The 144,179-nt window shown below is 47.4% G+C and overlaps 1 protein-coding gene across 1 annotated transcript; it reads right to left on the reverse strand.

Annotated features, from left to right (window-relative positions):
• Nucleotides 1-11,860: 11,860 nt before the first annotated feature.
• VWA5B1 (von Willebrand factor A domain containing 5B1) lies at nt 11,861-106,589 on the reverse strand. Its single transcript, XM_066572618.1, has 21 exons — nt 106,451-106,589; nt 101,040-101,201; nt 93,546-93,765; nt 92,188-92,318; nt 89,522-89,653; nt 87,052-87,176; nt 85,444-85,620; nt 64,866-64,976; nt 51,965-52,167; nt 50,991-51,105; nt 50,596-50,781; nt 35,155-35,335; nt 34,820-35,001; nt 24,238-24,472; nt 21,331-21,642; nt 17,931-18,068; nt 17,529-17,657; nt 15,932-16,006; nt 15,625-15,694; nt 15,438-15,555; nt 11,861-12,835 (listed from the first exon to the last, which is right to left on the reverse strand). Exons 1-21 carry the CDS (start codon nt 106,587-106,589, stop codon nt 12,110-12,112), a joined length of 3,867 nt encoding a protein of 1,288 aa, XP_066428715.1. The 3' UTR covers nt 11,861-12,109.
• Nucleotides 106,590-144,179: the final 37,590 nt, after the last annotated feature.

The raw sequence follows: 144,179 nt of genomic DNA on the forward strand, positions 1-144,179 counted from the left end.
CATATTTGGTCATTTTTTCAATAAGTATGGTATGAAATACTTTGTCAAATGCTTTATTAAGGTCAAGATATAGTATATCCACCGCATTTTCCTGATCAACCCAGTCGGTGATTCTGTCATAGAAGGAAATTAGATTAGTCTGGCATGACTTGTTTGGTACAAACCCATGCTGGCTCTGCTTAATTACTCCATTCTCATCCAAGTACTTGCATACATGCTGCTTAATAATTTGTTCAAAGATCTTTCCTGGTATAGAAGTCAGGCTCACAGGCCTGTAGTTTCCTGGATCCAGCTTCTTCTCTTTTTTGAGATAGGGACAATATTTGCCCTTTTCCGATCTTCTGGGACTTCTCCTGTTCTCCAAGAATTTTCAAAGATGATGGCAAGTGGTTCAGCAATTACCTGCTGCTTCCTTTAACATCCTAGGATGTAATTCATTGGGACCTTGAGACTTGAATTCATTTAAGTTAGCTAAGTGTTCCCTCACCATCTCTCTGCTTATAGATAGCCTGCATTCTTTTATTACCCCAGTAGCACAGGGAAGATCAGTTGATGTTCCATCTACTTTCTGAGAGAAAACAGATACAAAATAGGAATTTAAAAGTTTGGCCTTCTCAACATCATTCTTAACCAATTCACCGTTTTCATCTTGCAAGCATCCAATAGCATCTTTGACTTTTCTTTTGCTTTTGACATGCCCCCCAAATCCTTTTTTATTCCTTTTGGCCTCTGTTGCAAGCCTCAATTCATTATTAGCTTTAGCTCCTCTGACACTTGCCCTACAGTTTCTGCAGACCTCAATATATTCTTCTTTAGATATTCCCCCCCTTTCCATTTGATAAACATATTTTCTATCTTTTTAGTATGTGTGCAAGTTCTGTGTTCATCCATCCTGGTCTCTTTAAATGCTTCCCATTCTTCCTTCTTTTAGGGATTGTTAACGATTGTGCTTTGAGAATCTCATTTCACAATATTTCCCAACCTTCTTGGACATTTCTGTCCTTAAGAACATCCAGCCATTGGATTCTCCCTTCCCTCTTTCTGAGTCCATTAAAATCTGCCTTTCTGAAATCCAACCTTGAGGTCTAATTCTTGGAACTTAGCCCTGCCCCATCCTGCCTCCTCTCATTGCAAATAGTGCAGAGGGGCGGAGAGGAGGCAGAGAGGGGGCGGGAGCTCAGTTCCTGCTTCTGGCTCTTCCATCCTCCCCCCCTGCAGAGAGAGACAACGTATATCGGCTCGGCGTGAAAACCGAGCCGATATACGTTCGTGTGAATGCACCCTCACGCTTAGTGGTGCAGTAGCTAGTAATAGCACATAATGCTTAGTGGTTTTAGTCACTTATAATGACACATCGTGATAAGAGTTACAATTACTTATAGCGGCATATAACAGTTATTGGTTCAAAAATTGCTTATAACGGCACATCATGCTTAGTGGTTGCAGTTGCTAATAACAGCACATCAAGCTTGAGGCAACATTATAGATGACTGTAACCGTTAAGCTTAATGTGCCATTATAAGTGACTGCAACCACTAAGCATGATTTGCCTTTATTAGGAACTGTAATAACTAAGCATAATATTCCATTATTAGCAACGGCAACCATTAAGCTTGTTATGCTATTATAAGTGATTGTAACCGCCATGCATATTGTGCCATTACTTGCGTCCACAACCACTAAGCATGATGCCCCATTATAAGTAACTGCCTGCAACTGCTAAGCATGATGTGCCCTTATAAGTAACTGTAACCATTAAGCTTAATGTATCAATAAAAGTGACAGCAGCTGTTAAGCTTGTTATGACATTAAAAGTGACTGCAATCGCTAAGTTTGATGTGCAATTATTAGCAACTGCAACCATTAAGCATGTTATGGGATTATTAGCAACTGCAACCATAATTGTGATATGCTATCATAAATAACTGTAACCGCTAACCACAATGAGTGACGGAAACCACTAAGCATGATGTGCCATTATTAGCAACTGCAACCATTAAGCATGATGTGCCATTATTAGCAACTGCATCTACTAAGTATGATATACCACTATATGTGACTGTAACCGCTATTATAAGCGACTGTAACCAATAAGTGGGATGTGCTATTATTAGTAACAGCAACCATTAATAATGATGTCATTTTTAGCAACTGCAACCACTAAGGCCTCATTCACATGAGCATAGGAATTTTTATGGCCGCCTGCACATGCCTTAAAATCCCATTATTGAAGTATAGCCGCGATCGAGTCTCGAGCTTAATTAGCATTCACACGGGTATATCGCGGGAAAAATACGCTGCAGCGCGGAATTTCTTTGGTCGGAATGACTTCTAATAGCTTAAAAAGCAGCAGGCGTCTTCTCTTCCGAGTGCCGGACCCACGTAAATTCCCTCCCCCTCCGTTTTTTTGCAGCTCCCATAGGAGCCTCCCTCGGTGCAGGTTTCATTACAGTTTGGTGATAATTTAGTTATTTGCAACTTTGTTCTTTGCTACTAAATAAAACGGAGATGAACATTTTGTTCCCCGCCGCCCCCTCGCCTGTTCGATGACTGACGGCTCCGGTGGCGGTAGACGCTGGGGTTTGCCTTGTGTCTGGTACCTGACTGATTACATTAGAGCAGCTGATCGGCACCATCTTGTGTGTTCATAACAATAGTACAGTGCGACGGCGGCAAAAACACAACAGAAGGGATGACTCAAACCCATGCCTCGGAAAAAGTGCGAGATTAAAAATAGTCGCCACACGGCAGACAACGCTTTGATCAGCAGATATTGAGATCTGTAGAATTCACGAATTCTGAGATTCCAGCAGAGATGAGAGAAGAGGCGACCAAGGAACGCTACTGAGACATTGTATATCAGACGCTAAATTAAGGTGCCCGTCTTGCCAACCTGTGAAAAGACAGAACAATATCCCAGCTGTTAAGGTTGGAGTTTGACGCATAAAGCGGCATGGCGCCGCCTCTCTGTAACTCTCCATTTGCCATAACAACAGGAATGGAGGAGGGCGCAATTCCTTAATACAAGGCGCCTTAACAACTGCAGAATAGCGTGTTACCTGTAGCAACCAATCACAGCACAGCTTTCATGTCTCCAGCTGCACTCTGGTTGGTTGTTTTGGGTCATTTCTTCTGTTCTTGAGAATCAGAAGTAACCCTATGATAACACTGTAGTCAGTAGAAGAGCAGCATCTTTGGACGCAGTCAAGTCTTCGTAAGTCTTCTTTAGGAGGGACAAGATCACATGATCAGATTTGTGCAGCGGCCCCGGCAGGGCAGGACAGGTCGGGGGCCACGCTGACTTGTTGGGTATTATTACTACACACTGGGATTTGTGCAAATTCTTCCAGGTAAAAACTGTTCCAACTCCTCCAGTTAGATGGTTGTGTTGGTGTCCAGCAGTTTCCCGGTCCTGCCACAGATTCTCCATGGTGGTATAATGGATGTAATGGCGCTCTGTGGGACGTCCCTGATCTCTACTTCTCCATTACTTTATCTCTGACCTGTTTGGAGAGCTGCTCGGTTTTCATGCTGCAGAACTGATATATTTATACTGACATCATCTCGGTGCGGGCCGAGCTAATGCTGCCTCAGCTTGTATGTTGGCTCTACTGACGAGTCTCACGCTACCAGCGCCGTACGTTTTTCCTTCAGGCTCCAACTCCTGACAGCAAGCGTATTTGGACCAGCCAGTGTTCTGCTGAGCACAATACTCCAGGCTCCTCTCAGTTCCGCTTGTTCCTGAGGACCCGAGCCACCAGCCCTCCACCAGTGTTGAGAGACTGTCACTAAGAGAGTCTATGAGAGTCCAGGAGGAAGGAGATTCTGGCTGCTAGTGAAAACTTAAGATTTGGACCAGTGCCTGGCCCTATCACTGTGCTACTGACAACTATATCGGACCAGGGCTATTTAGTGGGCTGCTGCGCTCCTAGGCGGACTAGTGGTTAATCAGTCCAGCAGCCTACTAATCAGCCCACTAATAGACTCCAGTTAGCTGACTAGTGGGCTACTGGCCACCAATCAGTGCTGGTGGGCTAAATTGTGGACTGCTGGGATCATTAGTGGACTGCTGGGCTAATTCGTACCCAGCAGCTGACTAATCATCAGAGCAGTCCGCTAATCAGCCCAACAGTCCATTAATCGATATAAGTGGGCTACTGACCACTAATTGGCCTAGCTGAAAACTAAACAGTACAGGTGGGCTAATGAGTGGACTGCTGGACTGATTTGTGGCCAGCAACACAATAATCATCACACCAACGCACTAATCAATACTAGTGGTCTGATTAGTGGACTGCTGGGTCCTTGGGCTGATTAGGGGCTTATTAGTCATTCAGCCCACTAATAAGCCCAGCAGCTCACTGATTGGCACTAGTGGGCTGATTATTGGGCTTCTGGTTAACAACTGGCGCAGCAGGTCACTAATCATGCCAGCAAAACATTGAGGCCTTATTCCCACAAGCGTTTTATCGTGGCTATTTGACCGAAAATCGCACCCATCTGAAGCATTGGATTCAAATGCATTCTTTCAAATGGGCGATGGTTAGCCACGTAAAATCGTCCGTCCGGATAAGAGGGCATATACGCTGCTGAATCCGGCAGCCGAATTGTGCCGCGACTGGGAAAGATATGTCTTGCCCTATCTTTTGTCCGGAATACGCTGGCAGCTCTCACAGACTCCTATAGTAGCCTATAAGAGCCGTCAGAAAAGGGAGGGAAAGGGAGTTTAGCAGCGACTAGCGCTGCTAAACCATGTAAGCTGGCTCTACTTACATAATAGAAGCCATGCTGAGTATTTCTTCTGGACAGAAGGAATTCCAGGCTGCGGCGTATATACGCCGCACCCGGCCATATGAATTAGCAGGACAACGCGAGATTTAGCAGTGACTCGGTTGCGGCCTCTTCTCGTTCACGTGATTTTCGGCCACGATGTGGCCGGCCAGAAATCGCAACACTTGTGTGAAAGAGGCCTAATGCTGGTGAGCTGATTAGTGGACTGCTAGACTAATTAGTATTTGGCCCAGCATCCCACTAATCAGCCCTGCGGTCAATTAATCAGCATTAGTGGGCTACTGCCCCTAATTGGCCCAGCTGACCACTAATCAGTACTGGTTGGCTAATTAGTGGGTGGCAGCTGACTAATCTGCCCAGCAGCCAACTATTTGGCTCAGCAGTGCATTAATCAGCATTAGGCTTCTTTCACACTAGCGCATAAACGGCACGTTTTTACGCCTGGGCGTATATACGCACCCATGAGAGGCATTGATTTTCAATGCACTCATTCACACGGGCGAATATATGGCGCGTAAATATGCCGGCAGCGTGAAAAATAGAACATATACGCGGTCGGTGCATATACGCTCAGCCAAAAGATAGTTCTGGAACTATGTTTTGGCCAATATACGCTGGCGGGTCCCATAGACTCCTATGGGAGCAGGGAAAGAGAAGGGAGGGGGAGGCATTTTTGCAGCGTCCAACGCTGCGAAAAGCTTACAGGTGCTTCTATATAGACACTGGAAGGCATTCCGAGGAGTTTGGCAGAGTGAGGGTTTTCCGGGGTGCAGCGTATTTTTTCACTAAAATGACGCTCACGGTCGTGTGAATGGACGAGAAAAGGCTGGCTGTGATCGCGGAAAAACTCCCTTTCGGGTGCTTCTATGAAGCAGGCATGAAAACGTAAAAACGCAGTCGCCCTTTATGCGCTCATGTGAAAGAAGCCTTAGTGGGCAACTGAGCACTAATTGGCCCAGCAGCCCACCAATCAGTACTGGAAGGCTAATTAGTGGACTGCTGGGCTATAATTAGTGGATTGCCAGCAACCCAGTAATAATTTACACCAACCCACTAATCAGTGCTGGTGGTCTGATTAGTGGCCTGTGGCTAACTACTCAGATCAGCAGCCCAGTATTCCCCTAATCAGCCAGCTAGCGCCGACTTTTGGGCTAATTAGATCCACTTTTATCTTCCTTCTTGTGTTGATGTGGGGCACATGTTTAAGGGAGTGCCAGGCAGGGGCGTAACTAAAGGCTCAGGGGCCCTGATGCAAAACGTGAGCTGCCCCCCCCCCCTCTATCTGTATCTGTACCCGTACCCATACCTAAACCATGCTGCACAGAGACATAACTTGAAGCTCCTGGGCCCCAATGCAAAACCTGTAACAGGGCCCCCAACTATAATGCTTTATTCATAATACTGGGCTCCCTATATGGAGAAGAGAGGCCTTATGCTGGGCCGGGTGCAACCGCATCCCCTGCACCCTCTATAGTTACGCCCCTGGTGCCAGGCATTGTGCCCAACTAAAGCCAATCACAGTGCCTATGTGTCTGCTCTGTGGGGTTAGGAGATGAATGGAGGCGTCACACACGGGTTGTTCACAAAATATCACTTTACTGAACACAAATCTCATGATACAAGATCAAGAATCGTTTTTTTTTGATGCAGACAAAAATATAATAATACCTGATGCCGAATCCTCTCACAGCCAAAGTAAGAACCAAGCTGAATGAACAGAAGGCACGAAGGTGCAGCCGGACGGCAGCGCAGCAAGAGATGTGTCAACTTATACAAGTCCTGGTAGACGGCACGGATGGGCACGACGGGATCAGGCAACAGCAGGTACAGCGGATACAGCACCGCGTCTGACCATCCATCAGTAAACCTTAAAGGGGTCTTCCCATGAAAAGAACTTGTCCTCTATCCACAGGATAGGTGATCAGTGTCTGATTGGTGGGGTCCGGCCGCTGGCACCTCCACCGACCCCAACTACAGGGTTATATAGACTCTCCATGCGAATGTAGCAGTGGTCACGTGCGCCCTGCCATTGATCGCACTGATGAGAGCCGAGCTCTTTAGTAGAAGGAATGCAGGTGCAGTGGCAAGTGTGACCACCAGTCCGCTCATTTGGGGACACTCAGGATCCCTGTTCTCATAGTCAGCAGGAGTCCCGGCAGTCAGACCCCCCTGATCAGACCCTTAGCACCTAACCTGTGGATACAGGACAAGTTGTTTTTGTGGGGCGACACCGTTAATCCTTCTATAATTAAAACTTTTGCAACTTTCTAACAGCTTTTGGGCAGATTTAGCAGATTTCTGCTTTACAAAGTCACAATTATGGTAAACGCCATATTTGTGCCATGATTTGTGACTTTTGATTATTTTTACACTGGCTTCACCCCTTTTCTAAAAGTGGGTGGGGTAAACAGAAGGGGCGTGGCCTTGTGGGTCTGTCAGATTCACTATAAATTTACCCCAGCTGGCATAAATTTCAGACTGGCACATGTGACTGACCAGACAGGTGCCAGGTTTATTAAGGGTGTGCCCCTTTTAGTAACCTCGGCACACTCCACTTCAGGACAGGCCTGAATAAATATACTTCTTTATGTTTCTGTTTTCAAGATCTCTGCTTACTGTCCACGAATAGCAAGCAACAGCCTCGTTCATATCCAAAGTCTGAACGCCTCTTCTGACCTGATTTTTCTCACAGCTGCCAGTTTGTTACAATGTATCCAGTGTAGACAATCCTCTATGAGTTAGGGCCCTTTTACACGGCACGATCTGTTGGGCGCAGATGTGCGACAGGTCGATCTATTGATGAGGGTTACACAGGAACGAGCATCGCTGACTGAACGGAGGCGCAACGGAGCGGGGATCGTTCCAGCCCGTTCCCATCCATTCACATTAAACAGGCAGCTGTTCATAAGTGAGCGACTGCCTGTTCACACGGGCCGATTCATTATTCAGTTTTCTGCATGCAGAAACTCAATGAGAAGCGAATGAATTCTCGTTTGTTGCTCAATCAGGGCATTTCCACTGGAATGTGAACGATTTGTAGGCCATTAAACACATCAGCAGCACAGATCTCTCCTGTCTTCATAGTTTGTTACAATGTATCATTGCAGGTAACATGAATCAGTCTGGAGTCTTGGCTGTTTAGCTCACTGATGATTCTCTGGGCTGGATAGAGCTGTAACAAACCCTCAGCAGTGAGAATTATTAGGACACGACAGGTTGACTGGTTTTCAGATGTAGTTTTAAAAAATCTTGCAAGTTCTGTGTTTGCGCAATTTACAGAACGGGCGTGTTGTATTAATCCATTGTGTTCAGTGGGTTCATTTAGACGGGCGATATTCCCCTCGCACCAACAGTGTGAGATGGGAAAACTGAAGCCGATCCTGTTTTTGCATGAGAATAGGACTTGTAACGTACGGTGAAGCGCACATTGCGCAGAAGAGCACCCGTATTTTGGGTGATGTGAGTTGAACCTGTGAATCTCGGATGGAACTTGCTATCAGCCGTGTAAATACAACCTTAGGGCTCTTTCCCACGATCTGATGCATTGGTTTCCAATGCATCAGATCACATGGCCGTATTCCTGAGACGTAAAAACGCCCGGCCGGCCAATATTGCGCCGGTCGTTTTTACGTCAGATCCAAAAGATAATCCTGGAACTATCTTTTGGGCCGGAATATGTCAACGAGATGCATGGGCTCCTATGGGAGCCCATGACAGTGGACGGAGGGAGTTTAGCAGCGTGACTGCTAAACTCCCTCCCACTGCTCCCCTCTGCTCTCCTCCCTGCTCGTTCTTTGCAATGGAAGGAGGTGGGACAGGGGCGGAGCTAAGCACCGCCCCATCCCGCCTCCCATTGCTGGCTGCGGGCAAGGGGCAGGATGTGGGTGGAGCTAAGCTCCCACTCTCTCCCCGTCCCTTGTCCATAGCCATCAATAGAAGGAGGCGGGTCAGGCCGGCGCTTAGCTCCATCCCCGTCCAGCCCTCTCCCATTGCAAAGAACGAGCAGGGAGAAGAGCAGAGGTGAGCCTATGATGGGGAGGGAGGGGAAAGTGGCATATGCGCCGAGGCTAACGCTGCGGGAATGGGCGCACAAACATTAGATTTGTGCGCCCATTCACGAGCTTCTACGCCCCAGATGATAGCGTATATCGGCCAGCCGTGGAGTCTTTTACCTCCATATTTGCGGACCACAATATCTTCACACACTGGCAGCAAGCAGAGATCTTACGAATGTATATTAGAAAGCTGTAGAACTCTTCATTACACAAGTATTAAGCTAGATTTACATTAAAAAGAATATACCGCCTTGAATAGTCGCACAAACCGTCCCTTTAAATTATTATACAAGATGTACACAAGCTGATCCTCCTAGATGCAAATAGCACCATATCCCACATGCTGCGTCTCGATGGGTCAGAATGTGCCTCATGGAAATCCTAAACCCCTGCTATAAAGTATGTTGGAGTTTTACAGGTATTGTTTCTCCTTAGGGAGAGACCGAGAAGGTGTTAGGAGACTCATAAAAACAAGCATGCTCCTCTGGGAAATATGCAAATTGGAAGATAGAACAATGCCTCTACAGCGCCACCTATTGGAAGGCAGCATTACTGCATGTCAGACCTTTTATCGAGCCTTGTAGCAATGACTGGGAATATGAGCCAAAGCCAGAAGCTTCTGGTACGGATAGCCTTATAAGTCTCCTCACACCTTCTAGGTATCCATGTTTATAGGCATCTCCCTAGCCAAGTCAGATACCTACTGCACTCTGATGAGGGGCCATCCCCCCGGAAATGTCTGTCTGCACATGGGTGGCTTTTCCTTCTGGAGAAGACTCTGGCTTTGGCATTGTTACAAGGCTTGTTAAAAAAGATCTGACATGGACTTGCATGAATGCCTAGTAATAGGGGGCGCTGTGGAGGCATTCTTCCAACTTTCCATTTGGAATTTTACAGAGTACAGTGGGAATGATGGGAGTGGTAGTTCACAAATTCTCTCAATGGCATCTCACAGGCATCAGCAGGTAAGTTAAAGTGACCGTCACGATCTATTACTTGCCTATGTTGGGTTGAGCCCTAGGATTCAGGCGACCTCAGTCACTTATAGACAGGGCTTTCCATCACTGTACTGTACAGACCCCCTCAACTCTGGTTTGGGGGAAAGGCGGTATAGCTGGCACTTTCAGTCAGAATCCCCTTTAACTCTCAATCCAAGTGGACACAGAAACTAACCTGCAACCAACACCATATGGGAGGCCATTGGAATAATTGGTGGTGGGACTATAAAGACCCTTGTAGCTGATCCGTGAATCAAAGACCTCAACTCCCCGGAGCAGTTAGAGAAATATAAACCAGTAACGCTAAAGGCATATGGATATATTTTTGGGCTATGTGGTGTCCCTGTAATTCTACAGACAGCACCAGACCCATTATAACCTGTCCAATGCGAGTTGCTGCCAAGTTTCTCAGCCACAACTCACATTATGCCCGCATGCCTCTAGTATTAAAGGGGATGTCTGGTAGTCAACTATTGATGACCTATACTCAGGATAGATCAATAGTACCCCCACTGAACTGCTATTTGCTGGTCGGTGCTATCGTGCACTGAGACGATTTCTGCAGGAAGCAGACAGCTCTGTTCCCACAGCAGTGGCCAAACTTGGTACTGCAAGCCAAGTTATCATTCACACAATGGGAACTTTGCATGCAATACCAAGCCTGGCCCAAGCAATGGCCACCCACGAATCTATTGATGATTTATCCTCAGTATAGGCCATCATTAGTTTACAACTGGACAGCCCCTTTAAACTCATTCCTTGAAGGGAACCTATCACCCTATAGCCAGATACCCCAATAACACTGATAGTAAGACTTCTCCCATAGTCTCTAGTATACTCTAGTATACTCTCATCCTCTAGTATGTGCGCAACAGAGCAGTGTCCGAAAGTGGGGAAAATGGGACCCCCGTTCTCGGCATCAGTGGTGGTCCCGTTGGTTGGCCTCCCACTGATCTATCAGTTTTCACCTATCCAGTGGATTAGTGAAAACAGCCAAAAAGCAACCCCTCCCCAGAATACCCCTTTAAGAGGGTGGAAAATATATTGGGATACAAGTCAGTACCTGAGCCCTGTCCATCATTTAGCGGTTCATGGGATCACATGACCCTCCTAGCCCTGACTCCTTATAAGCAGGAAGTGTCCTCCTTCTGAGTAAGGGGGCGGGGCTAACAGCTTGTTGTATTATGAATGTTCTCATTGACTCTTATGGAAACAGGACGATCTGCCAACGTCCGGCGCGGTGCTCGTGTACGCTTGTATATAGGGTAAAGGCATGAGACTCTATCTATTGGTCAGACAGACTTACAGAAATGTGACAGTGAGTACTCAGTGTACGATTCAGGAAGACAGTTTGTATATAATCCCCCATCATAGTCAAAAAGAAAAAAGTCATGAAACGCGTTGGTGTCAATGTGCACATTAAAGCTCGAAAAGAGAAGGTAGATCTGATGAGCAGCTTATAGAAGCGGGTGAGGCCTAACACTAAATTCACCCCCCTCCCCACTCACAGAACTTGCCCCTTCGAAAAACCATCACCCGAAACGCACAGACAACATAAAAAATATTCAGTTGAGTAAATGAACCTCAAACACAAGAAGAGCCCAGGACCCCATGCATAGAGCTGATCCCAAATTCCTGCAAATTCTATCCCCCTCCCCAATAAGGACACCACAGTATATAGAATATCACTTGGCTGTGTAACTTCAGAACATTCTCACGGAGAAGACGGAAGCGGGCACGACTGGGTATCATGTGCCCTCTCCATACATAGACTGGACAGACCTTCGAATACCTCACACTCTGCCATACACACCTACAAAGCTGGAAGACCCCCAAATAACTAGGGATTATAGTACGTCACCAGAAACGAAGGGACAGACCACCTTGAGCACAAATGGACAAAGGACCATGCAAGGGTGGCAGGCCAGCAGACCACACACAGAAGTACACAGACGAAAGGTATCAGTCTTGAGAGCCACTAGCGCCCTGCGTGCCCACCATGGGACTTACATGCAGACTACTAGCAGATCTTGGTGGTTTCCATGGCCCACCTTTGCCCTTCCCTCCTTAAGGAGGATCCCTACACTGTCAATGGAGGAGACAGGAGGTCACCTTCATCTTCACTAATGCATTTCGTGCCCCCTGTAGAGACCTCTCCTCATGCCTGCCCTACTGATAGAACTAATACAAGTCTTCACAACACAGCCATACTACAACACACAGACGTTGGGGTTGAGGACGTTCCCTCCGTCATCCCGGCTGCTGCTACACGCTATTTGGGTTGTAACACAAGACGTTGAACTGCAAGTTTTCATCCCAATGTCGAAGCAACACAAAGAGCTGCTGAGCGGCAGACTTGACCGTAGCCAAAGTGCGTCCCTCAGGGATGATCTGCTTACACAACCACCGGTCAGCCTTGGCTGCCAGTAACTCCCACTCAATGAAGTAAGCGGCAGAGTTGTTCTCGAGCCAGGCCAGGGCGACAGCGGTGGCCCAGATCATGCTTTCAGGATGGGACTTCCGTTGATCCTCAATGCTCTCCATCCAAGACTGAACCTCGGTGCCATCTGACTCTGACCCCAGTCCACTGTCTGTGTGAATGGAAGCAGAGTCCTGAGCGCTGTCAGGAGATGAGAAGCGTCGCACAGGAAGGACCGGTAGGGTCAGTTCGTTCTCAGACTTTGTGGATCTGGAAGGACTGTCCAAGGCGCTACTGGAGAGGTGGCGTGTTCGGGGCTGCTGGCAGACATCTTCACCAAACCCATTCAGAGTGGTGTGATAGTCATCATCTGGGGGGAGCAACTGCGCTGTGCTCGCTGTGGAAAGTCCAGGGTCCTTACGTGAAGGAGAAGAGCTGTGAGACATTGGGCTCAGAGTTGCACGGTGACTTGTGAATGGAGATGTCCACTTGAGTTTGTCCATCGGGATGTTGGCTGCATCTGCAAAGACTTGATTCAGTAGGAAAGCTCCACAAGCCAACTGCAGTGTGACCTACGAGGGGAGACACCAAAATGAGGAATCAGATTTTGAAGGGGCTTTCCAGTTCTATTTAGATAAAGTATAATCCTTGCAAAGGTTTCTAAAATACTTCAAGCGCCCCTTTGGTCCCAGATAAGCCACGATGGCCACACCAATTCTCTGACTACCTGATGTTGCTCTGCATTGTCAATGATACCACATGCTGCTTTGATTGCCTAAAAATGCTAATGTGAGCAGAACTGGCCAATCAAAGCGGCATGTAATGTTTTTGGCTACCAATGTACAGTACTTCAATGCAGACTGTGCATCAGCTGGTCAGAGAATCGGTGTGGCCATCTTGATTCGTATGGGACCAGAGGATAGCTGTAATTTCTGTTCTTCGATTTCATGGTTTCTGCTTGATGTCAAACAATTGGAACACCCAAATGTAGGCCTCATTCACACGAGCGTTTTAGCACAGGTAACTTAAAACTAAAAAAAATTGCGACTATTAGAACCAATGGATTCCTATGGAAGATTCAGACAAAAGAATCTTAAGCTGCCTTGAGTCCCTGCGGGGATGAGGGCTCCCCAAGGGTTCTCTTCATTGCCTGGGGCTTCCCCTTTTTCCAGCAGGGACTAGCAGGAGTTTACAGCGGGACATTTTAAACTTGCCGTGCAGCTGCCCCGAACACTGGAGTATTCTTCTGCTGCGAAGAACTAGGAATTCCCCATAGCAGGGAGAAAAAGAAAATCCTTGTAGCGGGGAACCACTGTCTAGCCCTGCCCTATCTCTCCTTGCTATGGGGGAATTCCTGGGATTCCCCTTTAGCCCCGCCCTCTCTCTGTGGCCATTCTCCCTGCTACAGGGCAATTCCCCCATATCAGGTATAGAAGGAATTCCTCTGCAGAGGAGAAGAAGAAAATCCACAGCAGTGTGATGCTGGGGTTCCCCTGCAGGGGAGAATAAGGAAACCCCCCCTGCAGGGGAACTCCAGCATCACGCTGCTGGAGGATTCCTTCTTCTCCCCTGCAGGGGAACCTCCCTCTCCTCGCAGTGGGGATATCCCTCCAGAGCTGCTGAGATAAAGGGAGTCCCCAGCGATGAAGGAGGGCCATGTGTTGCTTTCCTTCATCTCTCTCTCTCATCCCCCTCTCGGAGCAGCAGCGCTTGTTTTCAGGCCCCAATCGTGTGAATGGGCAATTACACTGCTAATTATGCTCAGGACTTGATAGCGGGAAATCATGTGATTTTTAGCGCAGTTACCCGCTATTTTTTTGTGCGGTCACTTCGATGTGATTTTCAAGCTTGTGTGAATGAGCCTTTACATCCAGCGGGTGAAAACTCCTCTGGACCGAACAGCTGACAAATCCAGCAGCTCCAGCAGACATCTCTCTCCTGTCTTGAAAGCTTGTTACAATGTTTTAGTGTAAAATGTACCTGTTTGGCTCACAAGGAATGTTTCAATCCACTGACAGCAACCAGAGATCTTGAAAAAATGCTGTCAAATTGAAATACGATGGATGCTGAATAGTTACAGAACTTTTCAATATATTAAAATTAAAGTTCACTTCTTATTATCCACCTGTAGATAAAGTGAGCGCTAATTCTAATATAATAAAAAGTGTCAAACTCAAGGACCGCGGGCGAATCCGGCCCACCACCTCAATTTATGTGGCCCGCGAAGAAGAAGGACCAGCTCTCCATTTTTCTTGTAGGATGCAGCCAGCCCTATGAAGGCAACCATAATGCTGATGTGGTCGTCCGTAACAAGAAGTTTGACAGCCCTGCTCTACAGTATCGATCTATAAACTGAACGGCCCCTTTATTAGAGACCCCCATCTAGTAGCGCATCGGACTCCTCTGGTCTTCAGAACCGCAGCAGTTCGTTGTGGCGTAGGTTCCACTCAGTGATGAGATTGTTCTGCAGGAATATCGGCCCCTGCGGACAGGAAGCTGCTTGTAGTTGCGGCAGATTACATGGCGGTGCTGACATGTTCGGACCATCTGACAGGAAGGGGTCAGCGATTCATGCTGCTTGCGCCAAATTCTGACCTCCCATCGGCACGTTTTCCGGCCCCTCTTGCCCACTAGAGTCTAACTGTAAAAAACGGCCCGTGTGACAGCGGCCCTACCTGGATTGAACATGTATTTACATGAAGCCATATTTACACGTGCGAGCGCGATATCAGCCCCAGACACTCGGATCAATATCATCTGCGAGTGCGATGTGCTTTGTGATATATGCGCAGTGTAATATTGTACATGCGTCTTTCATGCCTACGAGAAAAATGACACATTGCTCCAGTACTTTAAGCAGTATAAATTGCATCGCGCTCACACGGACATCACATGACACGCTTGTGCGATGTAATTTTCCTGCCTCCCACAGGAAATAATTGGGCAATATCACCAAAAAATAGGACATGCTGTAATCTTCCCATCTCGCAGCAAGGCTGCATGTAAAAAAATCGCACATGCAAAGACACCCAATGCAAATAATGGGTTCTATTTCCGTGCGAGTTTTGCGCGTTAAATCCCGCCTAAATCTGCAGTCGATGCAATCCTCGATTGGGGGATCCCAGTGTGGGACCCCCAGGGCGGAGCTGCGGACATGAGGATTCCAGTACTCACCAGGGGCAAGTAGTCGATGTTCTTCTCGCTGTCGCTTTCGTCGCTGCCTTTTCCGGGTGACTTAATCATAAATCCTTTGGCCGCTCGCGTGAGAAGTCGCGTCTTATTGAGGCTCAACCTACGACAAGACGGCAAATTAAGATTCTGCAGCAGCGAAGTAAAATATCAGCATCTGAGCTCTAATTACCTGGCGGCAAAGAGGCTTTCTATAGACCTCTGAGAATGGGAAGAAGAAACCGACGGACTGCGTGGAGCGGCTGAAAGGCATAAACAATATGGCAGCAATTATTTAAAGGGCCGGCGTAGCCTGCTTGTTACTAATGTTGATCATATATGTCCTCCCGCAATGCCATGTATAGCAGCACTCGCTAACCCCATCCTGAGCCTCCTGATACATGAATAGAAGGCCAGAGCTGCAGTAAAGACTGACTAGAGAGCAGTATGATACCATCATTCATGCGACACAATTGGTCAGCAGTCATCATAGTTCTCACCTTGTGGAAAGTTGCAGCGCTCCCATCCCGATGACACTGGTGTCGTGCAGGGCGATATGGCGCTCTCATCAACGTCTGTCATGAAGGAGAATGACCACATTACCACCCAGTACACATATGTACCCAGCGCTGTCATCTGCTCCTCCCGGATGTATTTTATGCCCTGTTTTGACCCATATTGACCATCCTGGCATCTTTTCTGATTTGCCATGTTTGTGCCAGTCTGCGGACAGCAGCGGGTACAAGGAATTTGCTGTATAAACCCGTCTCCTCTAAGGGAGTAGTAATCCTGCAGTGTGTAATACAGTAGAATATGACTGCTATGGGGCCCCCAGTGAGTGAGGGCCCAACACTGGGCTGCTTTCCCTGCAGCTGTTGCTAGGAGGAGCTCACTCAGGTTTATACATTGAGTTCAATACCAGCTGTATAAATCGATGTGCAGTGAGCTCCCCCTAGTGGTGGCTGTATATATCTGTATACAATAAGCTCCCCCTAGTGGTGGCTGTATATATCTGTATACAATAGGCTCCCCCTAGTGGTGGCTGTATATATCTGTATACAATAAGCTCCTCCTAGTGGTAGCTGTATATATCTGTATACAATAAGCTCCCCCTAGTGGTGGCTGTATATATCTGTATACACTGAGCTCCCTCTAGTGGTGGCTGTATATATCTGTATACAGTGAGCTCCCCATAGTGGTGGCTGTATATATCTGTATACAGAGAGCTCCCCCTAGTGGTGGCTGTATATATCTGTATACAGTGAGCTCCCCATAGTGGTGGCTGTATATATCTGTATATACAGAGCTTCCCTAGTAGTGGCTGTATATATCTGTATAGAGTGAGCTCCCTCTAGTGGTGGTTGTTTATAGCTGTGTACACTAAGCTCCCCCTAGTAGTGGCTGTAGATATCTGTATACAGTAACTTCTTCCTACTGGTCGCTGTATATATCTGTATACAGTGATCTCCCTCTATTGGTGGCTGTATATATCTGTATACAGTAAGCTCCCTCTAGTGGTGGCTGTACATATCTGTATACAGGGAGCTCCCCCTAGTAGTGGCTGTATATATCTGTATAGAGTGAGCTCCCTCTAGTGGTGGCTGTACATATCTGTATACAGGGAGCTCCCCCTAGTGGTGGCTGTATATATTTGTATATAGGGATCTCCCCCTACTAGTGGTTGTGTATAGCTGTGTACAGTGAGCTCCCTCTAGTGGTGACTGTATAAAGCCATGTGCAGTGAGCTCTTGCTAGTATGTTCTAATGAATGTCGGTCATAGGCCTGGTTGTGTATGGGCCCAGTTAAGAAAAGCCACGTCCATCAGCTGGTGCTATATGCTATGTAGCCACTCCCCTGTGCATCATGTGATCTTCAATCATTCAACATTAGAGGGCAGAGCCAAAGTCTCTTCTGACACCTATTCTTTGGGGCTGAAATCTGTCTTGCTAAGAAGTAACATAAAAAACAAATATTACAACATTTCGGGCTCGTAAGCCCAACCCCCACCCGGATCGCAATACGAGTCTCAGCCCAAAGACACCAGAAGATTCCCGCATCTGTCTGGACATTTCCTTTAAGACAAAATGAGTTCTTACTGTAAAATCGCTCGTCTGAGGAGTCTGACACGCATGTTGATTGTGATCGGCCCAGACCGATGGAGAATCCGCGCAGGCGGCGACTTCCGGAGCTTAGGCTGCGCTGAGAGCCCTGTTTGAGAGCAGCACCTAGCAGGGAATGAGGGCATCCTCCTCAATCAGTGGGAGAGGCCTCCGGACAAAGACAGAGAGAACGGGAGAGAGAAAGGACCAGACCAGAGACTCACAGTTAACACGACGGAAGGACGGGTCGCGGGAGACGTGGGGGACGGGATCTGGGACACAAACGGAAAGCAATATCAACAGGTAAAGACAAAAACACTAAGAAAACCTAGAGAAGCGGATAGTTGGGTGAAAGCAGGAGGCGGAGCGGCGTGTTCCTGCGCAGCGCCGCGCTGTTACCTGTGTTGGCGTATTCCACCACGCTGGGCAGATAGGAGTTACTGCTGAGGTCTACGGGGACGAACGCCGTGTACTTGCTGATAACATTACACGCCTTGCTTGCGTGAATGGCGTTCAGCTGGAACCGGCGCCCAACACCTACAGGGAAAGCAGAAGGAGAACTGTGAGAGGGACCTGCGGCTACGTCTCCTGGTGGGACGGTGGCTATAGAGGGGCTTTCTGATCACACACAGCGCCCATGAGGGATGTCACTCAGCTTTCCCAGACTCGCCTTCATATGTGATGCGTCACTGGAAAACTAGGAAGAGGGCTCTGGGAGGTGGGTGACAGTCCCTGCTGGGACCCAAATTTCCAAGAGGCAGATAAGAGAAGTAGCAGAATAGCAGATAGAGTTGTATCTCGTCTCCTCTCGCCCTTCCTCCAGACACCCCCCCCCCTCCCCGGCCGCCGCTGTCTGGTATTACACTGTATATGAATATTTCATGTGCAGAAATCCTGATATGAAGATGGGAAAGGTCACATTAATAACCGGCCCCGGGGGCTCAGCGCAGGCAGGGGGAGACGAGGAAGCATCCTGCCCGCTCCGCCGTCACACCTGGAGACTGAGGAGGGAAATAAGGTGACTTTTAAGAAATGTTTGTTCTGTGCCACCACCATACCTAAAGCCACAGTGACCCCATAGTGATCTCATAAGAGCCATGGTGACTCTATAATGATAAGCTCAGTGACTCCATAACAACAGCCACAGTCACCCCTTTATGATATCCACAGTAACCCTATAACCACGGCCACAGTGACCCCACAATTATAGCCACAGTCATAGCAACCCTATAATGATAGCCACAGGGACCCCATAACAGCCACAGAGAGCCCATAGATATCCACAGTGACCTATAACAGTCACAGTGACCCTATAATAAAAGCCAGTGACCCCAGAATGAATGCTATGACCCTATAGTTATAGCCACAGTGACCTCATAAAAACCACAGTGACCCTACAATGAAAGGCACATTGACCTCCTACTGAAGGCCATAGTGACCCCATAATGATGGGCACAGTGACCCCAAAACAACAGCTACAGTGAGTCCATAACTACAACCACAGTAACCCCATAATGATAGCCACATTAACCTATAACACCGGCCACAGGGACTCACCAACATGTCAGCTCCCCATCTATATCTGATCCACTAAGGCTCCCCTCATTTCAGCGGACCCCTCTGTAATTTGGACTAGTAGGTAGTATATAGTAGTATAGGTATATATGTGTTTGGTGACCTACTGTGAGATAAGTGGCATCAGAGATGTCGGGCAGCTGCCCATCTTTCATTGGACTTAAAGTGCACTTTAAAGCAGAGGTATGCATGTTTAGGGTCAGCAGCCTGGCGTATACCCCTGACCGCTCCCCACCTACAGAGGTTCTCAGCACTGGACATATGGAACATAAACTATAGTCAGCCTGCAATGGCTGATAACAGGGAGCAGTAGATTGTATTCACGGTCCTACAGTCAGCTTTCTTTGGAGCGCTGTCCATGGTGCTGAACCTCCTGGCTCCTTCATGTACATACTGATGATTTGTTGTCCGCCCTGATAGCGGTCCAGCGCTCTCTGGATCATTTATACATCTAATCATCCCTCGAGCAGCAAGTCAGCCAAAGAGTCCTAGAAGCTCCTCCAAAAAGACATCTTGTTCCTGTACAGGATGTGCTGTGCGCTGCCGCTGGGGCTCAAGGCTATACAATAAAGCTATATAAATTACATGGCAAGACTGCTGTCTCAAGGTAAGAAGTCAAATTGTGTCTGTTCCGTATAAGAAACTGCATTTCTGTTCATCTTGAGCTCATTGCTTCATGGATACAATACCGGAACTACGGTAAAGACTGACACATACATAGGCATAAAGCCTAGCAGTGCAAGAGTGAGGGGGGGGGGGGGGGGTGGGTACAAAACTGAATTACCTGTGGAGAAAGGTGCTCGAGAACCTTTATAAGCATTGCCACTGGGGCCTTGAGTGACCGACACTCAGCATCTCTGATCATTGTAACTGAGAAAAGGATTAATAGCATATAAAAGGTGCGCACAGGAGGACAACGCAGGAGTGACACGTCTGGGGGCTCCTTATTAGACGGGAAGGCTCTCAGAACATGTTTTTCAGAAATTAGACTATTCAAGATGGCAAAAGGAGTCATACAAGTCTACAGGTCACATAGCTGTTCTGCCATTAACTGACACCACTATTCCACCTCTGGATCTCCTGCCCTTCATTGACAGCATTACTCTACACCTGCAGTGAGGACAATGCTCACTTCTAGAGCTCCTGGCCTTCACAGACATGACTGCTTCACCACTGGAGGTCCTGCTCTTCACTGACACCAATGCTCCATCTCTGGAGTCCCTGCTCTTCAGTGACAGCACGGCCCCACCTATGAAGCTCCTGCACTACACTGACAGCACTGTTCCACCTCTGGAGCCTATGCCCTTCACAGACACCACTGCTCCACCTTTAAAGCCCCTGTTCTTCAGTGACACAATTACCCCACCAAGACTATTGCCTCACCTGTGAAGCCCCTACCTTTCACTGACACCAGTGCTCCACCTCTGGAATCCCAGCCTTTCACTGACACCACTGCTCCACCTCTGAAGCCCTTGCCCATCATTGACACCCCTGCTCCACCTCTGAAGCCCTTGCCCATCATTGACACCCCTGCTCCACCTCTGAAGCCCTTGCCCATCATTGAGACAACTGCTCCACCTCTGAAGCCCTTGCCCATCATTGACATGACTACTCCACCTCTGAAGCCCTTGCCCATCATTGACACGACTACTCCACCTCTGAAGCCCTTGCCCATGATTGACATGACTACTCCACCTCTGAATCCCTTTCCCGTCATTGGCACAACTGCTCCACCTATGAAGCTCTTGCCCATAATTGACACAACTGCTACACCTTGCCCTTCACTCCTATCACTCCACCTTTCGGACCATGCCCTTCCCTGACACCACTGACCCACCTCTTCAGCTCTCACCCTTTACTGATACCACTGCTCCACCTCTGGAGTCCCTTTCTTTTACTGACACCACTGCTCCACCTTTGGATCCCCAAGCTTTTTAATCATTCATTGCATATTAAGGGGTTTACCGGGCTGTCCTAGTGGGGTGCATCAGGGCATATTGAAGTGAGTTCCCTGGCTTGGAACTGCCCAATTGCCCAAATGTAATACTGTAATTCTGCTATAGCAGGTAAGCAAATAGAATATGGCATGTTTTTTAGGAAGCCGCAAGAAGACAATTTCTACAAAATACCAGGAAGCTGCTCTAGTAGTGTACTGAATTGGGGTCAGGTGGGCATCAGATCTTATTATGGTTTTCTATTGGTGTGGTATTTCAGTTCTCATTACCATGCTCGATCTCACTTTCTCTTTCGGCCAGCTGCTCAAAGTCTCGTATGATGGATTTGGCCGCCAGATGATGAAAAGTCTCGTTCCACAGGTCGCTCTCATCGTCGTCTCTGCTCTCTCTTTCCCTGAACAGCTTCTGGATGTCGAAAGCAATTTCCCACTGCACCGGATGATTACCCTTCAGCCCCCTGACCACAGCCTTGCACATGGATGACGTGTGAGAAGACGGACATTTGACCCCAGATTTCTGTTCTGGAGGTAACTCCTCTGATGCCACCTCGGTTTCGAAGGTGAAACATGGGTAATGGCAATCTAGAGAGAAGGACAGAGGACAAGGATGACTAAATGAGTTGACCAGTGAGAGAAGCTTTACACTTGTGTTAACATTTCATATTACTCAATAAACCTTGATGTCTTGGTGGATGCTTTGGTGTTGGGGAGGAGCCCTGACAAAAAAAACTATACTATTTTGATAAAAGTATTGGGACACATAGAAGGGGATGAAATTTGATTTTATTCACATTTTTTAATACAGTGTTGGGCCGTCTCTTGCCTCAATGACTGCAGTAACCCTCCTAAGCTGCTTTCCACCAAATTCCCATAGATATGTGGAGGGATTTACTTCCATTCTTCAGGGAGACCCTCAGAAAGTGATGCAGGGGATGATGGGCATGTTGGGCGTGCACAGATACTGCATTCTAGTTTATGCCAAAGATGCTCAATGGGATTGAGACATGGACTTTGCAGACGTTCTGCTCCTCAAACTGAGCCTGAACACTGCGTGCTGTATGACATGGCGCTCGGTCATGTTGGTAGAAACACGAAGCTGTACCAAAGTATTGCCACAGGTTAGCTAATGACACATTGTCCAGAATGTCTCTGTACCCATTGGTGTTGACGGTGGACTTCACTATAACCAATGGTGCTAGTCCTTCCCAGCAGAAATATCCCAGACCATAACAGAACCCGCTCCAAACTTCACTGTTGGGATAATGCAGTCACGTAGAAACCGTCGTCCAGGTAACCGATTGCGGCCATCCGATCAGCAGGTAGAAACCGCTCTCCACACCCAAGTGCGGCCATCCTATCGGAAGGTGGTGTACTGTGATTCATCTGTCCATAACACTTGTTTCCAATCTTTTACAGTCCGATGCTCCAAGCACCCTTACAGACCCTGTTGTCAGCTCTATACCTGGTGACATCCCACCACCAGACCACGTTGTCAGCTCTACACCTGGTGAGATCCCACCACCAGACCCAGTTGTCAGCTCCACACCTGGTGACTTCTTTCCACCAGACCCTATTGTCATCTCTACACCTGGTGACATCCCACTACCAGACCCTGTTGTCAGCTCTACACCTGGTGACATCCCCCCACCAGACCCAGTTGTCAGCTCTACACCTGGTGACATCCCCCCCCCTCCAGACCCCGTTGTTAGCTCTACCCCTGGTGACATCCCACTACCAGACCCAGTTGTCAGCTCCACACCTGGTGACGTCTTTCCACCAGACCCAGTTGTCAGCTCTACACCTGGTGACGTCTTTCCACCAGACCCTGTTGTCAGCTCCACACCTGGTGACTTCTTCCCACCAGACCCAGTTGTCAGCTCTACACCTGGTGACATCCCACCACCAGATCCCGTTGTCAGCTCTACACCTGGTGACATCCCCCCAGCAGACCCTGTTGTCAGCTCCACACCTGGTGACATCCCCCCAGCAGACCCTGTTGTCAGCTCTACACCTGTGGGCATCTGTACATGCCTGTGTGATCCTATCCTTTATACCTAATGCTCACATATCCGATTTCCCCTTCGCCTGACAGCACAGGGTTAGTGGGGGTCCCAATACTTTTGTCAACATAGTGTAGAACATGGCTAGTAGCAGCATGGTACAGAGAGGCGGCTACAGTAGAATGGATCAGTTTCAGAAATTCATAGCTTTATGGCACCTTCTGCACAAACACACAGAAGAAGACAATGGAAAGTAAAGCAACAACCCGGGTATTTATGTCTCAGAACCTTGAATTATAGATGAATTATTATAAGTATCACATTCTGTATCATTATTGCAGCTGCAGGTGGAGAGTGTATGCTGCTTGTTTCATAAAGAACCTATGAATGAATCCCCCGAGGAGCTCAGCTCATTCATACAATCCTGCTCTAAATAATGAATGGCCGCCTCTCAGCGGGAGACTCCTGTGCGCTTTGATTCACATTCTGCATTATGCACTGCAAAATGTGCAAATACTGAAGAATATTAACAGTAAATGTCTGAACATGGGGATAATATGACAATCCCTGATGAGCTCAGCAATCCCCAGGTTATACCAGCATGCTCCATGCACTATATACAGGAGATGTATAACTTATACCAGCTGTACATATATAATTATATACAGCAGATACCCAGGTTATACCAGCATGCTCCATATTACTATATACAGGGAGATGTATAACACACCAATTGTACATATATAATTATATACAGAAGATGCCCAGGTTATACCAGCATGCTCCATATCACTATATACAGGGAGATATATAACGTATACCAGCTGGACATATATAATTATATACAGGTAATACCCAGGTTATACCAGCATGCTCCATATCACTATATACAGGAGATGTATAACTTATACCAGCTGCATATATATAACTATATACAGGCGATACCCAAATTATACTAGCATGCTCCATATCACTATATACAGGGAGATGTATAACACACCAAATGTACATATATAATTATAAACAGAAGATGCCCAGGTTATACCAATGTGGTCTTTATCATTACATAGGAAAAAAAATGGAATTTTATATGTGTTCTCAGGTGCAGTGAGCCATCAAACTCTTCTTCCGCCTTTCTCACACATATCTGTACTTGGACTGTCAAGGATAGCCTCACCCAGATCTCCCGGGCTGCTGAAAGGCTGACTGTCTGAGGAAGATTTCAAAGAGAGCGAGGTCTCCTGTTGAGTGGAGGGACTTCCTGTGTTTGTCGCTTGTGGACCCTCATGTGTCATTGGGGATTCCCAGTCATGGCAGAACGAGAGGCAACTCTGCTGAAGAAGAGATGGCCGCCTGGCGCCAGCTCCCCTAATTTTTGTGGTGCTGACAAATGGGCTGATGGACAAAGATGACTGATGGAATCCAGACAATGGATACGGGGGAGAAAAAAGATGGCGGAGCATTACTATCTTATAATTACTGGTGAATTTCTGTAATAACCACATTCCAAAAAGAACTATTTCCTGCTCTTGCAATCTATCTTAAGGAGGGGAGGGGTGTCCATTGTCATTGAATGACCTGAGTATCTACCACACCTGACAAAAATCTTCCTAATACAAAGGTATTAAGATAACTGAGCGCATGAGAAAGCCTGAAAGATTCTGGTGGTGGTGGTCATCTACTGCCCACTTAGAGAGGGTCGTTAAAAAGCTGGGCTTGGGTGGTTAGTTGAAGACACAGTCACTATAAGCTATGGGGGTGTTTATTGGTGGCATGGATGAAGAAGGATAATTGCAAGTTGAAGGTTGTTATGACTCCATATACATTAGTTGTAAGTCTTCCAAACCCACCCATTTTGGTGAGACTGAATAACTCTTGCATGTGTATGGGGCTTCCTGAAATTGTCCCACCAGATGATGTTGGGGAAGGAAGGTTTGGGTGCGTTGACTTATAATGCCCAATCTTTTTGTCCCCCTGAAGATAAGTCACAGCCAAAGCTGTACGGCTTCAGCGTTCTCCACTATCCCTATGTAAAATACTTAACTGCAACGTAACCATTCATATGTTTTGAGGAGTCAGCAGAAATAGTTGCTCGTTGATCGACTGTTTCTGTGTATGGGCGTGGGGGGGGGGGGGGTTTAGGAGAAATAGCTGTCAAACGAATCATTCCTGTGTAAGGAGGTTTAGAAATGGTCAGTAGAAGGTCTGGGCTGATGGATGGTTCAGAAATAATAAGTGCAAGGTGTGGGTGGGAGGTTGGTTTAGAGATGGTCAGTACAAGGTCTAGGTTGGTGGTTACTTCAGGGGTGGTCATTACAGGGTATGGATTGGTCATCTATTTAGGTTTTAATAATGTCTAGGCTAAGAGATAGTCATTACAAGGTCTGGGTTGGTGGATGGCGAGTACAAGGTCTGGGTTGGTGATTGGTTCAGATGTGGTCAGTACAAGGTCTGGATTGGTGGTTGGTCTAGAGATGGTCAGTATAAGATCTAGGTTGGTGGTTGTTTTAGGGATGTTCAGTACATGGATTGGGTTGGTGGATGGTGCAGAGATGGTGAGTACAAGGTTCAGATGTGGTAAGTACAAGGCCTGGATTGGTGGTTGATTCAGAGATGTTGAATACAAAGTCTAGGTTGGTTCAGAGATTATCAGTACAAGGTCTGGGAAGGTGACTGGTTCAAAGATGATTAGTACAAGGTATGGTGGTTATTTTAGGGATGTTCATTGCAAGGTCTAGGTTGGTGGTTACTTTAGGTCATTATAAGGTCTATGTTGGTGATTGACTTTGAGATGGTCCTTACAAGATTTGGGTTGGTGGATGGCTCAGACATGGTCATTATAAGGTCTGGGTTGGTGGTTGCTTTAGAGATGATCAAAACAAGGTCTGAGTTGATGGTTGGCCTATAGATGGTCAGTACAAGGCCTGCTATCTGTCTTACTATTAAAGCTGACAGAAGACTAGGATTAACCACAGATTGTTTACTGGTAGTTTGAGTGCTTATGATACCTACAGTCTCTACTTGGTTCTCCAGCTGTTGCAAACGTAACCCCCCACCCCCCACCCCCACCTACCAGGGCATGCTGGGAGTCATAGTTGTGCAAGAACTAGGGAACCATATCATTAAACTACAAAGAAAAAAGTGAAAAGGCAGTCTGGATGTATATTTTCTTATATATGAGGATATTTCTTCAGGTGTGGTAACTACTTGGTTACAATTTATGGAAGCTTGACTTCAGGTCTAACATCTAACAACACCAATAGAAAACAATAATGTTAAGTGTAGACACCCTGCACCAGTAATTATAAAAATAATGAAGAAACCAGGGTAAGGATCTGGATTTTTTTCTAGTGCCGTAAAGAAAACCTTGAAAAAAATCCAAAGTTTCCACTGATTCTTGTCATTATTTCTCTATATTGGGCCAGGCAGTCACATGATTCCAGTGTTAACTTTATAAACTCCACAATGAAACATGTCTGCAAACCCAAAAACATGAAAACACATTGCACATGAAGCATTGAAAGCTGCGCAGTCTGACATTTGCTTAAAAAGGACACACAACAGTGATAAAGATGCACTTAAAGGGTTGTAACACCCACCTTCCGCATCATGTATACATTGTAGCGCTCCTCCTTGTAATGATTATGAGCTCTCTGCCATTTCTGTGGGATATTTACTTTTTTAAGTTCTTGCAATTCAAATCTTGCTATTTTTGAAAGGATTAAGGAGGGGTGGGGGCGCTGTTGCATTAAAAGTTATGGAAAACATCGCAGTGGTGAAAAGTGGTACTGCAAGTGACTAAAGGAAATCTAATAAAAGATTTGGAAGAAACATCTTGCAGAATTGGCAGAACCAGAGTATTAATCGGAAAAAAAATCTATAACATAATATATAAAACAACAAGTTTTTATTTAAATTCACACATTTTGTATGAACACAAATTTTCCTACTTACCTTTTATCAATGTAACCATAAAACAATAAATACGTTTCACTTACATAGAGGAAATAAAGCAATGTGACAGCTAATAGCCTTTACTTGGCCCTGGAGACTATATGTAAGCATATGACTACCATCTACACCAGTAGACCACAAGTGGTTGTATAACTACAACTCTCAGTGGTTTTATTGTCTGCTGGGAGTTGTTTTGCAGATTGCAGATACACTGATCTAAATATGAAGTAGTTGTATTAGATTCAGCTGCACCTCCAGCTGCTGCTAGAAAGCTCCTTTGAGAGTTGGCACAGTACCTTCGCTGTTGTTTGACCTGTATTTTTCTTTTCCATCTGTATTAAACATGGCTGGCCTTAACTACATGCAAGTGTGACCCCCGAGTTTGTGTGGGTAGGGCACGTATGCTTGGGGTAATCGCCCCTCAGGCACATCCGGGCAGATGAACTTCATTTGTGCGGCACTGGCACATGGAGATACATGAATCTCCATCCTCCCGCTCTATGTCCTCCCCTACGGCACTCTGTGGCGCTGCTGTCAGCCCATCGGCTCCCCTGCAGTACAATTTTGTAGTTCTGATACTGTATTTAGGTTATGAATGAACTTGATTACTTGATTCTGGGGCTGTATTTATGTTATAAACTTAGTATTGTATTTGTGTATTGTAGTTGGTTTGGCTGTATTTATGAGTTTGATTCTGCTGCTGTATTTTATGCACTGAGCTTGATTCTGGAGCTGTATTTGTTATGAGTTTGGTTCTAATGCTGTATTTCTATACCAAGCTTGGTTCTGGTATTGTATCTGTGTACTAAGCTTGGTTATGGTGCTCCATTTTTGTTATGGGCTTGATTCTGTTGCTGTATTTATGTACCAAGCTTGGCTCTGGTATTGTATCTGTGTATAGAGCTTGGTTCTGATGCTGTATTCATGTTACGATCTTGGTTCTGGTGCTTTGCTTACATACTGTGCTTGGTTCTGGGACTGTATTTATGTATTGAGCTTGGTTCTGGTGCTGTACTTATTGACTGAGCTAGGTTATGGTGCTGTATATTATGAGCTTGGTTCTGGTACAGTATTTATTTACTAAGTTGTTCTGGACTGGGTACCCTGCTATCTTGCTGCTTTCTGCACAAGCAGAATACAGGCAGTCTGTCTATCAGTGCATAATATATAGTTTTTTTCTAATGATGGGGTAGGTGCAATTAAACTTCGGGCCAGTACTGATATTAAACGATTTCCATGCCTTTTACTATCCAGAGTCGTGCAGTCAGGAGTCATCCTTGGTCTTGGCTGATGACCCAAAATCATGAGTCAAAATCATTATTTGGGTATTTTGCACCAGGCGATGTTGAGATTCCTCCGAGGAAAGTCTCTCCCGCTGCAGTAATTGGCACTCACGCATTTGCTAATTACAAGAGACACTTCAATATTAGGGAAGATTCCCCTGCAGGCAGTTTTGTTTGCAGTTCTGCTACACAATTTGAGATTCAACCAGTACTAATGTAATCATGAGAAGCAGCTGCCACGTCATACAGGCCCTTCGCCTGTTAGTCACAGGAGGCCGGAGTGAAGGTGTGGTCTTATGGCCATGCTGGACTGGACATGGAGTCAGTGCTGGTAGTAAAGGCGATGTCAATACCAGCAGTGCATATGGGGTTGTGAGATGGACAGTTTCATCATCAGTGGTCTTGTTGAGAGATCAACCCTGAGGCCAAGGACATATTTAACATAGAGCAGACCGTGTGACTACTATGGGGCCCTAAAGACAAAGGGCCCAAACCAGGTCGGCCATAGAGCTATTTAAATGGGTGGTGAGAATCTCTGCAGGTATCTGTTCTCCATAGTCCTAGAACGTTAGCAAAAAGTGGTACACCTTAAAGGGATTGTGCCAAGTTATGGACTTGGGGATAACTTCATTGGGACCACTGGGAACCCCAATCCTAAGAACAGGGGTCCCAAAGATCCTTGCATGAATGGAGCAGAGATTGTGTATGTGTGCAGCCATTCTATTCATTTCAATGGGAGCACCAGAGATTACCAAACGCTTGTCCTCAGCAATTTCCAAGGCTGCCATTGAAGTTAATGGAGTGGCAGCATGCATGCCTGACCTCACTTTCACTGATGCAGGGACCTTCAGGACCCCTGCTCTCAGGATTTGTGGGGTCCCAGCAGTCAGATGCTTACTGATGATAAAACTATTGCCTGGATGAGGGGTAGCTTTACAACTTGGCACAACGCCTTTAGGGTAAATATAAAGGTAGCAGATTTTTGTTCGGATCAACACCATTTTATGTGGATTTGCAGCAGATTTCATCTTTTCAACTGAACAGAATTTGCGGAGTTTAATGCAGAATTTGTCATGGATTTAGGTGTGGAATTTTCGCTGGGGGAAATCCGCACCAATTCCTCATGTCTACGGGGAAAATCAGGCCCACTTCAAGAAGAATCCATAGCAGGTCCCTCCTGCCCTGCGGACATGAGGCCAGAAAATAAGAATAAACTCACCTCTCCGAATGCTGCAGTTCTTCCTTCCTTCCCGGCCGGATCTTCTTTCTTCGGCCCAGCGGATGTGCTCGGCATGCGCCAGGCACATCTGCCGGGCCAAAGAAAAAAGATCCGGCCGCAAAGGAAGGGAGACCTGCAGCGTCCAGGACAGGTGAGTTTTAATTCTGGTGCGGGTGTTCCGCGGATCCGGACAGCTTCCATAGGCTTCAATGGAAGCCTGTGGGGAAACCTGCACTAAAATGGAGCATGTCCGTATTTTTTCCTGCAGGCAGATCTGTGCCTGAAGGGAAAAATGACATCCGCAGGTATTTAACTACCTGCGGGTGTCCAATGCATCCCTATGGGGCGCGGATCCGTGTGCGGGAAAAGCGCTGCGGATTTTAACCCCGTGGACATGAGGCCTGAATGTACCTTCACACGTTGCAAATTTTCTGCGGGTTTTCCGCAGCAGCGAATATACATCACATCTGCAATGGGAAGATCCGTACCTCAATGTTGCAGATTTACTGGAGGAAATGCTGTGGATTTTATCCTCGGCTTATGCTGTGTATTTCCTCCCTTGAAATACAGAGATACTGTGGATTAAGACTGGTGCATTTTTCAAGAACGCTGCAGATTCATACAGTGGGGGGGGGGGGGGATTTTAGAACTCTTCTCCACGTGGATTGTGCTGTAAATGCTGTAGAATTTTCCTGGCAAAATCTGCTACGGAAATTCCACGGCATTTATGCTACACGTGACGTCGCTCCAAGGGTGCGTACGCATGCAGCAGAAAATGCACACCAAGATCTGTGTCAAAATCTGCATCACCCCTTCCATTGGAACGATAAAATCATCTGTGTCAAAAACCGCATCAAATGGTATGGATTTTGGTGGGAAAACAACCATCAGGTCCTTTTGTCCCTGGTGTGCTAGTGGCGTCATATTAACTGTGCTATAGAGCCCACTTACCCCTATATGTGCCATTGCTTAAAGTTATACCTTACACTGTATTAGAATTTTCAGAGTACAATCTACTGTTTCCTGTTATCAGCCATTGCAAGCTGAAATGTCATCCCGACATCATACTATAGACCGTAAGTGGAAGCTGCTAACAGGTACTGCTAAGAAAGATGAAACAATACCTCTGCAGCACCACCTACTGGAAGGCAACATACCTGCAAGTCAATGTCAGACTCTTTATACAAGTCTTGATTGGGAATTGGAGACCAAAATCCAGTATCCATACACAGATAGCTGTTTCGGGGTTTTCGTTCATCATCAGTGTGCAGTAAGTAACTGGCTTGGCTAGTGAGAGTCCTGTGACGTGGTTCAGGAAGGATATCATCTCTCCTTAAGAAGAACACCTAGAAGGTGTGTGAAGAGACTTATAATGATGAGGGGCACCAACCCCGAAACAGCTGTATGTGTATGGCTTTCTGGCTTTTGGTCTCCAATTCCCAGTCATTGGTATGAGGACTTGTATAAAGGGTCTGACATTGATTTGCACGAATTCTATCATCCAATAGGTGGCGCTGCAGAGATATTGTTCCATCTTTTGTCTTTGCATATTTCCCAGAGGAGCAACAAAGGGCCTATTAAGTCTCCTCACTCACCTTTTAGGTGTCTCTTAAAGAAGAGATGAGACCCTTCCTAACAAGTATTATTTAATGGCAGACACCTCTGAGACATGATTGACGTCTTTAGGGCATTAAACCTCTATGGAGTATAGTTGGAGAAGGTTCTAGAAAGTTGCGCTTCCTTCAGTACTACAAGACGCGGAGTCTCATTCATCTGGCAGTAATCTTTCCTGCTTCCCATGGAGGAAACAGTCGGACATTGACTCTGTGGAGGATTGCACAAGCTGCTCTGGGATTCGTGCCCTTGGCGTTGTATGGGCGCCGGGCTTCTTCCTCTGTTGGGTCTGAACATTGCAAATGAGATGCAAGGAAGTCTTTAACCTGAGCTGTGTTTCCATGACGACTCGGGAGAAGATGTCTTATATAGCGGCCCCGTTTCTGCGCGCCTCTAGGAGAACATAATATACTAAGACAACAGCAAAGAGGTGTCTAGAGACAAGACGGTTAGAAATGAAGAGGTGTCCAATTAATGTAACGGCTTTTCCGTTGGTCTCCCTGCTTCCCGGTCTCTCTTGGGAGGTGATCGAAATTAACGACAGGGCGTGGAGATTTATGAAGCGGATCCCGGCTGAACTAGATGGCCATAGGTCTATCTTTCAGCCTCGCACACTATGTTACTATATCATGCTCGCCAATTCTTTACCCTTTCAGGACCAGTGTGCTCCCTGTGGTTAGACAAGAGATATGATACAATGTTGCCAATGTCTATGGAGAAAAGAGTTAAACGCCTCATAGGCCACATCGTCCGGGCCGAATCCTCATCGGGGAACGCGTGTTATTAAACATCTATTATTTAGAGGGGAGATCTACTTTATTTAAAGGGTTGTTCTAATATATACTAAGCGCAGACTTATCGCCCTGAGAGGAAACAAACATTTCAATCCAAGTCGATGTCAAGACTTGGCATTTCCTCCAGTATATTAAAGGGGTTGTCTCGCGGCAGCAAGTGGGTCTATACACTTCTGTATGGCCATATTAATGCACTTTGTAATATACATCGTGCATTAATTATGAGCCATACAGAAGTTATTCACTTACCTGTTCCGTTGCTAGCGTCCTCGTCTCCATGGTGCCGTCTAATTTCAGCGTCTAATCGCCCGATTAGACGCGCTTGCGCAGTCCGGTCTTCTCCCTGGTGAATGGGGCCGCTCGTGCCGGAGAGCTGGTCCTCGTAGCTCCGCCCCGTCACGTGTGCGGATTCCAGCCAATCAGGAGGCTGGAATCGGCAATGGACCGCACAGAGCCCACGGTGCACCATGGGAGAAGACCCGCGGTGCATCGTGGGTGAAGATCCCGGCGGCCATCTTAGTAAGGTAAGGAAGAAGTCGCCGCAGCACGGGGATTCGGGTAAGTACTAAACGGTTTTTTTTTAAACACATGCATTGGGTTTGTCTCGCGCCGAACGGGGGGCCTATTGAAAAAAAACAAAACCCGTTTCGGCGCGGGACAACCCCTTTAAGGACCGGGATATAGTGCTGTAATACGCTGCATGCAGATACAGGGGGAGGAACATTGGGGTCTAATAAAGGATGCAGACTGATGCTGTCCCTTTATTAGATTGTAAGTTACTACACAGTCTACATAACAGGTCAGCTTGTGATTGGATGATGATGTCACAGAGAGGTCCCACAGTCTATGTAGCAGGTCAGTCTGTGATTAGGTGATGATGTCACAGGATGAGGGCAAGGAGGTCACATAGTCTATGTAGCAGGTCAGTCTGTGATTAGGTGATGATGTAACAGTGAGGCCAGTGAGCTCATACAGTCTATGTAGCAGGTCAGTCTGTGATTAGATGATGATGTCACAGGATGAGGGCAAGGAGGTCACATAGTCTATATAGAAGATCAGCTTGTGATTGGATGATGATGCCACAGAGAGGTCCCACAGTTTGTGTAGCAGGTCAGCCTGCGATTAGGTGATGATGTCACGGTGAGGCCAGTGAGCTCATACAGTCTATGTAGCAGGTCAGTCTGTGATTGAATGATGATGTCACAGAGAGGTCCCACAGTCTGTGTAGCAGGTCAGCCTGTGATTATGTGATGATGTCACGGTGAGGCCAGTGAGCTCATACAGTCTATGTAGCAGGTCAGCCTGTGATGGGATGATGTCAGAGGATGAAGGCAAGGAGGTCACATAGTCCATGTAGAAGGCCAGCTTGTGATTGGATGCTGATGTCATAGAGAGGCCAGTGAGCTCATACAGTCTATGTAGCAGGTCAGTCTGTGATTGAATGATGTCACAAGAAGAGGGCAAGGAGGCCACATAGTCTATGTAGAAGGTCAGCTTCTGATTGGATGATGATGTCATAAAGTGGCCAGTGAGCTCATACATTCTATGTAGCAGGTCAGTCGGTGGTTGGATGATGATGTCACAGGATGACGGCAGAGGGGTCACGTAGATAAAATATTCCAGATGAGGTCTGACTAAGGACGAGTAGAGGGGGATAATTACCTCATGTGATCTAGACTCTATGCTTCTCTTAATACATCCCAGAATTGTGTTTGCCATTTTGGCTGCTGCATCACATTGTTGACTCATGTTCAGTCTATGATCTATTAGTATACCAAAGTCTTTTTCACATGTGCTGCTGCTTAGCCCAATTCCTCCCATTCTGTATGTGCTTTTTTCATTTTTCTTGCCCAGATGTAGGACTTTGCATTTCTCCTTGTTATATACCATTCTGTTAGTCGCCTCCTGCTGTGCAAGCTTTTCTAGATCTTTTTAAATACTCTCTCTGTTCCCTAGTGTTAGCTATCCCTCCCAGCTTTGTGTCATCAGCAAATTTGATCAGTTTCCCATCAATTCCCTCCTCCATATCATTTATAAAATGTTGAACAACACTGGGCCTAGGACAGCCTTGTGGTACCCCACTTGATACATTCTTCCAATCAGTTTGTGATTGGTTGATGATGTCACAGAGAGGTCACATAGTCTATGTAGAAGGTCAGTATATGATTCGATGATGATGTCACAGGATTAGTGTAGTGTGATCACACAGTCTACGTATCAAGTCAGCCTGATTAGATGATGTCAGTACTTGATGAGGTCAGTGAGCTCACACAGTTTATGTAGCTGTTCAGTCTATGATTAAGTAATGATGTCACAGGTTAAGAACAGTGAGGTCACAGAGTCTATGTAGTAGGTTAATCTCTGTGATTAGGTGATGATGTTGCAGTAAGGCCAGTGAGATCACACAATATTCGTAGCAGGTAAGTCTGTGATTGAATGATGATGTCACAGTGAAAGCAGAAAGGTCATGTAGTATGTGTAGGTCGGTCTGCGGTTAAAGGAGAATGTCCCAGGATGACGGCAGAGAGATCATATCAGGTATGTAACTATAGGGATGCAGAAGATGTGGTCACAGCCTGGAACCTTAAGGAGTCCATAAGGTCACCTTTTCCCATATGAGGAGACCAGCACTATAAATGAAGCATAATGAGGACATACAGTCTTATGTAGCAGCTCAGTCTGTGATTGAATAATGAGGTCACAGATTTACAGCACTTAGTCTATGATGGGACCGTGATGTCATAGGGTGAGGCCAGTGAGGTCACACAGTCTATACAGCAGGTTAGTATGTGATTAGATCATGATATAACTAAATTAACTTAATTATTTTCTGCATTTTCTCTTCTTTAGATCACTTTCTTTTGCCTAGTGCTATACTAAGATGTCACGTGATACCTGAGACTCATGAATGTCACAGCTTGTGTCGTCTGTACCCTGAAGTTCTTGGATTTGGATCCTGCATAAGGGACTTTTCTCCTGGACCGTGCTGGGGTCACTGGCCGTCTGGAACCTTGGCATGGGTTGGTGGTCGGCAATTTGACTGGTGCTGTATGCTCTGCGTTGAAAACCGGGATCGACTGCTGGAAGAGTAAACAGGCATTATAGATCTAAATCACATGACTATAAGCGATTCTCTTGGCAGGCGTCTTCGGGGAGTCTTCATCAGATCAATCTTACTCATTGACCAACCTTTGTCTTTGACTCGTCACATGCTGCCAATGACCACTTACCAGACTCGTGCTCTCCAGCCAGATCCTCCTTGCTGTCCGGGAATTCTGAGCTGTGCTCTGAGGGAAGGCCGGTGTCTTGTTGACCCCTTGACCCTCCACTTCCAGAGGAGTCTTGAGACTGGAAAAATACTGAACCCCCCGACTCCTGAGATCGCATCATGCTGTATCTCCGCCTCTTGTCCTGAAAGGAGAGAAAATACAAAAACTCATGATGACATCTGAAGGGGTTTTCCATCTAAATTTAGTTTTACATAAACTTTCTTAACCTCTTAAGGACATGGCTTAATTTGGTATTTAAAGGGAAACTGTCACCACCTGTGGGCACCATAGGACAGACCCTGAGGAGCCCGGCGATGTAGTTTTTATACTCATTCAGATCCCTGTTCTTGCGCTGTCATCCAAGGAAGTTATATTCATTCTTGGGGATAAAACATGTAAATTCTGCCACTGTTTTTTATTATTTTTTCTGACATTCACCGTGTGGTATGAGTGGCATTATAATATTTTTATGTGGGTCAGTGCGATTATGAAGATACCAAAATTGTAGAATTTCCTTCAGGTTTTTCTTCTTTTGTGCAATAAAAATCAGCTTTTTGATAAATATTTTTGGTGTTTCTGCATTTAATGAACTCAGAACATTTTTATTTTTCTATCGCCGCACTGTGTGAGGGTGAGATTTTTTCATGGCGACCTGTAAGGTTTATTTTTGGACTATTTCAAGATACATACAGCTTTTTGATCACTTTTGTATTTTTATTTTTTGTACAGTGTTGGTTAGAAAATGCATTCACTTTATCGTGCGGGTCACAATGGATGCGGTGATACCAGATATGTACTTTTTTTTTTTTTGTTTTACAAAAATAAATGTGGTCAAAGTTCTTTTTCTCAGATTTTTTATATACAGTAAAACCTCTAGTTTCGTTGTCTTCTAGTTTAGCCGGTTTCCAGTTTCACTGATTTTTCAAGCCAGAATTCCACCTCTAGTTTCACTGGCTGCTTCTAGCTTCATTGGTGGCCGCCAACCCACGTCACTTTGCTGCTGACGTGAACCACGTAATCTCCGGCTCAGCGTCTCCTCCTCCTGATACTGAAACGCTACCCACGCTTCTCCAGCGTTGCTGTGGATACTACTAAAACAGTACTGTAGTGTAATATAAGTGGCCATAGTAATAACTTAGGACAGATAACACAGTGATATCACCTGCAGTCCTATGTAACAGCACAGAGAACACAGTGATAACTTTTAGGACAGATAATGATGCCACCTGCAGTCCTATGTAACAGCACAGAGAACACAGTGATAACGTTGAGGACAAATAATGATGCCACCTGCAGTCCTATGCAACACCACAGAGAACACAGTGATAACTCTTAGGACAGATAATGATGCCACCTGCAGTCCTATGTAACAGCACAGAGAACACAGTGATAACACGGAGGACAGATGATGTAGTAGATGTGACTTGCAGTACTATGTAAAAGCACAGATAAAACATAGTAACGTGTTCAATAACATGCTAAATGTTAATGTATTCTTTACAGGGGTCTTTTATATTCATTTATTATTGTTATTGTTTTTGGGATTAAAAAACATTTCTATTCTCTATTAAATGTAATTTGGTGTATTTTTTTGGAATGTATAGAATAAATTAATTGTACTTACATTGATTCCTATGGAAATAATTGTCTTGAGTTTCATTGGTTTCAAGTTTGGCTGATTGCTTTCGGACGGATTACAAACAAAACTAGAGATTTGACTGTATATATTTTTTCTTTGTCCCTGTAGAGGACTTAAATGTCATCCTATGATTCCTAATATAATACACTGTGATACTTCTGTACTGCAGTGTATTATTTCGTATCCTTGACACAGATAGCCATGGAAGGCCCAGACACCCACGGTTAGGCCTCCTTTTGCCATGGCAGCCCATCAGCCCTCCATGATTACATTGGAGAGTACCAGTGACGTCAGAGATAAAGGATAACTTTATGATCGGTGGGGGTTTGACTCCTGGGACCTCTACCAATCCAGGAAAAAACGGTCAGTCCCCAAGTCAATGGAGCAGCCTCAATTTTATCGCATAGCACGAACTTGCATTTTTCGTGTGATGCGATTCGTTTTTAACATTAGAAAGTCCTATTGACTTTTGTGTTTAAAAAAAAAAAAACGCTGCAAAAGCACGTTAAAAAAATGCGCAATAAAATCGCAATGATTGCAGTGATGTTTTTGCCAGAAAAAGCAGTGCTCACGCTCAAAAGTTGTGATTTTGCCGCGATTTTCTCATGGCGATATTACGATCGCCTGTGTGAAGGAGCCCTTAAGCATATGTTATCTTTAGTCCACAAACAAACATTTGCGCTGTGCTTGTTTACGGCGCTGGATTTAATTTATTCTTCCTATGAAACTGATCGGTAATAACAGCGAAGTATTCCGGAATAATTGCTCATTTTTCCCAGGTTTATTAGCTGTTCGCACGGCGGAGCGGCTGCTGATAACCGGGACCAGCCATACATTTTAATGATACTTAGAAAGGCGCAGGCTTGAAGGCGCCGCTGTGTTTGATCACAAGTTTATTTTTTGACTTAAAAGTATCTCTAGAAATAAAGGTTCTGATTTCTGCCTCGTTACGACTTATTCCGTTGCCATGGTAAAAGCTGAAACGCGTCTGCGGAGAAGTGAATATCCAAACTCTTGCAGTGAGCAGCTTAAGGAAATTAACCAAGTGATTGCCCGCTGTGGACGCCTCGAAGGAGCAAAGAAAAAGATCTTGTAAGTGACCGGGTACAACCCCTGTCAATCAGAGGATTGGTGTTAAATGCTGCAACCAGACAAGATGCAACCCTGAACACCATAAATATTCCAAAATATTGTGCTAAGTTTTTAATACACACTGAATGGCCATTTTATTAGACCCCATCTAGTAGCGTCGGACCTATTTTGTTCTTCAGAACTGCAGCAATTCGTTGTGGTGTAGGTTCCACCAGGTGATAAAATCGCTCTGAAGGAATATCGGCCCCTGTGGACAGGAAGCTTCTTGTGAATTGCTGCAAATTAGATCGAGGTGCTGACGTCCTGACAGGAAGGGGTCATCGATTCATGCTGCTTTTGCTAAATTCTGACCCCCCATCAGCACGGGGCAACAGAAATCTGGATCCATCTGACCAGGCAATGTTTATCCACTGCTCAGTGATACAATTATTGCGATCTTTTGCCCGCTGAAGTCTCGCCTCTCTCAGACATAGTGGAGCTGGAACGGGTTGTCTGCTGTTATAGCCAATCTGTACTAACAAGCAGCGAGTTGTACCTTCGGATACTTTAATCCAAGCACCGGTGTTGTATTCGGCTGCTCCGAACTGTGCAGCTCCTGTTGGTCAGAACGATTCCTGACATCCTCCTCCGACCCCTTTCAGTGATGAGTTGTTTCCATCCACTGGATCCCCTTTCACTGGATGTTTTCCTCAATCACGCCATTCTTGGTATACTTTCCAAACTGCTGTAATAGAAAATCCCTCGCGGTCGGAAGCGAGACCCCGGCTAGACCAACACTAATGACCGGGCCTCATTGGAAGTCACTCAGATCTCTGGACTCTCCCATCTAATGTGGATTCACACTGAAACTGATCCACGGAAAACTTGTCATGTGATTTTATGTTGCGCTCCGGGGGCACGGCTCTAATTTCCATACAGGGAAGGGCCAATGGTAAGAGCGCCAGAGGATCTAATAAAGGGCCCAGGAGCGTACTGCATATGGTTTTACTACTGAGATCAATGTATATATTTGTATGTTGTAAACATGACACTTCTCGGCTCTACTGAAGTATGAAGTTGCAAAGATGGGAGGGGCTTAATTTCCAGGCCTCTCCCCAACGGTCTATTCCCAACTGCATGTACTGGTAGAAAGAGCAATGAGAACCATCCTGTTTCTGCGCTATCCCTGCACAGTCCCTGATATCACTGCTGCTTAAGGGCACAGATTCATCTTGGATGTTGGCTGGCAGCGCCCTCTATAGATGCACCCAACTCCTTTTATACAACTGCAGATGAAGATGAGCAGCAAACATGACAGCTATTGCAAAAATTATGTTTGTCAATTACTTGTATGAAATTGTGCATGGCTGCCATCATTGCCAGTAAATGGTCAATTCCTGTCTAAGAAATAGAGGACTTAACTCAAGACGACCAGCAGCTTCATGGCTCTATTTTCCAGTAGTGGAGAATCCCTTTAAATAAGCCCCGCCCTCATCATATAAATATTGGATCCTCTCATGTATAAACTATTGACTGCAACTGATAAACATCGAAAACAGTAGAGAGAATATACAACAGCATGGCCGTGCAGTCACAAAAGGTGCTGGCCACCAGCTTGTCATGGGGTGCCAGGTGCATGTAGGCTGGGGGCGATCACCCCACTTAGGTCCATCCAGCCAGATCTTCTTCCTCTGTATGAAAACTTGTGGAGCTACATAATTTATCCTCCTCCTGCCTCTGTCTCCTCCCTTTTGATGTTCCAAGGCACCACTGTCAGCCAATCAGTTCCCTTGCAACACAATCACTTACTTTTGCTACTGCATTTATGCTCTAAGCTTAGTTCTGGTGCTGTATTTATGTTATAAGCTTCGTTCTGGTATTGTATCTATGCAATGAGGTTGGATCATACTGTATTATGTTATTAGTACCGTTCTAGTGCTGTATTTATGTTATGAGATTGGTACTGGTATTGTAACTCTGCACAGGGGTTGGGTCATATAGTATTATGTTATTAGCTTGGTTATAGTGCCCTATTTATGCTGTGAGCTTCACTGTGGTGATGTATTCATCGTATGAGTTTGATTCTGGTGCTGTATGTATGTTATAAACTTGGTTCTGGAGCTGTATTTATGTCATGATCTTGGATCTGGTACTTTATTTATGTTATGATCTTGGTTCTGGTGCTTTATTTATGCTAAAGTCTTGGTTTTGGAGCTATATTTATGTTATGATCTTGGTTCTGGTGCTGTATTTATGTTATTATCTTGGTTCTGGTGCTGTAGTTATGTTATGATCTTGGTTCTGGAGCTGTAGTTGTGTTTTAATCTTGGTTCTGAAGCTGTATTTATGTTACTAGCATGGTTCTGGTGCTGTGTTTATGTTATAAGCTTGGTTCCGTTGCCGCATTTATGTTATGAGCTTGGTTCTTCTGCCGTATTTATGACGTGAGCTTGGTTTTGCTGCCATATTTATGAAGTGAGCTTGGTTGTGGTGTTGTATTTATGATGTGAGCTTGGTTGTGGTACGGCATTTATGTAGTGAGCTGGGTTGTGGTGCTGTATTTATGTAGTGAGCTGGGTTGTGGTGCTGTATTTATGTAGTGAGCTGGGTTGTGGTGCTGTATTTATGTAGTGAGCAGGGTTGTGGTGCTGTATTTATCTAGTGAGCAGGGTTGTGGTGCTGTATTTATCTAGTGTGCTGGGTTGTGGTGCTGTATTTATCTAGTGAGCTGGGTTGTGGTGCTGTATTTATCTAGTGAGCTGGGTTGCCGTGCTGTATTTATGCAGTGAGCTGGGTTGTGGTGCTGTATTTATCTAGTGAGCTTGGTTGTGGTGCTGTATTTATGCAGTGAGCTGGGTTGTGGTGCTGTATTTATCTAGTGAGTTGGGTTCTAGTGCTGTGTTTATGCATTGAGCTGGATTGTGGTGCAGTATTTATGCAGTGAGCTGGGTTGTGGTGCTGTATTTATCTAGTGAGCTGGGTTGTGGCGCTGTATTTATGCAGTGAGCTGGGTTGTGGTGCTGTATTTATGTAGTGAGCTGGGTTGTGGTGCTGTATTTATGCAGTGAGCTGGGTTGTGGTGCTGTATTTATGTAGTGAGCTGGGTTGTGGTGCTGTATTTATGCAGTGAGCTGGGTTGTGGTGCTGTATTTATGTAGTGAGCTGGGTTGTGGTGCTGTATTTATCTAGTGAGCTGGGTTGGGGTGCTGTATTTATGCAGTGAGCTGGCTTGTGGTGCTGTATTTATGCAGTGAGCTGGGTTGTGGTGCTGTATTTATCTAGTGAGCTGGGTTGTGGTGCTGCATTTATGCAGTGAACTGGGTTGTGGTGCTGTATTTATGCAGTGAGCTGGGTTGTGGTGCTGTATTTATGTACTGAGCTGGTTTGTGGTGCTGTATTTATCTAGTGAGCTGGGTTGTGGTGCTGTTTTTATGTAGTGAGCTGGGTTGTGGTGCTGTTTTTATGCAGTGAGCTGGGTTGTGGTGCTGTATTTATGTAATGAGCTGGCTTGTAGTGCTGTATTTATGTAGTGAGCTGGGTTGTGGTGCTGTATTTATGTAGTGAGCTGGGTTGTGGTGCTGTATTTATGTAGTGAGCTGGGTTGTGGTGCTGTATTTATGCAGTGAGCTGGGTTGTGGTGCTGTATTTATGTAGTGAGCTAGGCTGTGGTGCTGTATTTATGCAGTGAGCTGGGTGGTGGTGCTGTATTTATATAGTGAGCTGGGTTGTGGTGCTGTATTTATGTTGTGAGCTGGGTTGTGGTGCTGTATTTATGTAGTGAGCTGGGTGGTGGTGCTGTATTTATGTAGTGAGCTGGGTTGTGGTGCTGTATTTATGTAGTGAGCTGGGTTGTGGTGCTGTATTTATGTAGTGAGCTGGGTTGTGGTGCTGTATTTATGTAGTGAGCTGGGTGGTGGTGCTGTATTTATATAGTGAGCTGGGTGGTGGTGCTGTATTTATGTAGTGAGCTGGGTTGTGGTGCTGTATTTATGTAGTGAGCTGGGTTGTGGTGCTGTATTTATATAGTGAGCCGGGTTGTGGTGCTGTATTTATGTAGTGAGCTGGGTTGTGGTGCTGTATTTATGCAGTGAGCCGGGTTGTGGTGCTGTATTTATGCAGTGAGCTGGGTTGTGGTGCTGTATTTATGTAGTGAGCTGGGTTGTGGTGCTGTATTTATGCAGTGAGCTGGGTTGTGGTGCTGTATTTATGCAGTGAGCTGGGTTGTGGTGCTATATTTATGTAGTGAGCTGGGTTGTGGTGCTGTATTTATGCAGTAAGCTGGGTTGTGGTGCTGTATTTATGTAGTGAGCTGGGTTGTGGTGCTGTATTTATGCAGTGAGCTGGGTCGTGGTGCTGTATTTATGCAGTAAGCTGGGTTGTGGTGCTGTATGTATGTAGTGAGCTGGGTTGTGGTGCTGTATTTATGCAGTGAGCTGGGTTGTGGTGCTGTATTTATGTAGTGAGCTAGGCTGTGGTGCTGTATTTATGTTGTGAGCTGGGTTGTGGTGCTGTATTTATGTAGTGAGCTGGGTGGTGGTGCTGTATTTATACAGTGAGCTGGGTGGTGGTGCTGTATTTATGTAGTGAGCTGGGTTGTGGTGCTGTATTTATGTAGTGAGCTGGGTTGTGGTGCTGTATTTTTATAGTGAGCTGGGTTGTGGTGCTGTATTTATGTAGTGAGCTGGGTTGTGGTGCTGTATTTATGCAGTGAGCTGGGTTGTGGTGCTGTATTTATGCAGTGAGCTGGGTTGTGGTGCTGTATTTATGCAGTGAGCTGGGTTGTGGTGCTGTATTTATGTAGTGAGCTGGGTTGTGGTGCTGTATTTATGCAGTGAGCTGGGTTGTGGTGCTGTATTTATGCAGTGCGCTGGGTTGTGGTGCTGTATTTATGCAGTAAGCTGGGTTGTGGTGCTGTATTTATGCAGTAAGCTGGGTTGTGGTGCTGTATGTATGTAGTGAGCTGGGTTGTGGTGCTGTATTTATGCAGTGAGCTGGGTTGTGGTGCTGTATTTATATAGTGAGCTAGGCTGTGGTGCTGTATTTATGTTGTGAGCTGGGTTGTGGTGCTGTACTTATGCAGTAAGCTGGGTTGTGGTGCTGTATTTATGCAGTAAGCTGGGTTGTGGTGCTGTATGTATGTAGTGAGCTGGGTTGTGGTGCTGTATTTATGCAGTGAGCTGGGTTGTGGTGCTGTATTTATGTAGTGAGCTAGGCAGTGGTGCTGTATGTATGTTGTGAGCTGGGTTGTGGTGCTGTATTTATGCAGTGCGCTGGGTTGTGGTGCTGTATTTATGCAGTAAGCTGGGTTGTGGTGCTGTATTTATGCAGTAAGCTGGGTTGTGGTGCTGTATGTATGTAGTGAGCTGGGTTGTGGTGCTGTATTTATGTAGTGAGCTGGGTTGTGGTGCTGTATTTATGTAGTGAGCTGGGTTGTGGTGCTGTATTTATATAGTGAGCTGGGTTGTGGTGCTGTATTTATGTAGTGAGCTGGGTTGTGGTGCTGTATTTATGCAGTGAGCTGGGTTGTGGTGCTGTATTTATGCAGTGAGCTGGGTTGTGGTGCTGTATTTATGCAGTGAGCTGGGTTGTGGTGCTGTATTTATGCAGTGAGCTGGGTTGTGGTGCTATATTTATGTAGTGAGCTGGGTTGTGGTGCTGTATTTATGCAGTAAGCTGGGTTGTGGTGCTGTATTTATGTAGTGAGCTGGGTTGTGGTGCTGTATTTATGCAGTGAGCTGGGTCGTGGTGCTGTATTTATGCAGTGAGCTGGGTTGTGGTGCTGTATTTATGTAGTGAGCTGGGTTGTGGTGCTGTATTAATGTAGTGAGCTGGGTTGTGGTGCTGTATTTATGCAGTAAGCTGGGTTGTGGTGCTGTATTTATGCAGTGAGCAGGATTGTGGTGCTGTATTTATGCGGTGAGCTGGGTTGTGGTGCTGTATTTATGCAGTGAGCTGGGTTGTGGTGCTGTATTTATGCGGTGAGCTGGGTTGTGGTGCTGTATTTATGCAGTAAGCTTGGTTGTGGTGCTATATTTATGTAGTGAACTGGGTTGTGGTGCTGTATTTATGTAGTGAGCTGGGCTGTGGTGCTGTATTTATGCTGTGAGCTGGGTGGTGGTGCTGTATTTATCTAGTGAGCTGGGTTGTGGTGCTGTATTTATGCAGTGAGCTGGGTTGTGGTGCTGTATTTATATAGTGAGCTGGGTTGTGGTGCTGTATTTATGTAGTGAGCTGGGTTGTGGTGCTGTATTTATGTAGTGAGCTGGGTTGCGTGCTGTATTTATGTAGTGAGCTGGGTTGTGGGGCTGTATGTATGTAGTGAGCTGGGTTGTGGTGCTGTATTTATGCAGTGAGCTGGGTTGTGGTGCTGTATTTATGCAGTGAGCTGGGTTGTGGTGCTGTATTTATGCAGTGAGCTGGGTTGTGGTGCTGTATTTATGCAGTGAGCTGGGTTGTGGTGCTGTATTTATGCAGTAAGCTGGGTTGTGGTGCTGTATTTATGCAGTAAGCTGGGTTGTGGTGCTGTATTTATGCAGTGAGCTGGGTTGTGGTGCTGTATTTATGCAGTGAGCTGGGTTGTGGTGCTGTATTTATGCAGTGAGCTGGGTTGTGGTCCTGTATTTATGCAGTAAGCTGGGTTGTGGTGCTGTATGTATGTAGTGAGCTGGGTTGTGGTGCTGTATTTATGCAGTGAGCTGGGTTGTGGTGCTGTATTTATATAGTGAGCTAGGCTGTGGTGCTGTATTTATGTTGTGAGCTGGGTTGTGGTGCTGTATTTATGTAGTGAGCTGGGTGGTGGTGCTGCATTTATGCAGTGAGCTGGGTTGTGGTGCTGTATTTATGTAGTGAGCTGGATTGTGGTGCTGTATTTATGTAGTGAGCTGGGTTGTGGTGCTGTATTTACATAGTGAGCTGGGTTGTGGTGCTGTATTTATGCAGTGAGCTGGGTTGTGGTGCTGTATTTATGCAGTAAGCTGGGTTGTGGTGCTGTATTTATGTAGTGAGCTGGGTTGTGGTGCTGTATTTATGCAGTGAGCTGGGTCATGGTGCTGTATTTATGCAGTGAGCTGGGTTGTGGTGCTGTATTTATGTAGTGAGCTGGGTTGTGGTGCTGTATTTATGCAGTAAGCTGGGTTGTGGTGCTGTATTTATGTAGTGAGCTGGGTTGTGGTGCTGTGTTTATGCAGTGAGCTGGGTTGTGGTGCTGTATTTATGCGGTGAGCTGGGTTGTGGTGCTGTATTTATGCAGTAAGCTGGGTTGTGGTGCTGTATTTATGTAGTGAGCTGGGTTGTGGTGCTGTATTTATGCAGTAAGCTGGGCTGTGGTGCTGTATTTATGTTGTGAGCTGGGTTGTGGTGCTGTATTTATGTAGTGAGCTGGGTTATGGTGCTGTATGTATGCAGTGAGCTGGGTTGTGGTGCTGTATTAATGTAGTGAGCTGGGTTGTGGTGCTTTATTTATATAGTGAGCTGGGCTGTGGTGCTGTATTTATGTAGTGAGCTGGGTTGTAGTGCTGTATTTATCTAGTGAGCTGGGTTGTGGTGCTGTATTTATATAGTGAGCTGGGTTGTGGTGCTGTATTTATGTAGTGAGCTGGGTTGTGGTGCTGTATTTATGTAGTGAGCTGGGTTGCGTGCTGTATTTATGTAGTGATCTGGGTTGTGGGGCTGTATATATGTAGTGAGCTGGGTTGTGGTGCTGTATTTATGTAGTGAGCTGGGTTGTGGTGCTGTATTTATGCAGTGAGCTGGGTTGTGGTGCTGTATTTATGCAGTAAGCTGGGTTGTGGTGCTGTATTTATGCAGTAAGCTGGGTTGTGGTGCTGTATGTATGTAGTGAGCTGGGTTGTGGTGCTGTATTTATATAGTGAGCTAGGCTGTGGTGCTGTATTTATGTTGTGAGCTGGGTTGTGGTGCTGTATTTATGTAGTGAGCTGGGTGGTGGTGCTGTATTTATGTAGTGAGCTGGGTTGTGGTGCTGTATTTATGTAGTGAGCTGGGTTGTGGTGCTGTATTTATATAGTGAGCTGGGTTGTGGTGCTGTATTTATGTAGTGAGCTGGGTTGTGGTGCTGTATGTATGCAGTGAGCTGGGTTGTGGTGCTGTATTTATGCAGTGAGCTGGCTTGTGGTGCTGTATTTATGTAGTCAGCTGGGTTGTGGTGCTGTATTTATGCAGTGAGCTGGGTTGTGGTGCTGTATTTATGCAGTGAGCTGGGTTGTGGTGCTATATTTATGTAGTGAGCTGGGTTGTGGTGCTGTATTTATGCAGTAAGCTGGGTTGTGGTGCTGTATTTATGTAGTGAGCTGGGTTGTGGTGCTGTATTTATGCAGTGAGCTGGGTCGTGGTGCTGTATTTATGCAGTGAGCTGGGTTGTGGTGCTGTATTTATGTAGTGAGCTGGGTTGTGGTGCTGTATTTATGCAGTAAGCTGGGTTGTGGTGCTGTATTTATGCAGTGAGCTGGATTGTGGTGCTGTATTTATGCGGTGAGCTGGGTTGTGGTGCTGTATTTATGCAGTGAGCTGGGTTGTGGTGCTGTATTTATGCGGTGAACTGGGTTGTGGTGCTGTATTTATGCAGTAAGCTGGGTTGTGGTGCTGTATTTATGTAGTGAGCGGGGTTGTGGTGCTGTATTTATGTAGTGAGCTGGGTTGTGGTGCTGTATTTATGCAGTGAGCTGGGTTGTGGTGCTGTATTTATGCAGTGAGCTGGGTTGTGGTGCTATATTTATGTAGTGAGCAGGGTTGTGGTGCTGTATTTATGCAGTAAGCTGGGTTGTGGTGCTGTATTTATGTAGTGAGCTGGGTTGTGGTGCTGTATTTATGCAGTGAGCTGGGTCGTGGTGCTGTATTTATGCAGTGAGCTGGGTTGTGGTGCTGTATTTATGTAGTGAGCTGGGTTGTGGTGCTGTATTTATGCAGTAAGCTGGGTTGTGGTGCTGTATTTATGCAGTGAGCTGGATTGTGGTGCTGTATTTATGCGGTGAGCTGGGTTGTGGTGCTGTATTTATGCAGTGAGCTGGGTTGTGGTGCTGTATTTATGCTGTGAGCTGGGTTGTGGTGCTGTATTTATGCAGTAAGCTGGGTTGTGGTACTGTATTTATGTAGTGAGCTGGGTTGTGGTGCTGTATTTATGCAGTGAGCTGGGCTGTGGTGCTGTATTTATGTTGTGAGCTGGGTGGTGGTGCTGTATTTATGTAGTGAGCTGGGTTGTGGTGCTGTATGTATGCAGTGAGCTGGGTTGTGGTGCTGTATTAATGTAGTGAGCTGGGTTCTGGTGCTGTATTTATATAGTGAGCTGGGTTGTGGTGCTGTATTTATATAGTGAGCTGGGCTGTGGTGCTGTATTTATGTAGTGAGCTGGGTTGTGGTGCTGTATTTATATAGTGAGCTGGGCTGTGGTGCTGTATTTATGTTGTGAGCTGGGTTGTGGTGCTGTATTTATGTAGTGAACTGGGTTGTGGTGCTGTATTTATGTAGTGAGCAGGGTTGTGGTGCTGTATTTATGTAGTGAGCTGGGTTGTGGTGCTGTATTTATATAGTGAGCTGGGTTGTGGTGCTGTATTTATGTAGTGAGCTGGGTGGTGGTGCTGTATTTATATAGTAAGCTTGGTTCTAATGTTGTATTTATATACTGAGCTTAGCTTTTATTCCAAGCTGTTCTGATAGGACTATGCTGCTATTTTGGTGCTTTCTGCACAAAGAAAATACAGGCAGGCTATCTATCAGTGCCATATATATAATTTTTGCTCTTATGATGGGGGGAGGGGCGCAAAAAAATTCCGCAGAGCGTGCCATCAAACCTAAGGTTGGGATTGTGGGATGGGTGAATTTCCTGAGCTGAGTGATCGCTGGGTGATGGAGGGTCTCTAGCAGCGTCTGCGCTCCCCGGGGCAGATCCTTACTTTTTATAGTCATCAAAGTAACAGTTTCTAAACTGCAGAACATTGTGACGCCACAACGGGAGCGCCGGCCCTTATGGCAACATATGCGGGAAGCTGGAGTGTGGTTAATATTAGTGTGGGCTCAGCTGCAGTCAGCGACCGCGCTCCAACAGAGGAGAAAACTAACTATATAACACAATGAGGTCAGAAGCCAAAAAGGAACATTGACCATAGGGGACGGCGCTTCCTGCAGGCGAGGGGACAGTATGGTTCCTACATTGTAGCAGCTTGTGCTCGTCATGTCCAGGACACCAGTTTTCCGATGCTAGCAATAAGGTGTCAGAGCGCACCCCATGTATTACTCCCTTCTTCTCCCTTCATACTGTGTATCATTATGTGATTAAATAGCTGATAGATCCTACAGTAGGCTTCTCCCCAGCAGAGTGTGGCTGATAACAGGGAGAAGCAGATTGCAGCCCATTGACAGCACATGGCAGACTGTACCTTTTTCTATTGTACATTTATAAAGGCTTATTCAGATGAGCGTGTCCAATTTTGGTAGTGAAAAAGGGTCAATTTTAATCTACGTATAGCTGTGTCCTGCACCCATATGCATCGCATGGGTCTGTCTTACTTCCATGGGCCTTGGTTTTTTATGTGTAAATAAACAGAATGAGGCCCATTTATATCTGACAGCTGAGTGTTGGTTACAGTTGTATCCAGTGTAGACAGGTAAATACATCCACAGTCCTATTCTGATACTTTGTTACAATGTATCAGTGCAGCTAACAGTCTGGAGTCCAGGTTGTTTAGCTCATAGATCAGTGTTCCCCAACTCCAGTCCTCAGGGACCGCCAACAGGTCATGTTTTCAGGATTTCCTCAGTGTTGCACAGGGGATGTGATTATTGTCGGTGCCTCAGACATTGCCACAGGTGTTCTTACCATAGGATATCCTGAAAACATGACCTGTTGGTGGTCCCTGAGGACTGGAGTTGGGGACCCCAGTCATAGAGCATTGGTTAGTCCAGAGGTTCCCAAACTTTTTCAGCCATGGAGCCCTTTTTGAAGCAAAAGTTTCTCGTGAAGTCCCGTGGAGGATGTGGTCGGGGGAGGAGTTAGAGGCGTGGCTTAGCACAACATATGACTTAACCATCCATAACTTTTGTACGGAAAAACTTGAAAAGATTTTTAAGTGAGAAAAAAATTTTAAAATTCGATTGCGCCATTCTTGGTTTATGGTTTATGGTAGTCGGGAAAGGACAAAAAATTTGCAATTCTGGCATTCTGTCCTTTTTCATCGACCTAATTTACCTCCAGCAGGAAACCCCTGACTATCACTGCAGGCCTGATGTGAGCCGTATAGCGAGCGCTTATCAATGACATCAGCACTCAGTTAATTAGCCTTCACACGGCACAATTCAGGCGGTATGGGGGATTATTCGGAGTCCGTAAGGATTCATCCCCTGTTGCTGCCAACAACAATGGTGATGCGTGAAGCGACCACCTAACGAACAAGCATCAGCTCATACGTCACGTGATCGGCGCCATCTTCACACGGGGAGATAATCAGCTGAGCGAACGTTCAGACAAACATTTTTTCCTGGTCATCTGCCAATATAAAAGGCCCTTAAAAGGGTTGCCTCACCACAGCAAGCTATCCCCTATCCACAGAATGGTGGGGGGTCTGCCCACTGGGACCTCCACAAATCAAAGAGTGCTTCCCAAAATATTGGCAGCAGAGTGCGTTCAGGGGCACCTCTGCTGCATTCCCTTCAATGGTACCGCTGGAGGCATCAGAGCGCTTAAATTCAGCTATCGCCAGGGTTCCCATGTAAGTGAATGGAGATGTGGATGTGAGTCCTCTGCTGCCCACACTTCGAAAAGCGCAAGGGCTGCATTCTTGGGATTGAGAGGAGTCCCCCCGGTTGGACGTTCACCAATCAGCAAGTAATCACACTATCCTCTGGACAGGGAATAGCTTACTGCAGTGAGACAAACCCTTTAAGTTGACTTCATGCAGTAAATGTTACAGCAGGTGTTGACTTTGTGCAGTATGTATTGACCCCATGCAGTAAAGGTTGACCTCGTGCTGAAAGTTTTGACCTCGTGCTGAAAGTGTTGACCTCGTGCAGAAAGTGTTGACCTCGTGCAGAAAGTGTTGACCTTGTGCGGAAAGTGTTGACCTCATGCGGAAAGTGTTGACCCCATGTGGTAATTGTTGACCTCATGTGGTAAGTGTTGACCTCATGCGGTAAGTGTTGACCTCATGCGGTAAGTGTTGACCCCATGTGGTAATTGTTGACCCCTTGTGGTAAGTGTTGACCTCATGCGGTAAGTGTTGACCTCATGCGGTAAGTGTTGACCCCATGTGGTAATTGTTGACCCCTTGCGGTAAGTGTTGACTTCATGTGGTAAGTGTTGACCTCATGCGGTAGGTGTTGACCTCATGTGGTAGGTGTTGACCTCATGCGGTAGGTGTTGACCTCATGCGGTAAGTGTTGACCTCATGCGGTAAGTGTTGACCTCGTGCGGTAAGTGTTGACCTCATGCGGTAAGTGTTGACCTCGTGCGGTAAGTGTTGACCTCGTCCGGTAAGTGTTGACCCCGTGCAGTAAGTGTTGACCCCGTGCAGTAAGTGTTGACCCCGTGCGGTAAGTGTTGACCCCGTGCGGTAAGTGTTGACCTCGTGCGGTAAGTGTTGACCTCGTGCGGTAAGTGTTGACCTCATGCACAGTTTTCCTACAGCTGACATGACAGCTATCTTCTAGTTTTGATTGGTCCCGATGATAATGTTTTTTCTACTCACTGTACGGGGATTGGAGAGGAATCGGCTTGTGCTGCACACAACTCCATAACCCACCAGACGGTCTCCAGGGAACAGGAAGCTGGAGCTGATGGGGGAGATCATGACCTCGGTGCTTTCCGGGAAGACCCACTCAACGGTGACGTCACTGAGGACCGGGGCCATCGACTTCTTCAGAGACTGCAGCATCTGCAAAAAGATGGATGAGAGGAGGTTATGTGGAATATTCAGTTGTCTTTTACTCTTTTACTTTTCCTCCATGGCTCTTAGGTGATTTGCACTATTGCTCTCAGCAGTCAGCCATGACGATAGAATGACATACAGTGACAACTAGGCATGTAGGGTGGGGTGTTGACAATGACTTCTACCTAGAAGCTGGTCCTTGTTGGCTGACTCACCTTGGGTTGTAGTCTTTCTCCCTCAATTAAGAATTCAGCACTGCCCTTGGACACGCTGGCCACTCCCTGGACTAGTCGGCGGCATGCATTCTGGCCAATGCCAAAGCTGTAACATCTGCAAAATGTGAAGAAGGAACATTAACGATTTCGAATAAAGGTCTGTTCTCTTAAATGTGAGAGAGTGTGGGAAATGTCCAATATCCATACTCTGTATGGTACTGTGCCACATTATGTCTTATACTCCAATCCCATCCAGAGCTGCATTCACAATCTGGCTGAATCTACCGAGATTGGTGCTCATTTACATAACGTTCACACCGGCCTATAGGGGACAAACGATCATGTGTTCCCTATACGGTTTCATCGCTGTTAGACTTTGCCTTTTTTTTAATTCCCACTCTGTTTCATAGCGGCGTTGCGTATGTATCACCACACATATACAATGTATAGCGCATGGACAGCTTTGCATTCTCTAACCATAGAAAATAATAGGGCTGTCGCTGCGTGATATGCGGTGAAATATGTGCCATCTTTTTCTCTCGCGTTTCGGCACGCAGTGTTTATACGCTAATGAGAATGGATCACTGTAAATCCATTCACTTTCATTGACTCCATTTCCCACGTATCACACGGCCGTATATCGCGTGTGTAATATACAATAAAAAATACGGTCGTGTGAATGAGCCCTAAGGGTCATATGAATATCTGCACTCAGCATGTGACCGAACAGATCATCTCCACCTATATCACTGCCACCAGAGCTCCTCAGTGCACTGCTCTATGGTAACAGGAAGCCCTCAAAACTGTGAATGCAGCTTTGGATGTGACTGGAGTATAACTCATGCTGTAACTTGATATGAGATCGGCCCATATAAACAGTAGTCGTTCATCCATGAATGGAGGCGGGTGGCCTGGAAGGATCCGTGGCTCACGTGGTGCAGTACATGGGGTAAGCACACCCCACTTGTGTTTACCGGGTGAATGACGAGTGATGACGGATGAGCTCGATAACTTTGCCGGTGTTGCTGACAGCTCCGTCCGTGAGCAGGAAGAGGAGGCGCGGGTAGCCGCGGCACACCGGCTGCCGGATGATCCAGTTCAGAGGCGATAAGATGTTGGTCCCGCCCATGTCGGCACGCAGTTTCTTGATGCTCTCACAGGCAATGGCGAGGCTTTCCTGCAAGACACAGACATGTTTCTAGTTATATCAGTTGCTGTGAAAGTTGGTTGACAACTAATATGGCCGCCATTTCAGCATCCTCAGGGCATTTATTCAGCTTTCCCAGGCTCCTGAACAGTTCTGTATAAACGAGAATGTATCCTAGCACCGTGTGCCGGACTGACCGCTCAGGACTGTAGGAAAGCTTGGTGATAGACCCTCTGGGGAATGTAATGTAGGCAATGTATACTAGCCTGTAGGGTCGGAGACCTTTTTGTCTGAATGGAAGGCACATTACAGGTTTTATGGAATTGAGTATGCTGATTTCAAAGATCAAGACGAAAAAATTCTCTGAAAACCGGAACACCTCCCAATTTACACTTAAAAAAAAGGAAAAATCATATTTGTCTCAATAATTTTCATATTTTATATATTTATTTATCTTGTTTATTATTTATTTTATGCCCAAAATAAAAGAAAACATATTTATTGGTTATTTATTATTAATTAAAACCAAAATACATGAAGCATCATAACCCTATTATTTGCTATTTATATTTCTATACGCAGCTAAACACCCCCCCCCCCCCCTTCCTTTTTGTCCAGCTCCCATAGAAGTCTATAGAACCTCCTGCATATCACGCACCATAGATAGGTCAGGTCTAGAAATGAGCGAGCATACTCGCTAAGGGCAATTGCTCGAGCGAGCATTGCCCTTAGCGAGTACCTGCCCGCTCGAGAGAAAAGGTTCGGGTGCCGGCGCGAGGGAGCGGTGAGTTGCGGCAGTCAGCAGGGGGGAGCGGGGGGGAGAGAGGGAGAGAGAGATCTCTCCTCCGTTCCTCCCCGCTCTCCCCCACAGCTCCCTGCCCGCCGCCGGCACCCGAACCTTTTCTCTCGAGCGGGCAGGTACTCGCTAAGGGCAATGGTCTTCAAAGAGTGGCTCTCAGGTAACTACAGCTTTCAGCACTAATGCAGCGATGTTCAGCTGGTGGCTCCCAGCATGTTATGGTAGCCCTTATGGCTGTGGTCTCCAATTGATGGCTCTCTGACTGCTGGGCAACTACAACTCCCAGCAGGAGCTAATAACCACTTATGGAGTAGTTTCAAGCTTCCAACTCTTTGGAAACTAACTACCCCTAATTCAGTGGACTCCAATCTGTCGCTGCCTGGCTGTTAATCAACTACAACTCCCAGTATGCACTATCAGCCCTAATGCAGTAGTCTCCAACTGGTGTCTCTCTCTGGTTAACTACAACTCCCAGCGTGGGCTAATAGCATAAATGCAATGGTCTCCCAACATCTTCCTGCATTTGCTTAAAGACTTTCATGCAGTAATCTCCAAACAGTGGCTCTCCGACTGTTAGTGCATGCTGGAAGTTGTAGTTGTCCATCAGCCCCTAATGCAGTTGACTCCAATTGGTGGCTCTCCAACTCTTGGGCAACTAGAACTCCCAGCATGTGCTAACAGTCCCTAATGTAGTGCATCGCACTTGCATGCACCTCGCACATCATGTGATGCTGCGCAGGCCTTATTGAAAACAACGGGCAATGCAATGCGTTCCAAGGGAACGCCCAAAGATGGGACATGGAGGCATTTTTTACCGCACTATGATCCGACGCGGGGGGAGGGGGGGGGGGAATCGCTCATGTGTTTGACCTTAGCATATTCTTGCAAGATTTTCTTGGCCATGTGAAAACGACCCGACTGTTAGACAACTACAACTCCCAGCATGCACTAATAAGCCTTAATGCAGTAGTTCCTAACCTGTGGCTGACTGGTTGTTGGGTAACTATAACTCCCAGCATGCATCATCAGCTTCTAATTCAGTAGTCTCCAACTGGTGTCTCTCTGGCTCTTAGGCAGCTACAACTCCCAGCATACACTAATACCCCCTAATGCAGCTGTCTCTAATTTGTGGCTGACCGGTTGTTGAGTAACTACAACTCCCAGCTTGCATCAGCCTCTAATGCAGTAGTTTCCAACCAGTGGTTTTAGCTGTTGGGGAACTACAACTCTCAGCAGCAGTCATTCTTATCAGTGCATGTTGGGCGTTGTAGTTTGGCCAACAGCCAGGACGCCACAAACTGGAAATCACTGCACTAGAAGCTATCCGTGCATGCTGGAAGTTGTAGTTCCCCAGGAGCAGGTAGTTGTATCCCACTATATAAGTGGCTGTCAGCACTTGCTGAGAGTTGTAGTTGCCCAAAAGCTGGAGAGCAGCAGGTTGGAGACCACCGCCCTGATGTATCATGGATTGGAGATGGAGAACAATCAGCCGCTCCTGGGATTAACCTCATTGTTATCCGTGTCCGGCGCGGCGGTCTATAACGCGGACGCTGCCAGGGACCAGCAGAAAGACTCAGCCTGCAAATTCCCCCCTGCCTTGAAAAAGGCAAAGTGGCCACAGCCCAGTTTCTACTTTACTAGGTCGAGGACGCTGGATGACACCAGGCACAAACCGGCACAACAGATTGTAACCTAATTACGGCAGGAATTCCCTTCCCATAATCCCCACCGCAGAGATAATTCCGGGGAGGATTAACTCCGGCCTTAAATAGAACAACGCGGCTTTCCTTAATATCCCGCACAAGACCAGACATCCGAGATGACCTGGGAGGCGACCGGAAAGTTAATGAGTTCCCCATATTAAATATGATTCAGGTCAAGAGATTAAAATAGGCAATAATCTATTCATCTGGTCAACTGCTCAGGCTGTGAGTCAGTCTTCACTGCAATTCTTGCATTACATTCACGAATCAGGAAGATTGGGATAGCCCTGCAAGTTCTGTCAATATTAACCAATGAGTATTCGCATCGGTATGCAGTGACTGAGGCACAAGGCGCACCACTGAGGAGATGGCGGGGTAGATGTTTAGGATGGTCACAGTGGCACTACCACGGCCCTGACAGATCTTTCCAGGCAACGCCGGTGCAGCGGTTATAAATGGTGTAGTGGACTTGAAGAATTCTGTGTTTGGTGACGCCAACGTTCCTTGCTCCACAGGAAGTCCGACGGGAAAATAAGAGAGTCCACACTCGGTTAGCTTGATATCACTTAGTTGCTGGGAACGGTCAGCAAGCGGTTTACAATCTCTGAGGGTAATTTCACACACCAGTGCAGGAAAGCAAATGAAGGAGGTCAAGGAGGAAAACACAGGATGCCAGCGGGCCTAGAGGCGAGTTATCTGTATGCCTCCGCTCCTGGACACACACTCCGGAGGACGAGAACACTCACTTTCTGAAGGCTTCTGGACACTGCACGGTGGATTCCTTTCTCTTCTCACTCACTCTTTCTCTCTTAGGGTAGGGGTCCTGGGAATAGACCTCCAGGGTACCTCTCCTTTTCCTCCATTCTTCACCACGAGGGTTGAAGGTACCCCCATGCGGCTGGCACTCACTCCTTCTTTCTCCAACTTAGCCAAGCAGGTTCCCCCTTTCATTTGCACCTTGCATTCACATATACCTATCATACTCATGCGATATCACAAATTGTTACATTTCCAGACATAACCCAGACATTCACAGACATTAACCTCTCACATGCTGCAGCTGTGCAATACACATAACTAGTTACAAGGCAATTTCAACAGGGCATCCACAGTAAAGATATGACATTTAAGACAGTTATAAACAAATATGGTAGGGGACAGATATAGGTATTTCGGGCCACTACAGTTACGGTTTGGCTGCTTTTAAGCGTTTATGCAGCCTCCAATACAGGGGTGTAGCAATAGTGGTCTCAGTTGTGATTTGGCCCCTAAGCTAGAGAGTGTCAGAGGCCCCCCATGCCAGTAATGTTATTGGTCTCGCCTTTCAGGGGCACAAAGGGACCACTATTACATTGTGAGCATTGGGGGGCATTATTACTTTATGGGGTGGGACAGAAGGGAACTATTACTATGTGGACGCACAAAGCAGGCACTATTTCTTGTGCTGTTGGTCACACGAGGGAGCACTTTTATTGTGGGAGACACTGCGGGGGACGTTGGGGTAGTGGCCGGATGAAGAAAGTGTGCAGAGACAAGTTTTAAGAAATATTTATGTCTTAAGAGAAAGTGAACGACACTAATAAAAGAAGAGGTCTTCTAATCTCTGTGTGGGACTGGCATCTGACTATTGAATGGTGACTGCATTACATGGAGGTTACTAGAGATGGGCTGCTATATCGAAGCAGTCATGTCATACAGGCTATCTTATAACTGTCTGATTACACATAGGAAAGGGACTTGTTATTTGTATAGCACCAACTTATTCCGCAGTGCTTTCAGGTAATTTTTTTACCCCTCCCCCCCAGCAAGCTGGGTACTGGTACTCATTTTACTGACCTCAAAAGGATGAGTTGACCTTGCGTCGGCTACCTGAACCATATGGGGATTGAACCTACAACCTTGAGGTTGTGAGCAAGAGCTTAGGACTGCATACTGCTGCCTTAACACTCTGTGCCACACATAATGCCTGAGAGGTAACATCACAGATATAACCCTGCAATGGGTGACTTGTGTCCCAGCATTACTGAGGAGGAGGAGCTCTTGAAGAGATGCACTCAAGCAGACCCCAGAATATTAGATCCATACTGTAAGAACAAAGACTGTATGAGGTGCCTGCCAGCGCCTAAAAGGGGCAGCTGACCATGCCAGCTACATCACCAAAAGCAGAGGGGTCTCTACCTTCATCCGCAACTCCCTCACATTTAATCTGAAGGATTCCATGATCGATGATCAAGGACGATATCTGATCCTTATAGGAGAACTTTATAACGATAAACTCTGCATCGTTAATACTTACACACCAAACGAAAACCCCATAGATTTATTCTTAACAGTCTGTGATATTCTCCAACCACTGGACTACACAAGATTAATATGGGGCGGCGACTTCAATTTCACTATCGACCCCAAAATCGACTCTACGTCTCAAATTCCACCCCCAAGAGAGAAAAGATTGAGGTGCAAGCTCAAAGAAGCTTTCCATTTACTAACACTATCAGATACATGGAGAGAATTTAACCAACATAGAAGAGGATATACCTACTGCTCTCCGGCCCACTAACAACACTATAGATTGGATTGGATTCTCACTAAGTCATTGACCCTACCACTAATGTCCTTCACTCGCCATCTGGTAATGGCATGGTCGGACCATGATGCTGAATTCCTATTCTCCCCCCAAACATGAATTCCTTACACGTGGAGACTAAACGAAGCCCTCCTCACCAATCCTACACTAGTCACCACCATACAACAAAAACTAGAAGGCTATTTCCACCATAACCGTCCAGATGATACAGAAGTAGATATCAGATGGCTAGCACACAAACCCGTGATACGACGGGCCCTAATCTCCATAGCCTCACAAAGAAAAAAGAAAAAAAACAGAGCCCAGGCCACATTAGAACACAAGATCCGCAAACTCGAGATAGCATATACACGGCGTTCCTCATGCTACCTAAGAAAAACCATCCAGGACACCAGACGAGAACTAAATACCCTGTTAACCCTTAAAACGGAAAAAGCATTAGCCTGGATGCAAGCTACATATTACCAACTCGCAAACAAGCCAGATAGACTTCTGGCTAGAAAACTAGACAAACCACCAACGTAATCCACAAATCCAAACGAGACAAAATATATAAAACATTCTACCAGTATTACCAAAAATTATATAACGACCAACAAACCACCACAGAGATGGAAATCACCCAATTCCTAAACCAGCTGAAACTACCCCGCCTATCTGAATCAGGACTTCTAAGGCCTCATGTCCACGGGCTTAAAATCCGTAGTGTTTTTCACGCACGTGGATCTGCGCCCCATAGGGATGCATTGGACACCCGCAGGTAGTTAAATACCTGCGGACGTCTTTTTTCCCGTCAGGCGCGGATCCGCGTGCGGGAATAAAATGGACATGCTCCATTTTCGTGCGGGTCTCCCGGCTTCTATTGAAGCGTATGGAAGCCGTCCGGATCCGCGGGAGACCCGTACCAGAATTAAACTCACCTACTCCGGACGATGCGGTTCTTCCCTTCTTCGCGGCCGGATCTTCTTTCTTTGGCCCGGCGCATGTGCGCGGCACGCCGCCGGCGTGCTGAGCACATCCGCCGGGCCAAAGAAAGAAGATCCGGACACGAAGGAAGGAAGATCCGCATCATCCGGAGCAGGTGAGTTTATTCTGATTTTTAGGCCTCATGTCCGCGGGGCAGGAGGGACCCGCTGTGGATTCTACATGGAGAATCCGCGGCGGGCCTGATTTTCCCCATGGACATGAGGCCTAAGTCTTAACACTATCATCACTGAAGAAGACGTTGACTGGGCGATCAAACATCTTAAACGAGGGAAGGCCCCAGGCCCAGATGGCTTTGCATCACTATACTATAAAATATTTGCCCAAACCCTAAAGCCACATCTAGGTAACCTGTTTAACCATATACTCCGGAGAGGACACATACACCCAGACTTTCTACAAGCCCTCATCACAACTATACCTAAACCAGGGAAAGATCAAACCCTCCCAACTACAGACCAATCTCGCTTCTTAATATAGATTTAAAATGATTTACATCCATAATACGGTAGCAAATAGAGTACACGGCCTACTCCCTGCAGTAATACACCGAGACCAGGTAGGATTTATTCCAGGTCGACAAGCACCAGACAATGTAAGAAAAATCCTTAACCTCATAAACCACGCAAACACAAACAAAACCCTCATGTCACTACCAGCGCTAGACATAGAGAAGGCCTTTGACTCCCTCTCTTGGACCTATCTCCAAATAGCCCTCCAGAAAATGGGGTTTACGGGGTGGTTCTTGAATGTTATATCAGCACTCTACTCCAAGCCCGTAGCATTTCTTAAAATTCCCTCAACCCACCCTATCCCAGTCCAAATTCTAAGAGGAACGCGACAAGGCTGTCCACTTTTGCCAGCCCTATTCGCCCTGGCGATAGAACCACTAGCCATTGCCATCCGAGAAAATATCAATATCACAGGATTACCGATGGGTAATACCAATAACAAACTAAGCCTTTTTGCCGACGACTTACTCCTAACCCTAACTAACCCATTGACCTCACTTCCTAATTTAATGACGATACTAAATAAATTCAGCCTCATTTCAGGTCTTAAAGGGGTTGTCCCGCGCCGAAACGGCTTTTTTTTTTTTTCAATAGGCCCCCCGTTCGGCGCGAGACAAACACAAGGGATGGGTTAAAAAAAAAAAAGTTTAGTACTTACCCGAATCCCCGCTCTGCGGCGACTTCTTACTTACCTTACCAAGATGGCCGCCGGGATCTTCACCCACGATGCACCGCGGGTCTTCTCCCATGGTGCACCGTGGGCTCTGTGCGGTCCATTGCCGATTCCAGCCTCCCGATTGGCTGGAATCGGCACACGTGATGGGGCGGAGCTACGCGATGACGCGTAGAAGGGGGCGGGGCCTGAACACTGCTCGTGCCGAGACCCAAGTGAAGGGAGAAGACCCTTCTGCGCAAGCGCGTCTAATCGGGAGATTAGATGCTGAAATTAGACGGCACCATGGAGACGGGGACGCCAGCAACGGAGCAGGTAAGTGAATAACTTCTGTATGGCTCATATTTAATGCACGATGTATATTACAAAGTGCATTAATATGGCCATACAGAAGTGTATAACCCCACTTGCTGCTGCGGGACAACCCCTTTATCATAAACCAATCAAAATCAGAAATCCTCCACTGCAATACCCCACGGAATACACAAAAATTAATTGAAATTTTCAATTTAAAACCCAAAAGCACGACATATCCTACCTAGGGATTAAACTTACAAACTCACCAGAAACACGATATAAATGGAACTACGAACCACTCTTTAGACAATTGACCCTAGACCTAACAAGATGGGAAAGCCCACACCTCTCATGGATCGGGCGCACAGTATCAAAATGACCCTGCTCCCAAAACTATTGCATCTGTTCAGAACTCTCCCGATCCCGGTCCCAGTCCATGAACTATGTGCATTTCAAAAGAAAATATCTACGTTTATCTGGGCACACAAACGTCCCAGAATCTCTAAATCTATAATGTGCCTCCACAAGAAACATGGGGGACTATCAGTACCATGTATTTCAAAATACTATAATGGAATGTAGATAGGAAAAAAATGCCCGCGCTTGTCTCAACAATCCACCAGGGTAGGATCCGATCTCTTATAACCTTACATTTATTCAAAGAACCATGTACAACGCGTTTCGTCGCTCCGTGGCAACTTTTTCAAGTCGGAGCAAAAATCCGTTCGGATGCAGTCAGCCTAAGGGTGAAGTCACACGAACGTATATCGGCTTGGTTTTCACGCCGAGCCGATATACGTTGTCCTCGTGTGCGGGGGGGGTTGGAAGAGCCAGGAGCAGGAACTGAGCTCCCGCCCCCCCTCTCCGCCTCCTCTCCGCCCCTCTGCACTATTTGCAATGGGGAGAGGCGGGACGGGGGCGGGAATAATTATCGGAACTTAGCCCCGCCCCGCCTCTTCCCATTGCAAATAGTGCAGAGGGGCGGAGAGGAGGCGGAGAGGGGGGAGGGAGCTCAGATCCTGCTCCTGGCTCTTCCATCCTCCCCCCCCCCCTGCACACGAGGACAACGTATATCGGCTCGGCGTGAAAACCGAGCCGATATACGTTCGTGTGACTTCACCCTAAGATTGTATATTAATTTTTATAAAACTCCCCGCCCCTAGAAGAAGTTGTCGCTTTCCTGCAATTCTCGGCACACAGTTCCATCTCAGGCGGATCTGTAAATGATGAGAGTTGTGGTGATTTGATGGACGGTCTTGTCACCGGAGGCCCTAATAGTGGTTCCCCCCTTGGCCTGTAAGAGGCTCTCGGAGACTCCTTGTGTGTAGTGACCTCTTCTTCCGCTTGTAGAGCTTGTTGACCACTAGACGCCTCTACGACGCAGAGAAGAGATTTCACCCGTTACCTGAGTCTGAGAGGGGCGTATTATTGGGATGGGGGAAGCTTCTGCACAAGGAAAAGTTGTCCTCCAGCGTTCCTTCAACCACGTACTGCGGGTTATCCTGCCCACAATCATTGCGGGGGCACATAGGGCTTCATTTAGCAAAACAGTACAAATGCCCTTGTTGCCGGGAGCAACAAATTACAGCGCAGTATTAATTTCTTAAATTGCTGTCTTATATGATGAGCTCTGATTGGTTGCTACGGCCAACAGGGACAGTCGTCCCCGTTAGACCGTTTTCATAAATGACCCTTAGATCTGACAAAACTACCCTGTCAATCAAGAGGAGTCAGGTAAAAAGATGACAGGTACGAGCTATCCGTATACAGCGTGTGCATAAGAGGTACATGCCCACGGGCGTATGGGTACGGTTTACCCATTTTGCAACCATACGCTCTGCTGGCAGAGCCCGTGTATGGCTGCATGTATAATGCACATGCCCACGAATCACACGGACATGCACAGTATGTATGAGAACGCCGCACACACGCAGTGTATTGTGTACGGACCGCACTTCATACGCAGCCTGTACAAAGGTTCACGCTGCGTGGTACGCAGGGAAATAAACAGAGCATGCTGCGATCTATGTCTCATGTGTATCTATGCAGTGTCTTCACGCACATGCGCATGGATCAGTGGAAGTCTATTGACTGCATTCACCGCATATCACGCAGCCATGGAATGCTCGCGTAAAACACGGTCGTGATGTGAGACCTTAGGGTATGTACACGCAGTTAGGTCCAACGTGTACGCGGCGTGTCCTGTCTTTCAGTGTGTGACTCCTTTTTATCGCCCGTGTTTTCCTATGGAGCCTTCGTTTAATCGTATTGCTCCGCACGAACATGCGATTTTCGTGTGATGCATTTCTAACATTAGAAAGTCCTATTGTCTTTCTCGCGAGAAAACTGTGGGAAAATCTTGCAAAAAAATGCAAGCGGCAGCGATGTTTTTGCAAGAACAAAGACATGATTTTCTCGCGGCGATATTGCGATCCCCGCGTGAAACTGCCCCCAGGTTGCTGCAGAAGCCTCCAGCCGCAGCTTGTATGAGATTAGAGGGAAGACTTTGCTTTTTTCCCATAAACAGCGCCACCTCTTGTATGGTCATTTCTGGTATTGCAGCTCAGCCCCAATCACCAGGCACCTCGCAGGGATACAAGTGACGCCGTTTCTAGCGGAGCCGTCCTTGTACCGTCGTACAGCCGCATTAACTCTACTGCGATACAGACAGATGAGGAGTGAACCAGATACCAGCGCCATGGAAGTGATCACTGCATGAGCTGCGTCAGTGAAGGAAGTGACTGCCTGTGACCAGCAGGGGGCGATCCTCTTCGGCTCTCATGAATGACGTGTAATATCACTCACTGATACAATGTATACAACATATATCATCTCCCGGGAACATAGATGCTCAGCGTCAGCACCGAAAAAAGGACTCTTAAGGCCAGATTTACACGAGCGTATGCATATCGGCACACGCAGCAGCGTTTTTTAGTGCGCCTTTTGTGTGTGCAAATTCTGTGCACAAAGAAACCCGTAGCCATAGTCTCGTACGAAATGTCTGAGTAGCCTAATTAGTTTCATATGTTCCATTTCCCTGCGCAGATGCTTAGGAAAATAGAATATTTTTGCGCGACGGAATCACGTGCTTGTGAGCCAATTCATTGACATCAATGGCTTCTATCCACTGGTTACTGCAGATGCGTCCGTGTGAATAAGCCCTTAGGCTGGATTCACGCTATCGTATTTTTGTATGCAAAATTTGCGCATGCAATATGCAGTGAACAGAAGCCATTGGGTTTGTTCACAAGGACGGTTGTTGCTTGCGCAATTTCGCCGCAGAAAAAAATACGCAGCATGTTCTATGTTCATAAACATTTGCGCAGGGAAATAGAACATATGAAAATAATTAGGCTAATTAGCCATTTTAATGTACGGGACCGCGGCTGCGGATTTTTCTGCATGTACAAATGTGCACGATTTGCACATGCAAAAAGTACAGTAAAAAAAGGGCTGCGCACGGAAAAACCGCAGCGCACATGCACACGCAAATACGCATACGGCCATGTCAATCCGACCTTGGGTCTCATTCACACTGGTGATTTCACGCAGATATTAAGCCATGATAAAATGTCAGCTGTGAAGCATTGGATTCCATTTATTTCTCTCAGAGGGCCAATTTCGAGCGCGTGAAAAATTTGCACCATTAAAGCGTCAAATTGGCGACCTATCTTTTGACGAAAATCCCTGGAAGCTCCCATAGACTCATAAGACTCAAGGGAGGGGGAAGGAGTTTACCTGCGTCCGGCGCTCAGGAACGAAGACAGCTGCCGCTATTTAGGCAGTAGCAGTCATTCCAAGGATTTCTGCTGACCAAAGGACTTGTCATGCGATACGCCCGTCTGAATGGACCAGAAAATGCTAAATAATCTCAGAACTCGAATGGGGCAATTCTACATTGATGCGATTGAGGCCTAAGGGCTCCTTCACACTGGCAAACGCCATATCGCTGCGTGAAAATAGCGGCAAAATTGCTACTTTTTTCCTGCGATTTTTGAGCATTAGAGCTCTTACCCGCTGGTGATAGACTTTCCTGCAATGTCTTCCCTCAAGGCTCGCAGCCCTAAGAAAAATCTGCAATATCGCCCTATTGAAATCTATAGGAGAAGATCGCGAAGCAGGCTAGGAATCACCCGTAGAGAAGGAAGAGAAACAGAGCAACAGGGGATCTCTTACATATGTCCCTATATTTGGAGAGATAGGGGGCAGTGTGGGGCTAGAGGGCTTTCCCTCTCCAGCCAAATGAGAAGGGGAGCTAGTGGGATCCACCCTCTAGCCCCGCCCCCTCTCTTAGCTAGAGAAGAATCACTAAGAGAACCCCTCTAGCCCTGCCCCTCTCTAGTCCTGTGCCCACTCTCGGTGAAGCCCTGGGAAAGTTCTTTAGCCCCGTCCCTATCTCTCCAAATATGGGGAGATATGTAAGAGATCCCCTGTAGCTTCGCCCCCTCTCTCTTTCCTCCCCTCCCCACTATTCGTTCTCAAGTGCCACGGCTCAGCCAATCAGAGATAGTGCTTGATGAACCAATCATAGCCATTCATTGATTGGTTGAATGGGTGTGATTAGTTCATCAAGCACTATCTCTGATTGCTGAGCCGTGGCGCTCAAGAACCAATCACAGCCAGTGCTTCCTGGAGGCGGGGATTTTAAACCTCCAATCCAGGAAGTGCTGTCTGAAGACTACAGGAAAAGTGTGGCAGAGCTGCAGAGGGGACGGGCGCCGGAGCTGACAGCACCTGATAGGTCATGTTTTTTTTTTCAGGCTCGGGCTTATATTTCCAGAGCCCACACCCCCTGAAAATCCCGTCAAAAGTGCACTACAATATTGCGCGACTTTGTAGCATCATCAGTGACTTTGTAACAACACAAAATCATTATACTGTCGCAAGAAGACGCAGCAATATTGCCCAGAACACAGATGCGATATCGCGTTGCCCTTGCGGAAGCGGCCTCAATCTGATGCATATCACGCGTTTTCGTCACAAACCTGCATTGTGCCCGCCGGAAATCGCATGTAAAACAGCCAGTTTATCATTGACCTACATGGCACTCACCTGTGTGAATACTCCCTTACACCGACAACTAGTGGAGTCACACAGAGACCAGTCAGCTTGATATTGGCGATGAGGGTTAATACAATGAAGGTGGTGATCAGATCGGCCACGGTGGACTCACCTCATTATAGTTCTGGCTACAAGGGAACAAGGACTTGAAGGCTGAACCAAAACCGATGATATTGAAGAGCGATGTTGGCATAAGACTCTTTAAAATGACAAGCATGGCATCCTGCGGGCACAAGAATAGATGTCAATTAGGAAATATGATTACAAGCGTTTGACACTTGCGGTAATCGCCGTCGGTCAAAAATGTCACATAAAACTCACATGGGAGTAGATATATATCTGCCAAAGTAGATGACTGTTAAAGGCCATGTACACATGTAAGCACCAGAATGAAATGATACTAAGTTACAGCCTGTATATTCCAGAGCTGCACTCACAATTCTGCTTTTCTTACAAGAGATGATTGTACACTGCCTAGTGTGAAAATAACACATCCCAGAATGGAAATTGTGTGTAGATACTGAAGAAGTAGAGACTCAGACGCATGCAGAATACTGAGTGCAGCTGGCAGGGGTAGAGGTGTCACTTGTCACGGTGGCTCTACCAGACTCCTCCCTGGAGGGACGCACGGAACCTCGGCCAAGTCACCACTAGGTCTCTTCCAGGCAACGCTGGGACAGTGGTTACCTATATAAGTGTGGTGAATTTGAAGTTGTCACGCGTGACGCCACCATTCCTTCATACCGTTGAGTATCCCGTGGTTGAATAAAAAGAGTCCACACACATGATTGGAACTTGATAGCTCAGTCACTGGTAACAGCCAATGACGGGTGAACTTTACTGTATAATTTGCATACAATACAGCTTACTCGCACATGCAGGAAAGACAGCTTTTTGGTGATTGGTCAGGGAGGAGAAGTCAGGATGAAACTGGGCCTACAGTCTCAGTTATCTGCAGTGCTCCGCTCCTGGACACACACACTCCGGGACTTGGAACAACACGACACTCCACTGACACTCACTCAGAACTCTTGAAGACGACTCCGCACGGCGGACTCCTTGATCCTTTCTCTCCTCAGAGGTGGTTCCTGGCATGGAAAGACTCAGGGCATCTTTCCTCTTCCTCCATCACATGAAGGTACCCCCATGTGGCTGGCACTCCTACTCCACTCTCAACAGTTGAAGATGATGAAAGGCTCAGACACGTCTCAATCACTCACATTTATAGAAGTGAGACATCACGTGTCTAGACAGATTTTAATACTTTCCGACACATATCCCAGCCACTTTCAGACATTAACCTCTTGCATGCTGCAGCTTTGAAATACACATAGCAGCAGACAAGACACTTTGCACAGTGTATCCACATTAAAGACATGACATGTATGACAATTATGGAGGGGCCAGAAATAGGTGTTTCGGGCCACTACAGTTCCCCCGTACTTAAAATATGCTGATCCCAGTGCCTCTAAAATGGAGCGTAATATCTAGAGAAAGGATATCTCAGTGTACTACTCTAGTTCACCTCTAGGAACACTATACACTCACGGAGTGTGCAAGGCGAAACCTGGAAACACAACTCCTACCCTCCAGTTACTTATATAAAAGATTTACCCATTCTGGTGCTCTGAGACCAACTTATGAATGTCAATTTCTAAGTAAGGCATTTTATTATGACAGCATGTATGAAAATGGTTTTGGCCCAAACCATGATAGGATTCTACTAGGCTGAACGGAATTCAGGATGCACTAGTATAGCTATGGGGCAATTACATGACTCCTTTCCCCCAAAGACAAAAGATATGAGGCAAGTGGAATGAACATCGCTTCCTCTGACAAAAGAGAATACATCACTGCTGCGGTACTTCAAAATAGAGAAGGGCGACTGGTAGAAAAAAACAAAAGACAAGTGGAATGACCATCACTTTCTCTGAAAAAGCACTAGACTCCGTGACGGGTGGTAGCTTAAGTCAAAACCCCCCCTGTCCAGGACTAAAGAGATAAGGTGAAAAGGATGCCTGGCCTACTGAGACAGACTAGGATAGTGGACAGACACTGGCACTAAAGACACAACATGGGGAACAAAGAACCTCCAGTCATACACATATAGCAGTCACGCAATCTCATTCAATCAGGATCTTTTTACTTGTTAAGCTGAACAATTTTACTTGACTAATAAGATTATTTTGTCTACCTCCTGCGCAATTCTTGAACAATAATGTTGCATAACAATAAACATTTTCAATATGAAATAATAGAAACATTTGACTATGCAAATAGGATAAATATAAACATTTCAGTCCTTAAATACTTAAGGGGGCTTAACTGGGAAAAAAGAGAATGTCTCTTATGCAAAGAGTCTTTTAAAATTCAAAACAATTTCTTGGGCGGATCACACTGGTAGCAGGAATCACCTCATCTGCTTCCGAGTCTGTTGTCCAGCCCATGGGTGTAGGCAGAGATGACCCCTAGTGAAGCAGCAGACGAGGGACTATTAGGGTTCCGGGCTCGTCTCATGGCCACCCGTTCAGGCGTCGCAAGGTTTGCGGTACAACTCACTAGCAGGGGTTGTAGATTGTCCCCTCGATGAGGTGGCCCCGTGGCAGACAGGTGCAATCTCCCCCATAGGTGTAAGTGTTCACGAGCGTGGAAGAGGACTCTCACCCTAGGGTCCTCAAAGTCCTGGACGAAGGGATGCAACCCTGGGGGAATGGCTGCACGAGCCTCTTTGTTCTCCCTGTGAATAATAATTCAGAAAAGGATCAGCACTCCTTCTTGATAAGTAAGAATCTGGCGAGTCTGCGGCATGGGAACGTCCTGCGTAGAAGCAGCTGGGGAGTTCCTCCTGGGCCTGGCAGGTTTCAGAGTCACGGGCCAGATAAATTTTCTCTTCTGGGAAGCTTCTGCAATGGCATCCCCGGATGATGGAGGAAGTGAAGGACACGTTGGGGTGACCGGTTCTACAAGCTCTGGTTCATCCCCCCAGTAATACACCCTGGATAAGCCTTGCGCCTGTGATCGCTGGCAAAGGAGGCAACATCTCTGCAGCTTGTTGGTGGATGGCGTTCTGAACTGTGAGGTCCAGTGGCTCCTCTCTTTTAGTGGACTCCACCTTGGGGGGGGGGCGGGCTGGCCTGACTTGCATGCCAAAGTTCTTGAGTGGGGGTAGTCCTCCCCCCTACTTTGTGGCTAGCCAAGGCAGGGACTTCTTGACAGTAAACTTTTGGCAGCAAATTCTTGGCAGGCACACTCTGTGAAGAAGACAGGACGGCTGAGCGCCATTTTGAGTAGCCATGTTGAGACTCATGTGGGGCTCTGAAGCAAAGTCCAGTAATTGCACATGGTCCAACAATAACAGCAAATTCTCTCTCTCAGCGTAGTACTTCTTTGGAATTGCTGCTTGAGAGGAACTTTCCTGTAACACGGTTGTAAACATGGCTTGACACAGAGATTTTCTTCCTTTTCTGCTCCGGACTCACCAGAAGAAATTTTTCTTAGTACCTCTGCGGTAACGCAGGTATATAGATGCGGCACAGAGGCGTTTTATTCTGTTCGTGATGCCAAAAGAAGAGCCTGCAATGCCCCACGGTGACCAAGACACGAGGCTCACACTGAGGAGCTGGCGGGGGTAGAGGTGTCACTTGTCACAGTGGCTCTACCAGACTCCTCCCCGGAGGGACGCACGGAACCTCAGCCAAGGCACCGCCAGGCCTCTTCCAGATAACGCTGGGACAGCGTTTACCTGTATAAGTGTGGTGAACTTGAAGTTGTCACGCGTGACGCCACGTGCAAGAAAGACAGATTTTTGGCGATTGGTCAGGGAGGAGAACTCAGGATGAAACTGGGCCTACAGTCTCAGTTATCTACAGTGTTCCGCTCCTGGACACACACATTCCAGGACCCTGAATTACTCTGGAGGAGAAACACGACACTCCACTGACACTCACTCAGCACTCTTGAAGACAACTCTGCACAGCGGACTCCTTACTCCTTTCTCTTCTAAGAGGTGGTTCCTGGCATGGAAAGACTCAGGGCATCTTTCCTCTTCCTCCATCACATGAAGGTTGAAGGTACCCCCATGTCGCCGGAACTCCTACTCCACTCTCAGCCATTGAAGATGATGAAAGGTTCAGACATGTCTCAATCACTCACATTTATAGAAGTGAGACATCACGTGAGGAGACAGATTTTGATACTTTCCCACACATATCCCAGCCACTTTCAGACATTAACCTCTTGCATGCTGCAGCTGTGCATACAAGTAACAGCAGACAAGACACTTTGCACAGTGCATCCACATTAAAGACATGACAGGTATGACAATTATGGAGGGGCCAGAAATAGGTGTTTCGGGCCACTACATACACAGTGACTCCACCAGCAGAATAGTGAGTGCAGCTCTGCAGTAAGGTTGTGTGTTGGAGAGCTCTGCTGGTTCCAGGGTCTGGTCACAAGAGGCAGGTGTAGCCCTTGCTGAGAGCCCAGGAACAGTGCACAGTTTCTGGGCTTCATTTGCCATGGAGTCCCGTGCTTCCTTCCCCCCGGCTCCGGTCGGGAGGGGGGAGGAATGAACCCCAGGAGGGGAGAGGATCTAGCCGGGGTACGGGCAGCGTCACCCAGACTCCCCGGAAGGACGTGGAGCACAGGAAAACCAGAAGCCAAAGCAAGAGCAAGGTCAGTGCTGTAAAGGCACCTACAAGTGCCAGCTGGGGAGAACACAAGAGGGGTGAATCTGTGACCGCCATGGCATCTCGGATAGCTGCGAGTTTGAAAGACTTTAAGGAGGTCGGAAAGCAGCTCCAGAAATATCGCAGGGAGCTACAGAGTGCCCTCAGCGATTTGGATAAAGCCCCTCGGGGAAAGAAGAAAATTACTGCAGCGAAGAGAGTTAAAGGGGTTGTCTCGCGAAAGCAAGTGGGGTTATACACTTCCGTATGGCCATATTAATGCACTTTGTAATATACATCGTGCATTAAATATGAGCCATACAGAAGTTATTCACTTACCTGTTCCGTTGCTGGCGTCCCCGTCTCCATGGCTCCGTCTAATTTCAGCGTCTAATCGCCCGATTAGACGCGCTTGCGCAGAAGGGTCTTCTCCCTTCTGTCCGGTCCGGGCACGAGTGGTGTTTTGGCTCCGCCCCTTCTACGCGTCATCGCGTAGCTCCGCCCCATCACGTGTGCCGGTTCCAGCCAATCAGGAGGCTGGAACCGTCAATGGACCGCACAGAGCCCACGGTGCACCATGGGAGAAGACCCGCGGTGCATCGTGGGTGAAGATCCCGGCGGCCATCTTGGAGGAAAAGAAGTTGCAGAGAGTGGATTCGGTTAAGTAAAATATTTTTTATAATTTCAACACATCCCTTGCGTTTGTCCTGCGCTGAACAGGGGGCCTATGCAAGAAAAAAAACAACCCGTTTCGGCGCGAGACAAGCCCTTTAAAGCCTGCAAGGAGGCAGTAGACTACTACAAAGAGGAGAGGTATAGGATACTGCGAGCCAGCGGCCCATGTAAAGAAAAACTCTTAAATGATGAGCGATTTTCTGGAATGGCGCATGTGAGCAGTGACAGTAGCTCTGACGAGTCAGAAGATGCACAGGAGGGGATGGCGGTATGTTCAGGGGAGCAGCCGTCCCTACAGCAGAGGGGAACTGCAGGGAGCAGCATTCCTGCAGAGAAGGTTAGCCTGCCCCCCAAATCGGAGGAGTCCAATGCTGAGGATGCAGACGACGACAGCGACAGCAGCGGTGAGGGGGCCCTCATCATGCAGCAAATTATGCTGCAGGAGTCCCCAGAAAGGATGCAGAACATGTATTTTGGTGACGACATGCCTGAAACAACATCTACGGGCAAAAAGAAACAGAAAAAAAAGATAAAGACCACCATACAAGAGAGGTTTGTGTACGTCACCAAGCACTCCGGTCCAGCTGCAAAGTCAGATCGGGGTGCTAGCCCTGGTATACCCATAGTCCCGGGCTCTGCAGTGGGTCCGGTGCAGGGGACAGGGGAAGAGAGGGTTAATGCGGCCCAAAACTCCATTTCTGCTTGTGCCAGTAGTGGGAATGGAGGCGATAAGGTGGCAGAGAAGGTCCATGGGAAAGATGGAATGAGGGGTCGCGGCCAATCCGGAGGTGCTGGTGCTGATGGTTGCCCCCCAGTGGGAGGGGGGGGGGGGTAGTCTGGCATCAGGTTCCACCAGTGGCGGCTTGGCTGTCCCTCCTGTGTCCCTAAAACGCCTGTCAGGTGTAGAGGGGGCACGGTAGGTGGTAGCCAAGCCTGCCAATCCTCCCACCCATCATGACAGTAATGCAGTTACAACTAAGCAAGTGAAGAGTACCACAAGTCCCAGAATGGCTGGGAAAATAGGCGGAGCTGGGGCTGCAGAGATGGCTCCTACCAAAAATAATGCAGGACTTAGGACTGATTCTGTTGGTGTTGATCTCCAGCTGGACATACCATCTAGCTAGTGTAATATTAAAAACAAAGGTAAAGCAGGTCCCGCTCCAGCGAAAGAAAAGGAAGGTATGATTAGTGTAATGGATGTAACTGCTAGTACTACCGCTGCCCCTGCTCCCATGGAGGCTCAGGATGCCCCCAACCCTGTGGGAGGTATGCCATCAGCTGTACAGGAGTGTGGGGATTCGGGTAATAGTCAGAGGATGGGCCGGGATCCAGTCACCCCTCCAGCGGCGACAACAGCTGGTAGAAGTTATGCCAGTGTCGCCGCTGGAGGGAGGGGGGATGCATCCTCCTTGTCTTTGGGCTCTGGGGACGGCGTTTTGCAACAGCGCCTCCTGGAGGCCTTGAGGAGGGGGGAGAGCTCGATGAATGTAGGGGGCAGAGTTGTGGATTTGTCTCTCTGGGTGGAGAGACATGGTCTGGGTGCCTTCCGAGAACAAAGGGGGGAGACCGTCTGGTCCCTGCCGACAACCGGGCAGGACATTGGCCGTAGGAATGTGGCTCGTCTTCAGTGGAGAGGCAATGACGCATGCCCATCCAGGAGTAAGGTGGTGGAGCTTCTGCTGAAGATGGGTTTCAGAGCAAATGACATCTATGCCCTGATCCATCCTTACGGCACGTCTGAGTTCGACATCAGCTTTGTTCGCCCAGAGAGCTCTTTTGGGGGAACTACGAGTTGATGAAGGACGAGCCCGGCTGGCGCGGTTTTGCTGCACAAGTGGTAACCCGCCAGACTGGAGTCAAGAGAGTGACTGTTTTGACTCGTAACGAGTCCCTCTCTTGTTACGATATCATGACTTGGATAAGTCGGTACGGAGAGGTGGTGGATATGCCCAATAAGAACCAGGACGAACACGGCATCTGGTCGGGCGCCTGGACGTTTATGGTGAAACTTAAGCGTTCAGGGAATTCGGTGGCCCACATACCATCCGCGGCCTTCCTTGGCAGGGATCGTATCTTGGCCTTCTACCAGGGGCAGCCGAAGCTCTGTCACAAGTGCGGCGACCCCACACATTTGAGTGCAGCCTGTAATGTCATCTGGTGCGCTCTGTGTGGTGAGGTAGATCATCTTGCGGCATCTTGTACAGAAATTAGGTGTCACCTGTGTGGTGACCTCAGTCACCCATTCAGTCGCTGTCTGCGCTCTTTCGCCAATGCGGTCATGGCCCCAGCGGAGGAGAGTCAGGAGGTTGCTTCTGCAGGGGAGGGGACCAGCAGAGGCGAGGGAGCCCAGGAGCCAAGGAAGAACAAACATGCAGGGGCAACCAAGCTGAGGCGCCAAGAGAAGCGCGGAAGGGGCAGGGAGCTGGTGGAAACCCAGGTGGCAGGTGGGTCAATGCTGGCCCCTACTCCAGACGCAAATCATGTGGCTGAGGCTCCAGGGGACAGGGAGCTGGATGAGGAGGTCAGGAGGATCCGAAGGGAAGAGGATGCCACTTATTCAGAACTGCCCTCACCCACACTATGAAAGTGTGGGTGAGGGCAAAGATGAGTGGCAAAAGAAAAAGCGCAAGCAGGGCGCCAAGAAAGTGAAAAAAAAGGGAAGGGAAATCTTCCCCTGATATGGGCCAGGTGCAGGAAGCCAATCCAAACTCTCCTCTTGTTGGGCTCTCCAACAGGTACCAAGCTCTCTCGTCCTCGGAGGAGGCAGAGGGAGAGGTGTCTAGGGCAAGCGTGGGGCCTACAGGGGGTGCTGAGCCTTCCTCTTGTGGGGGTTTGGTGACCTCCAGGGGGAGGGCTGGCCCAGAGCCTAGTGGCAAGGAGGACGAGGTCGAGGAGCCCCTTGCCATGGACCTTTCAGTGTCAAAGAAACGTGGCAAGGGGTCATCCTCAGACCCGGATGAGAAGGGGGGGGGGTGGGAAGAAGAAAGCCATCTAACTCAATCACCAGTGATGGCGGCACCCGCTCCGTTGACGCTGGCATCCATTAATGTTGCCAGCATTAAATCTGATATGGCTAGATTTGAGGCCTTTGATTTTCTCGGCCGTGTTGAAGCCGACATTTTGTTTTTGCAAGAGACCAGGCTGCCAAATTTGGCAGCTGTGCATAAGGCAAGGAGGGAATGGAGGTCTGGTCCATCTTACTGGTCTCTTGCGGCCGAGCCATATAGCGGAGTGGCGGTCCTTTTTACCGCAGCGGTTGAATGCCGACGGGTTATCGAGTTAGAAATAGGGAGGTGCCTGATCCTGGATGTTCTCATGAAGGGACAAGAGCTTCGGCTAATCAACATCTATGGTCCCCAAACCAAGCGGGACCGCAAGGATCTCTTTATGAGGATCAAGCCGTACCTTTTTACCAATCGCCAGGTGATCTTTGGGGGTGACTTTAACGCAGTCACGAGGACCCATGACAGGGGAGGCTCCCTAGGCAAGCTGACTTATGATAGCGTCGCACTTAATAGCATAGCTAGCGAAGCTCGCCTGGTGGATGTCCACATCCGGCACACCCCAGGCCACGCGGGGTTCACCTATTATAGAGGCGAGAGCAGGTCTAGAATAGACAGGTTTTATTTGAAGGAGGAAGCCATCTCTTCACCAGTTTCTGTTGTTGAGGTGGAATTCTCCGATCACTGTCTGATTTTGTTTTCCCTGAATGTTGCAGAGACCCCCCGGATGGGTAGAGGCTTATGAAGGCTGAATTCATCACTCCTGGAGGAAGCAGAGATAAGACAGTCCTTTGAAGATTTTCTGCAGAGCCAGGTACCATTACTGGATCTTTGTAGCAGTAAGTCAGAGTGGTGGGAGATGCTCAAGATCAGGGCGGCGAGGTTCTTCCACCAGCTCTCTAGCCTCAGGAGCCTGAGTAAGTACCGTCTTTATCAGGGCCTAGGGAGGAAACTCGAACATCTTGTCTCAACTGGAGGTAGCAGAGAGGATATCTCCAGTGAAGTCTTTGCTCAGTATAATAGGCACGCATCTTTGGTTTTTGAGAGGGATTTAGGGAAGTACCACTCCCCTGACCCTTACAGAAACTGCAAGATGTCAGTGAATCGTAAAGTTGTCACTGGACTGATTGACGGTACGGGATCTCTGAACAGGTCCAGATCAGGGATTCTGGAAGTCGTCAGATCCTTCTACTCGCACCTTTTGAGAAAGAGGGATCTAGATCGAGATGTGATGTCGGCTTTCCTGGCTGAAGCTGTTCCTGAGCCAGGGGATGACATCTCCCTTAATGTTTTGACAGAGGAGATCAACATAGAGGAAGTTAAACTGGCGATTGATGGGCTTGCGCTCAAAAAATCGCCAGGACCGGATGGCCTAACATCCGAGTATTATAAGACCTTCAAGGACCTCTTGAGTCCCCTCTTGACTGAGGTATTCAATGAGTGTCTTTTCTCGGGCACTCTGCCTAGGTCAATGAGGAGGTCGGCTTTGATCCTTCTGTCAAAGGGTAAAGACTCGTATTGAGAACTGGCATCCCATAGCGCTTCTCAATACGGACAGGAAGGTTCTGGCAAAAGTGCTGTTTAATCGGCTGGTCAAGTTTGCACCCCGGCTCCTCTCGGGCGCCCAGCATTGCTCTGTTCCAGGCTGTAGCACCTTTAGTGCTGTTCTAGGTGTCCGGGAGGCAGTGGAGCAGGGTAGGGCTGGTCATTGGGGGGGGGGGGTACCTGCTGTCCTTGGATCAGGCCAAAGCGTTTGATCGGGTTAATCACGAGTACCTCTGGTCTGTTCTTCTGAGGTATGGCCTGCCAGTGGGGTTTGTGAATTGGCTCAGGACATTGTACGCGGGGGCTGAGACTTTCCCGCTAGTGAACGGTTGGGTCGGCCACCCATTTGAGGTTGGGTCTGGCGTCCGTCAGGGTTGTCCTCTGAGCCCCTTGCTGTACATGTTTGCCATTGATCTTTTCCTTAGGAGGATTGATGGTGGGCCTATGGCGGGGGTCAGGATGGATCGGGCGGTGCCGGAAGCCACCCTCAGGGTGGCAGCATACGCTGATGACGTCACCATCTTTGTGTCCTCGAGGGGGGAGGCAGAGTACATGATGGCAGAGGCGGATCGCTACTCGGAAGCATCCGGGTCTGGCATCAACTGGGATAAGTGCGAAAGTCTCTGGTTAGGAAGGGGAGATCCTACATTTAGTCTCCCGGACACCCTTCCAGTGCCCCAGGACTCGGATAACGTTCTCGGCATCAAATTTGGACGGGGCGATTACCCTATGCAAAATTGGGTGGTCAGGTTCGATGGTGCCACTCAGAAGGTGGCCCAGTGGAAGGGTTGGTCTTTGACCCTTCGGGAAAGGGTTAACCTGATCAAAACATACCTGCTCCCTTTATTCATCTACCTGGGCAGCGTATGCATTTTGCCAGAGCCTCTCTGGACCCGGGTCTACAATCTGTTCTTCCTAATGTTGTGGGGGAACAGGTTGAACTTAATTAGGAGAGATGTCACATATCGCACGAGGAGACTAGGGGGGGTTATCTATGGTCAACCCCGTGGTGTTTCTTGTAAACACCTTTGTTAAGATCAATATAGGCAACCTCTGGCAAGAGAGGGCTCCTCCGTGGGTATTCTCCTGTTGGGGATGGCTTCGGCCTTTCTTCCAGGAATGGGAGACGGGAGGGCGAGTGAAGGATCTTCGCACGCCGCACGGGCATCTTCCGGCTTACGCTACCGTGGTTCTGAAGATGATACGTCGGTGGGGTCTGGGGATGTGGGAGATCAGAACTCTGTCGAGGAAACTCCTCGATAAGAGGGTTCTGTTGACCCATTTCCAGAAGCCCCTGGCGCTCAAGGACTGCCCAAGTCGGGACCTGGAGGGAGGGTTACGTTTATTGAATTCTGACAGGATCCCCTTGAAGTTTTGGGACTTGACTTGGCGCTGTTTCCACGGGAGACTGTATGTAAGGGGCAACTTGAAGAGCAGGCCGCTGGTGGATAGGGGTTGTCCCCGCCAGGAGTGCAGCGATGTGCTGGAAAGCATGGAGCATTTCCTGCTTCAGTGTCCCTTTAATACAGAGGTATACAATCGGGTGGGAGCCTCCATTGGTTGGCCCAGGTTGGCACGCCTCTCGTATGCGGACTGGGTCTATGGGGCATTTAGGGACCTTGGTGGCAGGGATCGGTGCACTTTATTCTTAGTCAGCCTAGTGGTCAGGTTTCACATTTGGAATGCACGGTGTTTAGTCTCGACGGAAGAGAAAATCCTCCCCGTGGATGAGGTGAATAGAAACATCCTGGGTGACCTGGTGAAGGTGCGCTCTCTGGATTATGAGAGGTTGGGCACGACTAAGGCCTCTCTCCTATGGAGAGGGTTTGTATTTCGTTAGGGACAGTCTTCTTATTGTTAGGGTCTTTGTAGGGACAGAATAGGGAGAGGTAGGGACAGTTTCTCTGAGGGTAAGTTTTAGGGAAGGAGTAGGGACATTGTAGGGACAGATTAACCATAGGGATAGTGTTTCTCTATTTGGTCGGTGCCCGGCTTATCATATCCAGTCCTTGTGGAGGGCTGTGTGTGCCACTAGTAGAGTTTTTGTTTTCGGTCAAAGATGAATTATGTACGGCTGCAGGTAACTGAACCTTAGGCTTTCGGGTATTGATATGTAGTGTTGGTTTGTAGTTGTGTAATATAAGATATGTTATATGTTTTGTTTTGTATATAGGGTGAGGGGTTATAGATAGGTTGGGTGGGGGTTTATTGGGGGGAGGGGGGGGATTTATGCCTCAGCCGTAGCTTGACACGTCCCGGACAATGAACACTGGGCACGGACTGCTGGTGCGGGCGTGGCCCTCAGGCTGCGGCGGGCAAGGCGTGTAATGCGGTGCAGCTTGGCCCGTCCTGGACAGAAACATTGGGCACGGACTTGGGATGCAGGCGTGGCCCCCAGGCTGCACTGTACGGGTGGAGTGCTGGGTGTGTGGTGGCGGGGAATTAGCTAAGGAATAGTCGGGATAATTGAATTCATTTTAGTTTTGTGTGCTTTTATATATTTAAAAAAAAAAAAATTATAAAAAAAAAAAAAAAAAAAAAAAGGGAAAAAAAAAAAAAAAAAAAAATTTATACAGAATGATGGTTTAAGTTAAAAAAAAAAAAAAAGCAGTTATATTGCTAAGATTTATTATGTGTTTTTTTCCCCCTCATTTATGTGCTGTTTATTTTGGTTTGTTCTTAGCTTATTATAATTTGGACCGAAGCAGGTCTGGATTAGGTCAGACTGGATCCCTTGAGTTACGTTGTTAAATATAGTTTTATTTTGTCTCCTCCCCCAAACCCTTAGTTTAGTATCCCGTTTTTTCATGTTTTCTTCAGTTGCAGATTCTATAGGTTGTGATGGTTTGGATGGTGTGTAGTGTGTGTGCGGTATGTTAGCCTGACCAGAAGGACCGTTTATTTATAATTTAAGGACAAGTTTCGTTGACCGAGAGCCGGACTTTTGTATTTAGTATTAACAAGTTGTATTTGGTCATTGTCTCTGTGAGCCGTGAGGCGGGTTTGTTTTGTTGCTGTTATGTTTTTTAATTTTATAATAAAAAAGATCTACAGGATGTTACTCAGGGTCAGTACAGGATAAGTAATGTATGTACACAGTGACTCCACCAGCAGAATAGTGAGTGCAGCTCTGGAGGATAATGCAGGATGTAACTCAGGATCAGTACAGGATAAGTAATGTATGTGCACAGTTGGAATGGTGTTGGGAGGTGGACACAACACAATGAAGTTGTTGCTGCTGTCTGTTCTCCTTGCCATGCCTCCAATAACCCTTCTGTTGCTGATTGTATAACAGCTGTGACAACATTTGTGTTAGTGGCTGCATTGGGGATTCTTGGACTATTTCCTTGAATTATTTTCCCTTCTTTCATGTTCGTTGTGGCTGGTAACTGTGGCTGCGGCACGGGGGATTCTCTAATTATATGTAAATGGATAACAACTGTTGGACAGAGCCCCCCTTAACAACAGAGCAATTAAAGAGAGAAAGCATTAATACAACCAGAAGCTAACGAGGCCAGCGGGGCTCAGGGAGATTGGGGGCCAGAATTCAGGTTGGCCCTATCTAATTACCCCATGCACTGTACCCTATTGTTAACGAATAGATAGAGGCTGTGATGAAATCAACCATCACCAGAAGGGGGCCCTACATACACATTTGAAGGCCCCTTTACTCTGTATATACTATGAATACCTATTCTATATAGCAAGGGTTAATCACGCCTCTCTATATGGGAGTCTGCGTTCTATTTCAAGAGATGTTTCTAACCTCCTATTTGCTCATTAATTGATTCCCCTGATCCCGCTGACGCTTCGATAGCTGGTTATAAGCAGCCGCACTGGGTGATAATTATATTTTAGGCTCTGAATATAATTATACATTTAGTTATTGCCTGTGTAATAAAGGCGGGGTGCAGATGAGGGAGTACGGCTTGTGGGGTCTTCCTTCGCGTCTCTATATTGTGTGTTCTTCCATCTTCAGTTGTTCTTGGCTCGTACAAGTCAATCGATCAGCGGCTGTATGAAGTGTCAGGCTGTCACAATGTATCAGCCTTGTTAGCTCTTCCTCCCTCCCTCTCTCTTTTCTTCCCTCCCTCCTCATGTCTTGGTGTTTTTTCTCATCCTGAGCTCCATGTCTGCTCGCTCGCCTTCCGTCTTCCGCTGTTTCTCATTTTTTATATACAAACGAGTGGGGGTCCTACAGAATAGTGAAAATGAGCATCCCGTCCTGACATTGGCGCCCTTAAACTTAAGTATGAGGCCGCCTGCAGACGGGCGGGTCAGATCCGGCTGCGAGGATTCTCGTCGCGGGACCCGACCCGAGCACCTCTGCGAGCCCCGCACAGAAATAGAGCATGCCACGGTTTGTTTGCCGCGCGAGATTTTGCGCGGACAAACCGCGGCTGTCTGCCTAGGATTGCGTTTGCTAACGCAATCCTATGGCAGCTTCCAAGGGCGGAAATTCCGCCCGTCTGCAGGCGACCTTAAAAGGAGACCGAGCAGAAGATAACTACAAAACTGAAAGAAAGTTAGACAAAATGTAAAATACTTCTTAACCTCTTTAGCACGCCGCCATTTTCTAAAAAAAGTTTTGTCTTCCGTTCCCCACTTTCAAAAAATTATAACTTTTTATTTTTCGGCCGATGTAGCTGTGTGAGGCAGCATTTACCGAGTGTGATATCGGTCCGAGACACTCGCACTCTGTGACCTTGCCTGTGAGTGCGAAGCCCTTTACGAGAAAACACATCGCGTCGCGGTACCTGTGATTGTCACATGCGTATTTCACAAGCAGGAAAATCGCATGTTGTTTCAATTGGAAGAATTTAAAAATCCCATTTCATGCACAGGCGGCTGCGATGCAAGCTTTAACTCGTACATAGCACATAATGGGTGTTTTGTGTGATATCACAGACAAATAGGACATGCTTTGTGTTTTTGTGATACCACAAAAGTAAATGTAAGCATAGGAATGCCCGTGTAAATGAACCATTAAAAGCAATGGTTAATACAAGGTGTGAGTTCTGGCAAATGCACAGAACCTGCGTGTTTTTATTGCTTATTTGTACAGGCGATTTTTAATTAATTAATTAATTAATTAATTAATTTTTTTTGTGTGCGAGTTTTGCGTGTTGCACGAAAATAAAACCCATAATTTTAAATGGCTCTATTTACATGTGCGATTTTTCTGTAATATCACAGATCATTTGTTATGGGCGAGTTATAAATCCATTGCAGTCACATGTACATGCAGGGTACGTACTAGTGCAAAGAGATTTGTAATTATTCCTATTAAAACATGTCATTTTCACGAGCATGAAAAAGGCGCGTGCAAATCGCATGTACCGAAATGTGATTTTCTCACAAAAAGCATCGCACCGGCAGTGAAAATCTCAGGTTTAAAAGTGCGATATCGCAGTCACCCGTGTAAGTCCAACTAAGGGCTTGCTTTTTGCGTAATGAGTTGTATTTTTCACTGGTACTACTTTTATGTATCCAGCACTGTCTTAACAGCATTATGGGCCCCCGGGCACAGCAGTATACTGGGGCCCCTACAATAACTACTCAGAGGAATAAAAATGGGGATGCGGCGGGCACGGGGCGGCGATTTATGACGCATATCTATATATATAAATACGAAAGCCCTGACTCACTGACTGTCTCACTGACTGACTCACTGACTCGCCACTAATTCTCCAACTTCCCGATGTCGTAGAAACATGAAATTTGGCACAAGCATAGATTATCTCCAAAATAGGAAAAGTAAAGGGGTCCCAACTCAATTATTCAATTTTAGGTGCAAAAGAATTAGCGTCCACATTTTACGTATGTAATCTAATTCTCTCACTTCCTGATGTCATTTTATATAAAGGAAACGTCGCATGGTTGCCTCCACGTGGTGTTTCCTGGGTAACGCAAAGAACTATGCAAAATGGTGAACATATCTTTTTTCCAGTATCTCTAAAGTAAGCACGACTTCATAAGATTTTCCGTGTGAACACCAGATAAACACCAGTACCAAATTAACTCGGGCGAAGCCGGGTATATCAGCTAGTTATACATAAATCTGTGGGTCCAGGGAGGCTTTTCTCCCTCCCAACAAGTCCTCCCCACTCTTTATGTTTTAAATATTTATTAGGTTTTTTTTTAAGAATTAAAAAACTTTATTTAACATTACTATGGGGGACTGGAACTTGGGATAAATTATATTGCAATACTTCTGTAGTGGCCAGAAGTCTATGTTACTGGCCCCTCCATAAGTGTCATACATGTAATGTCTTTTTTGTGTGAGCTGTACACAAGTGTCTTGTCATTCTGTTATGTGTATTGCACAGCTGCAGCAAATGAGGAGTTAAGTATTTGCAAGAGACTGGGAGATGCTTGCAATGTCTTGTCACGTGGTGGGAGTGAGGATATAAATATGAGAACTTTGGGTGTGTCGGGAACGTTTGGTTCTTCGATTCTGGGGGTTCCATTGAGAGTGCCAGCCACATGGGGGTACCTTCAACTCCCATGTGGTGAAGAATGGAGGAGGAAGAGCAGTTCCTGAATATCTGTATGCAGTGACCGTGGAGTAGTGAGCCCAGAAAGAGAGAGCTTGAGCATGTTGATGGTGAGTTAAGGCCAAATTCCTGTGCAGAGGTAATTTAATCTTGCTGTTCCTACGTGGCCGTCCTGTGCCTAGGGATCACAGTGTAGAGGTACTATAATATTGTCGTTTGCCTGCACGTCCGTTCTGTGTAAACTGTGCCGTTCACCCATTGTTTATGCTAAGTAAAGTTTTGCCAGGCCCTGACCGTTCCCAGGGACCTGAGGTACGTTACTGCGGCTTAATTATTTACAACCGAGAGTCTTTCCGGTGGGTAATGGAACAGTGGCGTCACCCATGATAACCCCTACACCTGTTCGCAAAGTTATTGGGCATCCCTTTCCGAGGGGTACCCCGAAAAGGCCCAGCGCTGCCCTGGCTAAGGCTACGTGTGTCCCTCTAGGATGGAGCGTGGTAAGTGCCACCATGACCAGTGTCCATTTTGCCCTCCCAGCTCCTCAACGTATGCCCTGCAGTATATTGTATTTCTACAGGTATTCTATTAAGACGTGCCCCTGGCATGTCTTAAAACAAAGAAATACATGGCAGCATACAAGGCATCAGGCTGCCATGACATCCGAAGGACACCCGTGTGAAGTTAGCCTTAGTCTTCCTTCACACGGCCCTAGTGTGGTATCGAGCCGTGAAACTCAACCTGATATTGCGCACGTTCGCTGTGCCCGTGGATGCGAGGCGGTTTTATGTCAAAAAAGCCTCCCATTCCTCCAGTATGGTTGTGATTTTCCGGATCAACAAGTGGATCCCATTGTTTTCAATGGTAAACCTCGCATCGCCCGCAGTGCAATGTGTTACCCAACCCAATTAAAACAATGGACAATGCGTTCCGAAAGAACACCCAAACGTAGGACAAGCTGCGATTTATTTTTTAATTTAATTTATTTTTTTTTTCCTCCTGCATTCATATTCATGCGAGATTTGTGCCTCTCGCATCGCACAAATCTCACGCGATTTTCATGACCGCGTGAAAGCAGCCTTAGCTGCCGTATCGGTATTATTTTTTATATATTTTTTACTATATTGGGTACATTTGGATCAGTATTTACACAGTGGAAAATAAAAGCAAAATGGAGGCAAAATCCGATAACTGATTACGGTTGTAATCTCATCTGTAACACGTGCGTCTTAAGGATCCGTATTACAGAGGCTGGCCTCACAATGGATCGTGCACTGGGCCTCATGTATCCAAGAGCTCCCTCACACGGGCATATTTGCATGCAAAATTTGCGCATAAAATACGCAGAGAATAGAACCCATTGATTTCCATAAGTTTAGTCACGTGTGGATTTCGTATGCACATTTCAGTGGCGGAAAAAAGAACTGCCGCATGCTCTACTCTTCTGCGCACCAAAGGTCCTCAGAAAAGTCAAGCGGTGGATGCAAATGTGCGTACAATACGCAAGGAGAGGTGTGATACATTGCAGAATTCTACTAGAAGGCCACATCTGGAACCAATTAGCCATTTCAAATGGTGCGTCTTGTTTGATGAACATGCTGTGCGGGCGGCGAAAAGGGCGCTCAAATATGCTGATCTGCGTACAAAAAAGCATTGTTTGTTCCGCTGAAAACGTAGCGCTGAGGCGTGTGATAATCTGCATACGTCACTGTGAAGGGGGGTCAAACTTCTTTTTACTGAGGGCCACATCAGCATAAGGCCTCTTTCACACCGGTAATAGCGATATCGCTGCGACAAAATTGCAGCTGTGTTCTGTGCGATATTGCTGTGTTTTCTCGCTGCCATATTGCGATTTTGAAATGCTACAAAGTCGCACAACTTTGTAGCGCTCTTTTGCTGGGATTTTTGGGGGCTTTAAATATAAGCCCTACTCCAAAAATGAACCCTAGCTGCAATTTAAAAAAATCCAAAACAAACAATACATCACCTGTCAGGCGCTGTCTGCTCCGCCGCACGCCTCCTTCTGAAGCTCCCACACACTTGCTTGTAGTTTTCTCTCAGCGCTTCCTGGTCAGGGGCTTCAAAAACCCCGCCTTCTGGAAGTGCTGGCTCTGATTGGTTCTCGAGCGCCGCGGCTCAGCCAATCACTGCAACACTCGATGAACCAATCACAGCCATTCAATGTGGTGGCTAAAGACTACAAACAAGTTCAGTAGTGTCTGTGACTACCTCTCAGACATGATATGTCATCACTAGGGGGCAGGGCTGTGACTACCTCTTAAACATGATATAAAGGCTGGATGTCAGCAGTAATAGATAATGTTACTGTAGTAAAAAGTGTGTGGATCTCATGTCTGATCACATGTCATTATATCAGTGACGTCATCACTAGAGGGCGAGGCTGTGACTACCTCTCAGACATGATATACAGGCTAGTTGTCAGCAGTAGTTGATGATGTTACTGTAGTATAAGGTCTGCGGATTTCATGCGTGATCACATGTCATTATATCGGTGATGTCGTCACCAGGGGCGGGGCTGTGATTACCGCTAAGACATGATATACAGGCTGGTTGTCAGCAGTAATGGATGATGTCACTGCAGTATAAGATGTGCGTATGTCATGTCTGGTCAAATGTCATTATGTCAGTGACATCATTACCAGGGGGCGGGGCTGTGATTACCGCTGAGACAGGATATACAGGCTGGTTATCAGCAGTAATAAATGATGTTGGTAGTAGTGTATCTTGACGCCACCAGGAAGTCCTGGTGGAGTCAAGATTGACAGGAGGTGACGCCCCCTGAACCTGATTGGCTGTACATCAGCCTGCCAAATAGGTCCTGGAAGGCCACTAAAATTAGGGGTAAAATACTTCTTGCGGGCATATATTGGAATTCAGCACTTAAGCACCACTGGCGATTACAGTCACCTCATTGGTTCTTCGGCAGCACGTGGATAGACATCGTGCACGCGGATACAGTTATGCAGCTGTGAATGACGTCATCAGAGATGTGGCCATGTTTAACTCGTGCCGAGAGGAACGAAGCTGCTGCATCTAGGAAAAATACGTTCCTCTGAGCAGGAGTAAGCATACAATTCCTATACGCAGCAGCTACGTTCCTCTCAGCATGAGTATGGGCTATTTTGTAGCGCTCTATGGCCTCTCCTGTAGCGCTGTATGGGCTGTCTTGTAGCCGGTATATGGGCTCTCTTATGTCACTTCTGTCTCTTGTTTGGGTCTACGGGCTCTGTAGTAGGGTCTACGGGCTCTGTAGTAGCGGTCTACGGGCTCTGTAGTAGCGGTCTACGGGCTCTGTAGTAGCGGTCTACGGGCTCTGTAGTAGCGGTCTACGGGCTCTGTAGTAGCGGTCTACGGGCTCTGTAGTAGGGTCTACGGGCTCTGTAGTAGCGGTCTACGGGCTCTGTAGTAGCGGTCTACGGGCTCTGTAGTAGCGGTCTACGGGCTCTGTAGTAGCGGTCTACGGGCTCTGTAGTAGCGGTCTACGGGCTCTGTAGTAGCGCTTTGAACTGTGCCTCCATCGGCGCTTCACAAGTGGCACCCCACCCGATGTCAGTTTCACATACCGGCGGTTGCAGCGAGGCAACAGGACCGAGGGGGAAAAGATAATGTTATGCGCCGGCAGGAGCACGCACTGGCCACCTCCCCACCCCCCCCCTCCCAACTGATGTGCCTTTCCCGGCGGCGGACCAGAAGCGCTGAGGGCCGCAGCGGTCAGCGATGGAGCGGCCTCCACGGATCTCACAGTCCCGCCGGCAGAGCACAACCGCTGAGGATGGCAGCAGTGAGTGCGGGAGCGGCCCACACCGAGCTGACAGTGAAGGCAGCAGACCATTACTGGTGAGGATGGCACCTGTGAGCGGGGAACCTTGGGGTGAGGGTAACATGTATGTTTAGGCTTACATTAGTAGATGTTAATGCTGGCATGTTACACCGTTAACATGCCATAATGTAAGCCTGAGCGTTACGCTGCACAGAACTCAGAAATCTACGCATACTGTGCTACCAGGACCTGCCATCCTTGACCCTATCGGGAGCTGGGGGTGTAACAGGGGCGTTCCTCCTGTCAAACACCTGGCTTCCGGTGGCGTCAAGATACACTAATACCGATGATGGTTACTGTAGTAAAAGGTGTACGGATCTCATGTGTGATCACATATCATTATATCAGTGATGTCATCATAAGGGGGCGGGGTTGTGACTACCTCTTAGACAACAAAACCAGACAAATGTCATAGCAAATACTTGGGGGTCTGCTCCTCTCACTGACCATGACCCCACATTACCCGGACTCTGGTGATGTTCACTCCGCTCATGCTTCCGCTGCGGTCGATGAGGAAGATGAATTCTCCTTGGGTTTTGCTGAGGTCGGTCTGAGTAGTCTTCAGATCCGGACAGAAGTTCAGCATGACTACTGGGTTGTGACAAATGTCCTTAATGAGACGCTTGCGGATTATCTCCGTCTATTAATAAGGAGGAAAATGTGTTGAGAGGCGTGAAAAGTAATTACCCCCCTGAGATCCCGTTAATTACCCGTCTCTGCTGTAGAGATTCTATTCTCATTGTTACTGACATTGAAATCTCCAACAAACAGTTACTTAAGGATTAATCATTGTAAAATGAAAAGTTCTGCAAATATCTGCTTACTGTCAGTGAATAGAAACATTCTTGTTACATTCAAAGACTGAAACCCCATCCTGATCTAGTCCTGCTCACACAAGTGAGGGTTTGTTACAATGTATCAGTGTAGACAATCCTCTGTGAGCTAAAAACGTACAGCCCAGAATGCCAGACCGGTCTTATCTATACTAATACATTGTAACAACCTGCGGCTTCCATTCACCAATAGCAAGCAGAGATCTTAAAATAGTGAGGAAATGAAACTTTTTCTTAAAGCAACCGTGTTTTTTATTAATTACCGTCTATTTTCTGTGTCGTTACTCCTCGGATTCTCTGGATCCAGGCGTCCAAGATGCCCACCACAATCTTATAACTACCTAATGCAAACTGTGTGCTACTGTCTGGTTGGCAGGCGCTGATCACATAAGTAGCTCTGGCCAATCAGAGAGCAAGCATTATGCATTGGCAGTACTGAATTAGGTACTTAGAAGATTGCAACACCATCCTGGAAGACCACAGGGTCCAGAGTCGGCAGAACCACGGGACAAGAACAGAGAAAACCAACAACAGTTGATATAACTTTCCTCATTCAGTCCTGTCCCGGGACCAGTGAGTAGCTTTAGAGGGGTTGTACCATAATAGACTTTTAGCACTTATCCATAGGATAGGTGATAAAAGTCTGATTGGTGGGGGTCTTACCATTGAGACCTACACTGATCCCAAGAATGGGGGAAGGGGGGAACGTGTCCCCCTCTTCTCATTGTGCGATCACCACTCCATTCAGTCTCCACTTCACTCCAGGTGGGTGCAGTGAGCCTATAGTGATAAGAAAAGAAGGACACAGGACCCCCATTCTCGGGATCAATGGGGGGCTCAGCTATCTACGGATACATGATAAAAGTCTATTGTAGTACAACTCCTTCGAATTACAGTCCAGTAACTCTCCATTATCTCCATTTATACTCCAGTCGCATCCACAGCTGCGTCGACAGCTCTGATGGTGCATGGTGCTACATCTCACACCTCACAGCAGTGTACATAAACCACTGTCCTTTTCAAGAGAAGGTTGGATGTGACTAAAGCAAAAGACATAATGCAACTCAAGATCAGTCCAAGGTGTAAAGGCCAGAGTTCCTATTAAAGGTGACAAACAGAAATGGTAAAGTTGGTTCTGCCCCCCATAAACATTTCCAACATGGAGTCATTCTTTGTACAATCCCTGTGCTAATCCGGTCTCATGTGGCGATCTATGACTTCACAGAGTTTCCTCTCACCTTTTTCTCTGGACTTGGGTCTTTCTTGGTCCCCCGAATGAAGTCACTCTTTCCTCTTAAGAACTGTTCATATTCGTATGGGGTCATATCGCCGTCCTCCATGAGAATGTGAGGGAGATGAGGCTCTGTACATACAATCAAGAAGTAATGATGTAGCAGGATGGAGATACAGAAAATGATAAATGTGCAGACCCGCCCATCCGCCATAGATCTAGCGATACACTGTAACGAGATCTGGTGGAGTAACATCTGTGGTGACAATATGGGAGACATGACAATGTGGCGGACTATTCATCATGAGTCTGAAGATCTAATGAACCATCTGCCGCATCCATAAAGTGCTCCTCCTCCCAGAAGGCTCAGATGTTGATGACTCCTCAAGAGGTCACCTTCGCTCCTGATATACTCTGTCAAAAAAATACTCTGGCCCCCAGAAGAAGTTGTCATTTTGCTGCTAAACCCGGCATGCAGTTTCATCTCAGGCAGATCTGTAAATGATGAGAGTTGTGGTGATTAGATGGACGGTCTTGTCACCTTAGGCCCTAAAAGTGGTTCCCCCTTGGCCTATAAGAGGCTCTCGGAGGCTCCTTGTGTGCAGTGACCTCTTCCTCCGCTTGTAGAGCTTGTTGGCCACTAGACGCCTCTACGATGCAGAGAAGAGATTTCACCCAGTGACCAGAGTCTGAGAGGGGTGCATTATTGGGATGTGAGAGGCTGGAGGGTCGTATCCATGAATTGTCCCCCCACCGGCCATTCTTTCTAGACTGTTAGGAGGTGTTGGGACCAGTGCATGCGGGCACACAAGGAGACCAGGCTCAAGACCCCCGACAGACCACCAGTAGAGAGGAGCATCTGACCAGACTGTTAGGAGGTGTTGGGACTAGTGGATGTGTAAGGGGCACACAAGGCGACCGGGCTCAGGACGCCCCCTACAGACCACCAGTAGAGAGGAGCGTCTGACCAGACTGTTAGGAGGTGTTGGGACTAGTGGATGTGTAAGGGGCACACAAGGCGACCAGGCTCAGGACGCCCTCTACAGACCACTAGTAGAGAGGCGCGTCTGACCAGACTGTTAGGAGGTGTTGGGACAGGTGGATGTGTAAGGGGCACACAAGGCGACCGTGCTCAGGATGCCCTCTACAGACCACCAGTAGAGAGGAGCGTCTGACCAGACTGTTAGGAGGTGTTGGGACAGGTGGATGTGTGAGGGCATACAAGGTGACCGGGCTCTGGACCCCCGACAGACCACCAGTAGAGAGGAGCGTCTGACCAGACTGTTAGGAGGTGTTGGGACAGGTGGATGTGTGAGGGCACACAAGGTGCCTGGGCTCAGCACACCCCCTACAGACCACCAGTAGAGCGGTGCATCTGACCAGACTGTTAGGGGTGTTGGGACCAGTAGATGTGTGAGGGCACACAAGGTGACCGGGATCAGGACGCCCCCTACAGACCACCAGTGGAGAGGACCATCTGACCAGACTGTTAGTAGGTGTTGGGACCAGTGGATGTGTGAGGGCATACAAGGTGACCGGGCTCAGGACGCCCCCTACAGACCAACAGTAGAGAGGAGCGTCTGACCAGACTATTAGGAGGTGTTGGGACCAGTGGATGTGTGAGGGCACACAAGGTGACCGGGCTCAGGACGCCCCCTACAGACCACCAGTGGAGAGGACCATCTGACCAGACTGTTAGTAGGTTTTGGGACCAGTGGATGTGTGAGGGCATACAAGGTGACCGGGCTCAGGACGCCCTCAACACACCCGGTTTAGTTTGGACACTGATAAAGTTTGTGTCTGGAGAACGTCTCAATCCTGCCTTTGCTGTGGAGTGGCACACTGCCCCCTGCTGGTGTGATGGTCTGGGGAGCCATTGCATATGATAGTCGGTCACCCCTAGTGGTGGTATGAGGGACAATGACATCTCAGCGATATGTTCAGGACATCCTGCAGCCATGTGTTCCTCTCATGGTGGCTTCCAGTAGGATAATGCTCGGCCGCACACACAAGGGGGTCCCAGGAAGCCCCCACAATATTGTCACACTTCTGTGGTTGCTGGCTTGCTAGATTTATCACCAATAGAACATGTATGGGGCTATATGGGACGCCAAATTTTACAGCCTATGGGTTTGCATGATCTAGAGGCTTAGTTACAGCAAATGTGGAGCGATACGCCGCAGGACACCATATGGAACCTGTACACCTCCGTGCCTTCTCATATTAGATCTTCTATCCAAGCTAGAGGTGGTACAACAGGGTACTAGAGCCTCCATGCCCCCGGATTACATCTTGTATTCAAGCTAGGGGCGGTATAACAGGGTACTAGAGCCTCCATGCCCCTGTATCACATCTTGTATCGAAGCTAGAGGCCGTACAACAGGATACTAGAGCCTCCATGCCTGCCCTTCTAGGGAATGGATTGGTTTTTCAGAATGTGTATATACAGTAATCCCTAGCAGATAGAAGGTCCTTACCGCTGGGGTGGATGAGGATCTCCACAGGACGGTCATACGTGTGCTTGTTGGCCAGCGTGATCATGATGCTCTTGGCAGAAGGAGCTGAGGGATCGGCATCTGCTCGGATCTCATGCGTGGGACTCTCCACACCTGAAACAAGGATTTGTGGTCTATATGACAGCAGGTCACCAGCGGCAGTCACTTCCTTCTCTCACTTCAGGCTACCTCTTGATTAACGGTCTTGTGGCGTATTCCATTATTCACCTTACACTTATTGGAGTATCGGATTAAAGGGTGTGTATAATTTTGCAATCATTGTTTTAATTCTTGAAGCAACTTTGCTAATAGTTTAGATTAAACATATCCTACTGTCTGAAGGATACAGCTCCCACAAGAAAAAAGGAAGTTAACCCTCTAGAATTCCCAGGATTTCTGCATTGATTACTAATGAAATGTTGATGGATTGCATATAAATCACAATTATGGACAAACACAATGACAGTTGTACTGGTCATGTCTTTTGTTGTAGTCATCTACAGTACAGGAAGGAAAAGTAAGTAAATCTCTGTGGTAATGACTTCTCCAAGAGCTAATTAGCAAAAGGTATTTCAACGAAGGAAATGAGATAGGAAGTGCGGGTTTCAAAGGTGCTTTGCACATTAAATAAAGTCACACAAAGCCTAGTAACTGACAGACCTGTTGTTCTCAAGACAGACTGGTGTGAACCATGCCTCAATATAAGCAACTTTCAGAAAATCTCAAAAGATGTTTTATAGAGAAACATCAAGCTGGAAAAGGCTACAAAAGCTAAAGACCTGGAGGTACATCAATCCACGGTTATAATTTTCAGAGGGAGAGCATTCAGGACTGTTCTACTTTACCCTTGAGCGTCATTTTATATCACTCCTAGAGCACAATGGCCAATCCTGAAGTAGGGGAGAAAGATCCCAAGAGGAACAGCAAAAGTGCTACAGAAGACTCTACAGACTGCAGAAACCTTTGTCCATGTGTCACCAATGGAGAATTGCGATCATGGAAGGATACCACGAAAGAAGGCACTGCTGGCCTGGCTAAAACAACATTATCTAAAGCTTATCGAGACCATCTGGATGTCCCACAATGCTTCTGGAAAATGTTCTATGGACATATGAGACAGAAAAATGGAAGAAGACAAACACTGCACACAAACACCCAAACCTAATCCAACTGTGAAGCTTGGTGGAGGGGACATCATAGTTTGAGGCTATGGTGGAGTGGACATCATGGTTTGGGGCTTGAGTTGAGGGGACATCATGGTTGGGGGCTTGGGTTGAGGGGGCTTCATGGTTTTGGCTATGGTGTAGGGGACATCGTGCTATGGGGCTATGGTTCAGGGAACCTCATGGTTTGGGGATATGGTGGAGGGAACATCATGGTTTGAGGCTTTGGTAGAGGAGGCATCATTGTTTTGAGCTTCTTTGCTCCTCAGGGTCTGGACACCTTGTGATCACTGAAGGAATAATGAATTCTATTGTGGATAAAAATGTATTGAAGGAGAATGTAAAGATAACAGTCCAGCAAGCTGAAGAGAAGTTGGATAATATAACAGACAATGACCCAAATCGCACAAGTAATAAACAAAAGAATGCTGTGCTTTGGAGATGACCTGAAGAGGGCTGTCCACACAAGGCATCCCAGAAATATTGGTGAACTGAAACACATTTACAGGGAGGAAGGGTCCAAAATCCCCCCTCAACATTGTACAAACCTTATTTGGAGATGCAGGAAAAATTTGGTGGAGGTGATCAATGCTAAAGGAGAATCTACAGATCATTAAAACAATGGTTCACTCACCTTTTCTCCATGTGCTGTGGATGATTACTCAGTGTTTTCAGACATGAGCGGTACAGCTTTCTGTGTTGATAGGTACATTGTGTTTGTCTATAATTATGACTTCAATATAATCAGACCATATTGTATTAGTAATCAGAGCAAAAATCCAGGAAGTTAAAGGGGTTCACTTACTTTTTCTTGCAACCTTATGTATGTCCATGGTTAATCACATCTCTCTACCCCCTGTCTGTATCAAGAACAGTAGAAGGGTGGAATGGATTACCACAGTACTGTAGGATCAGACAACACAGTAACATGGAGACACATGGGTCTGCACTGGAGCTGTATACACAAATCAGGAAGGTTTATTATAAGTGCAGTAATAAAAAGAAACAATTGATTGTAAAGGTAGACTATCCCTTTAAGTGTACCTGTGGCTCAGTCTATCCTGTAGGCTACATAGCTGTCACTTGTTCAGGAGACCGCTATCTCCCCCTCATACTCTGCCACACACTTAGGCTCAGCGGGTCCAGCTAACAGACAACTAATGTGTTTGGCCAGCTTTAGTGCAGAGTTGTAACTCAACTTTCCTTCCTTTGGGTCATAGATACAATTTATTGCACTTCTTCTGTATCTACATATCCTGGCCAAAGCCGAATGACTTGTTGGCACCTCCCTGGCAACCAGTGCCCGAGTACATGCCCCACCAGGCTCCTGAGCATTGTTTCTGGCTTAGTCCACCTCTACCTAAGCTTCAACACTGTCGCTCTTTGAGTCTAAGATTGATGGGTTAGGGTCAGCCCATAACTCCTCAGCTTTACTTATATTCCCTGCCCCCCATGTTTCACCGTTTCCATTTGGTGGCCACTTACCTGCTAACAGGTAGGGTGCTCTGATCTCCAAGTGGAAGGTGAGCTCGTACTCTGTGGCATTTACAGCCTCTGTTTCTAGTAAGGTCGCCAGGCAGAGCTTTTTGGTGCCGCTGCACAATCCAGCCTCTCTCCTGTGAGAACAGACCACATGTGAGGTCTACTTACCCGAGATACATGGGCAGAAGTGTTAGCATTGTACAATCCTGTCTACCTGTGGCTCAATCTTTTTCTACCCATCGCTAGTCTCTGTATGCCTGTAGCCCAGTGTGTGTATACTGGGGGCCAATCTCTGTCTACTTGGGGTTTAATCTATTCTCTACCTGGAGTCCAATCTCTGTCTACCTGCGGCTCAGTCTTTGTATACCTGATGCCTCAGTCTACGGCTACCTTAAGCCCGGCCTACATCTACCTGAAGCCCCGGCCTGCGTCTACCTGAAGTCCCGGCCTACATCTACCTGAAGCCCCGGCCTGCATCTACCTGATGCCCGGCCTGCGTCTACCTGACGCCGCGGCCTGCGTCTACCTTAGGCCCAGTCTCTGTCTACCTTAGGCCCAGTCTCTGTCTACCTTAAGCCTAGTCTCTGTCTACCTAAGACCCAGTCTCTGTCTACCTTAGGCCCAGTCTCTGTCTACCTTAGGCCCAGTCTCTGTCTACCTTAGGCCCAGTCTCTGTCTACCTTAGGCCCAGTCTCTGTCTACCTGAAACCCAGTCTCTGTCTACCTGAAGCCCAGTCTCTGTCTACCAGAGGCCCAGTCTCTGTCTACCAGAGGCCCAGTCTCTGTCTACCAGAGGCCCAGTCTCTGTCTACCAGAGGCCCAGTCTCTGTCTACCAGAGGCCCAGTTTCTGTCTACCAGAGGCCCAGTTTCTGTCTACCAGAGGCCCAGTTTCTGTCTACCAGAGGCCCAGTCTCTGTCTACCAGAGGCCTAGTCTCTGTCTACCTTAGGCCCAGTCTCTGTCTACCGTAGGCCCAGTCTCTGTCTACCTTAGGCCCAGTCTCTGTCTACCTTAGGCCCAGTCTCTGTCTACCTTAGGCCCAGTCTCTGTCTACCTTGAACCCAGTCTCTGTCTACCAGAGTCCCAGTCTCTGTCTACCAGAGTCCCAGTCTCTGTCTACCAGAGTCCCAGTCTCTGTCTACCTGAGGCCCAGTTTCTTCCTACCTTTTACACAGGCCGATAGTCACCCAAATAATCGCTTAAACAAGTGATTATGAGCGCCTGTTGGCCTGTCACAAGTCATTTTGTTTCAGTTGTCCCATCTAAAGCCACCCTTAGTCTCTGACTACCTGAGGCCCAGTCTGATTTGGCTCATCTACCCAGCAAATACTTTATGCCAATAACACATTGTGATTTCTTACAGTCTCAGTGGGGACACTGCAGCCAAGGTGCTATCTGTAGAGGTGTGTGACACTCGGGGGACACAAACTGGTGGAACGAGGACGCGGACGGCCCCACTGGAAAGTGTTGGGAGCTCAGAGGACGTGCTGATCAGTACTGATACACTTTCCTGGGCCGGCACTGCTCCAAGGTTGGCCACAAAAATGATTCTTTCTAAATCTTCATCCAGAAGAATCCTCCCTGTGCAATAAAAGAGCGAGAGTGGAAGTCACAAAAGGAGCATTCACTGCTGTAATTGAAGGTGTCAACAAAAATGATCACTACTGTTTTAATCTTTCAAGTGTAGTACTAACACTGACCAATAGGGGCCAGTCAGTTACAGGGGAGTTTGGGTCAGCAACAAAACCAGATCAATATGATTAACAGTGCCACCTGCAGGCTGCATGTATGTATTACACACATTTTTTGGAAATATTCTATATTTACATGTCCAGACATCAGAAAGGTCATTATTATTGTTAATTACAACTATTACTGTATTAGCTAAGAATATACAGGAGGTCTCAAAACTAAGGGAATGCCTAGAGAAAATGAAAATGGTGTGACAGACGGCATAAAATGTGGGGAAAGGGGAAAACCTGTTAGGCCGTGTCACCAACATGGTGGCTATCTTGGATTTAACTTCAGGTAGGTATGTTACACATCAGATGGGTAGCCGATTTCACCAGAAAAGCAATGGTATGCTTCATGTTATCATAACTTTATTTGTTCTCATGTTAAAACAGTGATTGTGATCTCAAGCAAAACATACTGAGACTGTCCTCACTTACGGTGCGGTGCGTGAAGCACACGTGTAATTGTAGAAGATTTCAACCAACACCACCCAAACAAACCTCCAAACGCTCACAGTGTAGATGCCAAGAAACAGGTTCTGTTGCCAATAAGCTGAAAGCCGGATAACCAAAAACCGCTTTGGATGCAGCGACATCGACCTCTGTTCTGGCCTCATTCGGGAACAGCCTACAGCGTAGCACTTGTCATCCGTCTCAGGAGTGGGGGGTTCGCTGTGCCTCAATTCAGCACATTTTGTCTATCCATAAGGGACCTTTCATACGAGATGCAATATGCCGTCCCTGAATTCCGCACCAAAATCCACACTGTATGGTGGCCAGCAATTGCAGGCACAGATGTCATTGATGTTAATGAGACCCCAGCCTGCAATTACCAGCGTTGGCCACTGCACAGAGGTCAGAGCTAACAGCTTCTACTCCATACCGTGTGTGTTGGCGCTGAGAGTTGGCGGTGGGTGCCCGGTCGGGGTCTCAAGCCGCAGACTTCAGCCGATCAACAATTGATGACCTATCCTCAGGATAGGTCCGCATTAGTATTTGCGCAAGCTTTTTAGAGGAAGACGTGTTTCCTTTATTACTGTGAGAGGATGAAACATTTTCTGATTTCTTTCCAGCAGATGGCGCCCCCCTCACTACAGACGTGTTGTCAGAGGTGCGGTTTCCACAGATTTGTCTTATCTTTGCAATATCGTTTCGGCCTCCCCCTCCCCCCCATGCCCAAAACTATATTTTAGCAATGTATTGAGCGTGCTTCTGGAGCGCCCCCTTCAGTGAGATGTCATCCAACCTGGTGACGTCCCGTAAACTGGTCACATGGGCTCATTCACAAGGGCGTATTGCGTATTTACTGTGTCAAAAATCGTCAGCTGTGAAACGACCCGCTGAAGTCAACGGGTTCTATTCACTGCATAACCTGCAGCGTATTTACCTTAGTGTGAATGAGCCCATACAGACAGACTGGCTGATGCCCGTGCCGCAGTCACCAGCAATGGGAGAGCAGGCTGGCCGGACTTGAACATGGCGGCCGCCGTATCCAGCAGGTACTGAAGAGCTTACGGTCAATTTTCTGGTTTCACATAAAATCACTTAATAGGAGAACGAATAAAGTTTCGGCACTTCTGGGACTTCCGGGATATTCAGCAGATTCTGCCCGCTGTTCTGTCTGCAGCAGAGAGACTTTCTAAAAAGCAATGACAGCAGCGCCCCCTACAGTCCAAATCTGCTATCAATCTCTGTGCATGTATCTAAACGTATCATGTGTGATACTGTCTACTGAGCTGTGTATCTAATCCTATCATGTGTGATACTGTCTACTGAGCTGCTGTATCTAATCTAATCATGTGTGATACTGTCTGCTGAGCTGTGTATCTAATCCTATCATGTGTGATACTGTCTACTGAGCTGCTGTATCTAATCTAATCATGTGTGATACTGTCTGCTGAGCTGTGTATCTAATCCTATCATGTGTAATACTGTCTGCTGAGCTGTGTATCTAATCCTACCATGTGTGATACTGTCTGCTGAGCCGTGTATCTAATCCTACCATGTGTGATACTGTCTGCTGAGCCGTGTATCTAATCCTACCATGTGTGATACTGTCTGCTGAGCTATGTATCTAATTCCATCAGGGGTGATACTATCTGCTGAGCTGTGTATCTAATCCTACCATGTGTGATACTGTCTGCTGAGCTATGTATCTAATTCCATCAGGGGTGATACTATCTGCAGAGCTGTGTATCTAAACCTACCATGTGTGATACTATCTGCTGAGCTGTGTATCTAATCCTACCATGTGTGATCTGATCTGCTGAGCTGTGTATCTAATCCTATCATGTGTGATACCATCTGCTGAGCTGTGTATCTAATCTATGTATGTGTAATACTGTCTGCTGAGCCGCTGTATCTAATTCCATCAGGGGTGATACTATCTGCTGAGCTGTTTATCTAATTCTACCATGTGTGATACTTTCTGCTGAGCTGTGTATCTAATCCTATCATGTGTGATACTGTCTGCTGAGCCATGTATCTAATCCTCTCCTGTGTGATACTGTCTGCTGAGCTGTGTATCAAATCCTACCATGTGTGATACTGTCTGCTGTGCTGTGTATCTAATCCTATCATGTGTGATACTGTTTGCTGAGCCATGCATCCAATCCTATTATGTGTGATACTGTCTGCTGAGCTGCTGTATCTAATCCTACCATGTGTGATACTGTCTGCTGAGCTGTGTATCTAATCCTATCATGTGTGATACTGTCTGCTGAGCCATGTATCTAATCCTATCATGTGTGATACTGTCTGCTGAGCCGTGTATCTAATCCTATCATGTGTGATACTGCCTGCTGAGCCGTGTATCTAATCCTATCATGTGTGATACTGTCTGCTGAGCCATGCATCCAATCCTATTATGTGTGATACTGTCTGCTGAGCTGCTGTATCTAATCCTACCATGTGTGATACTGTCTGCTGAGCTGTGTATCTAATCCTATCATGTGTGATACTGTCTGCTGAGCCATGTATCTAATCCTATCATGTGTGATACTGTCTGCTGAGCCGTGTATCTAATCCTATCATGTGTGATACTGTCTGCTGAGCCATGTATCTAATCCTCTCCTGTGTGATACTGTCTGCTGAGCTGTGTATCTAATCCTATAATGTGTGATACTGCCTGCTGAGCTGCTGTATCTAATCCTATCATGTGTGATACTGCCTGCTGAGCCGTGTATCTAATCCTATCATGTGTGATACTGTCTGCTGAGCTGTGTATCTAATCCTATCATGTGTGATACTTTCTGCTGAGCTGTGTATCTAATCCTACCATGTGTGATACTTTCTGCTGAGCTGTGTATCTAATCCTATCATGTGTGATACTGTCTGCTGAGCCATGTATCTAATCCTCTCCTGTGTGATAATGTCTGCTGAGCTGTGTATCAAATCCTACCATGTGTGATACTGCCTGCTGAGCCGTGTATCAAATCCTACCATGTGTGATACTGCCTGCTGAGCCGTGTATCTAATCCTATCATGTGTGATACTGTCTGCTGAGCCATGCATCCAATCCTATTATGTGTGATACTGTCTGCTGAGCTGCTGTATCTAATCCTACCATGTGTAATATATTATGCTGAGCCGCTGTATCTAAGCCCCTCATGCGTGGTACTGCGTCAGAAAACCCCAGATAGTCATGAGACGGCTGACCGGATAGACATGTGAGATAATATAAGGCGGTGATTATATTTTCTTTTCCTGTGATTAATCAGAGTGACCGCAGACCGTCCGGCGTATTCGCCACCTCTCTATTATCTGCGCCGCTCCGCCGCGCTCTGCCCATTATTCAGGTGTTGGTTCTCCGGCTGTTTTGACGCACAGGATTTCATCTCTGACCCTCATTATATTCTATCGACTCTACAGAACGCACCAGATTTCCTTGGCAACCCCGCTAGATGGCTGCCCTAATGGTTTCATAGCCACGATTAACCCGCCGCCGGGGAGAGGAACTTACATTTCCCCCGCTGTGCCGTTCGGTGACTAGAGATCCGAGCGCTCGAACTAATGACCTGGAAATGGTCCCGGCATCACGAGCGGCATATAATGGCCTCACACCAAACAGCGCAATAATACGGCTTAAAGGAGCGATGTCACGGAGGTAAATATGATTAATAAACGTCTGGACAGCACGAACCTACAGAAGACGTATCTAGTAGGGGCTTCTACCCAGCAGCTCTGTAGTGACACCTGCAGGTCACAGGTGGGACTGCACAACACTCAGTGTGGCTGCCAGTGAGCAGGAAATTGTGGAAATCAACCAATGTCCCCAAATTACCCAGAATCCACCATTGAAAACAACGTGCATGTATATGGAGGGCAATCAGGAAGAATGACTGTCAGATAACAAGCGTCCAGCCGGCAGCTATCAGAGGTGTAGGGTATATACACTCATTGTAGAAACACTCCGGAACCAGAAGTTGTCGTTTTGCTGTAAACTCGTCCTACTTGTCCATCTCGGGCAGATATACAAATGATGAGAGTTGTAGTGATTAGTAGAACTTCTTCTTCCACTTGTGTAGAGCTTGTTGACCACTAGACGCCTCTACGACGCAGAGAAGAGATTTCACCCCGTTACCAGAGTCTGAGAGGGGCGCATTATTGGGATGGGAGAAGCTGGACAGTCATATCGATGAATTGTCCCCCACCAGCCATTCTGTCCAGACAGTTAGGAGGTGTTGGGACCAGTGGATGGGGGCACACAAGGTGACCGGGCTCAGGGCGCCCCCTACAGACCACCAGTAGAGAGGAGGGTCTGACCAGACAGTTAGGAGGTGTTGGGACCAGTGGATGGGGGCACACAAGGTGACCGGGCTCAGGACGCCCCCTACAGACCACCAGTAGAGGGGAGAGTCTGACCAGACTGCTAGGGTTGTTGGGACCAGAGGATGTGTGAGGGCACACAAGGTGACCGGGCTCAGGACGCCCCCTACAGACCACCAGTAGAGAGGATCATCCGACAAGCACAAGCAGCTCCAACTGTTTCATTGTCCACCATCCAAAAACAGGGGGCACCATCATTACAGCCCTGTGTCTGTTGGAACTATTTTCAGGCACTTGGCTGAAGGACATTTGATCTCACGGCCCCCATTACATGTACGGCCTCTGACCCCCACTGTCACCTCCATTTGCAGTGATGTCATGACCGATGAAACTAAACTAGACTAAAAGTGGAATTGGGGTATCGTCAGCAATGCATCTGACTGATGATGGCCATGTTCATGTCTGGAGATCTCAGAGTGAGCGCCTCCATCCTGCCTTTGGTGTGGAGCGGCACACTGCCCCCTGCTGGTGTAATGGTCTGGGGGCCATCGCATACGACAATCGGTCCCCCCTAGTAGTGGTATGAGGGACAATGACAGCTCAGCGATATGTTCAGGACATCCTGCAGCCACATGTGTTCCTCTCATGGCGGCTTCCAAGAGGCATTTTCCAGCAGACTCAGTTGCAACAAATGTGGAGTAATACCATACGGAACCTGTATGCCTCCATTTCCAGCCAAATCACATCTTGAATCTAAGCTAGAAGTGGCCCAACAGGGTACTAGAGCCTCCACTCCTGTCCATATCACATCTTGTGTCTAAGCTAGAGGCGGACCAACAGGGTACTAGAACCTCCATGCCCCTCCCCCTTGTATCACATCTTGTATCTAAGCTAAAAGTGGACCAACAGGGTACTAGAGCCTCCATGCCTGCCCATATCACATCTTGTGTCTAAGCTAGAGGCGGACCAACAGGGTACCAGAACCTCCATGCCCCTCCCCCTTGTATCACATCTTGTATCTAAGCTAAAAGTGGACCAACAGGGTACTAGAGCCTCCATTCCTGCCTGTATCTCATCTTGTATGTAAGCTAGTGGCGGCCCAGCAGGGTACTAGACCCTCCATGCCCATCCGTATCACATCTTGTATCCAAGCTAGAGATGGTACAACAGGGTACTAGAGCCTCCATTCCTAGCTATAACACATTTTGTATCTAAGCTAGAAGCAGCTCAACAGGGTGCTAGAGCCTCCATGCCTGCCCATATCATATCTTGTATCCAAGCTAGATGCGGTGCAACAGGGTACTAGAGCCTCCATGCCCTCCCGTTTCACATCTTGTATCCAAGCTAGAGGTAGTACAACAGGGTACTAGAGCCTCCATGCCCGTATCACATCTTGTATCCAAGCTAGAGGCGGTACAACAGGGTACTAGAGCCTCCATGCCCCCTGTATCACATCTTGTAGCCAAACTAGATGTGGTACAACAGGGTACTAGAGCCTCCATGCTCACCAGTATCACATCTTGTATTCAAGCTAGAGGTGGTACAACAGGGTACTAGAGCCTCCATGCCTCCCCTGTATCACATCTTGTATCCAAGCTAGAGGCGGTACAACAGGGTACTAGAGCCTCCATGCCCATCCGTATCACATCTGGTATCCAAGCTAGAGGCGGTACAACAGGGTACTAGAGCCTCCATGCCCGCCCATATTACATCTTGTATCCAAGCTAGAGGCGGTACAACAGGGTACTAGAGCCTCCATGCCTGCATGCATTACATTTTGTATCCAAGCTAGAGGTGGTACAACGGGTACTAGAGCCTTCATGCCCATCCGTATCACATCTGGTATCCAAGCTAGAGGCGGTACAACAGGGTACTAGAGCCTCCATGCCCGCCCGTATTACATCTTGTATCCAAGCTAGAGGCGGTACAACAGGGTACTAGAGCCTCCATGCCCCCCGTATCACATCTTGTATCCAAACTATAGGCGGTACAACAGGGTACTAGAGCCTCCATGCCTTCCCGTATCAGATCTTGTATCCAAGCTAGAGGAGGTACAACAGGGTACTAGAGCCTCCATGCCCCCGTATCATATCTTGTATTCAAGCTAGAGATGGGTACTGAAGTATCGCAGCTTACGGCCCTACTACAGATGTTACATTAGGACCCTGCAGCTTCAGGGAATGACTCTGCATGATAAGATTAGATACACAGCTCAGCAGCCAGTATCACACATGATAGGATTAGATACAGCGGCTCAGCAGATCAGATCACACATGCCACGATTAGATACATAGTTACATAGTAATGATGACATTGCACGGATGGTTCTGACCCCTCCTCATTGTCCAGTCTCACCGTTCCCGTCAGGCAGTCTTCCGCTGGACAAGCTGCAGTAATCATAGTAGTTCTCATCCATTTTGGCTTTGTCTTTAATCTGGACGGTGATGATACGTCTGCAAATAACGGCCTCGAAGCCGACCACCACCGTGTGCTCGTTCAGCGGGAATACAAAGAGTGCTACAGGGAAAAATGAAGAACAGTCATTGCTGATACTGACATACTAGAGGCGATCATGAGTGCACTAGTAATTATTAGGAAATTATAGTACCAGTGTTTCTGGTGGTGCAATGCACCACAGTTCTGCTACATCCATTATGATCCCCACACATCACACACACAGCTCTACTACATCTATCTTGATCCCCACACAAGACACAAACACAGCTTGGCTCCTTCCACAGCAGTCACATCACCACCGGTCCTTTAGCTCACCCGATCTCTGTGGTGGTGGTAGGTCGGTGTCTTCTGTCAGGACTGCTGAGTTGTGTCTGAGATAAAAACGGCTTAGCTTTATTCTCATTTTGTTATTTTTGTCTAACTATGTTGTTGTTCTGTCAGTCAGGCTCTGTGTTTTAGATATCCAATCACCAGGGGGCGGAACATGAGAAGAACCCACATACAGTACTTTATACCAAACTGCAAAATGGCTCCTCTCACAACAATGACGTCACTGCAGGTCCTTTAGCCCACCGCATCTCTGCGGTGGCAGTAGGTAAGTGTCTTCTGTCAGGACTGCTGAGCTGTGTCTGAGATAATAACGGCTTAGTTGTATTCTCATTTTGTTATTTTTGTCCTCCCCTTTTCAAGAGCCCTAACTGTGTTGTTCTTCTGTCGGTTAGGCTCTGTGTTTTATATATGTTGTAGGACCTTCAATGACCTCAGCAGGGGGTGGAGTAATGACACCACCAGGGGTGGAGCATGAGAAGCACTCACATACTAACTGACAAGTGGTTGTTAGTAGTTTGATCAGTGCCTTCTCCTCCACTTCTGTTTCACACATGTATTTTTCTGAGCTAGAGCCCTGCTTTAAATTAGACAGGGAAGCCAGATCTAAAGTCTGTTCTGAGCTTCTTGGTTCACAAATAGAATGCCAGAAATACAGTGAAGACTGACAAATAGTTAGAGCAAAACAGGGAAGAATAAAACTCTACATGGACATTTATTTGCAGGATGGATTGCGCCGCACTAGAATGGAAATCATCTAATCTGTATGTGTATGAGAATGTCTCCCCTCCCAGCGGACTCACTGAGATCCTTCACAGTCAGACCGGTGGCTCCTGCTCAGATACCGTGCGTTTGTAGCTGCTCTCATGTAGTTGGGGGAAGTTACGCTATGACAGACGCGTTGGGACTGCAGGACGATCTGTATCTATAGCACATTGTGATCCCTATAGGGGGAGGCATGGCATGAGGGTCCACTAAAATGTCATCACATTCTGTATTATGTCTTGATCAGCCAGATCTGCCATTCAGGGGTCTGGGAAAGCTGGGTGAAGCCCCCTCTCATTTACGGCCACATTAGTAGTCACCCAGAATTGCTGATAGAAGTGCATAAATGGTCGCTTTGACACTTGGCACAATGCGGCGGCCGCTCATGTGTTGCACTCCCCACTTACAACAGATGGGATTCATTTGTGTCCTATATCACACAGTCTGATGGTGGCGTGTGTGACAGCATCACAGGAGGATCTGGATTCCTGCATCGCTGGTGCTTTTAAGTAGAACCCCGATTTCAAAAAGTTGGGGCGCCGTGTAAAATGTAAATAAATTTAAAGAAATAAAGAATGTAATGATTTGGAGATCTCATGTAACCAGATTTTATCCCCAGTAGAAGCCACCCTGTTTCCCTGAAAATAAGACATACCCTGAAAATAAGACATATCATGATTTTCCAGAATTTTTGAGGATGCAAAATGATTTTTCAGGCTTTTTGAGGATGCTTGAAATAAAAGCCCTACTCCAAAATTAAAGGGGTTGTCCCGCGCCGAAACGGGTTTTTGTTTTTTTTTAACCCCCCCCCCCGTTCGGCGCGAGACAACCTCGATGCAGGGGTTAAAAAAACAACCCGCACAGCGCTTACCTGAATCCCGGCGGTCCGGCGTCTTCATACTTACCTGCTGAAGATGGCCGCCGGGATCCTCTGTCTCCGTGGACCGCAGGGCTTCTGTGCGGTCCATTGCCGATTCCAGCCTCCTGATTGGCTGGAATCGGCACGTGACGGGGCGGAGCTACACGGAGCCGGCATTCTACACGAGCGGCCCCATAGAAGACTGCAGAAGACCCGGACTGCGCAAGCGCGGCTAATTTGGCCATCGGAGGGCGAAAATTAGTCGGCTCCATGGGAACGAGGACGCCAGCAACGGAGCAGGTAAGTATAAAACTTTTTATAACTTCTGTATGGCTCATAATTAATGCACAATGTACATTACAAAGTGCATTATTATGGCCATACAGAAGTGTATAGACCCACTTGCTGCCGCGGGACAACCCCTTTAAGCCCTGCTAACAGTTAATTTAAAAAGTCCATTTAAATAGTGTCCAGGCAGCTATACATGTAAAAAAGTTAAACCTTTTTGAACAAAAATTAATATAAGACACTGTCTTATTTTCAGGGAAACACGGTATCAGAGGGGAGCGGAGACATTGTTCCATTTCATTTAAAGAAATAACTCCTTTATAAATTGATGGGAGCAACACATCTCACAATAGTCGGGCGGACAGTGTCTACCGTTGTGTAGCATCACCTCTTCTTTATACAACAGTCTGTAAACTTCTGGGAAGTGAAGAATCCTGTCCCGGTCTTGTCTGATGTCGGACTCTCGCTGCTCTACAGTTCTCCATCTTCTTTGCCGGATTTTTCTTTCATTATGCGCCAAGTGTTCCCTACTGGTGAAAGGTCTGAACTGCAGGCGGACGGTTCACCCCCGAACTCTTCTTCTGTGAAGCCATGCTCTTGTGATGGATGCAGTATGCGGTTTAGCATTGTGTTGCTGGAATATACAAGGCCTTCCCTGAAAGAGACGTTGTCTGAACGAAGCAGATGTTGTTTTACCACCTCTATATACTGCTCAGCATTGATAGTGCCTTTCAGGATGTGTAAGCTGCCCATGCCATAGGCACTAATGCCACCCCATGCCATCAGAGAGGCAGGCTTTTGAACTGTGTGCTGACAACAAAAAAGTTTTCCATTTTGCCTCAGTCCATTGTCAATGAGCTTTGGCCCAGAGAAGATGCCGGCGTTTCTGGATTATGTTGATGTATGGCTTCTTCTCTGCATGATGCAGTTTTAGGGCGGCTTCAGTCGACCATATTTCGGCCGGGTTTTCACGCCTGGCCGATATACGGTGTCCCTCTTTACAGGGGGAGGAGACTGGAAGAGCAGGGAGCACTGCACTGAGTTTCTGCCCCTCTCCGCCCCCTTTCCTCCCCTCGCCAGTATTTGCAATAGGAAGGGGCAGGGTGGGCGGAGCTAAGTTCCGTAACTTAGCGCCCCCTCTCCCACCCCCTCCCATTGCAAATAGGGGCGGAGAGGGGGTGGAAGCTCGGTGCACTGCTCCTGGCTCTTCCAGCCTCGTCCCCCTGCAGAGAAGGACACCATATATCGGCTGGGTGTGAAAGCCCGACTGATATACGGTCGTCAGAATAAGCCCTTAACTTGTATTTGTGGATTGCACAGAGACTTGTGTTCACAGACAATGATTTCTGGAAGTATTCTGAGCCCATGCAGCGATTACATTACAGAATCATGCCTGTTTTTAATGCACTGCCGCCTGAGGGTTCGTAGATCTCCAGCATCCAATATTGACCGTCGGCCTTGTCTTTTGTACATATGAACTTCTGCAGATCCTCTGAACCTTTTGATGATATTATGAGCTGTAGATGGGGGAGATTCAAAGTCTTAGCAATATTACGTTGACGAACATTTTTCTGAATTTGTTCCACAATTTTAGATGCAGTTTCTCACAGATTGGGGACCTCTGCCCATCTTTGTTTCTGAGAGATTCTACCTCTCTAACATGCCCTTTTTATACACAGTCATGTGACTTATTAGAATATTGACCGTCGGCCTTGTCTCTTGTGCACATGAACTTCTGCAGATTCTCTGAACCTTTTGATGATATTATGAGCTGTAGATGGGGGGAGATTCAAAGTCTTAGCAATTTTACGTTGACGAACATTTTTCTTAATTTGTTCCACAATTTTTACTTGCAGTTTTGCACAGATTGGTGACCTCTGACCTCTGACCATCGTTGCTTCTGAGAGACTCTGTCTCTCTAAGGGCTCCTGCACACTTGCGTTTTTCTTTCGCGTTTTTTTTCATGCGATTGTCAATGGGACTTTCTAATGTTAAAAACGCATCGCACAAAAATTGCAAAGCACCAACTAGTGATACTTTTTTAACTTTTTCATGTAGGCGCCTTTATGAAGTATTACTAAATACTGCAAATTATTTGGGCACTATATGGTGATGCTATACGGCCTCTATATAGCAGTATTATCTTGCCACTATACGGCTGCATGACGGCTTCTTGGTAGAGTATTATTCGAGAATGCATATTATTTAAGCACTATACAGTGCTTATGTGGCCAGTATATGGTGGTATTATGCTGCACTATGTGGCAGTATTATATAAGCTCCTTGAGGATGTATTATTTGGATACTGCAACCTCGGTATTATACCGGTATTATGAAATTATGTAGTCAATATATGGGATTGTTATGTGGGCTTCTTGAGGGAGTATTCTTTGAATACCGCACACTATTTGGGCACCATATCGTGATATTATGTGATCAGTATATGGCAGTATTAGCTTTTCACTATATGGCAGTATAATGCAGCCTCTTTAAGAGAGCACTGTTGAAGAATGTCTACTTTTGGGCACTATACAGTGATTACTGGATGTGGCGGGTATTTGGCACTACGTGGCAGTAATATATATAATAAGCTCCTTGAGCGAGTAATAATCATGTACTTAATATTATTTGAGCGCTATATGGTGAAATGATGTGGCCTGTGTACGGCATTATTGTCTGGAGTTTGTGAGCTTCCTGAGAAAGTACTGTTTGGATACTGTATGTTACATAGGTACTATCTATGGTAATTTGTGGCCAGTAGATGACAGTATTATATGGGCTCCTTGAAGGAGTATTATTTATATACCGCACACTTGTAATGTAACCAATAAATGGCAGTACTATATTGACAAAATATGGCCATATTGGGCTGAAATAATATAAAACAAGGCAAGCTGTGGATCTACTTTGCTTATTGCTCTGGCCTCATTTTTTAGAAAACCGTCCGTCCGATAAGAACATCAGCACAGGGCCCCACTTTGATTTTTGCTCTGGGGCTTTCTTTCTATGTTTGCCTGCAGACAAGACATAACACACACTGGGCAATGCAGTACAGCACAGGGAGCCTTACCTTCTACAGGTTGAGCCTCTGGGTTACTGTAGGTGAGCGAGGCCGTCATCCCCAGGGCATAGCCGCTGACGCAGGAGCTTATCTCTGCTGACGTGAGAGGCAGGGGGGCGCCGGTGAATCGGTTCATCAGACCGGGCATCCTGGCTTCTGCTGCAGCCCTGGTGGAAAAGATATAGTATAAGGAACAGAGCCCAACGTAACACATGGAGGCCGCAGCTCTTCAGTTATAGGCATGCTGGCACTTGTAGTGTCAATAACATGGGACAGATATTCTCCATGGCATGTTATTTGTGCTTTCAGCAGTTGTCACTTCCCTTTCCCCGCTCTCCTTGGCTGCTTGTACAAAATGCATTGCTTAGCATTGAGAAATGGCATACATTTACATCATATGGATGGCGCAGGCCCAAAATGGTACATATAAATAATGCAGTTCGCCACGCAAAAAACAAGTCCCTGTATGGCCACATCAACAAACAGTAACATAGGGATTTTTCAGCCTAACATACTATGTCCATCTAGTCAAGCCTATTACCCCCCATGGTTAATCCAGAGGAAGGCAAAAAAAAGCTCAATGTGGCAGAAGCCAATTTTACCAATTTTAGGGTACAAAACTCCTTCTTGACTCCAATCTGGAAATCAGAATAATCCCCGGATCACCGACCCTTCTGAGTAATCAGTGATCTAACATGTAATATTATAACGCTCCAGACTAGAGATGAGCGAGCATACTCGTTAAGGACAAATACTCGAGCGAGTATTGTCCTTTTCGAGTACCTGCCTGCTCGTCAGAAAAGATTCCGGTGCAGGCAGGGGTGAGCGCTGTGTTGCAGGAGGGAGTGGGGGGTGGGGAGAGAGAGAAAGAGATCTCCCCCTGTACCCCCCGCTCTCCCCCACCGGCACCCGAATCTTTGCAGATGAGCAGGCAGGTACTCGAAAAGGACAATACTCGCTCGAGTATTTGTCCTTAACGAGTATGCTCGCTCATCTCTAATCCAGACCCTTCTTGTACTCTTTTATCGAATTAGCTATCACCACCTCCTCAGGCAGAGAGTTCCACAGTCTCACTGCTCTTACAGTAAAGAACCCCCTACTATGTCGGTGTAGAAACCTTTTTTCCTCTAGACGTAGAGGGCGCCCCCTTGTTACAGTCCTGGATTTAAATAGATGATGGGAGAGATCTCTGTACTGACCCCTGATATATCTATACATAGTTATTAGAGCGTCCCCTTGTTACAGTCCTGGGTATAATAGATGATGGGAGAGATCTCTGTACTGACCCCTGATATATCTATACATAGTTATTAGAGCGCCCCCTTGTTACAATCCTGGGTATAAATAGATGATGGGAGAGATCTTTGTACTGACCCCTGATATATCTATACATAGTTATTAGAGCGCCCCCTTGTTACAATCCTGGGTATAAATACATGATGGGAGAGATCTCTGTACTGGCCCCTGATATATTATATATAGTTATTAGATCGCCCCTTTTCTAAACTAAATAATCCAAATTGTGATAACCTCTCTGGGTATTGTAGTCCGCCCATTCCGTATATTACTTTACTTGCCGCCTTTGAACTCTCTGAAGCTCTGATATGTCCTTCTTGAGTACCGGTGCTCAAAACTGTCCACAATATTCCATTTGTGGTCTGACCAGTGACTTGTAAAGAGGAAGAACAAGTTCTCATCATGTGTCCCTAGGCCTCTTCTGATACACCCCATGATCCTATCTGCCTTGGCAGCAGCTGCCTGACACTGGTTGCTCCAGATAAGCTTACAGTTAACTAAAACCCCCAAGTCCCTTTTCATGTCAGTGTTTCCAGTGGTTTCCCATTTAGTGTGTAATGGTGACATGTATTTCCTTCCCATGTGCAGAACCTACATTTATCAGTGTTAATCCTTTGCAATCCAATTTTGGATTCAGGGTTTCCTAGGGGGCTTTCTCTTTCTGCCATTATACAATGGCGCCATCTGCTGGCTAGAGCCAGTACTGCGGTATGGGACATGCTGGAGAGACCCCTGACAATAGAGCGGCCAGTAATACACAGTAAGAACACCCTGCCGGACGTCTTCTGACATTGGAGCTGTACAGCCTTCAATCAGAATGTTGGAAGACGTCAGACAGTGGATTGGAAAGGGTTAAACCTTATTTGTCACTTTTCTGCCCCTCCCCCCCAATTAATCCAGATCCATTTGCAGCCGTAAGCAGATCTATCTACACTCACATTCTGTCCCCTTCTGTTACTTTACACAGTTTTGTATCATCTGCAAATATTGATATTTTACTATCTTGATGGAAAAATATAAAATTTATGGCTTTTGAAAAGTGGAGATGAAAATCTCGGAGAATCATTGTGTCCGTACGACTAAACTAGGCCATATCACTACGGGGGCACTGCATTCATGGCTGCTCACTGGCTGATATATGGCATGCACTTTAGCGTCGCCCTGATCTTGGATTGTGCCCAGTGCCGGATATGAGCACAATGCAGCAGATTGTATCTGAGGCCATAACTGCGGCAGCGCCCCCAAAGAGCGAGGGGGGGGGGGGGAGGAAGAAAACGTGGAGGTGACGGCTCGGGGACGGCGATGGAGACTGCAGCCATTAACGTCTTCTCGTTTCCACTGATAAATCAGCCTCCCTGCCAGACACCAGCGAGCGGCATCCGCTGAGATTTATCGCCCGCTGCTGCTGGCACATTTTCTGGGAAGTGTCTGAATAATATCATCATGCAGCAGATAAACATTGACAGGCGATAACGATCCCTTCCCCTCCTGGGCTTACGCTCTGGTGTTCTTCCAAGATGCAAGTACTTAATAAAGAGTGGAAGTAGGGGGGCAGCGATGACCGGAGGGGTGGCAAGAGTGCAAGGATAGGAAGGGCATGAGAGGTGTATTACACAGCGCAAAATCCCCAGCGGTAACGGGTCCGTCACACATGCTGAGCAGCCCACCCCAGAAACTGCCAAACAAGCAGAAGGAATGCTGGGAGATGTCTGCTCTGAAATCTACAAAAAAACGAGTACAGCTCTGGAGCAGAATGTAACTTGGGATCAGTACAGGATAAGTAATGTATGTACACAGGGACTCCACCAGCAGAATAGTGAGTGCAGCTCTGGAGTATAATACAGGATGTAACTCAGGGTCAGTACAGGATAAGTAATGTATATGTACACAGGGACTCCACCAGCAGAATAGTGAGTGCATCTCTGGAGAAGGTTGGGTGTGTGAGAGCTCTGCAGGATCCAGGGTGTGGTCACCACTGAGAGGAATCTTACCCAGAAAAGTCTACAGGTGCTGGGCTTGCTCCAGCCATGGAGTCCCGGACCTCCTCCCTCTGGCTTCGGTCAGGGGGAGGGAGGACTGCACCCCAGGAGGGGAGAACACCTGGTCGGAGTGGCAGCAATGTCACCCTGACTCCCCTGGAGGAGCCCAAGAGGACCCGCAGCCAGAGGAAGAGAGTGGAGGACCATGCGGCAAAACAACGTTTGCAGGCAAGTTGGGCTGATCGCAGGGAGGGCGAGTCTGTAACGGATGTGGCAACCCGTATCGCCAAATATATGAAGGACTATGGACATGTCGGGAGGCAGCTGAATAAATATACGCAGGAGCTGCACGCTGCCCGACATGATGCGAAGCGGGCAAAATCCCGTACCAGGAAACTGGCCATATCACGGCAGATTGAAGCTTGTGAGGAGGCCATTGAGTTTTATGCGGAGGAGAGGGAAAGGATCCTGGAAAGAAGCGGACCTTTCAAAGAAAAACTGTTAAATGACGAGAGGTTTATCAAAATGGCGTCTGTGAGCAGCGGTGCTATTAAAGAGCGCTCTGCCAGGCACTCCAGCAGCAGCAGCTCGGTGGAATCCGATGCTGCTCAGGATGGTCGAGCTGGGTGCTCTGGAGAGCAGCAATCAGCACTGCCAGGTGGGACTACAGGGCCCAGCATCCCAGCTGAACAGGTCAGCCTGCCCTCCACATCAGGCGAGTCTGATGCAGAGGACACTGATGATAGCTGCAGCAGTAGTGGAGAGGGGGCGCTGATAATGCGGCAGATACAGCTGCAAGAGTCCCCAGAGAGGCTGCAGTCTTGCTATTTCGGGAATGATTTACCCCCGGAGACCTCAAGCAAAAAGAGGAGGAAAAAGGAAAAAACGTATATTGAAGAAAAGTTTGTTTATGTCACCAAGCACTCTGGTTTGGCTGCAAAGTCAAACCAGGGTGGTAACCCTGAGCTCCTAGTCCCGGGCTCTGTGGTGGGTCCGGTGCAGGGGACTGGGGAAGAGAGGGTTAATGCGGCCCAAAACTCCAAGCCCGCTTGTGCTAGTAGTGGGAATGGAGGAGTAAAGGAGGTGGAGAAGAGCATTGGGAAAGCGAAGAGTCGCGGCCAGTCCAGAGGTGCTGGCGCTGTTGGTCACGTCCCAGTGGGAGGGGGGCGTGATCCGGCACCAGGTCCCACCGGTGGTGGCTTAGCTGTCCCCCCTGTGTCCCTAAAGCGCCTTTCCGGTGCGGAGGGGGCGCAGGGGGTGGTGGCTGGGTCTGCCGATCCTCCCACACATGGTAAAGATCCTGCAAGGAAAGTTGGAGGAACTACAACTCCTAGAGTGGCTAAGGTGGGCGGAGCTACAGCCACCAATGTCCAGAGAAATGTTGAAGTGCATCTTCAGCCACCCACCGGAAGTGCCATGGACTTGCCCTCAGGGCATAAAGGGAAAGTTAATGGTAAAGATTACATGGGTCCTGGTCCAGCAGCGAATGGAGAAGTGAGTGAGGTAATGGATGCGGCTGTTGGTACCCCTGCTGCCCCTGTTCCTGCTGCCCCTGTTCCTGCAGGAACAGCTGTCCCCGGTTCCCCGGCAAGTATGCCACCTTGTGTACGGGTGGATGGGGCTTCGGAGGGTAGTCAGGGCGTGGGTCAGGATCCAGTCGCCCCTCCAGCGGCGACAACATCTGGTAGAAGTTATGCCAGTGTCGCCGCTGGAGGGAGGGGAGAGGCGTCCTCCTTGTCTTTGGGCTCTGGGGACGGCGTTTTGCAACAGCGCCTCCTGGAGGCCTTGAGGAGGGGGGAGAGCTCGATGAATGTAGGGGGCAGAGTTGTGGATTTGTCTCTCTGGGTGGAGAGACATGGTCTTGGTGCCTTCCGAGAACAAAGGGGGGAGACTGTCTGGTCCCTGCCGACAACCGGGCAGGACATTGGCCGTAGGAATGTGGCTCGTCTTCAGTGGAGAGGCAATGACGCGTGCCCATCCAGGAGTAAGGTGGTGGAGCTTCTGCTGAAGATGGGTTTCAGGGCAAATGACATCTATGCCCTGATCCACCCCTACGGCTCGTCTGAGTTCGACATCAGCTTTGCTCGCCCGGAGGGCCTGGAGCTCTTCTGGGGGAATTATGAGCTGATGAAGGGCGAGCCCGGCTGGCGCGGTTTCGCTGCACAAGTGGTAACCCGCCAGACTGGAGTCAAGAGAGTGACCGTTTTGACTCGTAACGAGTCCCTCTCTTGTTATGATATCATGACTTGGATAAGTCGGTACGGAGAGGTGGTGGATATGCCCAATAAGAACCGGGACGAACACGGCATCTGGTCCGGAGCCTGGACGTTTATGGTAAAACTTAAGCGTTCAGGGAATTCGGTGGCCCACATACCATCCGCGGCCTTCCTTGGCAGGGATCGTATCTTGGCCTTCTACCAGGGGCAGCCGAAGCTCTGTCACAAGTGCGGCGACCCCACACATTTGAGTGCAGCCTGTAACGTCATCAAGTGCGCTCTGTGTGGCGAGGTAGGTCATCTTGCGGCATCTTGTGCAGAGATTAGGTGTCACCTGTGTGGTGACCTCGGTCACCCATTCAGTCGCTGTCCGCGCTCTTTCGCCAATGCGGTCATGGCCCCAGCGGAGGAGAGCCGTGAGGTTGCTTCTGCAGGGGAGGGGACCAGCAGAGGCGATGGAGCCCAGGAGCCAAGGAAGAACAAACATGCTGGGGCAGCCAAGCTAAGGCGCCAAGAGAAGCGCGGAAGGGGCAGGGAGCTGGTAGAAACCCAGGTGGCAGGTGGGTCAATGCTGGCCCCTGCTCCGGACGCAAATCATGTGGCTGAGGCTCCAGGGGACAGGGAGCTGGATGAGGAGGTCAGGAGGATCCAAAGGGAAGAGGATGCCACTTATTCAGATTCTTCCCACTATGAAAGTGTGGGTGAGGGCAAGGATGAGTGGCAAAAGAAAAAGCGCAAGCAGGGCTCCAAGAAAATGAAAAAAAGGGAAGGGAAATCTTCCCCTGCAACGGGCCAGGTGCAGGAAGGCAATCCAAACTCTCCTCTTGTTGGGCTCTCCAACAGGTACCAAGCTCTCTCGTCCTCGGAGGGAGAGGTGCCTAGGACTAGCGTGAGGCCTACAGGGGGTGCTGAGCCTTCCTCTTGTGGGGGTTTGGTGACATCCAGGGGGAGGGCTGGCCCAGAGCCCAGTGGCAAGGAGGACGAGGTCGAGGAGCCCCTTGCCATGGACCTTTCAGTGTCCAAGAAACGTGGCAAGGGGTCATCCTCAGACCCTGATGAGAAGGGGGGTGGGAAGAAGAAAGCCATCTAACTCAATCACCAATGATGGCGGCACCCGCTCCGTTGACGCTGGCATCCATTAATGTTGCCAGCATTAAGTCTGATATGGCTAGATTTGCGGCCTTTGATTTTCTCGGCCGTGTTGAAGCCGACATTTTGTTTTTGCAAGAGACCAGGCTGCCAAATTTGGCAGCTGTGCACAAGGCAAGGAGGGAATGGAGGTCTGGTCCATCTTATTGGTCTCTTGCGGCCGAGCCATATAGCGGAGTGGCGGTACTTTTTACCGCAGCAGTTGAATGCCGACGGGTTATTGAGTTAGAAATAGGGAGGTGCCTGATCCTGGATGTTCTCATGAAGGGACAAGAGCTTCGGCTAATCAACATCTATGGTCCCCAAACCAAGCGGGACCGCAAGGATCTCTTTATGAGGATCAAGCCGTACCTTTTTACTAGTCGGCAGGTGATCTTTGGGGGTGACTTTAACGCAGTCACGAGGACCCGTGACAGGGGAGGCTCCCTAGGCAAGCTGACTTATGATAGCGTCGCGCTTAATAGCATAGCTAGCGAAGCTCGCCTGGTGGATGTCCACATCCGGCACACCCCAGGCCACGCGGGTTTCACCTATTATAGAGGCGAGTGCAGGTCTAGAATAGATAGGTTTTATTTGAAGGAGGAAGCCATCTCTTCACCAGTTTCTGTTGTTGAGGTGGAATTCTCCGACCACTGTCTGATTTTGTTTTCCCTGAATGTTGCAGAGACCCCCCGGATGGGTAGAGGCTTATGGAGGCTGAATTCATCACTCCTGGAGGAAGCAGAGATAAGACAGTCCTTTGAGGATTTTCTGCAGAGCCAGGTACCATTACTGGATCTTTGTAGCAGTAAGTCAGAGTGGTGGGAGATGTTCAAGATCAGGGCTGCGAGGTTCTTCCGCCAGCTCTCTAGCCTCAGGAGCCTGAGTAAGTATCGTCTTTATCAGGGCCTGAGGAGGAAACTCGAACATCTCGTCTCGACTGGAGGTAGCCACGAGGAGATCTCCAGAGTGAAGTCTTTGCTCAAAGGGTGCCAGTATAATAGGCACGCATCTTTGGTTTTTGAGAGGGACTTCGGGAAGTACCACTCACCTGACCCTTACAGAAACTGCAAGATGTCAGTGAATCGTAAAGTTGTCACTGGACTGATCGACGGTACGGGATCTCTGAACAGGTCCAGATCAGGGATTCTGGAAGTCATCAGATCCTTCTACTCGCACCTTTTGAGGAAGAGGGATCTAGATCGAGATGTGATGTCGGCTTTCCTGGCTGAAGCTGTTCCTGAGCCAGGGGATGACCTCTCCCTTAATGTTTTGACAGAGGAGATCAACATAGAGGAAGTTAAACTGGCGATTGATGGGCTTGCGCTCAAAAAATCGCCAGGACCGGATGGCTTAACATCTGAGTACTATAAGACCTTTAAGGACCTCTTGAGTCCCCTCTTGACTGAGGTTTTCAATGAGTGTCTTTCCTCGGACACTCTCCCAAAGTCAATGAGGAGGTCGGCTTTGATCCTTCTGTCAAAGGGTAAAGACTCGAGCCGTATTGAGAACTGGCGTCCCATAGCGCTTCTCAATACGGACAGGAAGGTTCTGGCAAAAGTGCTGTTTAATCGGCTGGTCAAGTTTGCACCCCGGCTCCTCTCGGGCGCCCAGCATTGCTCTGTTCCAGGCCGTAGCACCTTTAGTGCTGTTCTAGGTGTCCGGGAGGCAGTGGAGCAGGGTAGGGCTGGTCACTGGGAGGGGTACCTGCTGTCCTTGGATCAGGCCAAAGCGTTTGATCGGGTTAATCACGAGTACCTCTGGTCTGTTCTTCTGAGATATGGCCTGCCAGTGGGGTTTGTCAATTGGCTCAGGACATTGTACGTGGGGGCTGAGACTTTCCCGCTAGTGAACGGTTGGGTCGGCCACCCATTTGAGGTTGGGTCTGGCGTCCGTCAGGGTTGTCCTCTGAGCCCCTTGCTGTACGTGTTTGCCATTGATCCTTTCCTTAGGATGATTGATGGTGGGCCTATGGCGGGGGTCGGGATGGATCGGGCGGTGCCGGAAGCCGCCCTCAGGGTGGCAGCGTACGCTGATGACGTCACCGTCTTTGTGTCCTCGAGGGGGGAGGCAGAGTACGTGATGGCAGAGGTGGATCGCTACTCGGAAGCATCCGGGTCCAGCATCAACTGGGATAAGTGCGAAAGTCTCTGGATAGGAAGGGGAGATCCTACATTTGGTCTCCCGGACACCCTTCCAGTGCCCCAGGACTCGGCTAAAGTTCTCGGCATCAAATTTGGCCGGGGAGATTACCCCATGCAAAATTGGGTGGTCAGGCTCGATGGTGCCACTCAGAAGGTGGCCCAGTGGAAGGGTTGGTCTTTGACCCTTCGGGAAAGGGTTAACCTGATCAAAACATACCTGCTCCCTTTATTCATCTACCTGGGCAGCGTATGCATTTTGCCAGAACCTCTCTGGACCCGGGTCTACAACCTGTTCTTCCTAATGTTGTGGGGGAACAGGTTGAACCTAATTAGGAGAGATGTCACATATCGCACGAGGAGACTAGGGGGGTTATCTATGGTCAACCCCGTGGTGTTTCTCGTAAACACCTTTGTTAAGATCAATATAGGCAACCTCTGGCAAGAGAGGGCTCCTCCGTGGGTATTCTCCTGTTGGGGATGGCTTCGGCCTTTCTTCCAGGAATGGGAGACAGGAGGGCGAGTGAAGGATCTTCGCACGCCGCACGGGCATCTTCCGGCTTACGCTACCGTGGTTCTGAAGATGATACGTCGGTGGGGTCTGGGGATGTGGGAGATCAGAACTCTGTCGAGGAAACTCCTCGATAAGAGGGTTCTGTTGACCCATTTCCAGAAGCCCCTGGCGCTCAAGGACTGCCCAAGTCGGGACCTGGAGGGAGGGTTACGTTTATTGAATTCTGACAGGATCCCCTTGAAGTTTTGGGACTTGACTTGGCGCTGTTTCCACGGGAGACTGTATGTAAGGGGCAACTTGAAGAGCAGGCCACTGGTGGATAGGGGTTGCCCCCGCCAGGAGTGCAGCAACGTACTGGAAAGCATGGAGCATTTCCTGCTTCAGTGTCCCTTTAATACAGAGGTGTACAAACGGGTGGGAGCCTCCATTGGTTGGCCCAGGTTGGCACGCCTCTCGTATGCGGAATGGGTCTATGGGGCATTCGGGGACCTTGATCGCAGGGACCGATGCACTTTATTCTTAGTCAGCCTAGTGGTTAGGTTTCACATTTGGAACGCACGGTGTCTAGTTTCGACGGAAGAGAAAATCCTCCCCGTGGATGAGGTGAATAGAAACATCCTGGGTGACCTGGTGAAGGTGCGCTCTCTGGATTATGAGAGGTTGGGCACGACTAAGGCCTCTCTCCTATGGAGAGGGTTTGTATTTCGTTAGGGACAGTCTTCTTATTGATAGGGTCTTTGTAGGGACAGAATAGGGAGAGGTAGGGACAGTTTCTCTGAGGGTAAGTTTTAGGGAAGGAGTAGGGACATTGTAGGGACAGATTAACTATAGGGATAGTTTTTCTCTATTTGGTCGGTGCCCGGCTTATCATATCCAGTCCTGGTGGAGGGCTGAGTGTGACACTAGTAGAGTTTTTGTTTTCGGTCAAAGATAAAGTATGTACGGCTGCAGGTAACTGAACCTTAGGCTTTCGGGTATTAATATGTAGTGTTGATTTGTAGTTGTGTAGTATAAGAGATGTTATATGTTATGTTATGTTATGTTTTGTATATAGGGTTAGGGGTTATAGATAGGTTGGGTGGGGGTTTATTGGGGGGAGGGGGGGGGGGATTTATGCCTCAGCCGTAGCTTGACACGTCCCGGACAATGAACACTGGGCACGGACTGTTGGTGCGGGCGTGGCCCTCAGGCTGCGGCGGGCAGGGTGTGTGTATGCGGTGCAGCTCGGCTCGTCCTGGACATAGACATTGAGCACGGACTTGGGATGCAGGCGTGGCTCCCGTGGCGGCACCGTAGGGGGTTGTTTGGGGTGTGTGGTGGTTTGGTCTGGATATAGGGTTAGTTTAGGATTATGTAAGGTTTTATTCTTTAGGTGGCGGGCATTAAAAAAAAAAAAAAAAAATTAAAAATAAAAATGTAAAAAGAAAAAAAAATTAAAAAAAAAAAAAAAAATTTGCAAGGAAAAACAAAAAAAAAGGTATTGCGTTGTTCTTATTGCTATTACTTTTGTTATGGTTGTTTGCTTTATTATTATATCATTGCTTCAGTTATTAGTCGTTTTCTTTCTTCTTTTTTTGGGATTTCAGGCTGGATCCTGTGAGTTAGGGATGTTTTCTTACATGTGTGTATATTGTTATATGTAGTATGTAGCGTATATGTATTGGTGAGGATGGGTGAGTGTAGTTTGGAGTGCAGGTTGGTGTAGTGTGCTGTGTGTATTGTTTGGACCAGATGGACCTTTTTCTTTTGTCCTGCAGTAAGGCAAAGTACGGATAACACAAGTGATAATTTGTTTTTGTTTTGGTTTTATGTTTATGCCAAGTGAGCGATATTTATGTTCTGTTTATTGTTATGTTTTTCACTTTTATAATAAAAAGATCTACAGGATGTAACTCAGGATCAGTACAGGATAAGTAATGTATGTACACAGTGACTCTACTAGCAGAATAGTGAGTGCAGCTCTGGAGGATAATACAGGATGTAACTCAGGATCAGTACAGGATAAGTAATGTATGTACACAGTGCCTCCACCAGCAGAATAGTGAGTGCAGCTCTGGAGGATAATACAGGATGTAACTCAGGATCAGTACAGGATAAGTAATGTATGTACACAGTGACTCCACCAGCAGAATTGTGAGTGCAGCTCTGGGGTATAATACAGGATGTAACTCAGGATCAGTACAGGATAAGTAATGTATGTACACAGTGACTCTACTAGCAGAATACTGGAGTATAATAATGTATTCACAAAGTGGCTCAACTTTCCTTTGCATCACTTTTGATAGATTCTTGCATTTCCTCCATGTTGGCTCCCAAAATTCAGGGATTGTGAGAACATTTGCATATTTTATAAAAAAACGTCGTTCTTTGTAGATTACGAAGGGGAGGGCTGTGACTCCCATCGGGACTGCGATGTAAGATTTTCTCAGCATGTAAAACAAGTGATAACAGGAGACTTCGTTGATGTTCATTCTCAAGAATACCAATTAGAAGGTTTTAAGAAGCAAACAAATTCCATTTAATTACAAAATCTTTAAAACGCAGTAGTTAAATTATTAACATAAGGACTGGAATATGAAGACTGATGGCAGCAAAGAGGGGAGGGGCCGCCCATGGCAACCAATCATATCCCTGCTATTATATACCCACTGCAGTTTAGAGAATGAAAGATGGTTTCTAATTGGTTGCTATGAGCAGCTCACCCCATTTCCTCCTTACTGGTGTAATTATTGTGCCTGCACATCTTCAACAACTGTCGACCAATCGTTGTCTTCCAAGGACCAGCCAATCACTTTGCAGGGAAATGTGTGATTGTTTAGTGTACACCTCCCACTGAATGCTGATTGGCTCCTGCCTTTTTTTTAACAGATTGTCCCTCCCACTTAATGCTCATTGGTTCCCGAAAGCACAGAAATGCGTGTGATTGATCCTCGCCTGAACAGTCCCTGCTGGTCTGCGACAGAGCGGCGGTCTCTGGCTGGTTTTTGGTCTTCAAAGATACGCTTGCGGCTGCGGTCTTGTGTTGGGTTGGTCTTCAATAAAACACTAAGTACTTACCGCAGTCCTTGACGACCGCTCGCACCTATTTATGAGCATTCATTGAGTGTGCGTTGGGGCGGAGTCACAATTTCAAATACACGCCCTCCCCAAAGTACCTCCCGCCCCCTGACAAGTCGATGAACAACATTTTGGCCCATGTAAATGTTCCCAACAGTTCATTCGGTGGTTACAAAATTGAAGTCAAGTGAAAACGATGGCGTTGCGCAAAAGCGCACAAATACCAGTTGTTCGCACGCTTTAGTGACTACTTAGACGACGGTTGTCCCGTGTAAAGCCACCCTTAGGTAAAGACACAATACAAAGACGCAGGAAAGCTGTCATAATGCCTGTAATTGCAGCACAACAGGTTTGTTTATGATTATCTTCTCGCTTTCGAGTATAAAAACCGTCTCCCTGGAAATCGTGTGAGAAGGAAACTCATTTTCTATCATTTGCAGCTCAGAGCGATTTCCTCTGAATAAACAGAAAAAGTTGTGATTGTATATAAAAGTGAAGCTGTCACCGGTTATTATTTACACGACACCGAGGAGCGCGCTGACAGGAAGTGAGCGCCGCACGCTGATGGCTCATCTCCTCCGTACTTTATAGGCCTCTTACTGTGTAGTCCAGAACAGCAATATGTTCCTTCCAGATTGATTTCCTATCCTCTTCCATTAACTGCTCCCTACTAGAATGTAGATTTGGCGCTCCTATCATTTCCGTTATCTCTCGGATAGCTTTGTTTTGGTTTTTCTCCAGCGTAATGATGGCCGCCTTCCCCGACACCAACAGAACCGCAGATCGATTTCCCAAGAACAGCAACAAAATACCAATTCAACATTTGGAATAAACTTAAGAACATTTATTCCCTAAGACCTCAAAGTCTTACTGACAATGGATTCAACCCTGAAATCAAGTGTATATACATTACTTATTCTGTACCGATCCTCAGTTACATCCAGATACGGGTGGGCATGGAGGGTCTACAGTAGTGCCCTATTGTACCGCCTCTAGCTTGGATGCAAGATGTGATACAGGTGGGCATGGAGGCTCTAGTACCCGGTTGTACCTCCTCTAGCTTAGATACAAGATGTGATAGGGACAGGCAGGGAGGCATATAGTATCTTGCAGCATATCACTCTACATTTGCTGTAATTGAGCCTCTAGACTCGTAGGCTGTAGAAGTTGGCATCCCAGATAGTCCCATATATGTTCTATTGGTGATACATCGGGCGACCGGGCAGCTATGTAGGTGTGACAATGTTGTGGGGGCTTCCTGTGACCCCTTTGTGTGTGTGGCCGAGCATTATCCTGCTGGAAGCCACCATGAGAGGAATACATGTGGCTGCAGGATGTCCTGAACATATCGCTGGGCTGTCATTGTCTCTCCTACCACTACTAGGGGTGACAGATTGTTGTATGCGATGGCCCCCCCAGACCATCACACCAGCAGGGGGCAGTATGCTGCTCCACAGTCACCTTGTGTGCCCTCACACATCCACTGGTCCCAACACCTCCTAACAGTCTGGTCAAATGCTCCTCTCTACTGGTGGTCTCTAGGGGGTCCTGCGCCCGGTCACCTTGTGTGCCCTCACACATCCACTGGTCCCAACACCTCCTAACAGTCTGGTCAGATGCTCCTCTCTTCTGGTGGTCTGTCAGGGGTCCTGAGCCCGGTCACCTTGTGTGCCCTCACACATCCACTGGTCCCAACACCTCCTAACAGTCTGGTCAAATGCTCCTCTCTACTGGTGGTCTCTAGGGGGCGTCCTGAGCCCGGTCACCATGTGTGCCTCACACATCCACTGGTCCTAACAACCCCTATTAGTCTGGTCAGACGCTCCTCTCTACTGGTGGTCTGTAGGGGGTCCTGAGCCCGGTCACCTTGTGTGCCCTCACACATCCACTGGTCCTAACACCCCCTAACAGTCTGGTCAGACGCTCCTCTCTACTGGTGGTCTGTCGGGGGTCCTGAGCCCAGTCACCTTGTGTGCCTCATACATCCAACTGGTCCCAACACCTGCTAACAGTCTGGTCAGACGCTCCTCTCTACTGGTGGTCTGTAGGGGGCGTCCTGAGCCCAGTCACCTTGTGTGCCCTCACACATCCACTGGTCCCAACACCTGCTAACAGTCTGGTCAGACGCTCCTCTCTACTGGTGGTCTGTAGGGGGCGTCCTGAGCCCAGTCACCTTGTGTGCCCTTGCACATCCACTGGTCCCAACACCTCCTAGTAGTCTGGTCAGATGCTCCTCTCTACTTGTGGTCTGTACGGGGCGTCCTGGGCCTGGTCGCCTTGTGTGCCCTCACACATCCACTGGTCCCAACACCTCCTAACAGTCTGGACAGAACGGCCAGTGGGGCACAATTTATGGATACGACCATCCAGCTTCTCACATCCCAATAATGCGCCCCTCTCAGACTCTGGTAACGGGGTGAAATCTCTTCTCTGCATCGTAGAGGCGTCTAGTGGCCAACAAGCGGAAGAAGAGGTCACTGCACACAAGGAGCCCCCGAGAGCCTCTTATAGGCCAAGGGGGGAACCACTTTTAGGGTCTCCGGTGACAAGACCGTCCATCTAATCACCACAACTCCCATCATTTACAGATCCGCCTGAGATGGAACCGCATGCCGAGTTCTGCAGTAAAACGACGTCTTCTACTGAGGACGGAGTGTTTTTCATAAAGAGTGTATATGCCCTGCAGACTATTGTATCCCTCTCCTGTTTTGCAGACTATTACGGACGGGGTATAAAGGAGCATTGTTCACTGAGTGCTTCTGCTAAGGATGGATGATGATGAGCTCCTTTGTGTCCGGCGATATCGCTCAGCGCTGAGCAGTTGGTAATTTCAGGATCAATGTTAAAAAATAATATCTTCAGGAAGAGATCGTTCATCCCGCTCTGTAAGAAGTAATTGTCTGTGTGACTGGAGGGCGGCCGGAGTCAGGGCCATTGTTACAGCACAGTCATGACATCCTTCTGCAGAGTATCACACCCTGCAGACGCTTCTTAGATTTCTCCTCCAGCAGCTGAGGATGTATCATCATTACTGATGATAATCACAGGGATTATTATTTCACGGCTTTACCAAATTATTCCTGTTCCATTTTACATCTTCCCTCCCCCATTTCCCCGCACCGCAGCGCTCCGCAATTGGAAAACCACTATTGTTATTATTTATTTTAAGGCACCATTAATTCCAAAAAAATGTCTGAGCAGGGAATACGAGCCCGCCTCATGGATATCAGGAAAAGGGGAATTGGCTGTTTTCATCATGTCTCCCAATCATTCTGGATTTTGGGTCTGTTTTTGCGCCAGTAATGGAGTAAAAATAATTATACTCACCCCCATTATCCCCCCGCCACACCAGTCCATTGTCTCCTGTTCACTTCCGAGTGGCGGGAGCATGCGGTCACTGCGACTAATCACTGGCCTCAGCTGTATACCAAGACCAGTGATGGTCAAGTTTAAAAAACGAAAAATATCCCGCGCCTTTGAAGAAACCAATCTTTTTTTTATTTAAATAATTATTTAAATAAAAAAAAGATTGGTTTCTTCAAAGGCGCGGGATATTTTTCGTTTTTTAAACTTGATCATCCAAACCAGACCGTGATTGAAAACACGGTGAAAGGATTTCCCTGGACGCCGCTCCAAAAGAACAGACGGAGAAGCAAGAAACCTGCTGAAGGCAAACGTGGACAACAGGTGCAGAGGGGTTATTTCCTCGCCATCGGATTAACCCTTCTAGCACCGGGTAAGTCCACTCTTTCTCTATTTTTCTTTTTTTAAACTACAAAAGTACCTGAAATTGCTAGTGAGGCGCATTCTAAAGCACATTTTCTAAGACCAGTGATGGGCTACTGCAATAATGTAATCTCGCTACCCCAAAGTGAGCATAGGACAGTAGCATCTCAGACTGGAGCGGGGAGCGGGATAGGTAAGTATAAGATTTTTTTATTTTACTGCATGAAAGCAGGCATGTGGAGACACCAATACTATGAGGGGTCACTGAGAGGCACCATTACTGTGAGGGGTCACTGAGAGGCACCATTACTGTGAGGGGGTCACTGAGGGGCACCATTACTGTGAGGGGGTCACTGAGAGGCACCATTACTGTGAGGGGGTCACTGAGGGGCACCATTACTGTGAGGGGTCACTAAGGGGCCACTGAGGGGCACCATTACTGTGAGGGGTCACTAAGGGGCACTATTACCGCAATGGATTCACTGAGGGGCACCATTACTGTGAGGGGTCACTGAGGGACACCATTACTGTGAGGGGTCACTGAGGGACACCATTACTGTGAGGGGTCACTGAGGGACACCATTACTGTGAGGGGGTCACTGAGGGGCACCATTACTGTGAGGGGTCACTGAGGGGCACCATTACTGTGAGGGGTCACTGAGGGGCATCATTATTGTAAGGGGATCACTAAGGGTCACTGTTACTCTTAGGGGTCACTAAGGGGCACAATTACAATGCGGGGATCAGTAAATGGCACTATTATTGTAAGGGAGTCACAGAGAGGCACTACTGTGAGGGGATCATTAAGGGGTACTATTACTTTGAGGGGGCACTATTACTGTGAGGGGATCACTAAGGGGCACTATTACTCTGATGGGGTCACTGAGGGATACTATTACTGTGAGGGGTCACTGAGGGGCACTATTACTGTGAGGGGTTGCTGGTGGGCATTATTATTGTGAGGGGATCACTAAGGGGCACTATTACTCTGATGGGGTCACTGAGGGACACTATTACTGTGAGGGGTCACTGAGGGGCATTATTACTGTGAGGGGTTGCTGGTGGGCACTATTACTGTGAGGAGTCACTAAGGGGCACAATTACTCTGACGGGGTCACTGAGGGACACTATTACTGTGAGGGGTCACTGAGGGGCATTATTACTGTGAGGGGTTGCTGGTGGGCACTATTACTGTGAGGGGTCACTAAAGGGCACAATTACAATGCCGGGATCAGTAAATGGCACTATTACTGTGAGGGGTCAATGAGGGGCACTATTATTGTAAGGGTGTCACTGAGAGGCACTATTACTGTGATGGAGTCACTAAGGGGCACTGTTACTGTGAGGGGTCACTGAGGGGCACTATTACTGTGAGGGGTTGCTGGTGGGCACTATTACGGTGAGGGGTCACTAAGGGGCACAATTACAACTGCAGGGATCAGTAAATGGCACTATTACTGTGAGGGGTCACTGTGAGGCATTATTACTGTGAGGGGTCACTAAGGGGCACTATTACTGTAATGGCGTCACTGAGGTACAGTATTACTGTGAACAAGTCACTAGGGGGCACAATTACTGTGAAGGGGTGACTGATGGGCACTATTACACTGAGGGGGCACACTTTTAAAGTTAGAAGATCTGTCGGGACACTAATACTATGATGGGGACATTGAGGGGCATTTTTACTGTAAATGTGTCACTGGGGGCATTATTACTATAAGGGTGGACACCCACTGGCATTTTATTCTCTCTTGCGCTGCGAGAGCACGTGAAAACACTCGCCTCGCAGCGCAAGAAAAACGCTGGAATATTGCCAGTGTTTTTAATGGGGCCAGCGGCAGCAACGCTAGCCCCATTGAAAACATAGGGAGAATACCGTGGACTTCTGCCACAGCTGCCATAGCTGTGACAGAAGTGCAGCATGCTATCTCATTGCTGCCGGCCCCATTGAAAGCAGTGGTTTGTGGCAAACCCCGCAGTATGATTTTCAGGGAAGGGCTTGAAATATAAGCCCTTCCCTGAAAATTATCATTAGCTGGATAAAAAAATAAATTTACTCACCTCTCCGCAGCTCAGACTCATCCTCGGGCTGGCTCCCCTGCACTGCTGTCCAGCACTTTCAGTAGGCGGGGATTTAAAAATCCCCGCCTCCTGAAAGGGCTGTGCTGATTGGCTGAGCACTCAGCCAATTACAGCCAGCACTTAGCTATTTATTCATGAACAGTGCTGCTGCCGCTGGCCCCATAGAAAACACTGGCGATATTCCAGCGTTTTTCTTGCGCTGCGAGGCGAGTGTTTTCACTTGCTCTCGCAGCGCAAAAGAGAATAAGACGCCAGTGGGTGTCCACCCTAAGAAGGACACTGAGTGGCACTATTACAAGGAGTTACTGAGGGACACTATTACTGTAAGTTTATCACTCAGGGGCACTATAACTGTGAGGGGGACACTTAGGGGCACTACAATTGTGAAAGGGTTATTGAGGGGCACTATTACTGTGAGAGGAATCATTAAGGGGCGCTATTACAGTGAAGGGGTGACTAAGGAGCACGACTACAGTGAGGGGGTCACTAAGGAGCAGTATTACTGTAAGAGAGTCACCGAGGAGCACTGTTATTATGAGAGAGTCACTATTATTATCAGAGAGTCACTATTACTGTGAGAGGGTCACTGAGCGAAACTATTATTTGAGGGAGTTACTGAAGAGCATTATTATTGTGAGAGGGTCACTGAGGGGGACCATTACAGTGAGGAGGTCACTAAGATGCATTATTACAGTAAGTTGGTCACTAAGGAGTACTATTACAGTAAGGGGGTCACTAAGGGGCACTATTACAGTAAGGGGGTCACTAAGGGGCACTATTACAGTAAGGGGGTCACTAAAGGGCACTTTTACAGTAAGAGGGGCACTATTACTGTGAGGGACTTACTGAAGAGCATTTTTACTGTGAGAGGGTCATTGAGGGTCACCATTTAAGTGAGGAAGTCACTAAGGGGCACAATTACTGTGAGGGGGTCACTAAAGGGCACTATCACAGTTAGAGGGTCTCCGAAGGGCACTATTACTGTTATGTGACACAGGCAATGGGGTTTAGTGAAAATGGGTTATGGCCTAATATAAAAATCTACAGTAATGCACTGTGTGAAATGTGAAAAAATTGTCCCTCTTCTCATTTTTCAGACGTTGGGAGATACGTCGAAGAAGCTTTTGTAGCTCACATAGAAGTGAGTGGGAGATCCAGAAACAGCGTAGAACAGCGAGCAATGTTGTTTCTGGAACTCTCGAGTTTTAGAAATAGTATAGCTCGCTCCTCTACGATGTTTAGGTAACTGTCATTCACTTCTATGGCAGTTAGGAAAAAGCATAAAACAGCCAGTTCATCTATACCTGTAATCCCAACAATAATGACTGCGCCAGAAGGCAGACAGGGTCGTCCCCCCCCCGTTTTGGTGATAAGTGCCGATCTCCGTGGTCGGAGACGCGTCAATCAGACATCTATGGCATATTGTGTGGATGAGATGACGAAATTCATTGAATTCAGTTTTCTTCATGTAGTTTGTAGAAAGTGGGAGGAGATTAACAAGAGGATACGTGGCGCTCTGCTCATCCTGCACCTCCTGATTCATGATCAGAACACAATAAAGACACAAACAGAATCAGAAGGTGATGAAACATTGCCTAACAGTGCAGATTTACACGGCTGTGATAGACTGGATGACGACCCCTATGGGGATTGTAATGGCAGCTATTACCACTGTCAGCTGTAATTTAGAACTAGCGGATTAATAGACTTCACATAATAAGATGACACACAGTGAATCTGGTAGCTGCCTCTATTCACACGTCCAGCCGCCCCGCCTCGCACCGCGTTCTGCCTGAATCTGTCTGGTCATCGATCCGTCATACATGAACCAAGACTCCCGGACTGTCACTACAGACTGAGATCTGCAGCTGGAAAACTCCCCGATGTGTCAATCACAGCCGCAGACAGGCAAGGAGGGAGAAGAATCGCATGAAGAAGCTTCAGCCCAGACGTCTATAGCGGCATATACTAGAGGGTGCAGAGATTGCTCTTGTAGCCGGGGCCCTGGAGACTGAGGGGACCCCGCTGCCACAGAAGAGACAGCAGTATTATAAATGGCAGGTGGGGGACTGATACAGGTTTGGCATAGTGATCCTACAGCTTGATGACTGGGGGTGTAGATATAGCCTCAATAGCCTGGGTGCACAGGTTCAGCTTGGACCGCCAAGGCAATTTAACATCATGGTTAGAGTCGGCATATCTATAAAACTCCTATACAACCTGACAGGCTTAGGTGGTGCACAGCAATAATTCCCCCATTGTTCCCACCACACAATAATGGCTATTTTGTGCCCGACAGTACAATAGTGCCTTCCTTTGTGCCCCCCACAAAGTGATAGCTGCTGCCTTTGTGCTCATGTAGAATTAAAATTGCCCCTTTGTGCCCCACAAAGAAATACTGGCCTCTTTACACCCCATAGTAGCAATGCCCCTGTCTATGCCCACACACAGTAATAATACTCAATTTGTGCACCAAAGTAGTAAGTTCACATTTTGCCCCCCGAAAAGGTAAGAGTGCACACAATGTAATCATAGTCCCGCTGTGCCCCCACAATGTAATTGTGAACCCTCTGTGCCCCCCATAAAATATCTGTGGTCCCTCTGTGCCCCCACAATGTCATGGCAGTCTCTCTGTGCCCGCACAATGTAACAGTGGTCCTTCTGTGAGCTCCTGATGTAATAGTGATCTGTCGTAGTACCCCCACAATGTAGTTACAGTGGTTTCTCTGTGACAGAGAACGTATCAGCGTTCCGTCTGTGCCCCCACAATATTACAATTGTGTAATAGTGGTTCTCCCAGTTCCCAGTTTGTCTAGCACATCCAGATCTTTTATTCATCTTTTCACACAGCTATATGGTGACACTAGCTGATAAACCCGGCTTTGCCAGAGTTAATTTGGTACAGGTGTTTACCTGTTGTTCACACGGAAAATTTTATGAAGCTGTGGTTACTTTAGAGGAACCGAGGAATAAAATATGTATACACATAGAGGAGCGTTAGATTCTCCTCAGACTGCATGTACCGATGTCCCTCTGCAGAATGTGCCACCCCTCCACTCTCATCCCTTTTTACGCTGAAAGGTAACGCACCTTTTTATTCAAATTTAACCCCAGACTGAAGGTTGCTGCTCCTTCTTAGCCTTAAAGGCTTCATCCCTGCAGTCCGAGGCTGCTTCCTTATATACTTTACAGCCTTTGAGTATATACACACAGAGGTCAGTTAGAGTCTCTTCAGTATATATACATAGAGGTGAAGCAGATTCCCTTCCGTATATACACATAGAAGTGAGGTAGTGTTAGGCTGTGCGGCTGGAGTTTGTTGTTCTACAGGGTTCCAGGAGCACACCTGCACAGGTGAGGGTTAATTGAGCTGACTGGGTGTGGTTGTTCAGGTCAGCCAATCCCCTGGGTCTGGGTGTATATATCAACAGGCGGGCTCTGGCAGCTCCTCCTGTGCCTCCGGTCCTGACACGGGGTTGATGCCCTTCCACGGCCCCTTCCTGCTATTTGCTCCATGCTCTTGTGCTGGGAGGCACAGCAAACCTTCTTGTGACGCTGCACATGTCTGTCAGATGTCTGTCCAGCCTTTGTCTGAAGTGTTTCATTGAAGGAGAACTCACCACCTCCCGTGGTAACCTGTTCCACTCATTGATCACCCTCACTGTCTAATATCTAATGTGTCTCCTCCCTTTCAGTTTCATCCCATTGCTTCTAGTCTTTCCTTGTGCAGATGAGAATAGGGCTGATCCCTCTGCTCTGTGACAGCCCTTCAGATATTTGTAGACAGCTATTAAGTTTCCTCTCTGCCTTCTCTTCTACAAGCTAAACATTCCCAGATCCTTTAACCGTTCCTCATAAGACATGAATTTCAGACCGCTCACCATCTTGGTAACTCTTCTCTGAACTTGCTCCAGTTTGTTGATGTCTTTTTTAAAGTGGGGTGCCAAGAACTGGACACAGTATTCTAGATGAGGTCTGACTAAGAAAGAGTAGAGGGGGATAATGACCTCACATTATCTAGACTCTATGCTTCTCCTAATACATCCCAGAATTGTGTTTGCCTTTTTGGCTGCTGCATCACACTGTTGACTCATGTTCAGTCTATGATCTATTAATATACCCAAGTCTTTTTCACATGTGCTGCTGCTTTGCCCAATTCCTCCCATTCTGTATGTGCTTTCTTCATTTTTCTTGCCCAGATGTAGGACTTTGCATTTCTCCTTGTTAAATCCCATTCTGTTAGTCGCCGCCCACTGTAAAAGCTTTTCTAGATCTTTTTCAATCCATTCTCTCTCTTCCCTAGTGTTAGGTTTCCCTCCTAGCTTTGTGTCGTCTGCAAATTTGATCAGTTTCCCATCAATTCCCTCCTCCAGATTATTTATAAAAATGTTGAACAATTGTTGAAGACTTGATGGAAGAGAACAACCTGAGAAATTGCATTTCGTTTTCGCCCCTCCTTTTCCCATCCCCGGAATGAAGACTCCCACCAGGATGTCAGGAACGGGAACGTGGGCCGCTGAATGTAGACCTCACGCCACAGATCGCAGAACGCCTCCTCGGTTTTATGAGAAACAACCTGTATATTATTCCACCTAACAAGTTACGAGGGCAGATGGTGACATCTCTTCTAGTAAAGAACCCTAAATTACTATGATCAACGCTGCCTAATACTCCCAGAGAGTTCAGGCTCCCGGCCGCGCCACTTAGCTAAAGTACCTTGGTCTGTGGGTGTGCCATTAGCTGTACAGTATGGATACCCGGGTATGCAGCCAATCAGTACTGGCATACGAAGCATCTGCTAACTACAATCCATGTTCGCCATAAATTTTCAACTTTTACTCTGGGATATATATTAACTCCTTAATCCCCAGCCTATCCTAGCAGGCAGGGCTTAATAGGCCACCTTAGATGTCAGACTCAGAGACCAATGTTAGGCCTCTGGGTACCACAGCGACTCATCAGCACCTCACGATCACGTCGCAGGCGCTTCCTCCCTCTATCAACCTCTTAAATGCCACGGCTGCTGTTTACCTCTAAGAGGTTAAACAGTTGGGATTGCAACTAACTCCGATCCTGGCTATTAGAGCCGGAGTCTGGCTGTCATCAGAGAAACTGTGTTTCAAAAACGCAGCAAAAAGATGCCAACGGTGATTGTAGCCGTAAAGGGGTATTCCCGAAATAGATTTTTATCACAGATGGATAGGTGATAAAAGTCTGATTGGTGGGGGTCTCTTCTTCAGTGTGGGGTCTCTGCACCTACCTCAGTGAGGAGGAGACTGAATAAAGTGGCGGTTGCGCATTTGTGGTGTCACTCTAGTCATTTTAATGGGGGGACAGATCTAGCTGGGTACAAGCGCTTGGCTACCTCTGGCAGTGTCACTGTTTACCCTACATGTGTGGCCATCACTCTATGCAATCTCCTTCTCGTTGCAGGGGTGCAGTGAGTCCATAGGGAGGAGAAGAGGGGGACACAAGGCCCCCATAGTTGGGATTGGTGGGCATCCCAGCCCTGAAACACCCACCAATCAGACTTTTATTACCTATCCTATAGATAGGTGATATAAGTTGATTTAAGGAATACCCATTTAATAGTGCCATACAGTACCTGTGTGATAGTGCTATACAGTGTCTGCCTATTGCATATAATGGCCATGTACAATATTGCTGTATAGGGTCTATATAATGCCGCCATACAAGGTCTACACTGGGGCCCTGGGTTCAAATCTGACCAAGGACAGTATCTGCATAGAGTTTGTAAGTTCTCCCTGTTATTTCAGTTTCCCACACCCCAGTCTTCCCACGACTTTGTCCCTAGTGTGCGCTCGAGACGCCTGTCAGTGATTACAGCGCTGAGCTTATTCTACGCCCGCTCCTCCGTGCAGCACCAGCTGAGCGGCATCGGTAAATGGCGGCCGAGAGAACCTATTTTTGGCTTGGAATTTGAGGGTGTTTCTAAAGGAAAAGAAGAAAATTGCAGCAGATGCTTTTCAGGCAGCGCTGCGTGTCACGTTCTGCGCCACACCCCCACAGCGCGCCTTTATTCCCCCGTACTGTATAAACCGCGAGAAAACTTGTGAAATACAAGGAGACTGATTACTGCTCCGAAAAAAGGGAAAGTAAAGATAACACTGTGTACAAAACAGCGGCGCCATCCTGCGACATTGATCTGTACACTGCGCCCCCCTGCAGTCACTGCAGTCTGCAGCTCTACAGTATCCTCCTCTGACCCTGGGGCACTCTCTCCCACTCTTATTTCTTCGGCATGTCATTCCTTTCCTATCTCCCTGTTCTCTCCCTCGCTTTATTTTTCTCCCCTCGCATTCAGCTCCTCTCCTCTATTCTACCTCTTTCTCTCTACTCGGTTCATTCTATTTAACCCTTTCTCACACTTTATTGCTATCCCTTCTCTCTAGCCAGCCTCTCACTCTCTGTGTCTCTCTTCTCTCCCCTCTCTTCTGGCTCTCTCTCACTTTGCCTTCTTTCTCCACTCTCTCACTCTTCTCTCTCTCCTCTCTCTTTTTCACTCGCCATGTCTCTCACTCTTTTTCCCTCTCTTCTTGTTCCCTCTCTCTTCTCAACCACTCTCTGCTGTCTCCGTCTGTCTCTCACTTTTTACTCTCCCTTCTCTATGTCTCTCTCTCTCCTCTCTTCCTTCTCCTTTTCACTCCCTTATCGCTATTCTATCTTCTCCCTTCCTCTCTCCATCGTCTCTTCTTGTTTCCTCTTTCTCTATTTTGTCTCTCCCCTCTATTTTCTTTCACTCCGCCCTCTCTTTTTGCCCCCTTTTCTTTCTCTCTATTCTCTCTCTCCCCTCTCTTCTCTCTCTCTTCCTCTTTCTACCCTCTCTTCTTACTCCCTCTCACTCTCTCCCTATGTCTCTCTAATCTCTTCATTCTCTCTTTTTCACTATTTTCTTGCCCTCCTCTTCTCACTCCCTCTATCTAATTTCTTTCTTCATCTGTCACTCTATATTTCCCCTCTAATGTCTTTTCTTCTCTGTTCTTCCTTTGTCTCTTACTCTTTCCTCACCCCTCTCTCTCTTCCGCTCTCTGTCTTGTATCTCTCCCCTGTCTTTTTCAATCTCTATCACCATTCTCTTTACTCTTTTCTCTGTCTCTAAATCTTCCCTCTACTCTCTCTTCTTTCTCTCTTATCTCTCTTTATGTCTCTCACTCTTCCCTCTACACTCTTGTATCTCGGTCTCTCTCTCTTTCCTCTACTCTCTCTGTCTCTAACTCTTCCCTCTACTCTCTCTTCTTACTCTCCCTGTTTGTCTCTCACTCTTCACTCCCCTCTCTTATCTCTTTGTCTGCCACTCACTCTTCCCTCTCTCTCTCTTCTTTCTCTCTCTGTCTGTCTCTCACTCTTCTCTCCCCTCTCTTATCTCTCTGTCTGCCTCTCACTCTTCCCTCTCTCTGTCTCTCTTTTCTCTCTCTGTCTATCTCTCACTCTTCCCTCTTTCTCTTCTTTCTTTCTCTGTCTGTCTCTCACTCTTCACTCCCCTCTCATCTCTATGTCTGTCTCTCACTCTTCACTCCCCTCTCTTATCTCTGTCTGCCTCTCACCCTTCCCTCTCTCTCTCTTCTTTCTCTCTCTGTCTGCCTCTCACCCTTCCCTCTCTCTCTCTTCTTTCTCTCTCTGTCTGCCTCTCACCCTTCCCTCTCTCTCTCTTCTTTCTCTCTCTGTCTGCCTCTCACCCTTCCCTCTCTCTCTCTTCTTTCTCTCTCTGTCTGCCTCTCACCCTTCCCTCTCTCTCTTCTTTCTCTCTCTGTCTGCCTCTCACCCTTCCCTCTCTCTCTCTTCTTTCTCTCTCTGTCTGCCTCTCACCCTTCCCTCTCTCTCTCTTCTTTCTCTCTCTGTCTACCTCTCACTCTTCCCTCTCTCTCTCTTCTTTCTCTCTCTCTCTCTCTCACTCTTCACTCCTCTCTCTTATCTCTCTGTCTGTCTCTCACTCTTCACTCCTCTCTCTTATCTCTCTGTCTCTCACTCTTCACTCCTCTCTCTTATCTCTGTCTATCTCTCATTCTTCACTCCCCTCTCTTATCTTTGTCTGTCTCTCACTCTTCACTCTCCTCTGTTATCTCTCTGTCTGCCTCTCACTTTTACCTCTCTCTCTCTCTTATCTCTCTCTCTGTCTGTCTCTCACTCTTCACTCCCCTCTCTTATCTCTCTGTCTGTCTCTCACTCTTCACTCCCCTCTCTTATCTCTCTGTCTGTCTCTCACTCTTCACTCCCCTCTCTTATCTCTCTGTCTGTCTCTCACTCTTCACTCCCCTCTCTTATCTCTCTGTCTGTCTCTCACTCTTCACTCCCCTCTCTTATCTCTCTGTCTGTCTCTCACTCTTCACTCCCCTCTCTTATCTCTCTGTCTGTCTCTCACTCTTCACTCCTCTCTCTTATCTCTCTGTCTGTCTCTCACTCTTCACTCCTCTCTCTTATCTCTCTGTCTGTCTCTCACTCTTCACTCCCCTCTCTTATCTCTCTGTCTGTCTCTCACTCTTCACTCCCCTCTCTTATCTCTCTGTCTGTCTCTCACTCTTCACTCCCCTCTCTTATCTCTCTGTCTGTCTCTCACTCTTCACTCCCCTCTCTTATCTCTCTGTCTGTCTCTCACTCTTCACTCCCCTCTCTTATCTCTCTGTCTGTCTCTCACTCTTCACTCCTCTCTCTTATCTCTCTGTCTGTCTCTCACTCTTCACTCCTCTCTCTTATCTCTCTGTCTGTCTCTCACTCTTCACTCCCCTCTCTTATCTCTCTGTCTGTCTCTCACTCTTCACTCCCCTCTCTTATCTCTCTGTCTGTCTCTCACTCTTCACTCCCCTCTCTTATCTCTCTGTCTGTCTCTCACTCTTCACTCCCCTCTCTTATCTCTCTGTCTGTCTCTCACTCTTCACTCCCCTCTCTTATCTCTCTGTCTGTCTCTCACTCTTCACTCCTCTCTCTTATCTCTCTGTCTGTCTCTCACTCTTCACTCCTCTCTCTTATCTCTCTGTCTGTCTCTCACTCTTCACTCCTCTCTCTTATCTCTCTGTCTGTCTCTCACTCTTCACTCCTCTCTCTTATCTCTCTGTCTATCTCTCATTCTTCACTCCCCTCTGTTATCTCTGTCTGCCTCTCACTTTTACCTCTCTCTCTCTCTCTCTCTCTCACTCTTCACTGCCCTCTCTTCTTTCTCTCTCTGTCTACCTCTCACTCTTCCCTCTCTCTCGTCTTTCTCTCTCTGTCTCTCACTCTTCACTCCTCTCTCTTATCTCTCCGTCTGTCTCTCACTCTTCTCTCCCCTCTCTTATCTCTCTCTCTGTCTGTCTCTCATTCTTCACTCCCCTCTTATCTTTGTCTGTCTCTCACTCTTCACTCCCCTCTGTTATCTCTCTGTCTGCCTCTCACTTTTACCTCTCTCTCACTACTTTCTCTCTCTGTCTGTCTCTCACTCTTTACTCCACTCTCTTAGCTCTCTGTCTGTCTCTCGCTCTTCACTCCCCTTTCTTATCTCTCTGCCTGCCTCTCACTCTTCCCTCTTTCTCTTCTTTCTTTCTCTGTCTGTCTCTCACTCTTCACTCCCCTCTCTTGTCTTTGTCTGTCTCTCACTCTTCACTCCCCTCTCTCGTCTTTGTCTGTCTCTCACTCTTCACTCCCCTCTCTCACTCTTCCCTCTCTCTCTCTTCTTTCTCTCTCTGTCTGCCTCTCACTCTTCCCTCTCTCTCTCTTCTTTCTCTCTCTGTCTGTCTCTCACATCTTCAATCCCCTCTCTTGTCTTTGTCTGTCTCTCGCTCTTCACTCCCCTCTCTTATCTCTCTGTCTGCCTCTCACTCTTCCCTCTCTCTCTTCTTTCTCTCTCTGTCTGTCTCTCACTCTTCCCTCTCTCTCTCTCTTCTTTCTCTCTGTCTGCCTCCCACTATTCTCTCTCTACCGTCTCTTCCCTCTCACTTTCTCTATATATAAATTCTCTCCTCCTTTAAAAGGCATCCAAGAGTGAGAGTCTGAGGGAAATAAAAGGCCCCGCTCTGCTCACATGCCGCACTTTGCTGGACTTTTGATGTATTTTTTTCCCTTGAGCCTAAAATCAGGATTGAAAGAGGACTTGTGGGATCAGAAAAACATGTCTGCTTCTTCCAGAAATAGCACCACCCCATGGTTTGTGTCTGGTATTGCACCCCAATCGCATTCATTTCCCTGAGGCTGAGCTGCAATACCCCACATAGGTCATGAACAAGAGTGGCGCTGTTTCTGGAACAAACCAGTCATGTTTTTCTCGTCTCGTACAACTCCTTAAAACTGGTTTTCCAAGACATAAAAAAACCCCGTTAAACAGGCTAAAAATGAAAGGAAATGGAATCCTCAGCTATCCCGACGGCCCCCCGTCCAGCACTGCAGTGCCGATGCCCGCTGCATGGAACCCGGAAGAAGCGCTCACATGCCGTCCATTATACACATAAACGCTCAGCCACTCACAGGCTTTAATGGTGATTCTTCTATGGCCACCAAAACCTGTAAGTTTCTGAGCGGTGGCGTGTATAATGGACGGCATGTGACCGCCTGCCACTTCCTCCAGGTTCCCTGCGGCAGGGCCACCAAGATGGGTGAGTATTCCATTTTAGTTCATTTTAAGCCCTTTTAACATTTATTTATTTAATGTCCTAGACGCTACAACACTGCAAGCAATTACCGTGTTTCCCCCGAAAATAAGACAGTGTCTTATATTAATTTTTGTTCAAAAAGGTTTAACTTTTTTACATGTATAGCTGCCTGGACACTATTTAAATTGACTTTTTTTAATTAACTGTTAGCAGGGCTTAATTTTGGAGTAGGGCTTATATTTCAAGAATCCTCAAAAAGCCTGAAAAATCATTTTGCATCCTCAAAAATTCTGGAAAATCATGCTATGTCTTATTTTTAGGGTATGTCTTAATTTCAGGGAAACAGGGTAGTAGGAGGGCGCCCTTCATTCCTACAATGTATACAGTATTTGGGGAGAGGGGTAAGTAATTTGCTCCCCAGTGCTATGTGGAGGTGTTGGCCTATATCAGGGCCCCTCTCCTCTATGCCTATACATCTCCCTCCTCCGGCTTCCTGCACCGTCCATCCTCCCGTATCCCACGCTCTCCGCTAACCACATTAATGCATACTTATCTGGATGATTCACTTAGCGGCCTTCCTGCTCCGGGGCCCAATAAACTATGTTAGGGAAAATACTGTGCGGAGAACAAACTGAATTAAAAAGCCCTTCAAGTACATAAAGTCCTGATATCGCATAATAAAAAGGCGCTTTCTGCCCGCTGAATAATCTCGCCCTCTGGGGAGTTCGTCCACCAATCCTGGAACATTTATCCGCGAAGACCTGTCACAGGTCCGTCGTGGCGAACAGTCGATGTGGTCCGGTATACACTGAACGGCCCTTTATTAGACCCCATCTAGTGGCGTTGGACTCCTTTGGACTTCATAACCGCAGCAATTCGTTGAGGTGTAGATTCCACATGGTGATGAGATCGCTCTGCAGGAATATCGGCCCCTGCGGACAGCAAGCTTCTTGCAGTTGCAGCAGATTAGATGGAGGTGCTGACATGTTCTGATAGGAAGGGGTTATTGATTCATGTTGCTTGCTCCAAATTCTGACCTCCCATCAGTATGGTGTAACAGAAATCCGGATCCATCTGACCAGGTGATACAAGTTTTGCGCTCTTTTGCCCGCTGGAGTCTTGTCTTATTGTTTCTCTTAGACACCATGGCGCTGGAACTGATCGTCTGCTGTTATAGCTCATCTGTGCTGAGAACGGCGAGGTGTATGGTCAGACACATTAATCTGAGCACCTGTGTTGTATTCGGCTGCTCCTGACTGTACAGCACCTGTTGGTCAGAAGGATTCCTGACATCCTCCTTCGACCCCTTTTGGTGACCCGTTATTTCCTTCTACAGAATCCCCTTTGGCTGGATGTTTTTCCTCGATCACGCCATTCTCTGTATACTCCCCACACCGTTACACCAGAAAACCCCACAGTTTTACATGTTATGCAATTATACTCCAGTTACTTCCAAAGCTGCAAGCAGAATTGCACTAGTCCCCTTTCATCAGAGGAAGAGTACATTACGGGAGCTCATAGTTGCGCAGTCAGCGCTCAGCATTTAGCTCACATATCCGACAGTAAACTACAATCTGCTTCCAAAGGCAGCGGTCAGGATTTTGAATGCTGCTCTGGATGTGATTGGAGCATTTTGTTCCATGGGTTCGGGTTGTATTTTAGATCTATTGTTTCTTAAAGTATTTCATCCTGTATGCTAAAAAAGTCAACTTCTTGTCACCCGTCCTAGTAGACATGTTAGTAAATACCTCAGGGTGCTCAATGGATGCCATAGATATGCTGAGCCGTCAGTATGCTCACTGTCACGTGTTTTCTTCCTTGCTGACGAGGAGCGCTGACATTGTGGTTTCTAAGCTGTACATGTGCAAAAGTAACCAGCTTCCAGTATGAGACAGGCCACGCCAAAATGGCAGCCGGCATCAGCAAATGCAGACAAGCAGGGCAGCAAGAGTCTTCCCCATCTTCCATCACTGATGTCTCTGGGGACCTGATATCAATACCAACCATGCAGAAGAAGACATTTGGAGTTAGGCATCCACACCCATTGCAGTAGGGCAAGTAGAGCCGTGGATGGGAGTAGTTATATACAATCTCCTCTATGTGTCCAGCAACTGGTGACAATCAGGTGAAATCACTGGGGGCCAAACATTTCTGTGTGTGGTATTACATGGTGGCATTCCAATGGACGGTCAACCATGCCACACATGGATGGGTTACATCCTTGTTACAGCGGGGAGTGCTGCGTGTGAAGCACACCTTCTACACCGACATGCCAAAAGTCATGGGATAGCAGTATGTAAGTTGATGATGAAGTTGTATTACCTCCGGGGATGGCTTGGGAATGCCCACAACTGTATAGGTTTTGAAGTGTTATCTTGTCAGTGAGGTTGAACACCGGCCAGCCTGCCCATGGCAAGGCGATGTGAATTATCGGAGTTCAAGCAAGTTGGTGGCATACAGATGGGGCTTTCCATTTGTGAAGCAGCATTTCCTATTCCTCGATCCACAATGCCACGTGTGTACATAGAAGGCATTACCACCCACAATAGACATGATCATGACCGGCGGCGTCTGGCTAGAACTGTCCAAAAATCACATCCCCATTCCATGCAGGAGACCCCACACACATACACTCCGCAGGTCAGTGCAGCACTCGTTAGCTTCCACAGTGCCTCTGTTATCAGCACCACACCGGACACAGCGCCTCACCTGGGCTGGTGAGGATACTAACTGGAGCCTAGAGGACTGGCAATATGTGGCATGGTCCAACGACTCAGTAGCTTCAGGCTGATGTTAAGGGTCATGTGTTAAGTAGACCCCAAGAAGCCATGGACCCCAATTGTCAACAAGGCACTGTACGGGCTGGTGGTGGCTCTATACTGGTTTTGGGTGTGTTCTCTTGGCATGGGTTGGGTATACTGGTCCTCCTAAACACATTATTGATCGATGCCGACTACGAGTCATAGCTTGGTGACCTTTTGCAGCGCTTCATGTGCTTCACCTACCACTGTAATGACAGGATAGTTCAGTAGGATAATGCAGTGTATCCAGGGGCGTAACTAAAGGCTCAGGGGCCCTGATGCAAAACATGAGCTGGGGCCCTCCCTCTATCTGTATCTGTACCCGTACCCATACCTAAACCATGCTGCACAGAGGCATAACTTGAAGCTTCTGGGCCCCAATGCAAAACCAGTAAAAGGGCCCTCAACTATAATGCTTTATTCATAGTACTGGGCTCCCTATATGGAGAAGAGAGGCCTTATGGGCCCCTAAGGCTCCTGGGCCCGGGTGCAACCGCATCCCCTGCACCCCCTATAGTTACGCCCCTGACTGTATCATTGGGCCCCAAAAACTGGTTGGAGGGACATTCTGAAGATTTCCTATGAAGGGTGCAGCCAGCACTTTCACCCAACATGAGCCCTATTGAATATTTTTGGGATGTGGTGGAAAGGACTATTCACAATGAGGTCCTTCACCTACAAATACCACGGAGCTGTGGGGGAGCTATCCATCATTCCTCTAAACCAGGGGTCCCGAACTCCAGTCCTCAGGGACCACCAACAGGTCATGTTTTCAGGATATCCTATGGTAAGAACACCTGTGGCAATGTCTGAGGCACTGACCATAATTACATCACCTGTGGAATACTGAGGAAATCCTGAAAACATGACCTGTTGGCTTTCCCTGAGGACTGGAGTTGGGGAACATTGCTTAACATCTTCCATTCACCTGTGGAATCCATGCCATGCCAAATTGCTGTACTTTATCAGACAAGAGGGGGTTCTACAGGATATGAGTTCCTGTCCCATGACTTTTGGCATGTCAGTGTATACTGCCCTGGTAGAGCATATGAAAAGTTTTCATGAGAGGAGGGAAGGGCTGAGACCTTTGCCAAGATGACAGCCGTCTGATCGCTCCATCCTTTGCCATAGCAGGAAGCGTTAACCCCGTATCGCTTTCCAGATCCCCGTTAGATCAAAGTCATCTTCATTGTTCTGCGTTAGTAAATTTGCACACAAAGTGATACACCTGCGCCGCTGTAATTACCGACTCCCGCGTCCAGGATTTCACCGTAATGAATCCTTTCTAGAATATCCGCTTGCGAAGAACACTTCAGGGGAATTACAGACTTGAAAATAACTTAGACTTAATTGCCTTTAGAAGCGTCTCGCGTCTCTCGCCGTCGTTCTCTCTGATGCATTTTGTTGAAATATTCTGATAATGAATAGGAAAATCAGAGAATTAAACAGGAAGAGTCATTTAATTTTGCCGAGTGAGAACGCGGAGCGCCCGTGCGGCCTTATCTGTTCCTTCTCAGAACGAATCGCCAACATCTGTTATTTACAACGTCCATGAATACCATATTGTATAGCTGTATACTCCCACGATGCACCTGGGTTGTCATGTAAGTATTGCTGCCTTAGTGTAGAAGTGTACAGTACACTGAATGGCGCCTCTATTAGAGCCTGGCCGTCTCAGGATCGGTGCTCCTACATGGAAATTCTCCCCGTGACCCCGGAGTGTGGCATAAAGTCATGTGACAAGTTTTCTGTGGATCAGTTTCAGTGTGAACGCACATTAGATGGGAAAATCCAGCGATCTGAGCCACTTCAACAAAGTCGGGTCATCGGGAGAGTATACTGAGAATGGCGTGATCAAGGAAAAAGACCCATTGAAAGAGATACTGCAGAAGGAAACAACTCATCACCAGAAGGGGTCAGAGGAGGATGTCAGGAATTATTCAGACAACAGGCACTGCACAGTCAAGAGCAGCCGAATACAAGACTGGTGCCCCAAGTAACGTGTCCGAATATACAACTCATCATGCCTTAGCACGGATGGTCTATAACAGCAGACGATCAGCTCCAGCGCCATTGTGTCTAAGAGAAAGACAAGACTCCAGGGGGCAAAAGAGCGCAAAAATTGTATCCCTGAGCAGCGGAAAAACATCTCCTGGTCAGATGGACCCAGATTCCTGTAGCCCCGTGCTGATGGGAGGTCAGAATTTGGTGCAAGCACCATGAATCAATTACCCCTTCCTGTCCACAGGGGCCGATATTCCTGCAGAACGATTTCCTCACCTAGTGGAATCTACACCACAATGAATTGCTGCGGTTCTGAAGGCCAAAGGACTCCGACGCTGCTAGATCGGGGCTCCATGTCAGAGAGAAGTGACATGAAAAAATCTCCTAGACATGAAGAAGAGTGAGGAAGGAAATGTCAGTGTAAACCTGCAAGCAGATGGGTGACCTTACACAGCGCTCCGCAATGGCTGACAACGAAATTTCCTTTTATATTTATAGTCAGAGGAGCAGCTCTGGAGCACAAACTGCTGCACTAATAGTCCTCTGTAATTCAACAGCACAAATCTCTCTCCTGTCCTGATAGTTTGTTGCAGTGTATCAGTGCAGATTGTCTGGACTGGATACAATTGTAACAAACTCTTAGCTGTGAGTAGTAGAAGGTCTGGAGGGGTTTTCAGAAACGTCTCATAAACAAGAATGTTCTCATTCACTGAGAGCAAGCAAAGATCTTGAAAACGGGGCAATATTGAAACAGAAAGGGGAATATTTAGTAAGGCTGGGTCTTCATACGCTAGTCTTAGTTTAGGGCTATATGACGACTCGTAGTTGTGCAGCAGTAGATCTGAGCTGCTTTTAGGGCAAAGTTACATTAAAAAAGCATGAAGAAAAAGAAAAGGAAAAAAAAGGGAAAAAAGGAAAAGAAAAGGAAAAAAGAAGTACGAAGGGAACAGAAGCTTTTCTCCTCACCGTCCTTTTTCCTAATTCTTCCTTTTCTTTTCTCTTCTTCCTTCTACTTATTTTTTCTGCTTTTTACTTGCTCTTCTTCTTCTTTTAGCGCTTCGCACCCAAATGAGCTTTTAGCAAAGTTCAACTCAAAGTAGAGTTGGACTGTTACGATTTCCTCAGCGCTAGTCAAAAATCCAACCCTGCTGGATTTCTATGTAATTACATTTACTATCATTAGTTGTCACTGAGAGCCTGATATGTGCGATCTTAAAGGGGACGTTTGGGATTTTGAGCACTTTTTCTATTGATGACCTCTCCTCAGGATAGAACGTGAATAAATGATTGGTATGCTCTCGCAATCCTTACTGATCAGCTGGTTCCTAGCGCCACTGTCAATGTGATCAGCACTGGAAGCATATAGCGCTGTCAACATTGCAGTGGCTCAGTTTGGTACTGCAGACACCGCTCTCATTGAATTCAATGGGCGCTGTGCAATACCAACCCAAGCCACTGCACTACAGACAGCGTGATCTGCTTCTGGCTCTGGCCATACTAACAGTGGTACTGGGAATCAGCTGGCTGGTGGGAATCTTAGGCGTCAGCCCCCCCCCCCCCCCCCCACCAATCATCTATTGATGACCTATCCTAAGTTTAAAGTGCACTGCAGTAATATGCTCCAAATTTTCTAAGAGACGCATGCTTTTTAATAAATTCCATGCTTCTTTGGCTGTGCTAAAGACAGAAAATAAAATCTATGACCGGTATTATATGCAGGGTCGAGCTAAAATGTGCGCTATTTTTTGTCTTTAGGAATAGTAAATAGAAACGCTCTTACCACGCCCCTCCCAGTTACCACGCCCACTTTTCAGAAGTTATGAAAAAAACTAATCACAGTGCAAATACGACGTACGCCATGGTTTCTAATTTTTGTATACCCTAAAAGTGACGCAGATCTCTCCACAAAGACTATTGCAAAACGTTTCCTCCCACACTGATTAAAAGGTTTGTGCGGGATTAGAAAATCGTAACAAAGTCAGCGCCGGGCCGGGGTTGTGTCCAGTACTGGAGCTAGGCTCCTCTGAAGTGAATAGAGCTGAGCTGCAATACCGCACATAACCTGTGGACAGGTGTGGCGCTGTTTTTGGAGGAAAGCAGCCATGTTTTTCTAATCCTGGCCTGAAACTGGAAGATCCCTTTAAACGTTGAGATTTGTGGAGCTCCTCGATGTCACCTGCAAAGGTCAAGCTGCAGCGCGAGCTATTATCAAAGCCATAAAGCGGCGCCCACAAGACACATATCTGCTAAGTCCTCCGCCTGACATTTAAAGAGCACCGGCGAGGTAAGCGATTACAGGGAAGACAACAAGTAAATGTGCGCTGGCTTATATAAAAGTACGCAGCTCGGCGCCGAAAATGTTTTATTTCATTATTTTTTCTTTACGATAACAAGAAAAATCAGAGAAGTAAAAAGAACGTCGAGAATCCATTACAGCCCGCCGCAGAATCCATCAGCATATCAATGACATCCCGCAGGTTCCCTCGCCGTGGGTGACAGTGAGCGCGGGAGGCAATGTCACCAGTAATTCTCCCCGCTGGAGTCGTTCAAGCGAATCCCTCACAATCAGACAACAATTTGCTGATAAGAAACTGGTGACAGTGCGGCAGGTAGACGCGGAGACGTGTTCCTCTGCAGCCGCGCCAATGATCAGCTATATGCTACATTCACTCTGCAATCAGATTGCGAAGGAGGAATCACAAATCAGCAATTGGATCATGGAGATGACCCCAGAGCAGGCCACAGGCTGGTTTATGAATAGAATGCCATAACTACAGTAAAGACTGACACTTAGGCCAGCTGCACATGACCAAGTCAGATTCTGCATGCGGTAGCCTACAGCGGAATCCAACCCTGTGCCCTGCTGGCATCTGTGCTTACCTGTCTTTTCTTCTCCTTTTTTGTACTGTGGCTGGTTCACACGGCGAGCCGTTGGACATGTGCGGTATAGTTTTGTTTTTTTAAATTCCCTGCTTTTATAATCCATAGGGATAACATTACAAACATTTGCGCAGAATCTTCCACACGTTCGGCAGTGGGATGTTCAATTCTCTGCTTGCTTTGACGGAGGTTTTCTGGGGACTTATAAATGATCAGGAGGAGGGAATTGAGGGGAAACTGATCAAATTTGCAGACGACACAAAGCTAGGAGGGATAGCTAACCCTAGGGAAGAGAGGAAGAGTATTCAAAAAGATCTGGAAAAGCTTGAACAGTGGGCAGCGACTAACAGAATGGTATTTAACAAGGAGAAATGCAAAGTCCTACATCTGGGCAAGAAAAATGAAGAAAGCACATACAGAATGGGAGGAACTGGGCTAAGCAGCAGCACATGTGAAAAAGATTTGGGTATACTAATAGATCATAGACTGAACATGAGTCAACAATGTGATGCAGCAGCCAAAAAGGCAAACACAATTCTGGGATATATTAAGAGAAGCATAGAGTCTAGATCACATGAGGTCATTATCCCCCTCTACTCTTCCTTGGTCAGACCTCATCTGGAATACTGTGTCCAGTTCTTTAGAGACCCCACTTTAAAAAAGACATCGACAAACTAGAGCAAGTTCAGAGAAGAGTTACCAAGATGGTGAGCGGTCTGCAAACCCTGTGCTATGAGGAACGGTTAAAGGATCTGGGAATGTTTAGCTTGCAGAAGAGAAGGCTGAGAGGAGACTTAAAAGCTGTCTACAAATATCTGAAGGGCTGTCACAGTGCAGAGGGATCAGCCCTATTCTCATCTGCACAAGGAAAGACCAGAAGCAATGGGATGAAACTGAAAGGGAGGAGGCACAAATCAGATATTAGACAGTGAGGGTGATCAATGAGTGGAACAGGTTACCACAGGAGGTGGAGAGTTCTCCTTCAATGGAAGTGTTCAAACAAAGGCTGGACAAATATCTGTCTGGGATGATTTAGTACACTGAGCACGGGGTTGGACCCGATGACCCTGGAGGTCCCTTCCAACTCTACCATTCTAGGATTCTATGACTTCCCACAGGACTCGCACGGACGTGCTCCGTTGTTTCCATACTTACTGCTGGACAGCCAGATGATTTTTGCTTACAGATGCAACCTTTTTCCCTAAAACCAGAGCACCACTTATGAATTGTGCGCCCGATGGGCGGAGCTTCACCAAACATTGTTGGAAAATTATGTTGGACACTAAAAGCAGACTGGGAGACGTGAAAATCAAGGACACAAAATGCTCTCCAGTCTT

The sequence above is a fragment of the Eleutherodactylus coqui genome, chromosome 6 (assembly GCF_035609145.1).
Source record: "Eleutherodactylus coqui strain aEleCoq1 chromosome 6, aEleCoq1.hap1, whole genome shotgun sequence".
In the NCBI taxonomy this organism is placed as follows: domain Eukaryota; kingdom Metazoa; phylum Chordata; class Amphibia; order Anura; family Eleutherodactylidae; genus Eleutherodactylus; species Eleutherodactylus coqui.

Excerpts from the sequence above, each read along its gene's own strand:
- VWA5B1 (XM_066572618.1), bottom strand. The coding sequence starts at position 106,589 with ATGCCCGGTCTGATGAACCGATTCACCGGCGCCCCCCTGCCTCTCACG. Across the intron at positions 93,766-101,039 it reads AAGACTGCCTGACGGGAACG|GGAGGATTCTTCTGGATGAA; the intron begins GTGAGACTGGAC and ends TTTATTGCACAG. Across the intron at positions 89,654-92,187 it reads AGCACCCTACCTGTTAGCAG|GTGTGGAGAGTCCCACGCAT; the intron begins GTAAGTGGCCAC and ends TCCTTGTTTCAG.